The sequence below is a fragment of the Notolepis coatsorum genome (genome assembly GCF_963971535.1).
Source record: "Notolepis coatsorum genome assembly, chromosome: 2".
In the NCBI taxonomy this organism is placed as follows: domain Eukaryota; kingdom Metazoa; phylum Chordata; class Actinopteri; order Aulopiformes; family Paralepididae; genus Notolepis; species Notolepis coatsorum.
In genome coordinates, this window is record NC_140166.1 from 18,797,412 (window position 1) to 18,941,590 (window position 144,179).

Consider the following 144,179-nt stretch of genomic DNA (forward strand, 5'->3'; position numbering starts at 1 on the left):
GGTACATAGAGCTATTAGGTCTTTCCACAACGGGGGTACGGGACAGGGTTTCCATTTAGAGAGGTGAGGTCGTTCCGGGGTCCACTAATCAATCCACACGTCAATCACAGAGGTGGTGAGTTAACATGAGGGTTTTCCTTGGGAGTCTAATGGTGGTGTTGGTGGCACTGGGGCCTGTGGAACCAGTGTTGCACAACAGCGCCCTCCAGTGGGCACATCAAGTGGCTGACACGGTGAACGTCAAGGAATGTTATGTCTGTGAGTTGAGTCAGCACTCCAGTCATCGGTATAGGAGGGAGGAGGTGTCAGGATCGATAGAGGGGTTGGTAAATGGTAACACAGCACGGGGTGGGGGAAGATATCTTAATGTTCCTGTTACCAGGGGTGGGGGTGGAGCTGTTGACATGGGATGTGGGGAAGTTGGCGGGAGCCTATGGGGCTTTAGCCAATCGAACACAGGCAGCTCTGGGTCTGGTCAATGAGGAAATGGGTGAGATGCGTCAGGTAACATTGCAGAATCGTATGGGTTTGGACATGCTCTATGCTAAGGCAGGAGGTTTGTGCCGGGTCTTGAACACGACCTGTTGTTTCTATATACCAGACAATTCCAAACCCCTCGGGGAGCAGATAGAGTTGATACGGAAGATGGCGACCCAATTTTCCCCGGCCACTGGGGGGTCCTCTTTATTTTGGTGGCTGTCGGGGAGCTCATGGTCAGCCATGTTAATGCAGTTGGCCGCGCCCATAGTATTGGTGCTGACAGTGGTGCTGGTTTTTGTCAGTCTGGTTCGTTGCCTGATCCAGCGCATCTTGTCAGGGGGAAGAGGGCCTCAGTTACGGCGTTTACAGGGGGCCTCGGTGCCTATGGAAATGATACCTCTGTAAGGATAGTGAAAGGTATCCAAGGGGGGGGGGGGGGTTACTGATTAACCTTGGTATAATCTAGTAAAATAATTAATCCTGTATAATCAAGCAAACATATGTTAAATTCTATGTTCTGTCGAATCAAAAGGAGGGACTGAAGAATTGTGATGATTCGCCTGTGATTATAATACGAATTAATGATGACAACAGCGACAACACTCCTGATGGTAAACAGCAAACAACACTCTTTGCATGGCAGAGGTGAGGTGCATGACCCCTCTCTTCCTAAAGTTGTAACTAGGGCGAACTGGGAACAGGTTGCTAGGCGACCTGGCGCTGGGAGTCATAATATAGCATTCCTAAGATAAGGATGGAAGAGCAGGGGAGGGGAGGGGGGTGATTCATCTCCAGTCGAAATGAATAACGGAACGAGAGAGAGAGTGAATTAGGAGAAGCTGATCAAATGGACTTTCATTTAAATGGACTTTTATAAAATGGACTTTAAATCACTGGACATTATTACAAACTGCTGAGTCTGTCAAGGAAGACCACATCATTCCTGTGAAACTACCCTGTTTGGTTGAATAAATGTTCTCTTTGATAACTGTCAACTGAGTCGTGTGAGAAGGTGTTCATTCTGCCCGGGGATTATCAGATGTTTCCGTGGGCACACCAGAGGGATCATTAAAAGTACACAACGCAGGACACTATCATATAGTCATCACTCACTGGGATTATCGGAACAATTTCCCTTTTTAAACAAGCATAAATCAATGCTGAAGCATCAATGCAGGGAAAAGCAATACAAATGCACTATATTAGCTCAAGGGGAAGGATCTGAGATGTGTAGGTTTACATGACTGTCGTCTGTTGTGTTGTCCTCCTTGTCCTGTACATTTAGTTTTTTTGTAAAATGCCAGGTAGCCCAACTTCAGGGTATACCTGGAGACATTGTATGGCCGGAAGGAGTCTTGGGCCCTGTGCTTCAGAGCAGCGTTGCCGGTCTGTGGAAATAACACGAACAACTACGCAGAAGCCGCAATGAGGATCCTGAAGGATAAGATCCTGCACCGGACCAATGCTTACAACGCGCCCCAACTATTTGATTTCCTCACCACTCGCATCAATGCGTATTACAAGGCACGCATCACAGATGCAGCTCTCGGCCAGTGGGACAGGTTCCAAAAGTCAAGGTTCCTGGTAAAGACCAGTGACGTCAAGCCAGAGAACATTTCTCAGGTAAATTACAATCAAACTGGCACAAAAAGGCACACACACCTAATTTATACAGCATGCAATGACTGAGTCTGTTGTGTTTTTGACCTATGTTGATTTGACATTTCTTGCAACAAAATAAGTAAAAAGTAATTGTCTAATACAATAGTAGCACAATAGAACACCTAAAATTCAAGGTTTGAAATAAATGAAATGAAATAAATGTATAAAAAAACTTTCCTTAGGACTTACCTTACTTGTGGCGTATCTCTTATGACTTCCCTTTTCTATCTGTCATTATGTGTAGATTGATGGGTCAATGTTCGAGGTGGAGAGTGCCTCCACACCTGGGAAGGTCTACCTGGTCGACACAAACCTTGAAACGTGCTCATGTCCTGTGGGCAGCTCAGGGGCGCCTTGTAAACAATCAAGCTGGTGTTATGAAGGTGTTCCCTGGGAACAGCTGCACTTTTCTGCCAGTTACCCCCAGCACGAAGGCACAACTGTTGTATATTGCCACAGGAAGTAAGTAAGAGAAGGAATACAATGACTCTAGTCTGTAGAGTGTACCGGTATACTGTGTACAGGGCTGCCTCAGGGGGTGTGCGAGCAGTGCGGTCGCACAGGGCCTCGCGGGAAGGGGGGCCTCGCAAAAAAGGAGCCTCCACCTTCGCTCCCCACCCCTCCCTCCTGGTATAGTACGGGGGGCCACGGCTCCGGCCGGGGAGACTGGGTGTGGGGAGGACGTGGGCCGACAGCCAGCCAGCCCACACATGGCGGGGATAGCCGGGGTCGTCGGAGGGGCCGTGGGGCCCTCTCCGAGATAGCCCGGCGGACCTGACCTCCTCGTGGTCCCGCCGGATACATCTCACGGCCCTCCTCCTTGGGCCGTGGGTGAACCAACAGGTCCCTTTGAGCGCGACGAAAGAGCGAGAGACATAGAGAGACATGGAGAGAACGAGAGAGAGAGAGAGAGAGAGAACGAGAGAGAGAGAGATGGATGGAGAGGGCACTCTGTGTGAGCTAAGCCCAAGGAGTTTGAAAGACTCCTAGGTGAGCTCGGCGCTCACACACTTAGTCTTATTTTCATTAAGGGGGCCAGTGCTCCGGTCGCCCTGGAGGCCGGGGGCAGCTCCTTGAACGTGCGAGGCCCGGGACAGTGCTTAAGTTTGGGGTAACCGGGACGAGCGGAGGGCCTGGAGCTCACACTTAGTCTTATTTTCATTAAGGGGGCCAGTGCTCCGGTCGCCCTGGAGGCCGGGGGCAGCTCCTTGAACGTGGAGGTTATGCTTAGTTATGCCAGCCAAAACGAAGAGGACGGTCATTCGGCAGATGGACTGAAGATGAAAGTTGTTGCATGTTAGACAGTTCAGTCAGGCTACCCATGTCGGCTTAGCTAAAGGCAGGGACAGCTAGTTAGCTTTCGCTACGTTATAATATCGAGTGCTAACGTGTGGTTCAGTCGGGATAGCCATGATGATGTCGGCTAGTAGCTAGCTTAGCTAAAGGCTAACTAGCGTTAGCTAACCTAGAGAGAGCGCGTGCAGCATTGTTATGCCAAGATGAAGAGGACGGTCATTCGGCAGATGAACTTCGTCAACTCCACGCGGTTGTCTCCATCCTCTTGGACGTTTGGTGAGTTTTTAATGCACTCTATTCTATTCCCGCCGTGGATATATCTCTCTCTCTCTCTCGGGAGCCAAACGGGCCGGCTAGCTGTTGTAGTAGCTAACGGTGTGTGGCCTCGTGTCAGTACCTGGCTACTCTATTTGCAGTTAGCCTATTTAGCTGATGTCGGCCATTGGCTCCTTGCTACTTTGTTTTCTCTGGTATAGACCCTCTTCTCTTTGGATTTAAGTGTTGATCTTTGTCCTTTTGGATCTATGTATATTCATGTTGCCTTTGTGAAGTTATCTTTTCCTTCTGTTTTGTTCTTCCATTAAAAGTTGAATATCCTTTAGGGGCTCATCTTTGCTTATCTCTCTCATACATGCTCTCTCTCTAACACACACACACACAGACATGCTCTCTCTCTAACACACAAACACACATGCTCTCTCTCTCTCTCTCTCTTTCTAACACACACAGACATGCTCTATATCTCTCTCTAACACACAAAATGACATGCTCTCTCTATATATTTCTCTCTCTTTCTAACACACATATACATGCTCTCTCTCTAACACACACACACAAACAGACATGCTCTCTCTCTATCTCTCTCTTTCTAACACACACAGACATGCTCTATCTATCTCTCTCTCTTCAATTCAAATGGGCTTTATTTCACATTCTTGTATTTCTCTCAGTAGGTATGGGAGTTTTGAGTTATTGTCGATGTTTTCAAAGTCTCTTTGGGTGTTTGCAATTTGTGGGAAGTATGTCTTGGTATAGTGGGCAGGTTGTTAAGAAGTGGAGCTCGGTTTCCACATCATCTTGTGTGCAGTGGGTCTGTCTTCGCTTGGGAGCCAGGTCTGCCAATGGAGGCCTTTCTCGATGGCTAGGCTGTGCTCGCTGAGTCTGTACCTAGTCAAGGATCTTCTTAGTAGTGGGTCAGTCACAGTGCTCAGGTATTCTGCCACTGTGTACTCTCTGTTTAGGGCCAAATAGCATTTCAATTTGCTCTGGTTTTGGGTTGTTTCTTTCCAATGTGTCTCTCTCTTTCTCTCTCTCTCTCTCTGGCCTTGCTCTGGTGGAGGGTCAGGGGCATTGCCGGGTCTGTGCAGCGATAACACTGTATATTGACTGTAGAACGGGAGCTCTCTCTCGCTCTCTCTCTTGCTATATGTTGACTGTATCATGCCCAGCCTCGGGCAGCGCTATTATTTAAGAATATGTTGACTGTATGAAAAAATATATATATATATATATTATATATATATATATATATATATATATATATATATATATATATTTTTTTTTTTTTTTTTTTTTTACCTTTTAGGGGGGGGGGGGGGGCTCGCGTTTAAATCTTGCACAGGGCCTCGCATTTCTCCCAGGCGGCCCTGACTGTGTATGTACGTATACAGATATTAATTAACACATGGGCCAGTTACAGACATGGTCTAAGCCATGACAGTACTATCTAGAGTTGGTCCATTCAATTAACTATCTGATCCCGGACTTGGTCTAATCCATGGCTACGAAACAAACCCTAAATATTATCAATGTATTATTACTGTACATGCTGACTTTAGCTGGATATTCTATCCTAGATGACCACATCTGTGACAGTTTCCTGGAGCCTCTGAAACCTCAGCATGTGATGGGTGTATCCAGTGGGTCACAGGTCACTCCAGAGCTGAGCCACCAGACCACATTTATGGGAGCTGACGGCATTGAAGGTAGATACTTGTTTTTTCAAAATTGTGTTCATTGTCATGGTCAATAGTCAATGTATTTATACACGCATTATAAATACAACAATTAAGTTGCTCAACACGTGGGATGTCCATTGGCAAGGCGTACCTCTAGGTACTGACACCTCAAAGGCTCGATCTCCTCTGCTGACCATTTTTGAATTTATATAAATGTTTACACTACAGTATTTGAATAAACTTGCAATAAAGTTGTTCTTTCTCTCTCTCTATAATAGCTGCTGAACCCATTGAGGGCGCTGAAGCGTCAGGTCAGTATGGCCATGTTCTGGATCATTTATATAAATGTTTACACTACAGTTCAAATACAATATCATCTATTGCTCTATCTTTTTTCAGCTGTTTTAGCCAGAGAGAGGTATCGGTCCCAATTGGAGGAGTTCCACGAAATGCTGCTGACCAATGAGGAGCTTCAAGTGGGAGGGTCAGCCATGATGAAGACCTTCGATCAGCTGAAGGGGAATCCCTCCAAGCTGCTGTCAGTTCTACACACCTCCGGTCGCTCTGGTACCAGCCATGAATCAAAACGTGCATAAGCGCTCAGGCGAGTCGCTAACCGTGCTGGGCCAAGCATAGCTGCTCAACCCACCTCTGTTGCCCGTCGTAAAATGAAGCTTGGGGGTAGACGCCGGCTCGCTGCGGGGAGGCAGAAGAAAAGTGTGGTGAGCACAGATCATCGCTATAGTTTCCCAAAAGGAGTAAAGTCTGGAACGCACCACAGCCTGTCACAAGCAGTAGAGATGTGTCGTAGCAATCCGAAGTGACATTGACCACCAATATAGCATGTACATACACAGGAAAATTTGCAGAGTCAAATTTACTCAAATTGAGTAAAATTTTACTCCCAAAAAGACAGTATTGGCTCCGACTCCAGATAGAGTGAAAATGACTCTTGTCACAGAGTTAAATCTTCAGAGTTATTTCTACTCCATTTAGTGTTAACATTTAACTCTACAAAATACCAACTTACTCCATTTAGCATAAAGTAAAAACAACTCTAACATCTATAGAGTTATTTTTCACTCAATATAGAGATATTTTAAGTTATATTTCACTCAATATAGAGTGGTATTTTAATCAATATAGAGTTATATTTTCACTCAATAGAGTTATATTTCACTCAATATAGAGATATTTTAAGTTATATTTCACTCAATATAGAGATACTTAAAGTTATATTTCACTCAATATAGAGTGGTATTTTAATCAATATAGAGTTGTAATTCCCTCAATATGGAGTTGTAGTTCACTCAATATAGAATAGATTTCACTCGATATAGAATATCATATTTCACTCAATATAGAGTGGTATTTTAATCAATATAGAGTTGTAATTCCCTCAATATGGAGTTGTAGTTCACTCAATATAGAATAGATTTCACTCGATATAGAATATCATATTTCACTCAATATAGAGTGGTATTTTAATCAATATAGAGTTGTAATTCCCTCAATATGGAGTCGTAGTTCACTCAATATAGAATAGATTTCACTCAATATAGAATATCATATTTCACTCAATATAGAATTAAATAATAATTTACTCTGGAATAATACATTTAAAATAAACGGGGGCAAAGCAGAAATCAGTATTTAACAATGCACTTTTATTTGCAACATGCAGGCATATCCTTTGGGATGCAAACAGTTTTACAACAGCGTGTGAGAATCATGACTTCAAGGGGCAATCGATAGGAAAAAAAATTAATAAAATAAGATTCATCAATATAAGCTTGTGCAATCTTTGTTTTCAGTTGCCAAGAAATTTGAAATTCCTAGTACCTTGGACTTAAAGGTCTATGATGACTTAAAACACTGAAGTCGACAAGGAGGCGTTTCAGTTGGGATGCAAACAGTTTTACAACAGCGTGTGAGAATCATGACTTCAAGGGGCGATCGATAGAAAGAAAAAAAGGTCATTAATAAAATAAGATTCATCAATAAGCTTGTGCAATCTTTGTTTTCAGTTGCCAAGAAATTTGAAATTCCTAGTACCTTGGACTTAAAGGTCTATGATGACTTAAAACACTGAAGTCGACAAGGAGGCGTTTCAGTTGGGATGCAAACAGTTTTACAACAGCGTGTGAGAATCATGACTTCAAGGGGCGATCGATAGAAAGAAAAAAAGGTCATTAATAAAATAAGATTCATCAATAAGCTTGTGCAATCTTTGTTTTCAGTTGCCAAGAAATTTGAAATTCCTAGTACCTTGGACTTAAAGGTCTATGATGACTTAAAACACTGAAGTCGACAAGGAGGCGTTTCAGTTAAAGAAACCAGACATGGGTGTGTTGGAGATTTGTTCACCCCAAGTTGCTTATTAACATGGAGCCTAGCCTCATCCAAAATGTCACACAGGTACTGTATATGTTTGTACTTTGAAATGATCTTTGTTTCTATACGCCCAATGTAATGTAACATAGTAAAAAAAAAAAAAACACGTCTGAGGAAGAACTTGCTTGGTGTGGATCCTTCCTAATCTTTTTACATTACACTTGTCACAAACATTCCTCTCTTGCTAATCACACTTGGTATATGTCTACGTGATTGTTAGATTCAGTGAGCCCCTCTGCAAACAACTCCATTATATACAAAAATCACCATGACTTCAAGGCTTCATGGGGAGAGTAATCGATAGAAAAAAGGTCATAAATAAAAGACAATTACATTTTGGCCTCTGTAAAGTGACAGCAGCATCTGCACCCTTTTAAAAAGGGATAGCTCACCCAAAAAAAGAAATCTACCAATTACACACCCCATGAATCCTTGAATTCATGGAGATTTGTTTGTTTGTCGCATTCCTGAGCCAATAATTCAAGCCAGTCATCAAATTATTGGCTCAGGAATGCAACAAAAAGAAATCACCATGACTTCAATTAAGGCTTCATGGGGAGAGTAATCGATCAATTACATTTTGGCCTCTGTAAAGTGACAGCAGCATCTGTACACCCTTTTAAAAAGGGATAGCTCACCCAAAAAAAGAAATCTACCAATTACACACCCCATGAATCCTTGAATTCATGGAGATTTGTTTGTTTGTCGCATTCCTGAGCCAATAATTCAAGCCAGTCATCAAATTATTGGCTCAGGAATGCAACAAAAAGAAATCACCATGACTTCAATTAAGGCTTCATGGGGAGAGTAATCGATCAATTACATTTTGGCCTCTATATAAAGTGACAGCAGCATCTGTTCACCCCAAAGAAATAAAAGAAAACTAATAGTGTTCATCCCCAGTGCAATAGTTCAAGAGCTTAGTGATTTTCTCTTTTCCTTTTTTAAATCACAGGAAACAGTATGGAACAATAAATGAGCTTGAATCGTCATCACTGTATGACATCTGTATATCGAATGCTTTGTAAAACAAAAGCTCTTTGACATCAACTACATGAGGTCCATCTGTAGTACACACAACTTTAAATGCATAAAAATGGTCATCCAGAGACACGGTTTGTAGTGCAAATGTAAACAACAGTAACCTCTCATCTTTAAGAACAACACGGTGGATTTTGTGAAAAACTGGAACCTCACTAAGAACTTTAAGGCAAACAACTAAACCTGGACGATACATATTTCCATGGTGTTTGGCCCATCTAACATTTAACACCTTGGTGTCACTTGGTACCTGAAGAGTCTCCGCTATCTCACAGCCTCTGTCCATCACATTTAATGCTACCATTTTACTTGGACCAAGCACCAGTCTGTTGGGATCAAATGTCTGCCAATTGTATGCTACTTGACTTTGGTGTTTCTTTGCCAACGTTTTAGTTATATTTTTGAAGCTTTTTAGTTGTTTTTTAAAGAAATTATGCTTCGCTTCATAGCGCATGCACCAGACATGCAAAAGTGGTCCAATTTTACGAATACATGTAGGATAGTGCACCATAAAATGATGCTTTGGTAGTAGCCTCCTGTTGGGAAACAAATGCTTGAATAACCCGTGGTGCTCTGCAATCAAGTGTTTTAAATAAATAGTAATGCCAGTTGATAACCTGGGAGAAAATACAATATCTGCTATTTGAAGCAACAGCAGAAGCAAATACCAGTGTTGATCATTTGGACAAACCAAGTCTCCAAAGATAAGTGGTAGATTGCGAAGTAAACACCAAGATTGGATTGCATTTAACCCCAAGTCATTTGAGGTCTCTACTAACTTCAATGCAGGTGGCTTGTTGTTTTGTTCCAGGTAACCATAGTTAAAGCTCTTAATTCTCAAGTCTATTTCCTTTGATGTTGTGTAGTTTTTAATCAAGTGTAGTATTAGCAGTTTCATTTCATATTGTGCCACGCCCTCCAAGATATCATGCATAATATCGACAGAGAAATTGTCACATGTATTGAAGTACTGCAAGGAATTTAGAATGCAAGAACGTTTAACTCCCATCACATAGGGAAGACCAATAGTAGTCTCCATTGTGTGGCAGTGTTCTGCATGAAGTGCTCGAGTTCGCATAACTATCTTGGGTGAATCTTCTTTGAATTCCGTCTGAAAGTCCTCTTTCTCAGCAAGACAAAAGCGGCAACAATATCTGGCACTGAATGATTCTACGAAACCAAACAAACCGTGAATACCAAGGTTGTCACCTGTAACTTGGACAATAGTTCCATACACTGGCTGATCATACAATGGGACCTTAATTCCATCCTTCTCCAGTATTTTAATATCTTCCACAAGTGGAGCAAGTATTTTAGAAAAGCCATGTGTTTTAATGTCTTGGGCATGGAATAAAGCGACCAAATGAATATTAAGCAGAATTGAGTTGTACTTTGGAGAAAAATTACGCAAGGTGAAATAGATTGCTCCTAATTTATGTATTCCCTTTTTACTCCCCAACGGATTCGCGCATTCAAAATCATCATAGAAAAGCTGCACCTGAATTGCATGCTTCTGTTTTGAAAATAGAGGATGACTCTTGAAATACTCTCCATCACACAAGTCATTAAGAAGATCTTCTCTTAAACTGGAATCACTCTGCATCATCTCTTTTATATTAGGGTGTTTGTAAATAAAGTCTAATGTTTTCAAAATTGGGATATAAACACATTTATCAGTAACAACAGCCTGATCATAAGTTCCAGTAGTCCGATTGCGCAGGGTATCAAATCTTGTACCAAGGACATATTCAACTGGGTCTACCCTTCCCCACTTCTCTGTAAAATATTGCCTTCTCTTAGTTTCAGAATTTAAGATACAAAAGGGATTTTCAATTTCTTCATAACACTGATCAATTTTACACTCAACCTCACTTTTGATAGGTTCCTGTAAAGATAGACACTGCTTCACATATTGTTTTGCTTGATTATGGATATCATCGACAATCACTTCCATTGAAGTTACCAAAGAGTTGATTATTGTTTCACCTACACCTGCCACTTTAAGTTCAGCTACTGTTGCAGCACAGCTGTCTACAAGACTATTATTAAGAAGGACTGGAAGGACTGGGTCAGAAGGGGCACTGCCTGATGGAAAGTCATCAACATAACTTTCAGCTAAATGTTCAGCTGTAGAGCGGCCTTCACCAGGATCATCACATGGTTGATGACGTGCTTTAAGATGCTTTCGAAACCCAGAAAAAGTGCAAAAGACATGTAAACAACCAGGCTGACCACATTTAAGACGAAGTGTCCTTCCTGAACAAAGTCCGTGGATCAACCTTAAGTGCCTCATCAGTGAATTGGCATTTGCCTGAGAGTTTTTGCAAATGAAACACAACATCTTATCAAAAAACACTGGAGCATCAGAGGCCTCAAGATAAAATATCTTCTCAGTATCAAAAGTCTGTGCAGCATCAGAGGCCTCAAGATAAAATATCTTCTCAGTATCAAAAGTCTGTGCAGCATCAGAGGCCCGAGATAAAATATCCTCTCAGTATAAAAAAGAAATCAGTGCAGCATCCGAGCCCTCATCTCTTTAACCCTGGGGTTGACATTAGTGGTAGCAGCATCGATCTTGTAAATGGCGGTTTGCAAGAAGTTGTACATATTGGCCAGATCCCGGTTGTATGAGGTACCAAAGACAAAATGAGCTTTGAAAAGCTCATCAAAAGAGGCAAGAGAGTCTGGTGACTTACAAGGGATTGCATGTTTGTCAATCACAATGAAGTACTTGTGAATCACACTCCTCTGGGTCCCCACAGCAAGCAGATAGGGTTGAAGGCTCTCCGTGATGCTGTCCAAATGCCCCTGGATACTGGTCCCAGTCTGTGACAAGAGAACTTCATTAGTCTTGCTATTAAAATTAGTCACGGTTTGCAAACCGTGGTCTTTGCATGATTTCAATCATGCAGGTCAATATCAGGGATGCACGATAATTATCAGGCCGATATCAGCAATTATGACGCCATCCCGATAAAAGTATTGATAGCTCTGATAATAAAAAAAATATATATATTTTTTTTACTTTTTTCTTTTCATGTCAACATTCACACGCACTATATATGCTTATTTAGGATTTGACTTGATTCAACAACAAAGCAGTCGGGGCAAAGGCAAGCCAAAAACGGTCGAAAATGTGGTTATTTGAAGTTTGGATTTTTTTCTTCTCACAACTGAGGTAGGTAGATTACATTTTTAGAGACTAAAGTACCGAAAAAGGTACCGTTGGGTACCGGTATCGATTCACAGGTACCGGTACCGTATCGGTTCAAATGTGAACAGCATCCCTACTGACAAAGCACAATACCTGTTGGTTGTTCAGGGAAACACATTGTTAATGACATTGACGGATTGTGAATTTTGTGATCGACTCAAATTATATTTATTTGGAAAAATAAATAGTCACTTTATTTGAAGAGTCAAAACTGTTCTCTTGGCTTTGTTTTGTTCATATAGTAACGCTCATGTCATGATAAATCTGGTTAGGTCAAAACTACAGGAATATACATAAAAAAAATTATAATTATAGTACAATAAATATATATATCGGTTATCGGTATCGACCTTGAGGAGCAGAAAGTTATTGGTATCGATATCGGGGTCAACAAATCAATATCGTGCACCCCTAGACAGAACAGTGATCCTTCTTATACTTTAATTCAACTGTAACTAGGGATGCTCGATATTGGCTTTTTTACCGATATACCGATATTGTCCAACTCTTAATTTCCAATACCAATATCAACCGATACCGATATATGCAGGGTTTCCCCCCCAAAAAACTGAATAATTTCAGGTAATTAACATTACATATGTCTTGTTGTGGAATTAACATAACATTATGCATACTTTTGACAATAAATAAAATCAGAATTTGTTCTTACTTGCCTGGGTAAATAAAAGTTGGTTATAGAAATGTAAAAAGAATAATTAATTTTTTTTTTACCGATATTTTCCTATATCACATTTGAATGCCAATATCGGCCGATAATATAGGCAACTGTAACCTTACCTTTATGAACTTCACAAGGGAGTCAATGGCTTCTCTGGCTGAGAGCTTTCCCGGTCTCTTGTTGCGTCCCTGAGGTGATGGTGGCAGGAGGTGGACAAGAAGCAAGAGGGAGGACATTTCACTGTCCCATGCTAAAAATAAAAAAAATTAAATAAAAAAAATCAGAAATACATTTGACTAAAAGCTGTGTTTCCATTTGTTTAAAAAACAATTCACCCTTCCATTATTATATTCCTTTAATTCAAGCATACCATTGTTCAGTTCTATTGTGTCTGTTGTGGATTCAGCATTCTGAAGCAGGTCTTGAAGGTCGCCGGTCTGGGTGAGGCCACGGCTTTGTTCAAGGACTTTCTGCCTGCAGAAAGTAGGCCACTTCTCCAGGAACTTTGCAGAGATGTCATCACCAAACATCAGACTGAAATCCTGCTCAATCTGCAGACAAGATGGAATAAAACATGGTTGAAATTTTTTTGTCATACATTGTTAAATAGTAGGGCTGACCCCTATTAATCGATTAGTCGACTAATCGGTCGAAAGGGGCCGTAGTCGACTGGCCAACCTCTTAGTCGAATATAATATTATAAAAAAAATATATATATATATATATATTATAATTTTTTTCAAAAGAAAAGAGGCATAGAAGCGTGGCTAACGCTAATGGCAGGCATACCAGAGGCTAACTGCCTACGAAAACAGGCACAGAGGCACTGAAAGAGGATTTCATCAGTGGACCAATTGTATGCTTTTGCAGAGGACAAGAAGCCTTCAGTTGACTCCTTCAGACATTAAGCACCCCCCACAGCCCAAATGGAATGATAAAAAAAACGTTTTTTTTTTTTTTTTTTTAACAATCCTAGTCGACCATCCAAATCCTTAGTCAGGGACAGCCCTATTAAATAGGTTCACCCTATGACCAGGGATGTGATCTAAATTGTTTAAAAAGGTCATTTTTTATTTCAGTTAGACTTTAATGCAAGCCACATACCATTCCTGTGATGTCTAGGAATCGTGGAAAGGTGGTGAATATTTCAGAGGACTTGATTGGGTCATGCATCATTTCTTGGCGATGGGTGAAGGTCTGTTTCATCTTCTCCTTGATGATTGCTTCATCAGTTGTATGCTTCATCAGTGCACTGGCCTCACGAAACTGGGTGTCTGTGGTTAGCTGGTTTTCCTCAGAGAAGGGGGCTCTGTCGCCAGAACTTGGACCACCTGTAACAGTGTAGAAACCACACATACTGCTGCAATACTTTCCAGTGATATGCATTTACTATAATGATCCATCTTCACAGTTGCTAGATAAACAGTGGACTGGGACAATCAAAATTACATACCGATCAGTGGCTGAACATTACGGCTCTTCTTTTGTCCCTCTGATGCTATCTTTTGAAGTGATTTCACCCTCCATGCCAGAAACCCACTCCCATCTACTGGATTGTAATACTGCTCCTAAAACACAAGAAGTAAAGAGAAAAAAAATAATTATTTGGTTTAAATGGGCATGTGTAAATGTGTTTATTTCTCTCCTTAAAACTTAACACATGCCCTTCTCTGAAGAATTGCTAAAATCAAGGTCAACAGGTAGGACATCTGTGGTTCTTAAATTGTTGAGGTTAGGAGAAATGGTCAGCATACAGAAATGTTAACAAATATTTAGTTGAAATCGTGCTCCGCACAGCCCTTTTAAGCAATTACAGAGAAGTGAGGAGTAATGGGGTTGGTGTTTTATGTACCATGCATGTGATTGGATAATGTTATGCATAATGTTGTGTTAATTCCACGACAAGAGATATGTAGCCTAATGTTAATTACCTGAAATTATTCCTTTTGGGGGGGGGGGGGGGAGAAACCCTGCATATATCGGTATCGGTTGATATCGGTATTGGAAATTAAAGAGTTGGACAATATCGGTATATCGGATATCGGTAAAAAAAAAGCCAATATCGAACATCCCTAGAAATTATATAACAAGAATGACATATAAACATAATAATTGTTAGACTAGAAGTCTTTATTTGTCATGCAGTTTTAACACACACGCAAGATGGGCGACCCACAGGAACACACATGCACTGAGTCGCCGATGAAATGTCTCTCTGCACTTTTCCCTGATGTACTTACATATCCCAAATTGCCCTGGGGATCGGCCAGGTATGGGAATAAGGCAGTGATGCCCTTTGCGTAGTCTTCTTTAACACGCCTTGAAGGACTCGTCCTACAGTGCACACATACACAAGTATGAGATCCAAACAAAAGTATTGTTGTGCCAATGCCTTCTGCACAATCTATGTAAAGCGCTTTGGATAACCATTTATCATTTACCAATTCTGCAAAAAGGAGGATCTTAGTAAAAACCAAAAATGTGTATTGGGTGCGTAATGTTTAGATAACATAATTACCCATGCTCTTTTGCCATGTGCGCAACCAATATCTTCACCATGTCGCGTCTTCTGGTATCCGTTAGGGTTTTCGTCCGAGCATAATCGGCAATGATCCTCTCTCCTCCAGCTGTGTCCCTCAGAATCTTTTCAGTCATCTAAGCGGGAGTAAAAAGGGGGGGGGGGGGGGAGGACACACATGGATAGACAGTCATTTGGTGGCCAAGTATATTTAACCCTTTCACTGCCACACTAGTACCAGTATGTGGTATACAGTATGTGGTACAGTATGTGGTATACAGTATGTGGTACAGTATGTGGTACAGTATGTGGTACAGTATGTGGTATACAGTATGTGGTACAGTATGTGGTACAGTATGTGGTACAGTATGTGGTACAGTATGTGGTATACAGTATGTGGTACAGTATGTGGTACAGTATGTGGTATACAGTATGTGGTACAGTATGTGGTACAGTATGTGGTATACAGTATGTGGTACAGTATGTGGTATACAGTATGTGGTATACAGTATGTGGTACAGTATGTGGTACAGTATGTGGTACAGTATGTGGTATACAGTATGTGGTACAGTATGTGGTATACAGTATGTGGTACAGTATGTGGTACAGTATGTGGTACAGTATGTGGTATACAGTATGTTGTATACAGTATGTGGTACAGTATGTGGTACAGTATGTGGTACAGTATGTGGTATACAGTATGTGGTACAGTATGTGGTACAGTATGTGGTATACAGTATGTGGTACAGTATGTGGTACAGTATGTGGTACAGTATGTTGTATACAGTATGTGGTACAGTATGTGGTACAGTATGTGGTACAGTATGTGGTACAGTATGTGGTACAGTATGTGGTATACAGTATGTGGTACAGTATGTGGTACAGTATGTGGTATACAGTATGTGGTACAGTATGTGGTACAGTATGTGGTACAGTATGTGGTACAGTATGTGATATACATTATGTGGTACAGTATGTGGTATACAGTATGTGGTACAGTATGTGGTACAGTATGTGGTACAGTATGTGGTATACAGTATGTGGTACAGTATGTGGTATACAGTATGTGGTACAGTATGTGGTACAGTATGTGGTACAGTATGTGGTACAGTATGTGGTATACAGTATGTTGTATACAGTATGTGGTACAGTATGTGGTACAGTATGTGGTACAGTATGTGGTATACAGTATGTGGTACAGTATGTGATAGTAAAGGGTTAACCTTCTGTAGTGCGGCAGTGAAAGGGTTAACCTTCTGTAGTGCGGCAGTGAAAGGGTTAACCTGCTGTTGTGCGGCAGTGAAAGGGTTAAGGTGACAAATGTAAACCATGACCCCCCCCCCCCCCATTTTCTCCCCAATTGTACTTGGCCATCCCCAATGCCCATGCTACCCCTTTATCAGAGTCACCATCTCCATTTCAAACAGTCATATGCAAAGCTTACCAGAGTGATACGAGTCAGGTCAGCTCCGTTTCTTGGAGCAGGACTAGACTGCAAAATGATGGTGTCATCAGACTCCCCCTCATTGTCTGCACCAGAGCTGAGAACGGAGCTTTGGCTGCTGGAGTTGCTTGCAGAGGTCCTCACTGAATCTAACAATCATGTAGACATATAAGTGTGATTAGATAGGAATGTTTGTGACAAGTGTAATGTAAAAAGACCACATTAGATTAGGAAGGATCCACACGTTACATTGGGCATATATACAAAGATCATTTCAAAGTACAAAAATACACAGTACCTGTGTGACATTTTAGGTTAGCCAGGACACGTGTAGCCTTTTTACAACGCATCCGCGTTTCCGGCGCTCTGATTGGCCAGGTCATGTGACATGTGCGCCCAATAGCGTGTTTGCCCATTTCCGCGTCGAACAGCCTGCAAACTACCTGGCGTTCTATCGCCATGCTCTAAGACAAACTCTAACCTTAACCAACTTCGAAGAGTGCCCTTAACCAGTGTAGAAACTTGCCGTCCCACGATTGCCGCTCATGTCACATGACCTGGCCAATCAGAGCGAAAAAAACGGGAACCCGGAAATGTTGTAAAAAGGCTTCAAGCAGCCAGGACTGTATGGATGAGGCTATAAGGCTCCATGTTAGCAACTCACCTTCAGGATTTGAGTCTTGGGGTGAACAAATCTCCAACACACCCAGGTCTGGTTTTTTTAGAAGAAATTGAAACGCCTCGTCGTCGACTTCAGTGTTTGAGTCATCATAGACCTTTAAGTCCAAGGTACTAGGAATTTCAAATTTCTTGGCAACTATAGACAAAACAAGATTGCACAAGCTTATTGATAAATCTGTTGTGCAATTTATTTAATTTGTATTAATTAAAATGTCATAAAATGGGATATTAAAATAGCCACTGAAAATGTGATCATATGAGGAAGATTGACAGCCTTAAGTGACATACTTAACACCGGTTCCTGACAGGCAGCGAGCGTGCGAACTGGAGACGAAATCGTGCGCGACACTGTCCTGATATGAGGCGGCGCGTGTCCGGGTGTGTCTGTGTGTGTGTTACCTGGAAGCACACAGGGGCAAAGCAGCCTGCGATTCTTGACCAATAAAAAGTGTTTAGGGGCGTGACTCGGCCGCGTAATCGCTCAACTAGAGACACAGCGAGCGAATATTTGAGGGGGGAACGACATCGCCGCTCAGTTTGCTGTCGCTCGCGGCAGGTCAGGATAGTCTGATTGAAACGAATACATTTTAATCATTTTCGCAATCACGCTCGCTCGCGTCACTGCCTGTCAGGAAGGGGTGTAAGACATTGATTGGTTCACTCTATCCTAAATAAAATGGATTGTGCTTTGTACTGTAGGCCTACAGCTTAAATTAACATGCAGGGAAAGCCTAAACTGATACCCAGTATGTTGTTGCATAGGGCAGTGGTTCTCAAACATTTCATGTCAAGGACCCCCCAAATTGACAATTAGCCCACAGACCCCCCATTTGAAAAGATGTGCCATGGACCCCCATAAGACAATATTTGTACGGCTCTAGCAGTGATTCTCAACCATTTTAATTCCAAGGGCACCCATTTAATGGCATTTGTATCTTTGGGACCCCAATTTATATTGTAAAATCAATGTTTATTTAACTCTTGACGGTGTACAATGGACGTTGGGGTCCATGTGTTCACAGTCAGAGTTACAGACCAATAAGGGTCCATTTGGTTCCTAACTATCAAGGCGGACGCCATTTTGAGAACCAACGGCACGCTGTGCAAAATGTTTCACTCACCACACTCCAAAAAAGTTGTGAAGGTCAATTGGCCCTCAAAACAGATGAATTTCTGCCGGTCAACGTGTTTAACACGTACAGCCTGCATCTGATGGCAAATAAATAATAACAGTTACTAAGATGATACATATAGGGCACAACAACTCATGCATTATGAGGAGTGTTACAATTAGAAAATATTACAAAAGCACCATACAGTAAATTTCGCTGAGTACATTTTACTCAAACTGAGTAAAACTTTACTCACGTCTTGGGCTCAAATTGACTCAGTTTGAGTAAAATTTACTCTGTGAAATTTACTGTGAGGATAGTTCCACAAGTTTCCATTATATTATACATGGAGGCAGAACACACAAATTAGTCAACCCAGTACAATGGTTCAAATAAACACTTGTTGAACCGAACAGTGCGTCAAATTAACTTGTTATGTCCATTTACCACTAGTAAAACAGTCAACCTACAGCACATTGCGGCAAATTTACGTGACTCTATTTAGAGTAAAACACACGTTGTCTCTTCAGCAAAATCCGCCAACATGTAACATATAATTGTTCCATCTCCTGTACTATGTCTACTTGTCTTGTATGTTCTTAATACGTCAGTTTTTGTATGGATATAGTTATATCACTACTTTTAACAACAGCCTACAGGCATGGTCTACAGGTATGGTCTCAGGCCTATACAGGTATAGCCGCATGCAGGTGAAAATTAGCTTCTGGCTAACACTAGCTCATATACATTTTACATGAAAACCGACATGTTGATTAATGTGCACTGTCCCTGATAGCAATACTGTTGATAATTGAATACTCGTGTTGCACCGACGTACCTGTTCTTAAGTTATTGTCCATAAAACTGTAAAACTTTTATTTAATAGCGTGCGTGCTAGCAGCTAACATGCTAACATGTGATACCATCGTGATAGATGGCTCTGTGGCTTAGCTGTAATGTTGCAAATTAGTTACACACATTGCTGTTTAATAAATTAACAAATAATAATAATAATCTTACCTGGTATTTGGCATCCAAGAGAAGGAAAATATCGCTGTATTGCGCTCTTGCTGGTATACCTGAGCTTGAAGCGAGAGAGAAAGATGGCGTCGGCACCTTTGGGAATTATATGGATAGTAGGCGTGACCAATGCTGTATTACTCCAATAGAAACTCTTCTGGAACTTTACTCTCACTCTATTGGCCACAGGCAATGATTATGCCCCAAATGGAGTAAATATGACTACTTGAGAGGAAAATAATAACTCCGTAATAATTACTCTGGGAAAATGACTCCCCAGTTTTTCCTGTGTAAAGACCCAGTGCCTCATCCGGAGCTAACAGTGTATTGCACTACCACAGGACCTAGCATGTCCTACCATGCTCTGTAAATAACTTATGTACATATACCGATATGCCCTACTCTGTTTACTTGTTTTATTGCACAATGTCGTTCTATTGGATTCTATTATATGTTATTACTATTGTATTATGCACATCGTTGCGGGCAAGACCACCCGCATTTCATTGTATACCCGTATGCCGTGTGTTCTGAAGGATCAGATTAAACCGAATATATATATTTATTTATATATATATATTTAATTGTATTTGTATATCCCCTGATATTCCCTGATATTCCTTGTATATTCCTTGTACAATATGCATTGAATATCCCTTCTAGTCTACTGAACATCCCATAATAGTCTCCATTCTACCATTGGACGAGACCTTGGTGCCAGGTCGCCATACCCCTCAGACCAGGTTCAATCGTACCGCTCAACATGTATGGACAAGTCCTAGTTCCGCGTAGGAATATGTCTACCGCACCACTAATGGTACTATTTGTTCATAGTGCGTATATATACTGCGCTATTAAAGTAGAGCTTTCTTTTAGTCCAGTTCCTTACCCTCCAACAGAGTGACAGACGCAAAAGCCTCCCCGCGAACCACGTGTGGGCAGTAAGGCCAATTCGGCCCAGTATCGGCATTGAGACATCGTGTATATTAATATTTGAATAGTCATATTTGGCACTATATCGTCGAGTTGGACGTATTCTATTAAGCTAATAATAGTCTATTCATATATAGTGCCTCGTGCGGTAAGAGTTCTATAGTAATCAGCACCCCCATCGTTTCGGGCATCAGCTGGACGCTTATCCAGGGTGGTTGACCCCACGTGAAGCTGCACCCGAGGAGCTCCAGGCCAAAGAGCGAGTGGACCTGTATATTGGATTATTCTACCGACGACGGCTAGCCTTCCCCGGCTTGGATTATGCTTTGAGTACTTTGATTATTCTATGGATAAAGGCCAACACTGCGGTGTGTTGGAAATACCCCCCCCGGAGAGGACGACAGGTGAGAAGACGCTCTACACGACGAGGTCGCCTCACGTCTCTCCATCGTGGACCGGAGGACGCCGGCCACAGAGAGTCCAACTGCTTTCATCTGTGGATCGAGGATCGCTGGGCACCGGGTCGCACGACTGTGGGCTCTCCCAGGATACCCTCGGCCAGACGGGATACAGCCAGACTCTACCCCCCCCCCTCCAGCTGTCCTACAAGCAGTCGGAACCTTCCCCTAGTGTATCCAGCTATATAATCATTCAAGTATCATTGCTATTGTTCCCTAAATATTCCAGGTTGTATATTTGCTTCCTGCGCAATCAGAGATTGGACATTCGATATTGATCTACCTACGAATACTCATTTGCCATAAAAGTGCATACTATTTCAAATCATAAATGTAATTAAGTGATCGTTGTACATACCTTTTGCTATGTATTAAAACTCAAACTTTCGATTTGGTACATTTGTGTTGGATCCGTTTATCAGGTGGGAGTGTTCAACATATTCATACCTAGTACTGGGTGGCCAGAGTCTAAAGTACAAGAGGTAGTGGTAGTAAGTATCATATCTAACTCTGATAGACAATATATTTACGAACATTATAGAAAACAATACAGTGAGTGGATTACTAATAAATGACATCAGCGACCATTTACCAGTTTTTACAGTTTATGACAACAACTACACAGAAAACAAGCAGGACAATAAACTACAATTTAAACGAGTAAGGACTGAAGAATCAATGAACGCTTTCAAAAATGATTTGCTACTACAAAATTGGGAGATAGTATATAAAGAGGATGACACTGATAAAGCATATGAAACATTCTTATCTATATTTAACTTACTATATCACAAACATTGTCCAATAAAAGAATATAGCAGTAAACATAAACACTCAGACAGCCCATGGATCACAAGGGGATTACAGAATGCATGTAAAAAGAAAAATACACTATATAGAGAATTTATAAAACATAGAACTAAAGAGGCAGAAAATAAATATAAGAAATATAAAAACAAGTTGACTAATATTATGAGAAGATGTAAGAAGGATCATTATAGTAGAATATTAGATAACAACAAATATAATATTAAAGGTGTTTGGAAGATATTAAATGGTATTATCAGGAATGGATCAAGACAAATAAACTATCCTCAGTATTTTATGGAAGAGGATCAAACTATTAGCAATATGGATGATGTGGTTAACAACTTTAATAACTTTTTTGTAAATATTGGACCAGAATTAGCGGGAAAAATCCCAGATCCAGTGACTCCTGAAGACATAAAAGACAATTACATTGAAAGAAATCCTAGTTCAATGTTTCTGGAAGCGGTAGATGAAAATGAAATTATAGAAACTACTAATAAATGTAAAAACAAGACATCTACAGACAGTAATGAAATAGATATGAAAATAGTAAAAAATGTCATTATTGGGATTTCAAAACCACTCACGCACATCTGCAATTTATCATTCAAAACTGGTCGATTTCCGAATAAAATCAAAATAGCAAAAGTCATACCTCTGTTCAAAACTGGAGATAAACACCACTTCACAAATTATAGGCCTGTTTCTCTACTTCCTCAGTTTTCAAAAATATTAGAAAAACTCTTCAACAACAGATTAGATAAATTCATTGATAAACATAATTTACTCACCGATAGCCAGTATGGATTCAGAACACACCGGTCAACATCACTAGCGTTAATAGAACTCATTGAAAAAATCACAAATTCCATAGATCAAAAAAAACATGTAGCTGGAGTATTCATTGACCTAAAAAAAGCATTTGATACTATTAATCATGATATATTAATCAGGAAATTGGAGAGATATGGGATCAGGGGGGTAGTATTGGACTGGGTAAGAAGCTATCTAAATAAAAGACAACAATTTGTGACAATGAGAGATTATAAATCTGAATGTTTGGACATTGCTTGTGGTGTCCCCCAGGGGTCAGTGTTGGGTCCAAAACTGTTCATCTTGTACATTAACGAGATATGTAAAGTATCCAATATATTTAAATGTATTTTATTTGCGGATGACACTAATCTTTTTTTTTCTGGTGAGAATGTCCAGCAGCTTTTAGAGGTCATCACATCTGAAATGAAGAAATTGAAGGAATGGTTTGATAGAAACAAATTATCATTGAACTTGAGCAAAACAAAAATTATGTTGTTTGGAAACTGTAGATTGGATACTCAGGTACAAGTTAAAATAAATTATGTGATTATTGAAAGAGTTTATGAAAATAAATTCCTAGGTGTAATAATAGACCATAAAATCTGTTGGAAACCTCACATAAAACATGTCCAATCTAAACTCTCACGAAGCATTTCAGTCATGAGTAAAGTAAAGCACATCCTGGATAGAAAATCACTCTACATTCTCTACTGTTCACTAGTTTTACCATATTTAAATTACTGTGCTGAAGTCTGGGGAAACAATTATAAGTCTACACTACAACCACTTTTTATACTCCAAAAAAGGGCCATAAGGATAGTTCACATTGCAGGTTATCGTGATCACACTAACATATTGTTTCTGGAGTCAAAGACATTGAAGTTAAATGATCTTGTGGAATTTAAAACGGCACAATTAATGTATAAAGCAAAAAGTCATGCACTTCCAAGAAACATTCAAGAATTGTTCTTTGATAGGGAGGGGGGTTATAATCTGAGGGGAGAACACAATTTAAAGGTGCTAAACGTATGCACTACCATGAGAAAACACTGCATCTCAATATGTGGAGTGAAACTGTGGAACAGTCTTAATGTGGTGTTAAAGCAATGTCCAAACATGAGACAATTCAAACTGATGTATAAGGAAATTATGTTCACAAGGTACAGGGATGAAGAAGGGACTTGATATTCACAGGTGTTTACATTTTTATTTTGTTTCTATTTTATTTTATTTTATACATATATAGTTTTTGTTTTTTGTTTTGCATATATATATATATATTTTTTTTTTTTTCTTTTCTTTTTTTTTCTTTTTTATGTTTAAAATAGTACACTCATTTGAGTAGTGGAAAAGGGGTAGGATTAAATAAGTGTATACTTCTTCCTACTCCTTTTCGAACATGCAGATTGAGTTGTTTTTCTTTTTTGTTATTGTTTGTTGTATTCATTGCATGTTCGAAATAAAGACTTCAAATCAAATCAAATCAAATCAAAAAAATACAGTCAGGGAATTGTACCCCTCAGTTACACCGTGACAAATAAAACTCTTGACTTGACCACCAGCCTCTCTCTCTTAAGGCATTAACTGGGTTAATTCATATAAATGTTATATTGTAACTGTCTAGTTAGGCATTAACTGTGTTAATCTAAATGTTATATTGTAACTGTCTAGTTAGGCATTAACTGTGTTAATCTAAATGTTACATTGTAACTGTCTAGTTAAGGCATTAACTGGGTTAATCTAAATGTTACATTGTAACTGTCTAGTTAAGGCATTAACTGGGTTAATCTAAATGTTAGGTATTGCCACACCAGGATCAGTTGGTACGATGAAACACATGTTATTACATGTTTGATTGAAATGTTGTGTCTTACTAATAATAACTAATGTCTTGGTCAATAGAAGTCTCTGTGATACTTTCTGAATATGATGTTCCCAAAATGTTTGGGAACATCAAATGGGCAGGGTTATAATAGAAGAAAGACAGTGTAAACAATATAATTAACTCTGAATATAATAATGAGGAAAAAGAAACAGGATACACAACAAGGTGCATGAGATGAGGTTCTATATGTAGTTCAAGACAGTAGTGCTTGAGTACTTTCGATAGGGCTTTGATTCAAACCCCCTCAATGTACAGTTTCTGACAGCTGGGCTGTGTTGTCACGCGAAATAACGTTATGAATAAAACGCGAAATAACATTATATAACGTTATGTTATATAACATTACAATGTACAGTTTCTGACAGCTGGGCTGTGTTGTCACGCGAAATAACGTTATGAGTGAATCTGGTAGTTGTTTTGATAAATTACATTCGCGAAATAACGTTATGAGTGAATCTGGTAGCTTTGTTTTGATAAATATGTATTCTACGGATTCGAACATAGCATTACATTTCCGCGATTGCTGCGTGACAAGCTAAACCAATCAGAGAGGGGCTTCGCTCAACCAATCAGTAGAGCGTCTCCGAGAAATGCGGCTTGTTTGTGTAATCACTCGACCAGTCTGCCCAAAACGAGCAATTCATCCTTAACTTTCCTATGCAAATTGCCATAGGATCTAAAACTATCAATTCTACCATTAGTAGAATGTCAACAGTGGCTTGGCCACTCTCCCGTTAAATAAAAAGGAGATATGAAAATAAAATAAAAATAAAAATATGCCTCAAATATCATAGTATATTCACTTTAACCTTATACGAACTTGTGTAAGTTAAAACACACAGAAGAATAAAAGAGAGGTATTGGACTAAATTAGAGAAACCTCAAAGAGTAGAGAACATTTACTTAAATCTTAAAAGAACTTTGCTAAGTTTAAACACCTAGATGAAATAAAATGGAAAAATAGTGGAGCTATTGCAAAATAATAAAAAGGTTTTAAATACGTATATGCAGTTTGTCCCCCAAGCCGGGGGTGGGCGATGTTCCGCTGTGAAGACTGTTGTTCCTCCGGAGGTGATCTAAGCCGTGTGTATAGTCACAGAGTGTTTTTAAAGTTCCAGAACATTCAATATGTCACAGAACGTTATTAAAGTTCCAGAGTATTCCAATATGTCACAGAACGTTGTTAGAGTTCCAGAATATTCCTATATGTCAATAACAGGAAAGTGTACCCACACAGGGAAAACCTCAGGCCCCACACAATGACTTGCATAAAACTCATAGATCTAGCCGGCCAAGATATAGCGAACCATTAAAATAATACGATATCCAGCGTCACATATTAACCTATTTATAAATCAAGGTTACAAAATGTATTTGACGCCGTTTGGTGTTTAAGCCATAATGAAGTGATCAGAAAAAAAGAAAAAGACTGTATATAGCCTATCCTCCACGTAGTGGGTCCTCCATGTAGTCCTCGCCGTCTTCAGGCGAGGAGAGATGGACCCTCTGTCCTTTTTTATCGGTGATGGAAAGCTTTGCAGGATACCGCAGTGTGGGCTTGAGACCTTTCCCATAAAGTAGAGACATCACTGACTTGTAACAGGCTCGTAGAATCACAACTTCACGGCTGTAATCCTCGTAGAAATAAACTGGTTCCCCGTTGTATTTCAGAATACCCTTCATCTTCCGTGTCTCCCGAATAATCATGTCTTTTATTCCAATTTGACGTAGGCTAGCAATAACCACCCTAGGTTTGTTGTTGTTATTTCGGGATCCAATTCTGTAGCACTGATCCACTTCAGGTAACATAGAGAGGATACCCGGTCCCAGAATTTGAAGTAACACTGCCGCAAACGTGACATTGGGTTGTACACAGCTCACTGACTCATCCAGACCCACTATACGAATATTCAATCTACGGGATTGATACTCGAGTTCGCGTATCTTAGCCGTTAGCGTATCGTTGTTTCCCTCTATCTTAGCCGTTAGCTTCTCGTTGAATTCCTCTATGGCTCCGTCGATCACCTCGAATCTCTGCTTGTGTTCGTCCAAGCAGGCTTCCACTGCTTCAGTACGATCGATATGTTCACCCGCCGCTGCCCTTAACTCTTCGATTTTGGATTCGATAGATTCTTTGATAGCGTCAACCTTATCGGATAAGGCGGCAACCTTATCGGTTAAGGTCTTCTCCACCCCTTTTATTAGCTTAGCAAGATATGCTGTATCGTCGGAGGCGGCGGTGGAGGTGGCAGTCTCATCTTTTTTTTTCTCGATATCCCCTGCTCTGCTACGCACGAAACCCGGATCCAGATTCAGGTCGTCTGCAATTGATTTAGCAACCGGTCCTTTATTCTTTGGTGGCATCTTGATTCTTTCAGTCAATATAGTTAGTTGAAAATCTCAGTTGATATATACGTCAGGTTTAAACGCATTGGTGGTGTAAAAAGAGGCTTTTAAAAGCAAAATAAAAATAACGGGAGAGGAGCTGATTACCACAGCGACCTACTCCATTCTCGAGCTAAACCGGAAGTTATATTACTTTCTATATTGTATTCTAGTATTGCCAACTAACTGAAGTCATGCTTCCATTTATTTTAGCTAGCCATTGCGTTAGCTTGTATGCTAGTTTGTAGCTCTTGTTGGCTAGTCAGTGCGCTAGCTTGCATGTTCCACGTGTTAGCTTGTACGCTAGCTTGTATGCTATCTTGTATGCTATCTTGTATAGCTTGGATAGCCTTTGCGTTAGCTTGCATATTAGCTTGTAGCTCTTGGTTAGCCTTAGCTTGTAGCTCTTGCAGCCATCTTGGCTAGCCTTGTTAGCAGCATGTACGCTGGCCAGTATGTTCGCTTGTATCCTCGCTAACCAGGCGGGCTCGACGGGCTCCCCATCTCTGCCTACCTGCGTCACGCTCGCCTGAGCTACTTCTTCCGTCATTTCCTCGTGTCGAGATCTTTCCTCCGGTCTTCTGGGGTCCTATTTCTCTCGCTCTTTCTCGTGGAAATCCTTCCTTTTCTCTTATATCTTTGAATTGTCACCTTTTATTTAGTTTTAGACAGTTTTACATCCCTTTCTCGATATTATTTGACCGGGAGCTCTTTCAATGGTCTCCTATCCACCCATCTCAAAACCGGAAGTCCACACCTCTGTTCTGGCGGTCTATAGATTGTGCCTACTAGTACTGATTTCGCCCTATCGAATAAGATTTAAATCCAAACAATTTCAATTTCGTCATGGTTAAGGTCAGTACGGTTGATGAATTTGGTATCTATGTGAATATACACACAGACGCCACCTCCATATTGATTCCTATCCCTCCTGACTATTGAATAGTTTTCGATTTCAATCTCTGGACCATGTACAAATGAGTCTAGCTTTGTTTCTGTGAAACACAATATGTTTGCCTTACCGTTTTAAAACAATTGTCTGATTTCAGCCAGTTTAGGTCTCAGGCTGTTTGTGTTTAGGTGAAATATATGAAGTCCATTTGTGTTGATTATCTGATTGATGTCGTCAGATTGGAGGTATTTCTGTTCCGGTCCTGTGGTGGGGGGAGGGGGGGCTTTGTTGCTGTTTGGTCCATGAGAGGGAAGGGGGGAGGGGGGGTGGGGGTGATCCTTTGTTCTCTGCTAGAGTCTGTATTCCTCGTCGGTGTGAAAGTCCGCAATGGGGGGGGGGGGCTGGTTGTTGATTACCGATGCGTCTGGAGGTCCTCCATTGTGGGGGAGGGGGGGTGGGTCTGCCCTTTGTCCTGGGCCGAGTGGCCCAGCTAGCCTGGCGGGGCTAGCTAAGCTAACAGGCGGGTCCTTGGTGTATATGATGGCGACGTCCCGCGTCGATTTGGGTTCCATGGCTAGGAGCTCCGGCTCTCTCCCTCTCGCCTCGGCCTCTTGTCTCATCTGCGGGAGCTTCGGTGAGGGGATGTTGCTGCCTGCTGGTCGGTTGGTGCATCCGCTGGCTGAGGTGGAAGCTGTGTGGATGTTGTTGATGATGTCGACGGCCGGCGTCGGTGTGAGGAGTCGTTGATTCTTCGCCTGTTGGCGTGTCATAGGTCCCGGGTTTTGGTGAATGTCTCCAGACAGGAGCAAATATAATAGAAATATTGATTTTCTATCAAACTTGCCTGTCGGGGGTAGTTTCTTTCTTTCTGGATTCGCCGTCAGCAGTCTGTGAATAACTGCAGCTCCAATGACCGGATGTTTCCTCTCCGAGCCATTCAACAGGTAAAAGTCACAATGGGACTGTAGATTCTCGCTTTTGTTACTTTCCACCGCCGTTTCCTGACGATTCTGTGCTGAATTCAGGCACACGTCTGTAATCCACAGTATGGCGAGTAAGAAATGCGCAAATATTCTTGTTGATCTTCTAGTTGCTGTTTTTTGTTGATGGTATCCATGGGAACAGCAAGAGCTGGGTATTTTGCGACCGTTCATGTCGAGATCCGGAAGTCTAGACCGGATCCGGAAGTGTAACTATTGATTTCAAACATATGCAAAGTACAACGGGTATTAAATATGACATTCCTGTGGTATTATTATACAGACCTGGGCATCAAACATCTGAATGTAGACCTACCTTCCCACTGGGCAGGACTCTGTTATCCATGGCTTACAGGCTACTAACAGCTAAGTTAACATCAATTAAATGTAGTTAGCGTTAGCTACGTTAGCTGTAGTAACCTAACCAGACTGTTCAATGTTAAACCCGCTGCTTCTCCAGGCAGGATCTATACAGCACTGGTTACTGTACACCTGTATATCATACCAGTCTTCCAGTGGACATGTTTCATCCAACAGTCTGTGTTTTTACACGTTACAGTTAGCGATAGCGAAATAAATGAACGCTAATTTACACTAGTAACCGTTAACGTTAGCTTATTAGTACAGTTTGTTTGGTTTGTGTAATATGTTCGAGCTGCAACGTCTCTCAGTCGTCATGGCAACGGACAGACACAGGAGGAGTCTTGAGTCGTGACCAGACATGAGTTCCAGTATGGCTCTGTTCCAGTGGACATGTTTCATCCAACAATCTCTTCTTCTTCTTTTGCTTTCCGGCAGTCTAGACGCCCGTCGGCATATTGCTGCCTCAAACCGATTGTTTTTAGGTACTGCACAAATATGTGGCCTTACACCTTATAATGTGGTCAAGAAGGGGACGAGCATCACAAATCAACCCCTCCATGCTCTGTCTCAGCGGTTTTCACTGTTGCCTTCTGGCCGCCGTTATGACGTCCCACCAAGTAGGACCAACCGCTACGCCAAATCTTTTGTCCCCTCGGCTATCAGACTTTTAAACACAGACAGTAGTCATTTTAAGTAGCCTTTTGCACTTGGTTGTCTGTTTTTACTTTTACTTTTATTGCTGGATTGTATCACATGGAGTGTTTCTCTTTTTATTGCCGTGCTGTTGTTGAGATGTTTTGTTGTTTGTTTGTCTTTGTTGCTTGTAAGCTGCAAATATGAATTGCCCCACGCGGGACCAATAAAGTTGTCTGAATCTGAATCTGAATCTTATGATGCAGGCCTGTGGCCACAAGGAATTCCATGACAGCTTCCAACAGTCTCTGTTTTACATTTACAATTTATAATGCCAGAATTTGTGTCATAAAAATGCAGCATATTATATTCGCTTAATAATTCAAAGGTTTTTGTTGAAGGTAGAGGTTCTGTGTAGGATTGTAGTAACTGTCCAACTGCATATGTAACTGTTCACACTAGTGGCTGTCTACCTGCATATATATCTGTGTCCACTAGAGGGCGTTCTAGGCGGAGACACTCAGGAGTACTACCAGGTGGCGAGTATAAGTAGCTGTGTCTCCTCCCCCTTCTTTCACTCCCCCCATGTCTCTCAGTGAGAGAAGACCTGTAGAACTGCTGCTTTCCATGTGAATAATAAACCACGCCGATTAAGTTTCAAGTTTCTCAAGTTTCTTTTAATAGTTGTCATACAGAAGTACAGAATACTTTTATACAAAATGCTTCTTACTGTTACGCTCCAGAGACTGTGCTAGACAAGATAAGTATGAAATAAAATAGTATAGCATGTAAATTAGAAGTAAAAAATGAGGTCACAGTGTTCAGTATAGACATATGTACAATGTTCGATGCAGAATAGAAGTAACTGAGTTACCATATAATATACAATATACTTTGCAGTGTACTAATATACAATACTATATAGTGCAAAGCAGAAATGGGATGAGGTACAATTTAGGTACAATTTACAGTAAGGTGTACGAGTTGTAGTGCAAATCCTTTATCAATAAATATAAAGTGTGTTTAGGTGATTGAAGGAGAATGGGCTTCTTAAAGGAAAAGCAGACGAGGCTGGTCTTAATTACGTATCAATTGAAAGTTTATTCAACTTAAAGCATTGGTTTGAGAATACAGAATTGATTTAGAACAGAACAGGTTCTTCTTCGATTTCAATCTCTGGACCCTGTACAAATGAGTCTAGCTTTGTTTCTGTGAAACACAATATGTTTGCCTTACCATTTAAAAACAATTGTCTGATTTCAGCCAGTTTAGGTCTCAGGCTGTTTGTGTTTAGGTGAAATATATGAAGTCCATTTGTGTTGATTATCTGATTGATGTCGTCAGATTGGAGGTATTTCTGTTCCGGTCCTGTGGTGGGGGGAGGGGGGGCTTTGTTGCTGTTTGGTCCATGAGAGGGAAGGGGGGGAGGGGGGGTGGGGGTGATCCTTTGTTCTCTGCTAGAGTCTGTATTCCTCGTCGGTGTGAAAGTCCGCAATGGGGGAGGGGGGGGGGGGGCTGGTTGTTGATTACCGATGCGTCTGGAGGTCCTCCATTGTGGGGGAGGGGGGGTGGGTCTGCCCTTTGTCCTGGGCCGAGTGGCCCAGCTAGCCTGGCGGGGCTAGCTAAGCTAACAGGCGGGTCCTTGGTGTATATGATGGCGACGTCCCGCGTCGATTTGGGTTCCATGGCTGGGAGCTCCGGCTCTCTCCCTCTAGCCTCGGCCTCTTGTGTCATCTGCGGGAGCTTCGGTGAGGGGATGTTGCTGCCTGCTGGTCGGTTGGTGCATCCGCTGGCTGAGGTGGAAGCTGTGTGGATGTTGTTGATGATGTCGACGGCCGGCGTCGGTGTGAGGAGTCGTTGATTCTTCGCCTGTTGGCGTGTCATAGGTCCGGGTTTTGGTGAATGTCTCCAGACAGGAGCAAATATAATAGAAATATTGATTTTCTATCAAACTTGCCTGTCGGGGGTAGTTTCTTTCTTTCTGGATTCGCCGTCAGCAGTCTGTGAATAACTGCAGCTCCAATGGCCGGATGTTTCCTCTCCGAGCCATTCAACAGGTAAAAGTCACAATGGGACTGTAGATTCTCGCTTTTGTTACTTTCCACCGCCGTTTCCTGACGATTCTGTGCTGAATTCAGGCACACGTCTGTAATCCACAGTATGGCGAGTAAGAAATGCGCAAATATTCTTGTTGATCTTCTAGTTGCTGTTTTTTGTTGATGGTATCCATGGGAACAGCAAGAGCTGGGTATTTTGCGACCGTTCATGTCGAGATCCGGAAGTCTAGACCGGATCCGGAAGTGTACAGTAACTATTGATTTCAAACATATGCAAAGTACAACAGGTATTAAATATGACATTCCTGTGGTATTATTATACAGACCTGGGCATCAAACATCTGAATGTAGACCTACCTTCCCACTGGGCAGGACTCTGTTATCCATGGCTTACAGGCTACTAACAGCTAAGTTAACATCAATTAAATGTAGTTAGCGTTAGCTACGTTAGCTGTAGTAACCTAACCAGACTGTTCAACGTTAAACCCGCTGCTTCTCCAGGCAGGATCTATACAGCACTGGTTACTGTACACCTGTATATCATACCAGTCTTCCAGTGGACATGTTTCATCCAACAGTCTGTGTTTTTACACGTTACAGTTAGCGATAGCGAAATAAATGAACGCTAATTTACACTAGTAACCGTTAACGTTAGCTTATTAGTACAGTTTGTTTGGTTTGTGTAATATGTTCGAGCTGCAACGTCTCTCAGTCGTCATGGCAACGGACAGACACGGGAGGAGTCTTGAGTCGTGACCAGACATGAGTTCCAGTATGGCTCTGTTCCAGTGGACATGTTTCATCCAACAATCTCTTCTTCTTCTTTTGCTTTCCGGCAGTCTAGACGCCCGTCGGCATATTGCTGCCTCAAACCGATTGTTTTTAGGTACTGCACAAATATGTGGCCTTACACCTTATGATGCAGGCCTGTGTCCACAAGGAATTCCATGACAGCTTCCAACAGTCTCTGTTTTACATTTACAATTTATAATGCCAGAATTTGTGTCATAAAAATGCAGCATATTATATTCGCTTAATAATTCAAAGGTTTTTGTTGAAGGTAGAGGTTCTGTGTAGGATTGTAGTAACTGTCCAACTGCATATGTAACTGTTCACACTAGTGGCTGTCTACCTGCATATATATCTGTGTCCACTAGAGGGCGTTCTAGGCGGAGACACTCAGGAGTACTACTAGGTGGCGAGTATAAGTAGCTGTGTCTCCTCCCCCTTCTTTCTCTCCCCCCATGTCTCTCAGTGAGAGAAGACCTGTAGAACTGCTGCTTTCCATGTGAATAATAAACCACGCCGATTAAGTTTCAAGTTTCTCAAGTTTCTTTTAATAGTTGTCATACAGAAGTACAGAATACTTTTATACAAAATGCGTCTTACTGTTACGCTCCAGAGACTGTGCTAGACAAGATAAGTATGAAATAAAATAGTATAGCATGTAAATTAGAAGTAAAAAATGAGGTCACAGTGTTCAGTATAGACATATGTACAATGTTCGATGCAGAATAGAAGTAACTGAGTTACCATATAATATACAATATACTATGCAGTGTACTAATATACAATACTATATAGTGCAAAGCAGAAATGGGATGAGGTACAATTTAGGTACAATTTACAGTAAGGTGTACGAGTTGTAGTGCAAATCCTTTATCAATAAATATAAAGTGTGTTTAGGTGATTGAAGGAGAATGGGCTTCTTAAAGGAAAAGCAGACGAGGCTGGTCTTAATTACGTATCAATTGAAAGTTTATTCAACTTAAAGCATTGGTTTGAGAATACAGAATTGATTTAGAACAGAACAGGAGTAATACAGAAGTAATACAGAACCAAATGGATATGAAACCCGGCGCCGGTCAGAAAGGAGGAAGGAGAAGAAGAGACAGGTCCCTCCCCTTACATTGACCTTTATAGACATTCTAGAACAGTTGATCACATGACAGCATGACAGGCTTAAATAGGTGTATCTTCTCCCTAACATCATACCATATGAGCATCCATCCTGACCCAAAACCGGGATGTCATCATGTCCCCCCCCCCCGTCCTGGTAAAGATCAATACATCCCACACACAGTATTGTATATTGTATGGTAACTACGTCTATTCTGCATCGAACATTGTACATATGTCTAAACTGAACACTGTGACCTCTTTTTTTTTACTTCTAATTTTACTATGTTTTTATTTCATACTTATCTTGTCTTGCACAGTCTCTGGAGCGCAACAGTAAGAAGCATTTTGTACAAAAGTATTCTGTACTTCTGTATGACAACTATTAAAGAAACTTGAAACACAGAGGTTTGTCAATGTACCACCAGAGATCTGTTAATATATTACAGAGCTCCGTGGTAGAGTGCAGATCGATAGCAATGATGTAATTCTGATCTAATATCATATAGAACTATACATTTTCCACTACATTCCCCCTGTTGGGGCTGCCACCAGTCCCACCTATAGACAACTAAGAAAATGCAAACGTAAGTAATTTGAGTAAAAGTTAAAAATTTTAATAAAAAATAAAAATAAATTATAATAATAATAAATAAAAAATTAAAATTAAATAAATTTGACCCCAACTAAGAACTTCCTGGAATAGAGTATTATCCAAAAAAAGAAAGAAAATAAATACATAGCATAACCTCACTACCATCCTACTTCCACATTTCCATCTAGCTCCCGCCATCTTTTATGACTTATAGCCATAAACACTCTGTCCCACCAAGGATCTGTCCCTGGTGGGCTCATAGACACTTACTGAATCTTTCTACACTTCCAGCAGTCTGCTGAAACACTTTCCTTTACCGACTTTGCTCCTCCCCTCACTTATCGTGCACCGAGACACACGTTGTTGATTGAGAGTGAATATCACCACTTCAGACTAATTCACAGACCCACCAATATGTGCATGTCCGTATCAAGAACGAATATCTCAGAACCTACAATTGTGTTAAGAAACTTCCCGTCTCATCACATTTATTATATAGATTATTATATATCTATAGGAGAAAAAAATTAAAACTCCGTGTGAGAAGGGTAAAACTCAACTCATTGTAATCTTGTCGGTAATTCCCACTTTCAATCCACTCTGATTACCTATGGTGTATGACTGAATACATTTCCTGAGTCTAACCATGGTTCAGCCAACATTCAATACACTGGGTTATGCCAAAAGAAAAAAGGGTCATAGAAACATAGTTATCTTATATGAATGCAACGACAACAACCGTGAACACATTATAATCGCCTGATTATAACATCACTTTTTATTAATGTCCCACTCCGTCTCTCGTCCAGTCCACCGTCCACGACTCAGCCTGCCATCTTCTTGCCATGCGCTTTCCTGATGCCCCCCCATCCCAGTACCAACCAGGCTCGAATCCTGCCTAGCTTCTGAGATAGGATGAGACCGGGCGTGTCCAGGTTGTTATGGCCGTAAGCCAGTCCTCTGTAAGCGAGAAAAGTCTGTTGGGATCTTCATCCTTCAGCTCCGGGAACCCCCTGCGACGTCCACTGTCCTTCCAGCACGTCTCGGCATGGCCCAATGCAACCTCCAAGAGGAAAGTTCAATTCAATTAGAATTTCCCACAATATCTAAATTTGGTTCTTAACCAACACCCATGACAGACAACATTTGACCAGCATCTTCCCCCATTTACTATACCAATACAAACAGTAGTTTTATCAAACCCCCCAAATGTAGTGCTTTGTCCATATGCCCAGACTATTGTCCTAATGACTTACCCATGGCACTAAGACCTCTGGATGTATAACTAATAGCGCTCAACATGCTCACAGCATGTTTATTTACTCAGTGTCACAGGGCTCCCAATTATCTTGGCATGATGATAATGGGAATTATGCTCGATTCTGGACTACATCCCTGTGAATGATTAATTAATATTTTTTTGAAATGGCTATATTAGATTATACAATGCATTTGAAAGAAGAATATTGACCCAAAACTCTTCAAATTGTATATTCCCCGGAACCCATCCAAAACACATGAATTTCACAACTGGCAGATAATGTATATACAGGAATTCGTGGATACTGCCAGTGGAGGCTTTACATATATTATGCACACATTGGATGTAATTTCCTCATATTGCCCCCACAGTACCTGCTAACATCTGCCCACTTCCCCATACTGACTCCATCATATTCCTATATCAGAGCTGTCATGACCATCCTTATCAGTCCTCAGACTGGAGTACCACAAGGCTGTGTTCTCTGCTCATTCGTGTACATTAATGACTTAATTAGTCACCAGGACTATTGCAAAATGATCAATTTGTGGATAATGTGGCCCTGATTGGCCCTCTTTTCGAGGACTAAGACTAGTTATAGAGCTGTAATTGACCACCTTTTAACTGATGCTTCTGAAAACTCATTGATTTCTAATACCGATATGGTCATTTCATCCTTGCACCATGGTGCCATTGAAGATCATGCAGTATCACATTTTATGATATTCATATTTATTAGGCATATGTCTTGTTTGCCTTTACTGGTTTGTTCATATCTAGGCTTTTGTTGCTCTTTTGTACAAAATAACTCCCCTCGAGGAACAAATACATTTACATCTCATCATTTACATACATAGTGATATGTTCATGTGGTGAACATGCTAGCAAAGTTGCCCTAAATGGGTTGGCACAGGTGTTATTGCATTGCACTTAGCTTCAAGGTGCTGGCCTTCGTGTCAACGGCAGACGACTCGAACTTCCGTCCATCACATTCCCCCTGTTGGGGCCCCTCAGAACCTCCACAGTCTCTGTCTCCTCCCTTCTGCTTGTCCTGCTCCATCTTCCTGACAGGCTGACACAGAACAAATATGCTTATACCATTGGCTTACACCCCACAGGGTAATCTTGTTGACCAATAACTCTTATAACAACAACTGCCCTTGTCTCTGTCTTGAAACGTCCGCTGGCGATGCTGAGTCGTGGTTCCTGTGGCCTGGACTGTCGTCAGAGCAGGTTGCATCACTGGCCTCCATACTTTTTATGTCACTCACTCCTTCAAAAGGTTGACAGAATGACAGTTATTAAAAATCAACCAAGACTCAAGAGGTTATGTCCTAGTGACTCATTCTGGGCTCGCTTTGCAATTGCTCATGCAAAAGTCCTTTGCAGCGCGGACCTTAAGCTGCGATGCTGTGTTAAATTAGCGTTTTTGTTAGTTTGCTGGGATATCCTATAGCAAGTAGTAAGCATTTTAGTAAGCATTTACAGGTTAGTTTCTTTGTTTGCACCGGTTTTTCTTGGTCCTAGCATGACCCATTTCCTAATTATTATGGGGTACCCCTCTTTACAGTGTTTCCAGCCCTGTACAACCTGTGAAGTAAGACATGGTTAATAATTTACAGATGCCACAATAATCTCTGCTTTCTCCACCGCCCATCAACTCATTGGGAGAAAACAATTAACTTCTCATGGCCCATTCATTCCGTCTGTCATGGTCAGTCAAATACACTTTTGTCAGTCTATTAATTAATTAATCACACTCCTGGTCATCTCTGGTTCACCTGAAATAGATATAAACAGTAGTTAATCAAATGTTCCATATTCCTTCAGCCTCACCTACTGTATATTCATAACATTATATCCATTCACATTCTCCCCCCCACAAAATGACCCCATCAATAGGTCAAATTGTGTAATGTGACAAGTCCCTCTGATGCTTCTAATCCCAATTTGGAAAATCGACTCCCCCCAACACACCCTCATCAAACTAACTGCATATGGATTCAGAACTACAGCTAGATAAAAACGATCTATGTAATAGACAGCAATGTATTGTGTTCAATGGTACCCTGTGGTACAACTCTAGGAATGAATGAATGACCTTTATTTATATAGCACCCTTCACAGCACGAATGCACAGGGTGCTTTACACTACAGCCTAATATAAAAACACAATAAACCAAAATCAGAAATAAATGACAACAACAACAGACAGCAGTTAAAAACAGTGAACCCAGATAGAAAAAGTAGAATATAAGAATTTGGCTAAAATCATGAGTCACTAATTAAACCAAAACTAGGAACAGTGAGAACAAGAAAAAATGCCTATGTGTGACCAAAAGCCTGTCTGAACAAATGTGTTTTCAGTTGTTTTCTAAAAGAGTTTTCAGAGGGGGCCGTTCACCGGTCCAGGGGGAGAGCGTTCCAGAGCCTTGGTGCTGTCACCTCGAAGGCTCGAACACCCCTTGTTTTCAGCCTGGACCTGGGGACCACCAGGAGGTGCTTAACCCCGACAGTGTGGAATTCCACAGGGAAACTACCTGCGTCATTTTTACAAATGCTTTGCCATGGGTATTTATAAACTTAGTGTCCACTTGGGTGTATGAAAACAGGCTGAAGTTAAACATTCTCAAAAACAAAGAGCCTAATATTGGGATCCAAGCATGCTATAAGAAAAACGTGAAGCCAAATATATCTTTAGACGGAACAGCTATTGAGCAAGTTAGTTCTTTCTCACCTTGACTACTGTCCAGCTGTCCGGTCTAACGCCTCAAGATAAGAGCTCAATAAAATCCAGCTCACTCAGAACAGAGCGGCCCGTCTGGCCCTGAACTGCTCAATGAGAAACAGTGTGGAAGTGATGCACACCAAGCTGTCGTTGTTTGAAGGTGGAAGACAGACTGGATTGCAGCCTGATCTTGTTCATGAGGAATATATATTGCAATAGAACCTATCTGTTTGTCTTCACAGCTAACATGTACACCTGATCGACATATGTATAACACTAGGCATGCCTATAGGGAAACGGTCACACTGCTACTACCAAAACTCAATGCAGCAAAGAAAACTGTGTTATATAGAGCCATGTCATATTGGAATAACTGCCAGTACACCAGTAAGATAAGTTTTTAAAAATAATCTGAAAAAAGCATTTGAGAGAAAACTAAATTATTTTACATTAAAGAAAAACACAGATACTGTAGTCCACACTGTAAAGATATGACTGTCCATATATATACACCGGTCCTGTGTGCCAACCCCTGTCCACTGTTGAAAAGGACAGCTGATGCTATACTGACGCTATAATGCTATACACCCCCTCCCCCTGTTGACGGGGTGAAAAAGGGTATCTTAAAATCAGGCCGGGACGGAACTTACTACAGAAGTCATGCTTTAGGGTGCAAAATGTACCGTCGTTCATAACTGACATTATGCCCATACTGCAAAAAAAATAAAAACAAACGTTCTTTCACGGGATATTCACTGTATTATTCTCCAGATTACTTTAGTTTTTCTACTTTAAGTGTAAAAGCCATACAAATACAGTAAATTACCTTCTACCAAAATATTAACCATTACATAAAGGTTGTAATCTGTAAATGTAATTGATTTTACTGTAACTTGACCATACGCATTTGTCAATCATTGATGCCAGACATTCACCGCCTTCATGCGCTCTGCATCTGTCAACAAGTTCTCAACCAGTCAATCAATCATTCATGAGCCAAGTTTCTGCCAGTTAGTGGGAGGGGGGGTTCCAATTCTGGTCAATGGGCCAATTGTGAGGATTCGCCTGTTCCCTGGACCTTTATTCCCTGTCTCCACACCTCACCAGCCCCCACCTTTGGACTTTCCCTGTCTACTCTCCTCAACAGCCCCCACCATTGCGATGTTTTACTCTCCTCTACTCTTCACCAGCCCCCACCCTTGGACTACCTTTCGCAGCTGTCATAGTTTATGATTAAAGGCACAGTGCCGCATTTTCCCTATTTTCTTTGACTCCAGTGTTTTTGTGTTCTCCCTTAAAGGGACAGTGCCGCCTTTTGTTATGTAATGAATAAATGCCCTGTTTTGGCTTACTCTCATACCTGTCTTGTGTTGTGCGATTGGGGTCGGTTACAAACCATAACAGTACGACCCGACCCGTCGACGACCCCAGCCAGCACAGACAGTGTATGTGAGTTTGCCCTTTTTAGTTCCCCTGTTAGTTCCCCTGTTTGACTCCCCTGTTAGCTTCCCTGTTAGCCTCGTTAGCTCCCCTGTTAGCTACCCTGTTCCCCACTGCTAGGACTGCCCCTTCAGCTAGCAAGGTCAGTCTCCCCACTGCTAGGACTGCCCCTTCAGCTAGCAAGGTCAGTCTCCCCGCTGCTAGGACTGCCTCTTCAGCTAGCAAGGTCAGTTTCCCCACTGCTAGGACTGCCCCTTCAGCTAGCAAGGTCAGTTTCCCCACTGCTAGGACTGCCCCTTCAGCTAGCAAGGTCAGTCTCCCCACTGCTAGGACTGCCCCTTCAGCTAGCAAGGTCAGTTTCCCCACAGCTAGGACTGTCCTTCCAGCTAGCTTGTTCCCCTTTGCTAGTCCAGCCCTGTCTGCTAGCCTAGCTCCGGCAGCTAGCGCAGCCTCTATGCTAATGTAGCAGTACAGCTAGCATAGGCCCTGTAGCTAGCAATGCTCTGGCAGCTACCCAGTCCCTCTGCTAGCCCCACTTTAGGTGTAGCTTCCCCTGCTAGCATGGCCCAGTTTTTTTTTGGTTGTTGCTTTATCATGTCTCCTGCCCCGCTGTCTGATTCTTTGGGTCGCCCGGTGGCTCCCGTGGAGGGGGAGGTACTGTGAGGATTCGCCTGTTCCCTGGACCTTTATTCCCTGTCTCCTCACCTCACCAGCCCCCACCTTTGGACTTTCCCTGTCTACTCTTCTCAACAGCCCCCACCCTTGCGATGTTTTACTCTCCTCTACTCTTCACCAGCCCCCACCCTTGGACTACCTTTCGCAGCTATCATAGTTTATGATTAGCGCCCCAGAGGGCTTTAAATACCTGGACCTCCCTCCAGTCCTGGTCGGGTCGTTCTGTATGCTGGTTCTGTGTTCTGGACTCTGTATCTTTATCTGTGTTCAGTGTTCATGGAGTCCTGGACGTTACCATCACCTGCCGCGTCTCCGGCGTGAGACGACGTGCCAGCCATCACCACCTGTCGCCGTTTTGCCTGGAGTGGGACACCGTCTGCGCTCTCTAATTCTCTACGGGAGGTTTTCCAGTGTTCCCACTCCAGACGTCAAGCCGGCGCGCATCGCTTCCTATTTCCACGGGAGGATGCGTCTCTTCGCCCCGGTCCCCTGGGACCCCGGTGTTCTGCGCTGCCCGTCTACAGCTTCCGAGGAGGATCTCCGTGCCAGGCCTGGAGTGGTGTTCCCACTCCAGACGTCAAGCCGGCGCGCTCCCACTCCAGACGTCAAGCCGGCGCGCTCCCACTCCAGATGTCAAGCCGGCGCGCATCGCTTCCTAGTTCCACGGGACGATGCGTCTCTTCGCCCCGGTCCCCTGGGACCCCGGTGTTCTGCGCTGCCTGTCTGCAGCATCCGAGGAAGATCTCCGTGCCAGGCCTCCGCCGTCGGAACCCTGTCATCCCTGTAAGCAGCTCTGGCCCTCGCCCTGTCCAAGGCCTTAACCCTGTTCTCTGTCCCTGTCTCCAGCCCGCCTCTCCGGGCCTCTGTCCCTGTCCCCCTCTCCAGTGCCCCTGGTCCTGGTCCTTGACATTTTGCCCTGGCCCTGTCCCTTAGCCTTAGCCCCTTAGCCTGTTCGCCTCTTAAAGGCACAGTGCCGCATTTTCCCTATTTTCTTTGACTCCAGTGTTTTTGTGTTCTCCCTTAAAGGGACAGTGCCGCCTTTTGTTATGTAATGAATAAATGCCCTGTTTTGGCTTACTCTCATACCTGTCTTGTGTTGTGCGATTGGGGTCGGTTACAAACCATAACACCAATCCCACGTTGCACTATGGTTCTGCAAAATGGTAACTCTATTTGATCTGTCCCCCTGATAACCGATAACTGTTTGTTTGTGTACTTCCAAAATGATCCATCATAAGATGATTCATCATTAAGCGTGTTCGTTGACGCGTCTGTGCCTCGTGAAGGCTACTCGTCCGATCCAAAAATAGAGTTGTCCTTTTATGTTTCTTCAAATATATATTTTATTAAATAATCTCATCTACCTATGTCAACACAGTCTCTCCAACCCCTGAATACCATAAGGCTTGGTATTCCTGGTATTTTTGTTGATCGGCCCTTTAATACAAATATATATATAGAGAGAGAGAGAGAGAGAGAGAGAGAGAGAGAGAGAGAGAGAGAGAGAGAGAGAGAGAGAGAGAGAGAGAGAGAGAGAGAGAGAGAGAGAGAGAGAGAGAGAGAGAGAGAGAGAGAGCCCTTCTGTTACCTCTGTGCTCCCCTCTTGGACGCTGGCCTGCCATAATCAGAGCCAGGTTGATAAAACGACCTACACTCAAACTGTCTGTGACCCGTCCCTCCACAGTTCCAACAGTGGTCACGGGAAAATGGTTGACCCCTCCTTGTATCCCATGAACCAGACTGCCTATTTGGTATCTGTGGCCTCACATGGGCACCGGGCCCTTGCTGTCGCCCAAAGTCGGAACCAGGTTGGTAGAGCGCTCCACAGACAGATTCCCTATGCCCTTGATTCCCGCAGTTCCAACAGTGGAAACGGGAAAATGGTTGACCCCTCCCCTTTCCCTGTGTACCCTGCGAGCCATAGGTCATCTGTTGCCCGGGGGCCTGAGACCGTGGATTATTCATCATTGGTGGCCGACCAGCTACGTAGTTGTGAATAATAGCGTCATCACACGGGCAAAGGTCAGAGGCGCCCCTGGGAGGCAAACCTATGTCACAATTCCCAGCGCGCTTCTGCCAGTGTTCAATTATTGACAGAATCAAATCCCCTAAAATTGGTTTCAACTCCATAAACAGCACATCTACAAATTCAGCAGCCACCTTGTCTGGTTCCTGCCGTACCTGCATGCGCTCGTCCCAGCGGACACCTATTGAAATAATTAGATCTCTCAACAAAGGGTTAAATTCAGTCAACATGTCCTCTGCCGTGAACTTAGCCGCCATCTTGTTTATTTCAGCTGGTGGGCCGGCCCTATTCAGCTCAAACAGTTATGACAAGTTTGTGTGTGTGTGTAGTTACTACTATATTTGTGTTGTATCAGTTATTTGTGTGTATGTTGTTATCAATGTATGGTGCGAACTTGTGTGTGTCTGTGTTGTATTAGTTCTTTGTGTGTATGCTGTTATATGTGGTGTGTGTCTAGTTACCTTTGTGTGTGTGTCATCAATGTATATTATGTGTCTTTGTGTGCGTGATTGTGTGTCTAACCACCAGGTGTCAGTGAGACCCAGTTAGCACCCGACCTCTAACTTACAAACAAAACAAACAAAAACAGCAGCCAAGTCCTGTTAATTATTGACCCATCTCGTATTCTTATCACAATATGGTTGGACTTCACCGCTTTGAGCAAACATACGTTTTGAAATTGGCCGAACGCCCAGAATTGTGTCGGTGGTGGGGTTAATGGTTTACAGAAGCGCCGGAAGGTCGCTGGTTCGATTCCTGCCGCTAAAGTGCCCTTGTGCAAAGCACTTGACCCCCAACTGATCCAGTGGAGCTGCTCAGTGACCAACGGTGTCAGACTGTGGTTGTACTGGGCAGCTCCCAGGTGTGAATGGAAAAATATCAAATGTCTTCAAGAATATATCTCAATGTAACTGTAACTATGTCCTATTGGGGTGTATAACAGGGGTCCTTTTATGCAATGTACAATTATTTAATACAGCAGAGAGCAGGGGCCTGCTCTTTTCCAATCCTGTTCATTTATGAACAGATTACCTGTTGTTGACTTGAATTTCGACTTTGCTGAGTGGTGGGCCAGTTGAGATCAATCCAGTTTTTGTCTTTTTAGACAAACAGAGGAGAAAGGATAGCCACGTTGTTTATTTCACACGATTTATCAAGATCACATTGCATATCTCATATTATAGCTCAAATTGGCTCAGTCTACTGTACTTGTAACAATGTACACCGGCAGTTTAAGATATGTAATAAAGATCACAGACGGCTCCTAATAGCCCGCCTTTCATACAATATATATATATAAAAATCACAGACTGTTCTCAAAAACCCGCCTGCCGTGTAGTAAAGTTTACAGACAATCCATCATGATTGATCTATCATAACCAAGTGATGCATACAACATACAATAGAAAGGTCACAGACTGCTTCTAAATAGCCCGTCTGTCATACAATATATATATAAAAATCACAGACTGTTCTAAAAAACCTGCCTGCCGTGTAGTAAAGTTTACAGACAATCCATCATGATTGATCTATCATAACCAAGTGTTGCATACAACATACAATAGAAAGGTCACAGACTGCTTCTAAATAGCCCGTCTGTCATACAATATATATATAAAAATCACAGACTGTTCTAAAAAACCCACCTGCCGTGTAGTAAAGTTTACAGACAATCCATCATGATTGATCTATCATAACCAAGTGTTGCATACAACACACAATAGAAAGGTCACAGACTGCTTCTAAATAGCCCGTCTGTCATACAATATATATATAAAAATCACAGACTGTTCTAAAAAAACCCGCCTGCCGTGTAGTAAAGTTTACAGACAATCCATCATGATTGATCTATCATAGTATAAAGTTTCACAAACAATCCGTAATGACTAAGTCTGCCGTATAGAAGAGAGAAATGGCGGGGGGGGGGGTGTTAGAGAGTAAAGGTTTACCGAGGGCGGTAGAGGGAAAGAGAGAGAGACCAGTAGAAATAGAAGGATATACAGAAAAAGAAAGCAACGCTTAAACCAAGAATCAGATCAATTGCCTTTCTATGTAAATTTGGCCTTTAAAGGATACATTTTTAGTGCCAGCCTCCATCGTCTCCATTCTTTACGTGTTCTTTTTAGCTGCCAACTGAGCCAGTCAGTCGGCCAGGCTCAGGCTGCTCTCTCGCAGAATGACTATATCAGCAGATAATTTCTAAAAGCCAAGCGCTTACCTCTGGGGTTGTCGACCTATCTGCCGATTTCTGCGAGAGAGTTCTCCACGAGCCGGACCGGCCGAGGAGCCCAGGGCGGCAGCCAGACATCGCTGTCACCAATATGAAGGAGAATGGGCTTCTTAAAGGAAAAGCAGACGAGGCTGGTCTTAATTACGTATCAATTGAAAGTTTATTCAACTTAAAGCATTGGTTTGAGAATACAGAATTGATTTAGAACAGAACAGGAGTAATACAGAACCAAATGGATATGAAACGCGGCGCCGGTCAGAAAGGAGGAAGGAGAAGAAGAGACAGGTCCCTCCCCTTACATTGACCTTTATAGACATTCTAGAACAGTTGATCACATGACAGCATGACAGGCTTAAACAGGCGTATCTTCTCCCTAACATCATACCATATGAGCATCCATCCTGACCCAAAACCGGGATGTCATCATGCCCCCCCCCCCCCCCGTCCTGGTAAAGATCAATACATCCCACAGAGGTCTGTCAATGTACCACCAGAGATCTGTTAATATATTACAGAGCTCCGTGGTAGAGTGCAGATCGATAGCAATGATGTAATTCTGATCTAATATCATATAGAACTATACATTTTCCACTACATGATCTAAAGTGCAGTGTGTTGTTTGTTTAAAGTGAGTGTGTGCGTGTGGATGTGTGTGCTGTGTGCATTTGATGGTTGTTGTATAGTGTTTATTGTTCGTTGAGCAGCCTGATGGCCTGGGGATAGAAGCTTCTTCTGAGTCTTTATGTGCTCGCCTTGAGACTCCGGTATCGCTTGCCTGACCGCAGCAGTTCAAAGAGGCAGTTGTTCGGGTGGCTGGAATCCTTGATGATTCTCTTAGCCTTACCCCTGCACCGCTTGTTGTAAATGTTCTGGAGGGTGGGGAGCCCCCCTCCAATTGTGCGTTCGGCTGAACGTGTCACTCTTTGTAGTCTGCTTCGGTCTTGTGCAGTGCTATTCCCAAACCAGGAGGTGATGTTGCCAGTCAGGATGCTCTCTATTGTACATGAGTAGAAGTTCTTAAGGATCTTCTGACTGACTTGGAACTTCCTTAGGCGCCTGAGGTAGAGGCGTTGTCGTGCCTTCTTCACAACACTGTCAATGTGTGTGGTCCATGTCAAGTCCTCGGATATGTGGACTCCGAGGTACTTAAAACTGTTCACTCTCTCGACCGGTGCCCCGTCGATGCTGAGGGGGCTGTAGTCCTTGACCCCCGACCTCCTAAAGTCCACAATCATCTCCTTTGTTTTGCTGACGTTCAGGGAGAGGCTGTTCTCCTGGCACCATCCCGCCAGGACCTTGACCTCTTCCAGGTAGGCCCTCTCGTCGTTTGCAGAGATCAGGCCCACCACTACTGTGTCGTCAGCAAATTTGATGATAAGGGCTCAAGATAGAAACCATGCCTCTTGACCACTGTGCTGTCCTCCCAATGATGTTTTTAATCAAAGGTAGACGGCCAGTCAAACTCTTCAATAAGCAACACAAGAGTCAAACGTAGCTTCCTTGCTTCTTGTTTAATGTAGTTCTTGTTGACATGTTGCTAGGATAGGAGTAAAACTGAAACAAGAATAACATGCATTGTGTTACTGGTGCACGTAGAAATGTATAGACATACAGTATGTTTACTAAATAATTATATGTAAATCCAGAATTACAAAACCTGTAACAAATGTAAGCTATATACTGCTGAGGCATGCTGTACTAACATGCCACATAACTATCAGCCATTGGCATGTATTACCAGTAATTAAATACAAACATAAAAACATCCCATCGACAACAATATGCTTCAAAACTGAAAGATAACCTTGCAAACAATAAAGGATTACTTACAGACAATGCTTACGATGGGGCAAATCAAAGGATTACAACAGATAAGAACAGCGTGTTGTTCATAATGAGATCTCTCTTCTAAGGAGCTTGCAGGTACCACTTCCTGTTTGTCCATGAGGTCCTACTTCCTGTATATACCACGTTCGACCAACAGGTGGTGCCAAAGCAAATCAAAACCATATACGCTGCCTGGGGAGGCAGAACACTCCCCGCATTAAACGTGTACGCTATAGTACACATTAACTTAACTTCAGTCCTCTTTAGGCAAAGGAAGAACGATTTCTGAAACGGGTCTCAGGAATGTCTTTGAACTTCCTTGAGTTGTGGTCTTTACATCGACCTTACGCACCTTTCCGTCCTGGCTTGGGAAGGTGGAAGGTGGAAATTACCAGTGCCACAGGCCACTCGTTCCTTGCAGCTTGGCTGTCTTTCAACGGCACAACATCACCTTCCTGTAAGTTGCGGTGATCTTCGACCCACTTGCGAAGACTCTGCAGTGTCGGGAGGTACTCATGTCTCCAGCGGGTCCAGAATGTGCTGGCAAGGGCTTGCACCTGTCTCCATTGGCTTCGGTGGAGGTCCTTGTCTGAGAAATCTCCAGGTTTGCTGTCGAAGGTTCGACACAGTGAAGTAAGGCGATTGAGTGCCTGCTTGCGGTTGTTTGGGAGTCGTCTTCGTGGCATCTTGAAGGGTAGTGGGGCAACCCAGCTGTTCCTCTCATCCCTATACATCTCTGAGTCCATAATATTTAAAATTACGGTATCTTCTATGGATAAGGCAAGCCTGTTGTCGTTAGCAGTTGTTTGGCACACACTGCGACCCAGGTTATCCTCTGTAACTCTCTCCGAGTTGGATTTGTGTGCACTGATCAGGCCGTTCTGTTGCTCCCCGCCGTGCCGCGTTTTCGCTTTCAGGTCTGTGAAGTTGTTGCAGGGTGTGAAGTAGGAAGGGTGCCCTGAAGCAGGGGAGGGGGAGTGTCCTGAGACAGCAGGGGCGTGTCCGGAGACGGCAGGGGAGTGTCCGGAGACGACAGGGGCATGTCCGGATACAGCAGGGGAGTGACCGGAGACAGCAGGGGAGTGTCCGGAGACAGCAGAGGCGTGTCCGGAGACAGCAGGGGCGTATCCTGAGACAGCGGGGGGGTGTCCTGAGACGGCAGGGATGTGTCCTGAGACGACAGGGGCGTGTCCTGAGACGACAGGGGCGTGTCCTGAGACGACTGGGGAGTGTTCTGAGACGGCAGGGGTGTGTCCTGAGACGGCGGGGGGGTGTCCTGAGATGGCAGGGGCGTGTCCTGAGACGACATGGGCGTGTCCTGAGGCAGCAGGGGCGTGTCCTGAGACAGCAGGGGTGTGTCCTGAAACAGCAGGGGGGCGTGTCCTGAGACGGCAGGGACGTGTCCTGAGACGGCAGGGGCGTGTCCTGAGACAACAGGGGCGTGTCCTGAGACAGCGGGGACGTGTCCTGAGACAGCGGGGGCGTGTCCTGAGACGGCGGGGACGTGTCCTGAGACGGCGGGGGCGTGTCCTGAGACGACGGGGGCGTGTCCCGAGACAGCAGGGGCGTGTCCTGAGACAGCGGGGACGTGTCCTGAGACAGCGGGGGCGTGTCCTGAGACAGCAGGGACGTGTCCTGAGACAGCAGGGGCGTGTCCTGAGACAGCAGGGGCGTGTCCTGAGACAGCATGGACTTGTCCTGAGACAGCAGGGGCGTGTCCTGAGACAGCAGGGGCGTGTCCTGAGACAGCATGGACTTGTCCTGAGACGGTGGGGACGTGTCCTGAGACAGCAGGGGCGTATCCTGAGACGGCAGGGATGTGTCCTGAGACGGCGGGGGCGTGTCCTGAGACGGCGGGGGCGTGTCCTGAGACGACAGGGGCGTGTCCTGAGACGGCGGGGGCGTGTCCTGAGACAGCAGGGACGTGTCCTGAGACAGCAGGGGCATGTCCTGAGACAGCGGGGACGTGTCCTGAGACAGCAGGGACGTGTCCTGAGACAGCAGGGGCGTGTCCTGAGACAGCAGGGGCGTGTCCTGAGACAGCAGGGGCGTGTCCTGAGACGGCGGGGGCGTGTCCTGAGACGACGGGGGCGTGTCCCGAGACAGCAGGGGCGTGTCCTGAGACAGCGGGGACGTGTCCTGAGACAGCAGGGGTGTGTCCTGAGACAGCGGGGACGTGTCCTGAGACAGCAGGGATGTGTCCTGAGACAGCAGGGGCGTGTCCTGAGACAGCAGGGGCGTGTCCTGAGACAGCATGGACTTGTCCTGAGACGGTGGGGGCGTGTCCTGAGACGACAGGGGCGTGTCCTGAGACGGCGGGGACGTGTCCTGAGACGGCGGGGGCGTGTCCTGAGACGGCGGGGGCGTGTCCTGAGATGACAGGGGCGTGTCCTGAGACGGCGGGGGCGTGTCCTGAGACAGCAGGGACGTGTCCTGAGACAGCAGGGGCATGTCCTGAGACAGCGGGGACGTGTCCTGAGACAGCAGGGGCGTGTCCTGAGACAGCAGGGACGTGTCCTGAGACAGCGGGGGCGTGTCCTGAGACAGCAGGGGCGTGTCCTGAGACAGCAGGGACGTGTCCTGAGACAGCAGGGGCATGTCCTGAGACAGCGGGGACGTGTCCTGAGACAGCAGGGACGTGTCCTGAGACAGCAGGGGCGTGTCCTGAGACAGCAGGGGCGTGTCCTGAGACAGCAGGGGCGTGTCCTGAGACAGCAGGGACGTGTCCTGAGACAGCAGGGGCGTGTCCTGAGACGGCGGGGACGTGTCCTGAGGCAGCGGGGGCGTGTCCTGAGACAGCGGGGACGTGTCCTGAGACGGTGGGGGCGTGTCCTGAGACGACAGGGGCGTGTCCTGAGACGGCGGGGACGTGTCCTGAGACAGCAGGGGTGTGTCCTGAGATGGCGGGGGCGTGTCCTGAGACAGCAGGGGCGTGTCCTGAGACAGCAGGGACGTGTCCTGAGACAGCAGGGACGTGTCCTGAGACAGCAGGGACGTGTCCTGAGACAGCAGGGACGTGTCCTGAGACGACGGGGACTTGTCCTGAGACAGCAGGGGTGTGTCCTGAGACAGCAGGGACGTGTCCTGAGACAGCAGGGGCGTGTCCTGAGACGGCGGGGACGTTAGGTTGCAAATCCCCATGTGCAGTTCCCCATTCGATTAGACTGCCATCAGGTCGAATAGGCAAAGGGGAAGGGACATCATGACGCAAGGTTTTATGTAACCCATTCTGTTGTTTTACATAGGCACTTGTGCGGTCGTCAATGTCTCTCCTTAAGGACGTCTTCCTCCCTTTGCGTAGCGGTGTTCTAACCTGCTGTTCGGCTGCCTCCAATACCTCTGCCTGTGCTATAGCGGCGGCTGTCTCTCTTTGGACATCCTCCATTCTTTGTCTCGCTTCCCTCTTGGCCAGCTCATATTTTAAATTAGCCTCTGCCACTGCGAATGATGCACGTACACGTGCTGCCTCTGCCCTTGCACGTGCTGCCTCTGCCCTTGCACGGGCCCTTGTGGTGTAGGCTGAATATGTACGTGTGCCGTCGCTGCTTGCGCTGACTTGAGAGGTTCTGCCGTTCTCTTTGGCAGATGCTGAGATTGATCTGTTGAAGGGTGGCATTGCACCAGCTGCTCATGTCTTTTTACTGTGCTGTCCTCCCAATGATGTTTTTAATCAAAGGTAGACGGCCAGCCAAACTCTTCAATAAGCAACACAAGAGTCAAACGTAGCTTCCTTGCTTCTTGTTTAATGTAGTTCGTGTTGACATGTTGCTAGGATAGGAGTAAAACTGAAACAAGAATAACATGCATTGTGTTACTGGTGCACGTAGAAATGTATAGACATACAGTATGTTTACTAAATAATTATATGTAAATCCAGAATTACAAAACCTGTTCATACTGTAACAAATGTAAGCTATATACTGCTGAGGCATGCTGTACTAACATGCCACATAACTATCAGCCATTGGCATGTATTACCAGCAGTGATGCCACAGATTACTTGTAAAAGTAATCTGATTACTGATTACTGATTACTCCTTTAAAAAGTAATCTAAGTTACTTTACTGATTACTTGATTATCAGAGTAACTTAGTTACTTTGAAAGTAACTAGGTTACGAAGTCGTCGTCGTTCCCCCAACAGTTTTTTTTAAACGCTTTATTGAAAGTGCATAAATAGTTTTTAACTTGTTTCTCTGCACATAACGTAAATTGTTAAACTAGTGCTTCAGCTTCTGTACCATCAAGTATGGTAAAGCAACAGTCTATGATGCTCACAGCATTAGAGCAGCCAGCCAGTGGTTTTACAAAACCAGTGTATCACATCTAACAAATGCAGGCTGAACTATTCAATTATATCAACTGTAACTATTAAATTGTTTTTATAAATGTCTCTCTATAAACATACAATCAGTCTCTCTTTAACATGTAAATTAACTGTAAATCTGGCAAATAAGAGCTTTTGCTCTGCCACCATCAACCCTCCTGTACCTAGTCGTCGAAGCGTCGGCTAGTGTTGTGATTCCAGATGCTTTCAATGCAATTGGATGTGCTGTTTTTAGCGGTAGACAGTATTTTGTTTCCTCCGTTTTTGCCAAGCGTTTTGGGGTGGAATTCTCCGGACGACGGAGCCCTGCTGTCACACGATTGGCGCATATGTCACATGACGTGCTGTGAAGACCCGCCCTACTCTGCCTCTGATTCGCAGACTGTGGATGGGGAATGTGATTGGACCAAAGCAGAGTCACTCACAGACAGAGGGTCCAGTCACGCCGCGGGACACATTCTTGTATTTAACCCTTTCACTGCCACACAACGTCATTCCCAAAATGTATTTTTGACTGTCGAAAACGAAATAAAATACTGCATTCCGCCTGCATTATGAATTTATGATGAGATAGTAACGAAATAGTAACGCACAGCCACTTGGACAAGTAACTGCAATCAGATTACTGGCTTTTAAAGATTAACGTGTTAGATTACTATTTTCGGGGAAAAGTAATCAGATTACAATAACGCGTTACTTAGTAACGCGTTACTGGCATCACTGATTACCAGTAATTAAATACAAACATAAAAACATCCCATCGACAACAATATGCTTCAAAACTGAAAGATAACCTTGCAAACAATAAAGGATGACTTACAGACAATGCTTACGATGGGGCAAATCAAAGGATTACAACAGAGGATCAAAACCACTCACGCACATCTGCAATTTATCATTCAAAACTGGTCGATTTCCGAATAAAATGAAAATAGCAAAAGTCATACCTCTGTTCAAGACTGGAGATAAACACCACTTCACAAATTATAGGCCTGTTTCTCTACTTCCTCAGTTTTCAAAAATATTAGAAAAACTCTTCAACAACAGATTAGATAAATTCATTGATAAACATAATTTACTCACCGATAGCCAGTATGGATTCAGAACACACCCGTCAACATCACTAGCATTAATAGAACTCATTGAAAAAAATCACAAATTCCATAGATCAAAAAAAACATGTAGCTGGAGTATTCATTGACCTAAAAAAAGCATTTGATACTATTAATCATGATATATTAATCAGGATATTGGAGAGATATGGGATCAGGGGGGTAGTATTGGACTGGGTGCGAAGCTATCTAAATAAAAGACAACAATTTGTGACAATGAGAGATTATAAATCTGAATGTTTGGACATTGCTTGTGGTGTCCCCCAGGGGTCAGTGTTGGGTCCAAAACTGTTCATTGTGTACATTAACGAGATATGTAAAGTATCCAATATATTTAAATGTATTTTATTTGCGGATGACACTAATATTTTATTTTTTTTCTGGTGAGAATGTCCAGCAGCTTTTAGAGGTCATCACATCTGAAATGAAGAAATTGAAGGAATGGTTTGATAGAAACAAATTATCATTGAACTTGAGCAAAACTAAAATTATGTTGTTTGGAAACTGTAGATTGGATACTAGATGTAGGTAGTACAAGTTAAAATAAATGATGTGATTATTGAAAGAGTTTATGAAAATAAATTCCTAGGTGTAATAATTAAGCATTACATCACGCGCAGGAGTGGTTTGTGACCAATAAACCATGCCTAGGGGTGGTCGTTAGGCCCGAGGCGCAGCCGAGGGTCGTTAGACCCCCCTAGGCATGGTTTATTGGTCACAAATCACGACTACAAGTGGTGTAAAGCTTTTATACAACTGCCAGATTCATCCAACCTTATTTCTATACAATAAACACACATTAATCGAAGATTTATTGAAAAAACCATCCGCCAGAAAAAGTAGTTCCCACAACTACAAAAAAGACAAGTTGCCTCCATGTGGAAGCAGCTTGAAGTGCATCCAACCAAACTAACACATCCAACTGTGTATTATTGGAATGATTGAGAGAAGTTGCCTCATGTGGAAGCAGCTTGAAGTGCATCCAACCAACTAACACATCCAACTGTGTATTATTGGAATGATTGATTGAAAATTTTATTACCAGATGCAGAATGGGTACAATACAGTACGGCTCAATACACACAATTGTTAAGGGAATGCAGACCTACTTTCCATAGAACTTCATTCTTAGATGCTTCTATATAAAGTAGGTAAAACAAATTAAAACGTTTTCTTTGCCCTATAGGAAAAAAATGTTTTCTTCGCCCTATTTTTTTATTTATTTCTTTTAGCCTAAACTTAACCAGTTGGAAACCAGGGGTACAGTAATAAAATTAGCAATCAACCAATCAATCAATTCAATAGACCATGCTCACTCAAAACAGCGCTGCTTCTCTCTCAGTCTGACTCCCCCGCTGTTGCAGACAGGAGTGTGTGTGTGTGTGTGCGTGTGTGTGTGTGTGTGTGTGTGTGTGTATGTGTGTGTGTGTGTGTGTGTGTATGTGTGTGTGTGTGTTTGTGGGTACTCAAGACCCATCAATTACATCATCCAACATTGTTTAAAGGACTAACACATTCCCCTTGACAGAATCGCTTTATATTTAGTCGTTATGGTGCTATCAACATATCCATTTGTTGTCCGCGATCTTGTTTTCTCCCGGAGTGAGCCGGGGAGTGATATGTGATTCGGTTGTGGGCTCAGGACCGTGGATTGTTGCCAATAAAGACGTGTAAATGGCCAATCAGAATCGAGAAATTTGCATGCCGTTGTATAATAGACCATAAAATCTGTTGGAAACCTCACATAAAACATGTCCAATCTAAACTCTCACGAAGCATTTCAGTCATGAGTAAAGTAAAGCACATTCTGGATAGAAAATCACTCTACATTCTCTACTGTTCACTAGTTTTACCATATTTAAATTACTGTGCTGAAGTCTGGGGAAACAATTATAAGTCTACACTACAACCACTTTTTATACTCCAAAAAAGGGCTAAGGATAGTTCACATTGCAGGTTATCGTGATCACACTAACATATTATTTTTGGAGTCAAAGACATTGAAGTTAAATGATCTTGTGGAATTTAAAACGGCACAATTAATGTATAAAGCAAAAAGTCATGCACTTCCAAGAAACATTCAAGAATTGTTCGATAGGGAGGGTGGTTATAATCTGAGGGGAGAACACAATTTAAAAGTGCTAAATGTAGGCACTACCATGAGAAGACACTGCATCTCGATATGTGGAGTGAAACTGTGGAACAGTCTAAATGTGGTGCTAAAGCAATGTCCAAACATGAGACAATTCAAACTGATGTATAAGGAAATGATGTTCACAAGATACAGGGAGGAGGAAGGGACTTGATATTCACAGGTGTTTACATTTTTATTTGATTTCTTTCATGTTTTACATATATAGTTTTTGTTTTTTTGTTTTGCATATATCTTTTTTATGTTTTAAAATAGTACACTCATTTGAGTAGTGGAAAAGGGGTAGGATTAAATAAGTGTATACTTCTTCCTACTCCTTTTCGAACATGTAGATTGAGTTGTGTTTTGCTTTTGTTATTGTTTGTTTGTATTCATTGCATGTTCGAAATAAAGATTTCAAATCAAATCAAAAGAACAGCGTGTTGTTCATAATGAGATCTTTCTTCTAAGGAGCTTGCAGGTCCCACTTCCTGTTTATCAGTGAGGTACCACTTCCTGTTTGTCCATGAGGTCCTACTTCCTGTATATACCACGTTCGACCAACATGTGGTGCCAAAGCAAATCAAAACCATATACGCTGCCTGGGGAGGCAGAACAACCACATTATTGTCGCCCTATAGCCAAATTCTGTTAACAGGTTATGGGCCCAGATAACGCCGGGGCGAAATAATAAGGGTACTGTAGCAAGCTTAGCTGAAGTATAGGCTAGGTTAGTGCCGGGAGCACCGCATGGCTAGACGCTAGGCCAACAAGAGCAAAAGCTAAGCATACCACTAACGAAGAGGATGGAAAACAAGAGAAGGGGCAAATGGCCATCATTCAATGGAAAAGCAGAGGACTTCGAGCTCTGGGAAGAGCGCATGCTATGCTGCATGCACGGAGCGGGACTGAAGGAGACGATCCTGGCGGCCCCCACAGGAGAACTGACGGCGGAAGAGCAAGCCCTAGACGACCAGCGAAACGCAAACGCGTACTGTGAGTTAGCGCCGATGCTCGACGACACCAGCTTGGGGCTGATATTCCGCGACACAAAAGACCGAGGCCGAGAAAGCCTGGAGGTATTGAGAGAGCATTACATAAGGCGAGGAAGACCCAGAGTCGTGGCTCTCTACATAGCACTAACGGGCCTGAGGAAGGGGCTCACCGAGACTGTGACCGAATACGTCAGCAGAGCGGAACAGATCATGACGCCATTGAGGAGTGCCGGAGAAGCACCAAGCGATGGGCTAATGATGGCGATGATGATGAGAGGACTACCGGAGCTGTACAAGCCGTTCACACTCCTGGTAACACACGGCTCAACGGACATGACGTTGGGACAGTTCAAGGCTAAGTTAAGGAACTTCAAAGCCTCAGAAGACACCCACCCAGCCGCCGCGGAGGAGGGGGAGAGGGTGCTAAAGGCCCGAGCGACGCCAAGGGAGAGAACCAGGACCACGACGGAACTGGCGTGTTGGCGATGCGGAGATAAAGGCCATCGGAGAAGTGACTGCACAAAGACTGTCTGGTGTAGCTTCTGCAAATCCACACAGACAGAGCGTGCATGAAGAAGCACGACCAGAGCGCGCGATACGCGCATGGGCAAGACGGAGGCCACGGACAAAATGGCGGCTACAGGCAAAATGGCGGCTACAGACGAGACGGCGGCCATGAACGAGATGGAGGCCACGGACAAAATGGCGGCTACGGACAAGAAGACGGCTGTGGACGGGATGACGACAGCGGACACGATGGCGGCTGTAACTGAGGGGTACAATTCCCTGACTGTATTAATAGATATGATACTTACTACCACTACCTTTGTACTTAATATTCGGCCACCCAGTACTCGGCATAAATATATTATGATGAACACTGTCACGTAGATGAAACGGATCCAACACAAATGTACGAATTAGAAATAGGTCTTTATTTCTACACAGCGATGGTGTGTAGAGCAAGCACTTAATCAAATCAATCACATTTATGAATGAGAATTAGTATGCACTTTTATGGCAAGAGTATTCGTCGGTATATCAATAGAGAATGTCCAATCTCTGAAGGCGCAGGTGGTACATATACGACCTGGAATAGTTAAGGAATAACAGCAATGATACTTTAATGATTATAGACTGGATACACTAGGGGGGGTTAATCCGGTCGCTTGTAAGCCGACAGGAGTAGGAAGGGGGGGGGGGTAGAGTCCGGCTGCCTCATCCGGCCAAGGGTATCCCAGGTGAACCCACTGTAGTGCCGTTCAATGCGCCGGCGATCCTTGGACCGCAGATGAAAGCAGATGGACTCTTTGTGGGCCGGCGTCCTCCGGTCCACGGAGGAGAGACGTGAAGCGACCTCGTCTTGCAGAGCGTCTCCTCACCTTGCGTCCTCTCCAGGGGGGGGGGTTCCAACACACGGCAGTGTCGGGGGTCTTTATCCATGGAATAATCAACGTATACAAAGCATAATCCGTGCCTGGGAAGGCGGGCTGTCGTCGGTAGAATAATCCGGTATACAGGTCCACTCGCTCGTCGGCTCTGGGGCTCCTCGGGTGCAATCTCACATGGGGTCGATCATCCTGGATAAGCAGCCAGTTTTCTGCCCGAAACGATGGGGTGCTGACTACGGTAGTATTCTCACCGCACAAAGCACTATATATTAACAGACTATTATTAGCTTAATAGACTACGTCCAACTCGACGATATAGTGCCAAATATGACTATTCAAATATTAATATACACGATGTCTCAATACCGATGGTAGGCCGAACTTGGCCTTACTCCCACACGTGGCGTCGCGGGGAGGCTTTACGTCTGTCACTCTATTGGAGGGTAAGAAACTGGACTGAAAAGGAAGTCCTACTTTAGTAGCGCAGTATATATACGCACTATGAACAAATAGTCCCATTAGTGGTGCGGTAGCCAGATTCCTACGCGGAACTAGGACTTGTTCGTACATGTTGAGCGGTACGTTTGAACTGGGTCTGGGGGGTATGGCAGCCTGGCACCAAGGTCTCGACCAATAGTAGAATGGAGACTATTATGGGATGTTCAGTAGGCTAGAATGGATATTCAATGCATATTGTACAAGGAATATACAAGGGATATCAGGGAATATTAGAGAATATACAAATACAATTAAATATATATATATAATAAATATATATATTCGGTTTAATCTGGCCCTTCACAACAGCCACCCCCTGATTGGTCCCAGACCTAATCAGTTAAGCAGAGACAGATTAATCGCGTTGTCTATTTACACATAAGGGTTTGCTGTAGGGGTCAGTCAACTTCACAAAGTCATAGGGTTATAGGGTCATGTCATCATCGATTGTGTCTGGGAGTCGGGGCAGTTCTATGAGCCTCGCCACGGGACGGGTGTAAGTGCGACCCTGGACAAGCACTTCAGCTGCTCGGACCTTGCCGTCGGCACCGGTGATCACTTTGCTTACGCGGCCGGCCGGCCACATAGCTCTGGGCAGTGATTGATCAATAATCATGACGACTGTTCCTTCTGTCAAATTGTCTCTCTCCTTTACCCACTTCTGGCGGGTCTGTAGAGACGGTAGGTAGTGCAGTGGGAAACTGCTCCAAAACTTGTCGGCTAATACTTGGCTGTACCTCCACATTCGTCGGCCGTTCGCTTCTTCAGGCCGGTACATTGTCTGGGGTAATGCAGGATCTAGCCGCCCCATCAGGAGTGTGTTGGGGTCTGCGGAGATAACAGTGCTCAATCCACAGAACACAGGCTTCTTATTCTCAGCCTCCTCCTGACTGGCTTCCCTCGGGATAGGCGTGGGCCACTCTCCTTCCGGGAGCTTTAGGAATGCTGGGCCGTCACTGTAGACATTGCGACGGGTGAGGTCATCCAGGGGCATCCCCCGGGTGATGACGTCAGCTGGGTTCTGTTTTGTATCAACGTAGCGCCACTCTGTTTCTCCGGTTAACTCTTCGGTTAAGTCTTGAATCTCGGTGACTCTGACTCCCACGAAGACTTTGTACTTGCATGAGTCCGATTGGATCCAGGCGAGTACTGTCGTGGAATCTGACCACAGGATTGTTCTAGACACCGGTATGGTGAGCTCACGTTGGATGAGCGTGGCTAGGTGCGCTCCGGCTAGGGCTGCGCAGAGCTCTAGGCGTGGGATAGATTGTTGCTTGCGTGGGGCTATTCTCGAGCGGGCGAGGACAAATGCTGTGTAGATCTCTCCCCCCTTTTCTTGGGCCCGCAAGTAGGCTACTGATACGTATGCGACCTCTGAGGCGTCACTGAAGACGTGTAAGTCCATTTTACATGTCTCTGGCCTCACCGTGGGTGGGAAGTAGCTTCGGCGCATATTAACGCCTGGGAGTGAGTGGAGCTCCATCTCCCACTCTCTCCAGGTGGAGGCCTTCCCTGCTCCGTAGTCAGGGGCTTGTGTCTGTAGTGAAGCGAATCTGTTTTGAATCGCCACACCAATCCCAGGGTCATCTCCTGGGCTTCTCCCGGGATTGTAGCCATCCAGGTCTCGCTGCTGGCTGCCTTGTCCTCGGAGGAGAGGCTGCGCAGTACTTGCGGATCGCTGCTGGCCCACTGCCTGAGATCAAAGCCGCCTTTGATCAATGAGGCGCGGAGTTTAATCAGGAGAGCCTCGGCTTCTTCCTGGGTTGAAAGGCTTTGTAGACAGTTGTCTACGTAGAAGCTGTTCTTTACGCTGTGTCGGACCTCTTCGTCCGCTGCTGGGTCCTCTGCTACATGTTTCTGTAGTGCAAATGTAGCACAGCAGGGGCTGCACGTCGTTCCGAAGGGGAGGACTTCCCATTGGTAGATGGCTGGGTGCTCATCTCCTGGCTTCTCTCTCCATAGGAACCGTAACAGGGGCTTGTCCTCCTCTACTAATCTCACCTGCAGGAACATTCCTTTAATATCCCCGCTGATGGCCACCTTTTCCTGGCGGAAGCGGAGTAGAACGCCGAGTAGGGAGGGGCCGAGTGTGGGACCGGGCAGTAACTCTTTATTCAGATTTTGGGATCCGATCTGGTAGCTGCAGTTAAATACTATGCGGTCTTTACCGTTGTGATGGACCTTGTGGTGAGGCACGTACCACGATTCAGTGGTCTGGTCAGCCTCTTTAATGTCCATCTTTGTGACGTGTCCCGCTGTGATGAGCTTCTCAATCTCAGCGCGGTATACACTCTCTTGGGCGGGGTTCTTGGCTAAGCGCCGCTCCGTGTTCAGCAGGTACCGTTCTGTGGCGTCTGTCTTGGCGTGGAAAGTAGGCATTCCTTCTCGCCGCAGGAGTGGCGTGGCGTATCTCAACACGCCGTTGACCGGGACTCTCTTGGTCCCTGTCTCGAGGAGGTGAATGGCGTAAATGTCATCTTTAGAGCGAATGTCTTTCCTTCCGTTCTTAAAGGGCATTTGTTCCAAGGTCCATAACCGCTCTACGTGTTGCAGGAGTGCGGTTTCTCCCTCTGTGACTCGGGAGTGGAGACATCTAGTGGCTGTACTTCGGTTGAGAGATTTGGCGAGCGGGCCTTGGAGAGTCCATCCTAAACGGGTCTCGACTGCTGCAGGACAGCCTCGGGGTCCGGTATGAACCCGGTCTATCGGGACAATGAGGTCTGCATGGTCGGAGCCTATCAACAGGGTCGGCATAGCATTGTCTATGAGCGGGATCGGTAACTTGCGCAGATGTGCATATTTCTCCATCAGCTTGGCGACGGGGTATGTGTACCGCGACAGTCCTATTTCTTGGCTGGTGAAAGCGTCTGTAATCTGGTACCGTCGCTCAGGCTGGCCGCTTGCTGCGATAGAGAATGAGACATTCTCGCCCTTTATCGTCTTCAAATCTCGTCTTATTGTCCGAATTGTCATTTGGGTTTCGCTTCCCCGCAGCCCTAGCTGGGCCGCAGCGGAGGCGAGCAGAAGGGTCTTCTCTGACCCGTCATCGAGGACGGCGTAAGTGTCCAGGACTTTATTCTGGTAGCTTAGTGTCACGCGCACTACTTTTAGGAGTACTCGGGCTCCACTGCTGCTGGCGGGATCGATGTACATGACGCTCGCTTTGCTGCTGGATGGTGCGGGTGAAGGGCGCCGTCTGTTACTGTCGTGAAGTATGTCCAGATGGGCTCCATCGCACTTGGTGCACCTTTTCTTTAAGCGGCATTCGGCTGCCATGTGTGAGCGCGCACAGCGAAAACAGCGCTTGTTGGACTTTATCCATTGACTTGCTTCCTCCGCGTTCAGCTTGGGGAAGGAGTCACATTGCGCTAGCCAGTGTTCTTTCTCACAGTAGGGGCACACTATCTTCCACTTCTCCGTTCTGGAGGGGGTACTGTGGCTCCTGCTGCTCGGTACTGACTCCGATTGGTGCATCACAGTCACCGATCTTCTTCCATCATTTAGTCGTCTGGTTCCTTCTCTGGAGCCAGGGGTGCTCCGTCCGAATGTATCTAGCCGTAGGCTGCTGACTTCTCTCGCCAGGAAGTCTGCTAGATCGAGGAGGTTCGGTTCGGGGCCATTCGGGTCTCGGTGGTCTCTCTGTCGCCTAAAACGCTCCTGTCGAGCGGGCGGCAGCTTCTCCAAGATCCTTTCCACATTTGAGTTGGCGTAAAGTTCATGCCTCCCCTTCTCTCTCTGCGCTCCCAACATCCCTACCAGGGACTGCACTCTGATGGACAGGTCGTCCAGTGCTCGATTGTCTATTGCTGGGGGTAAGCGGTCGATGTGTCGGATCTCCTGGATCACGTAATCCCATATGCGCCCATACCTCTGGTCCAATGCTACCAGCGCTGCTGTGTATGGGGTGGTGGAAGTCGCGTAGGCGAGCGCTATATTATGTGCGCGGGGTACCTTTAAGTGCTTCAGTAGGATGGCGTATTTGTGGCGTTCATCCAATACATCCACCAACATGGTCTCCAGACACATGCGGAGTTCTGTATACTGGGCCCGGTTCTCTTGGGTGAAGTCGGGTACCATAGGCGTGCCAATGTATGACGCTGACTGTGGATACATCGGCGAGCGTTGGGGGAGAGGCCTCCTAGGCGAGTCTCCTCCCGCTCCTTGGTATGGGCTGGTACCGGCAGTGTACCATGGCCCGCTTGTCCAGGTGCTGTTCCTCGGTGCGGGTCGTGCGTCGTGCTCACCCGGGTATAGAGTCGGGGGTCTGTAGCGCAGCTCCGCGGGAGTATAGCCTGGGCTGTACCGGACCTCCTGGTCCGGTAGAGTACTGTGCTGTCGTCGGGCGTGGTTCTCCTCCTCTTCGTCTTCAGTTAGGTCATCCAGTGCTTGTAGTCTCTGGTTTAGCCTCTCCACAGGATATGCTGCTCCTTCCCGGTTGCTAGGTCTCGCTTGGACCGGTGGGGGGAGGTGGTCTGTGGGGAGTATAGACCTCGTCTGTTGGTCAAGTTCAGGGTTGTTTACTCGGCTAGGGGATGCCGCCCTGGAGGTGTGTCTAGACGAGTTCCTGGAGCCTCTGGCGGAGGGAGAGGGTGTTGTCCGTCTGATCAGCTGTTCTATTAGTTGCGCTTGCTGTCTGTCGCGCTCTGCGTCCCGTAGAGCACCAGCAGCTGCTCGCTGGCTGTCTGCTCAGTCTCGGGCCACATTCTCTTCCCTCTGAATGCGTCTTATTTCTAGACGTATATGCTCTTCTTCGCTCCGCTGCTGGATCTGCAGTCGGTCGCGTTCAGCAGCGGCGTTCAGGCTGATGAGGAAGGCCTGCTGTAGGGTCCTCTCTGCCTCGCTGGGAGAAGGCGGTTGTATAGGGGAGCCTTCCCTCGGGGTACTCCTTGCGGAGCCTTGGAGCTCTATCTCCACGGTGCTCTCCCCGTCTTCTTCCGTGCCGAGTTCTCTCTCGGTAGCGTTGTATTCCTCCCGGGACTCATCAGGGACTACTTCTTCAGTACTGGCGGGGTGTGAAGTCATGTCTGGTTCCCACTGGTCCCCACCGTGAACTTGGTCAGTTACATTAGAACCCGTAGGGGCCTCTATGGTCGGGGTAGTCTGGGCGTTGGGGTTAGACATACTTTTACTTTCTAGTTTTACCGCGTTTACTGTTAGTAGAAGACTAGGTTGTTGACTGACAGCGTAAGCCTCTAAGTACTGAGGGAGCCGTCGTTCGCGCTGCAGGCGTTGGTTAGGAGGATCGTTTCGTGGAGTGTTCATCATAGGCCATTTCAATATTAATAACACTATATTAATATTACACTAATTACCCTCCGGCTCGAAGGACCAATTGTAACTGAGGGGTACAATTCCCTGACTGTATTAATAGATATGATACTTACTACCACTACCTTTGTACTTAATATTCGGCCACCCAGTACTCGGCATAAATATATTATGATGAACACTGTCACGTAGATGAAACGGATCCAACACAAATGTACGAATTAGAAATAGGTCTTTATTTCTACACAGCGATGGTGTGTAGAGCAAGCACTTAATCAAATCAATCACATTTATGAATGAGAATTAGTATGCACTTTTATGGCAAGAGTATTCGTCGGTATATCAATAGAGAATGTCCAATCTCTGAAGGCGCAGGTGGTACATATACGACCTGGAATAGTTAAGGAATAACAGCAATGATACTTTAATGATTATAGACTGGATACACTAGGGGGGGTTAATCCGGTCGCTTGTAAGCCGACAGGAGTAGGAAGGGGGGGGGGGTAGAGTCCGGCTGCCTCATCCGGCCAAGGGTATCCCAGGTGAACCCACTGTAGTGCCGTTCAATGCGCCGGCGATCCTTGGACCGCAGATGAAAGCAGATGGACTCTTTGTGGGCCGGCGTCCTCCGGTCCACGGAGGAGAGACGTGAAGCGACCTCGTCTTGCAGAGCGTCTCCTCACCTTGCGTCCTCTCCAGGGGGGGGGGTTCCAACACACGGCAGTGTCGGGGGTCTTTATCCATGGAATAATCAACGTATACAAAGCATAATCCGTGCCTGGGAAGGCGGGCTGTCGTCGGTAGAATAATCCGGTATACAGGTCCACTCGCTCGTCGGCTCTGGGGCTCCTCGGGTGCAATCTCACATGGGGTCGATCATCCTGGATAAGCAGCCAGTTTTCTGCCCGAAACGATGGGGTGCTGACTACGGTAGTATTCTCACCGCACGAAGCACTATATATTAACAGACTATTATTAGCTTAATAGACTACGTCCAACTCGACGATATAGTGCCAAATATGACTATTCAAATATTAATATACACAATGTCTCAATACCGATGGTAGGCCGAACTTGGCCTTACTCCCACACGTGGCGTCGCGGGGAGGCTTTACGTCTGTCACTCTATTGGAGGGTAAGAAACTGGACTGAAAAGGAAGTCCTACTTTAGTAGCGCAGTATATATACGCACTATGAACAAATAGTCCCATTAGTGGTGCGGTAGCCAGATTCCTACGCGGAACTAGGACTTGTTCGTACATGTTGAGCGGTACGTTTGAACTGGGTCTGGGGGGTATGGCAGCCTGGCACCAAGGTCTCGACCAATAGTAGAATGGAGACTATTATGGGATGTTCAGTAGGCTAGAATGGATATTCAATGCATATTGTACAAGGAATATACAAGGGATATCAGGGAATATTAGAGAATATACAAATACAATTAAATATATATATATAATAAATATATATATTCGGTTTAATCTGGCCCTTCACAACAGCGGCGATGGTCGACGTGAGACGAATCGAGACGACGCCCGGAGAATCGATGGCGGCGACGATCGACGTGAGACAACGCTCGGAGAATAACGGGACAAGAAGACTGCGCTTTCGGGGCGCGGACGGCGGGCACCGCCGGACAGGCCCAGCTGCAGCGGGCCCAGAGAAGGGGACTGATCGTGGACACAGGTGCGTCGTCCCATATCATCAACAACAGGAGTCGTTCAAGAACTTTGACGACACTTTCCACCCGGAGAGGCACAGCATGGAGCTGGCGGACGGGAGACGAACCTATGGATTGGCGCAAGAGAGGGGAGACGCACAGGTAAGCCTCACGGACAGTAAGGGGCGCCGGCGTACGGTGACGCTAAAGAACGCTCTATACGTACCATCGTTCCCACAAGGACTATTCTCTGTAATAGCTGCTACTGCAAGCGGTGCCAAGGTATTCTTCGATAAAGGTAAAAGTGTTCTTCTTGTAGAACCTGGCGGTACCCGGTTTGACATAAAGATGTACCAGAGAATATATTATCTGAAAACGGAGTGTAATGACAACGACCATTGTAATGATAATAATGATATGTGTAGCGGGACGGCCAGTCACGATATTCAGACATGGCACGAGATTATGGGTCATTGTAATTACGAGGATTTACTGAAACTGCAAGTAGTGTCAGAGGGCATGCACATTGAAGGGGAAAAGCGTAGACCTGACAGAAATTGTGCAATGTGCAAAACGGGGAAGTTTACCCAACCGAGATACAGAAATCCCACAGACAGAGTAAGGGTACCACTAGCACTAGTTGACATGGACCTAGCAGGCCCAGTAAGCAACGAGTCCATAGGAGGTTTTAGATATGTACAGTCTTTTACAGACGTATGTACAGGGGCAGTGTTTGTTTACTTTCTCAAAGCAAAGAGTGACACACTCCAGGCCACAGAGAAATTCCTGGCAGACGTAGCCCCTTATGGTACAGTAAGATGTCTGAGATCCGACCACGAAATTGAGCAAACAGAGAGTTCCAATCACTGTTGAGAAGGTATAAGATAAGACACGAGACGTCACGTCCATATCCCCCACACCAGAGCGGGGTGGCAGAGAGGGAATGGCACACTTTTTTCGAAATGGCTAGGTGTAAGCTAGCAGATAGTAACTTACCTAAGAGCCTGTGGCATTATGCGGTGCAAGAAGCACTCGGACACAACCCTGTATACAGCGCTGACAGGAAAGAAGTGTAATCTAACCAGAATGCACCGATTTGGATCAGTGTGTTATGCGTACCTGCAGGACAGGGGAAAACCCAAGTCCAAGGGTGTAAAAGGATGCTTTCCTAGTTTATCATCCCGGTAACGGGAGAGTGCAGAAACACATGCTAGTCAAGTTTGTCACGAAGACAACCTGTGAGAGCGAGACACAGACAGAGGAGCCAGAGCTGGACTCCAGAGCAAGGTGTGTAGAAACAGAAACACATCAACCCAGTGTACTTAGTACAGTCGTGCAGACAGACAGTCAGCAACCCCCAGAGGGCGATGACGAGGAGCACCCGAGGGTGACGTCAAGTGCCCCAAGCAGTGGGAGGTATCCCCCAAAAGAACACAAACCCCCAAAATATCTGACAGACTATGCCAGGAAAGGGAGTGACGAGGAGGACAATACACCTACCCCTGTTGAGTACTACTACAGGGTAGTCAGTAAACGCGACCTTTACAGAGGCCACATTGTCCCCCGAAGAGGGCAGACATACAGTGGGAGGGAAATGGGTGTATTCAACCAAGTTACCAGAGGGCAGGCAGACAGTGGGAGGGAAATGGTTATATTCAATCCAGGAGAGTGTTGAAGGCCACGGCAAATACAAAGTATGGTTTGTAGAAAATTGCTTAAATGCTGAAGGAGGGTACCCCATGTTTAAATAATGAAGAAGGGTGACTAATTGCTTAAATGCTGAGGGAGGATACTCCAGGTTTAAATACAGGAGGAGTAGAATCCAGGTTTGAATGTCTGACTAGAGACCACGTTTGAATACTGAAATGAGTCCTATGTTTGGTTCCACGTTTAGATACAGAAATGGGTCCCATGTTTAAGTACATAGGTGGATGAGTTACCATGTTTAAAATACTGAAATTAATCTTGTGTTTAATCCCATGTTTAAGTACAGAGGTGGGTGATTCACAATGTTTAAATACAGAGGTGATTCAATGTTTAAATACAAAAGAGGATCTATGTTTAAAGTGGAGGATTTGATCATCGCACCAGACAACAATAGAAAGACCTAGGAGGTTAAACCATTTTATAGGTATGGACTTCGAACAGTCTGCCAATTGTGTAAAAATATCCCAGAAGAGATATGTGGGAAAGATCCTGAGATGTTTTGACTGAAGTAAGAGATGTATAGAAAAATGTCGGTAGCTTCATTTTGTTAGACAACCTGTACTCGCCCTGACCTATATTTTGTAGTGAGTAAGAGTGTCATAGTATTTTTGTTGACCCCACAGAGGAGCATTGAACTACGTCAAACATATGTTTTTCGTTATCCCAGAGGTAAAGCAGACGGACAGCGGTGTTTCAGAAAAGACAACAAAGGTTTAAGGTTTAAAGCCCACAGCGATTCTATCAGCCTGTGAAGCTGAGTATATGTTTCTAGCTATGACTATGCAAAATGTGTTTATCTAGAGCAACTATTCGAAGTGATGGAGATAAGGTTATGAATATATTGCTCAAGGTGCAGTAGGTAATTGAAATGTATCCTTCATACCGAATATGGTGTTTTTGAAGATGAGGGGCGTTCTGTCAACACCATTTAAAAATGTTGGACATTGTGTATATATGGAGACTGTTGTTTATGAGGGCACCCAGGGGACCATTGTGATTGCTAGGAACCCAATGTGTCAATATAGATGTAAACATGCCATTATAGAAAATATCATCTCATCAGGTATGTCATCAGAGAAGAAAGAATGACACCGGTTTACTGTCCGATGGACGACAGAGTAGCAGACACTATGAGGAAACCTGTTTCAAATTAAAATTGAAGGGATTTGCAAAGGTCATGTTTAATGTGAAGATATTGACTGTCATACCCTGTTGATGTTTTTGGGATTATATTATTTCCTTTGTCAAATGTTTTTCCAAGAAGTCAGCCAGTATGTTAAACCCTAAGTGGGAGTGTTGAAGGTAGAGGTTCTGTGTAGGATTGTTAGTAACTCTCTAACTGCATATGTAACTGTTCACACTAGTGGCTGTCTACCTGCATATATATCTGTGTCCGCTAGAGGGCGTTCTAGGCGGAGACACTCAGGAGTACTACCAGGTGGCGAGTATAAGTAGCTGTGTCTCCTCCCCCTTCTTTCTCTCCCCCCATGTCTCTCAGTGAGAGAAGACCTGTAGAACTGCTGCTTTCCATGTGAATAATAAACCACGCCGATTAAGGGCTCAAGATAGAAACCATGCCTCTTGACCACATTATTGTCGCCCTATAGCCAAATTCTGTTAACAGTTTTAATAGGTATTTTATTTGTAACATTAGATACATGTTGCAATATTATTTTAATTAATTAATAAAGTGCAGGAAAGTTGGCTTGGTTCCCGACCATTTTACATTTGTCTATTTCTATTTTCCAAAAATAATAGTTAGTTGTATGATATACAGCACGTTTAGCATTTTAACTTTTGTATGTACAATACAAATGACAGAAAGAAACAAAGTAAATACAATACACACATCTTCCTGCACATAACAATACAATATTGTAGTGAAGAATTAAGTTTCAAGTTTCTTTATTAGTTGTCATACAGAAGTACAGAATACTTTTATATAAAATGCTTCTTTCTGTTAACAATTACATTACATTGTGAGGTCTACAGGATGTTGTTTCCAATCGTATCTTGACAAAAATATAGTATTACATTACATATTTCAACATCTGAATCTGAATATTTATATTAATAAATAATGCGGCACTGTCGCCTAACAGCTAGAAGGTCCAGGGTTCGATTCCCGCTTGGGGACCAGTTTTCCGCATTGCCAGGTACCCAGGTGGGGTATCTCCCAGGCCTTTTTGTGTGGAGTTTGCATGTTCTTCGGACAAGAGCACTTGGATTGGTCCCCGGGGCGCGGCCCCACGCCGCAGCCCCTATCTGCTCCCGGCTGCCCTTGGGGGAAAGGACGACGAGATGGGTCAAGTGCAGAGACTCAATTTCATCGGCGACCCAAAAATTGCATCTGTGTGTGCCGCCCATTGCGTGTGTCACTGCATGATGAAGGCTATTAAGCTTATCAACCTACTGGACGGCTTTGAGCTAATACACAGTGTAAATGAACCCACTCATCAACATGGTAATACCCTAGACTTAGTGATAATAAGAATAGGTATAAAAGACAATAAAAGTAGTGCAACGTAAACATGCAGACATAACAATAGGCATAAAATATGTACAATAAGTACAATGTAGCTTGAAGGCATGTGAACCCCCAGACACAGCCAGTCCCCCAAACATCAATCCCCACCACATTCCCATCCAAGACCAATAAAGCATGCCATGACCGAAGGAAAACACAAACAGCCCGAGCTCCACTCATACTGCCATGCACGGCGACGGGAATGCCAACCCGGTGGGCCGCACCATCTCCCCTGGTCCCGGCGACCTAGCCACCACAAGGAAACCAGCGAATCCCAAACAGCTGTCAAATGAGAAGACATGCAGCACCACGGACGGTCCGAGACGACACCGGGACACCCAGCCAAAGCCATAGGCTCCAACCAACCCCCCCCCAGACCTCCCCCAGAGTCGAACACCAGCCTCCCGCACGTACGGACCCCGGCCAGTCCGCCTGAATGCCTTCTACAACAGAACTGCGTTTCCGCGTCTCTGAATGGCCAGGTCATTTCTGATCATGTGACATGTATGCCCAATCGTGGGACCGCAAGTTTCTACACTGGTTAAGCTTAGGCGCTCGTTCGAAGTTGGTTAAGGTTAGAGTTTGTCTTAGAGCATGGCGATAGAACGCCTGCCCTAATTCCGACGGTTAAGCTTAGGCAATCTTTCGAAGTTGGTTAAGGTTAGAGTTTGTCTTAGACTTAGAGCATGGCGATAGAACGCCAGGTAGTTTGCAGGCTGTTAGACCCGGAAATAGGCGCAGAACTTGCTGTCCCACGATTGGTGCACATGTCACATGACCTGGCCAATCAGAGCGCAAAACTCGAATGCGGAAACGCAGTTCCGTCGTAGAAGGCATACACGCGGCCAGTCCCCACCACTGAACTCTCCCAACCCACGACACCCCAAGGACCGCCCGCATGAAGAACCCACCACAACCCCCACAGCGTCCAAAAGGTTCCAGTGCCATCCCAGACCACCCACAACGCCACACTCCACACACCCCCCCCCATCCAACCACCACCATGCCCATCCGCCCGAACATCCATATATACAGCATTACTGTACATGCTATCATACAGAGTTATATGGGTTATATGCAGGTGTATAAATAGGTATATAGAAAGGATTATATGTAGGTATATTCAGACAGATATGGAACTACAGAAATATATATATACAGTAAATATAAAATATAAATATGTATATAGCATTGTTGTGTGATGTGACACAATAATGTGAATATTTCAATATTCCATGATTTTTCCAATTCATGCAGTAAATCCATTGTTGAGCTTTTTGCCATGAGAATCACGGAATGGTTACGGCTATACAACAATGCTTTCCAACCACGACTGGACGAAATTAAAGATTTGGTTAAAAAACACTCAAGAAATAATGTTGAAAGTAGATAGGGCAAACAATGTAGAAATATTGTGATATATTTTGTCCATATCGCCAATACCTAAGTAGGCTTATTGAATTACATGGTCTAAGATAATAATAATTATTCTCTGCAGTGAAAACCCAACATTACATTTACAGTAGCTTGTTTATTGAAAGGTTATAAACAGAATACAATAGAAAGTCAAAGTTTACAAGGAGATAAAGAAATTACTTATTTTATAAACATCAGAAAACCCTGGCAGCAAATAGTAATAATAATAATAATAATAATAATAATAACTTTATTTGTATAGCACTTTTCATACAGAGGTTGCAGTTCAAAGTGCTTCACAACAGTAAAAAATACAGGCATGAGCGAGCATAGCAAGGTATGGTAAATCACAGTGTTTCACATTAGGATCTAGCATCCTAATAGGCTGTTTACAGTTTCATTCAGTAATACAAATAATAAAATAGTTTAAAATGATTACGTTTAAAAATAATCTAAAAATTATAAAATAGAACGGACATACAGAAACAGTAAAAAATACAGGCATAAGCGAGCATAAAAATTTAAAATGTTACAGTAAAAAGTGTGATAAGATTGTTCAATCAGATGAAAATGGCCCAGTTAGGAGAATCAACCTTGGCTAGGCGGTGATGTTCACGATGTACCTAACTGGAAATAGTGCATACACAGAGTAAACAAAGGTCTATCCTATGGATGGATGGATCGTTTACATAATCTTGTCAGACACTTATTATAACAGTCAGAGACTATCAGTGGCAAAAATAAGCTCTTTTGGTGAACATACTTTGACACCATGTTTTCTCCATGTGATCACATTGTAGTCCATTGGGCAGCTGCCGGCTGAAGTGATCATTTAGTATTCATTTAGACCCACATGACGGGAAAATACCTGCGTCCAGGTTTAAAAAATACCAAAGTTATCCTTTATACCAAACGTAATCTCAGTGGAGACCTCACTTGTAACCCTAATTTAAAAATGTTCAAACTAAAAGATTTTAGAAGATATAGCGATTTTCTACTTTGCAGCTTGGCCATTTAGTGACCGCTGATTATCCTGAACAGCACCACCATGACCTCCTTGAAACTCCAATCATATTCCATCAGAGTCTGTGATGTCAGTCCCACTGCTGTTGTCAAGGTTACCAGGTACACGTGCCTTGTCAATGACCTTTGACCTGACGGCTTGTTTTCTGTTACAGAAACAGGAGAAAAAGAAAATATTTTTATATCCATTGAAGAATAGATATTTATACAATTTCAAACATAACCAAACCTACCTGTACTAAACACACCATGGCATATTGCTTCACATTCAACCCATATTAAAACACTGATGTGGTACATTGTCTGTCCGACATCTCCGCCTGGATGACAAATCCTCCCCGCTGACCAACCTTTCCATCACTGTGGAGAGCGTAGCCGTGGCCGTATCCCCGACCGCCAAGACGATCGGCTGATCGACTCAGAGCTCAGTCAGTCAACTAAAGACTGACAGCATGTTGTCTAGTGTTAGTCCTTGTATCAAGAGCTCAGTCAGTCAACTACATTTACATTTACATTTAGTCATTTAGCTGACGCTTTTATCCAAAGCGACTTACAAGTTCTGTGCGACAAGACAGCAAGAAGGGTATAACTCTATCAGCTGAGTAACAATGTTCATCAAAGTGTTGCGTGTTACAGTGTAGGTTAGTTTATTAGGACAAGTGCATGACAGTAAGGTTAGTCGGGGTTAGATTTTTTTTTTTTTTTTATCATTTCAGATACTGGTTGAAGAAGTGAGTCTTTAGTCGACGGCGAAAGATTGGACGGGATTCGGCTGTCCTAACTGGGATGGGTAGTTCATTCCACCATTGTGGGGCAAGGACTGAGAATAGGCGGCTTCTCTTTGATGACTAGAGAATGCCAACTAGAGGATGACAGCATGTTGTCTAGTGTTAATCCTTGTATCAAGAGCTCAGTCAGTCAACTAGAGACTGACAGCATGTTGTCTAGTGTTAGTTCTTAGATCAAGAGCTCAGTCAGTCAACTAGAGAATGACAGCATGTTGTCTAGTGTTAGTCCTTGTATCGAGAGCTCAGTCAACTAGATAATGACAGCATGTTGTCTAGTGTTAGTTCTTAGATCAAGAGCTCAGTCAACTAGATAATGACAGCATGTTGTCTAGTGTTAGTCCTTGTATCAAGAGCTCAGCCAGTCAACTAGAGAATGACAGCATGTTGTCTAGTGTTAGTCCTTGTATCAAGAGCTCAGTCAGTCAACTAGAGAATGACAGCATGTAGTCTAGTGTTAATCCTTTTATCAAGAGCTCAGCCAGTCAAGTAGAAAATTACAGCATGTTGTCTAGTGTTAGTCCTTGTATCTAGAGCTCAGCCAGTGAACTAGAGAATGACAGCATGTTGGCTAGTGTTAGTCCTTGTATGAAGAGCTCAGCCAGTCAACTAGAGAATGACAGCATGTTGTCTAGTGTTAGTCCTTGTATCAAGAGCCCAGCAATTCAACTAGAGAATGAAAACATGTCCCCATTTATAGATTTGATTGTTGGTGATTGTGTTAGGATTAATACTATTATTATGGGTTGGATATATATATTTATTACATGGCGTTTTAACATTCGCCAAAATGCTTGATTGTGATTGGTCAATAGCGCTCGGTTGCCCCTGACAGCTGTCAGTTATTTCTCGATAATTGACCGCTGCCATGGGCAACGCGCAATAATGACCGCTGATACGGGTAACAGAGCGCTATTGACCACTCACAATCAAGCATTTTGGTCGCAGTCACGAAAGCGCTCAGCATATGCACAGCTGCACTGATCAGGTGCAATCAGTCCGCACACCTGCCGGCTGCCGGCGATGACAGAGGAGCCACAGAACAACTGCGTCTGCATTTGATCTCGTCTTGTCGATGGTGTAAAATGAATTAGGTATATTGTTAGTAAGTTAGCCATATAATAAGCGGGATAATGTATAGCTATACTCGGTCATTGTCGCAAAATAATTGACCTTCACTGCGTTTAGAACACCTCGGCACGGCGCCTCTGTGTTCTAAACTCTGTATCGGTCAATTATTTTGTGACAATGACCTCGTAGCTATACATTATCCCTTACATGTACAGATGAAGTAAATAAAGGGTAACCTGCGATAGAAGAACTTTGGCCTGGTTTCTGGGTTTGACATGTCTGCCTCCTAGAGAGAGAGAGAGAGAGAGAGATACAGAGAGAGAGAGAGAGAGAGAGATACAGAGAGAGAGATACAGAGAGAGAGAGAAAAGATAGAGAATAGATAATTGGCCTAGATGTCTATTACTGCTGCCATCCTGTCTTGTCTAAATGTCCATCTTTACAACTTGATGAGGATCCACTACCAGCAGACACAGCAATGAGGAGGTTTCTTTGGTTCTGATTGGATGGTTGCCTGTTTGAGCAGTTAGTGTCATTCAACTATGTCCCTCCCCACTCAGCCCGGGTCCCAGCCAGGTTTTTCATAGTAGTGGAACAGCTGTTAAGATAGCAGCAGGGGTGCAGAGGAGAAGTCAGTGACAAACAAAACGAAACCTGGGAGCTTTGAAAGGAGAAACGCTAAAGATGGTGGCAAAAAAAAAAAAAAACTACTTGTTACAAAGCAAACATATTCAGAGAGAATAATTAAATGTCATGTGATTTTATGTTGAGTAAAATGATCATTTACTGTATTTCGCAGTGAAACGTGAGTTTAAAGATGTTTTAACTTAAAATGATAACGATCGTTGTCATGGTAACTATTGAAGGATTTGGGGTGCTTTTTCAATGTATGTGATGTATAGATTGGGGGAGAGATGACCACACTGCCAGCGAGATCGAAATGTGACGGTGATAGAAGAAGCGGTTCAGAGGCAGTAGCCAGCAGAATGTTTAGCAGCCAGCCGAATGTTTGTTGACATTCCTTGTAAGAACATCTGAGATAAGAGCGAGTGTACTGTAGGCCCAGAGCGAGGGAGAGGGGTGACCTCTTTAATGCAACAGTGAATGAAACGTTTAATGGTGTGAAAGGTTATTAAAGCAGTTGTCATGACAACGCGGCACATGACAACCAGAAGGCGGGGCCGTCGTTGCGACGACGAACATCTATAAGTCGAACGGTGTTTCCGGGTGTAAGGCAGACTAGAATCTGACCAAGAGCGAGTAGGACTGAGATCACACAGAAGACACTCTCTCCTCTCATTGAGAGGGGGGGGGGGAGGAAGAATGCCACATCATCATTAGCTTCGGCTAACGCGAGGAGGGTTAGGCTAAAGACCAGGCCTGAACACTATTGGACTGAATAACAAAAGGACGATAGACGAACACACCGAAATATCATTAGAATAGACTCTTCAAGGACGATACAATTTGATAACATCTGATAACATCTGATTATGAGGTTCTGTTTATAGCAATAAACCAACGCTTTTCCTCATAAGGTATTTCACGGTGTCGAAGTGTCGAATTCTTACGGAGGTGGAGAATTATTATGGTTTGCGGATTGTACTGACGGGGTGAGATAAGGATCTTATCAGCCAGTGTCGGAGAGACGTCAGGACCATTAAAATGACACAACGCAGAGGAATTGGATGGAGAGCCAAAACAGATGAAGACGTGATACTGGCCAGTTTGATCAGGATCTAACACTATGGACTCTGTGGCAGTAACCACTGGATGGCAATGTGTGGAAGGGGTCAGGGCTTGTTAAGTCTCGTTAGTTGCCGTTATCAAGATGGTGGTAGAATTAACCAACTTCTCTATATACAGACTTTGGTAGAGCGGACTTTGGATATGATTTGTTGAAATGCTTATTATAATCGTCCTGGTGTGGGAGGGTAGAGAGGCTGCTAGCTCCCTCCTGACCATGAGACTACACTTCCAAATAAAACTACATTACCCATGGTGCAGATGTACAAGGGTGCTCTCTGGTCTCCCTAGTGCCCCTGAGAGGAGTGTGGTGGTGTTGCAGCTCTGCAGAATCTTTCTTTTCTCCTGAAGTCCCGCTGGGCGCGTCACTAGTGCCTAGAGAACATGATTCAGACAGGAAGTGGGTTTAATCATAACATATGATTCAGACAGGAAGTGGGTTTAATCATAACATATGATTCAGACAGGAAGTGGGTTGAATCATAACATAGGATTCAGACAGGAAGTGGGTTTAATCATAACATAGTATTCAGACAGGAAGTGGGTTTAATCATAACATATGATTCAGACAGGAAGTGGGTTGAATCATAACATAGAATTACGACAGGAAGTGGGTTTAATCATAATATATGATTCAGACCGGAAGTGGGTTTAATCATAACATATGATTCAGGCAGGAAGTGGGTGTAAACAATAACAACTAAACATAGACACAAAATACCAATCAATAATAACAATTAAACATGGAAATAGGAAAACTAGTGCTTTTTAATCATCTTAATCACAATAATAGGCTGTGATTAATCATGATTAATCACAACTTTTAAGTATTTACGTGTATTTTTTGGGTGACCTTGTCTGTAATCTCCCACTCCTTTGGAACTTCAAGAAACTGGTCAGGGCTTCAGAAAAATTCCTTTCCTCTGTTTTCACCACATCTAAAGCGAACAGGTGCAGTTGCCATTTGTCATGAATTATGTGTGCTAAATAACTTTATAATCTTTTATTTGAAAGATTCCTCAGTCATCATGTTATCTGCGTTTGTCGTGCCTTCCAGTAATTCCAGTCAGGTAAACATCCGTGCTGGAATTACGGCAGGAGGTTCTGGCCAATCGTGGTAATATGATAAATTTGCGAAAAAAAAAAAAAAAAAAACTGTTATGGTTTCCAGATTAATCACAAGCGTTAACGCAATAATGTTGACAGCCCTGAAGAAAACACAGGCAGGCGAAAAGCAGTCAACAAACAGAGATACAGAGAATGGGTCTCATTCACCAACTTTGCCATGAGAATTCTCTTACGACAACCACCTTGGAAGGTCATAAGAGAAACTTGACGATAATTACACCCAGATTCACCAACGCGAGAGAGGCTAACCTCGGTAGTGTGATAGTAAAGGGTTAACCTTCTGTAGTGTGGCAGTGAAAGGGTAATCGGCTGTCGTGTGGCAGTGAAAGGGTTAACCTTCTGTGTATTGTCGCAGTGAAAGGGTTAACCGCTTGATAGTGCGGCAGTGAAAGGGTTAAGTGGCCAAAATGATCACAGCTGCGATGCCCACAATGAGATACGCCACTCATTGACAAACTTGAATGCGCGTTCCCGTTTACTTCATTTGCATACAGACACCTCTGGCAGCTCCTTATAAAGCCAGCCAACAGAGCCGTGTGCAAATGAAATCCCAATGAGAGCGAAGAGAGTTAGAGGCGCACCTGCAGTGCTGGGATTGGAAAGGAGGAAAGTTATATTATTTAGTAGCGTCAGCACACACACGCGCGCACTTACTGTATAATCTACGTGCATAATTAATGAACACAGTAGGCTTATATTAATATTCTAATGACTTGTTTTATTACGAGATCACAGATACTGCGCTGCCCCACAGTACGTACAATACACATCTTAGCGTGACATCTCCACAGAGTCGGGCGTGACCGGACCAGACTCCACAGAGTCGTTACGCACCGGTGTCCCACAAAAGGGTGCTTGGCATGTTGGTTGACATCGACCTGCATTAAATGTAGTAAACTGCCATGAGAAATGTAGGAAATTTGTACGCGGTGGTAAGCTTGACTGAAACCTCAAACGATTGCGGACATGCCGCGCAGAGTCTGGTCTGCTCACGCCCGACTCTGTGGAGATACCACGCTAAGATGTGTACTGTACGTACTGTACTACTATAGTAATAGGGGTGGATGGTTCTGTCTCTAAAAACCCGATGTATATAATACCCTGCGTTGTGTTTTGTCCGTCTGTTAAACCCCTATTACTTATAAAGACCAACACGGTCTTGTAGAACAGCGGCGAGAGTGGAAGCACCAAATGAAGAGAAGAGAATTGATCTAATGTTCAGATCCGCTTTTATTTCAGAGTCAAAAAGTGAAATAACAAGGATCTGGTTCAATGGAAAATGAATTGTGCAATGATATTTGATGGATGCAAACCCTATGCCGTTTTTTATCACCAATTATCAGACTAATCGAACACAATTAAAAAGAATGGTCTTCAGTGATTCCTCGATGGCGGTGGCTTCTTCCTAAGGAACAAAGAGATTCTGTTCTCGTTCTCAGCTCAAGCAGCTTCGCCGTCCTCTTCCGGTGGTGGGTTCAAAAAAAGCGTGTGTGTTCGTCTCTCTACCGAACATGCTAGTTTTAATGCTTTGACTCCTCCCCTTGGGATATGCTAGATTATTACGTCAGAGGGGAATACCTCTTCATCCTGATTGGCTGAAACATATCAGGGCCGTTTTTGATTACCTTAAGATTACCTTAAGAGGACGTCCTTAATGTTTAAGAACAAGAATATTGTTCTAGAGTCTTAGCGTTTAAAGGTATAATATTTGATTTTACTAACTTAAAACCCAAGGATTCTTTCTTAACTTTAATTACCTAAACAGGTTAGTTCTTTTGTCGAATTTCCTAGTGTCTTAAATACCTATGTTAACCTATTGTTGAGTATAGGATATTCTCTTTGGTTTTAAGACAATCCTGTTGCATTTTAATCATTCCTTTTAGCTTAAGTTAATATCCCTTATAAGCAGCTAATTTTCAGTATTATGGGTATTCTCCAGATTGGTTCAGAAAGAGTTTTATGGCAAACTTTGGTGATTTCTTTGGTCATAAACACAGCATATTTCATATCATTACGTCCAAGATTATTAGCACAACATAACAGTAATATTTGCAGTTTAATTTGGAGCTTCTTTAAGGATATAAACATACTTTAATTACTGGAGTAGTAAAACTTAACTCCTCCTTAGACATTTTGTCTCTACGGCGTGCTCACAGGATGCCTGCAGCATCTAACAGGCGCATTGTGACCTAAAGGTCCATTGTTCCAGCTGCTTGTAACACTTGTATGTAAATTCACTCAGGGAGATAAGCACTATGCACTCTTTGTGGAACTAAATGTCTTCAACTGTTACACTTTGACTGTTTTTTACTGGCACAATTTTTACAACAGTGGAGAATAGTCTAATGGTTTTCATTAGCATATATATTCTTCTGTTTATGGGAATCTATATTGTCTTACTTGGTCACCGCCTGTGGCCCAAACCGGTTTCTAGGGAGATCGCAAGGTCTGGGTGTTACCTTCTATTCTATTGTTCCTCCGTCGGCTGTGTCAATAGCACCGGCCTTTGAACTGGTAAGTCGGCCTGCCAGTCACTCACAACCTATTGTTTTCACCTGTTCCCCCCAGGGGGAACAGAGGCTATCTAAAACGGGGAATGCTAATCCATTTCTCCCCCAGGGCCTCACTTTTAACAGACAGACCCCCCCTAGTATTGAATGTTGTTCAGACTAATATGAGACTAGACCAAGTGTGGTGTATCGATCATACCAGTTTCAAATCTCCCAGTAGCTTGTTGACCTGTCTTGGGAAATGCAGACTTCAACCATATCTTCCTACCCATTTTTTACAGTAGTTTTACAGTTTGAGCTGGGAATTATACTACACTACTATAGGGCAGCACAGTATCTGTGATCTCCTAATAAAACAAGTCATTAGAATAATATAAGAGAGAGAGAGAGAGAATTAAGTATATTTGCTGAAATACAGTTGTTCTTAATTTTCTCACTTGCTATGTGAGAATGTTAGTTATTATGTTCTCAATGCCCCTTGCATTGTATGAGTTGTGTGGAAGAGTTTGCTAGTTCTAGTGCTACCCCTTTCTACATTGTGGCTGTGTCTGACAAAAGTGTGTCCGCTCTCTGACCGGGGTACGCTGTTGTGGATGAAGTGGCTCCAACAATCATTGCAAACAACATTATATCTCCAATACTTATTTTTACAGGCGCCCCCAAAATTGGCCATTTTAGTTTTCGTTTTTGAGGACTGCATACTTTTTTTGCAAACCAAAATACTTTATACTTTTTTTTTGTATCCACTTTTTCTCCCATTTTCTATATTTTCTCCCATCCCAATTTCGTATCATCCAATTCAACCCTCCCCTGTCACGAACGCTGTTTCTTGCCTCCCACAAGCCGGCTGCAATGTGGACTAAGTCATACATAGCACAAGTCCCCTCCGGTACTTGAGGTAACAGCAGTCGCATCTTTTCACCTGCGCAGCTCGATCTCTCAGTGGCGAGGAGTAACGCGTGGGAGGCTCACGCTGCCCCCGACACTTCCTGATTCTACTGCGCAGGCGCACCAACCGACCTGTAGGAGTCGCTGTCCACACCGCCCGATCCCCACCCAGATTTCTCCAGATTTCGTGGCGAGCGCCTTGCCCACTACGCCACGTAGCCGCCCCCAAAATACTTTATACTTATACCACATGCATCAGCCTGGTCTCTTTTGAAAGATGACATTCTGAAGTTTCTGATACAATAAGGACAACTCACCTTTAGTGCTAATGAAATAGAGTAACATAGGTCTGAACTTGAGTTGTAGAAAAGCTTTTCTCTGTAGTAGTTAGTATTCCAGAAGTAGTATTTCCGCAGAATGACTGGGGGCTTATGTAGTACATGTCCAAATTTCATAAAGATCCGTTCAGAAATGAGTGATTAGGAGTGATTTTGGTAAACTGTGTACAAAAGAAAACGCAGTTTTCTCATAAACTTCAATTCATTCTGTGTTTTTTCTCTTCCTGTTTTCGCTCGTGAGTTTTTTACCTAGATCCCTGATTCATACATCCCCAGATGGGATATCATTGGAAGGCCACAATTATTGGCTACAACCCTGTCCAATCATTTTCGAGATCGCCAAATGATTGACGGAACTAGAGCCCCAAGAGTCGGGAGTATTGTGCGCAATATCGTGTACTTTGCACAAGCCTCAAATAGCGGCATGTAACTCGAGAACCGCTGAACGGATTTTGTCACCTGAAAGGGCAACAAATGGGGCTTTAATTCGATATATATATTGTATTAAAAGATATGCACAACCGAGCCACTAGAGGTCGCCAAAATTCCGGTGGGCAAATCATCCTCAAAAGGGCCCACATGTGGGCCCTTGCAGCTTAGCCCTTATTGGTAAACAACCTGTTTATATCTCTTCACTGTTAGATTAGAATATTGGAACCTAATCAACTCGATCGAATGACTGGATGGTTCTTAGCGTCCCTCAAGTTTGTTCTGATCTAGGGAAGTCAGCTTTTTCCTTTGATGCCTCTAACTCATGGAATGTCCTTCAACTCTCTCTGAAATTGGAGGTTCTCCCTTCCATTGGTATGTTTAAACATACGATTTCAGACGATTGTGTGACTACCTGTAACTGTTTTAGCTGATCTTTTTAAATTATTTTAAACGTTTTTTATTTTTACTCTAGTGTTTAATTTTCTGTGAATATTGCTTGTATTATGTGCTGTTTACATGTTGTACAATCGTCGTTTCTGTAAATGAGGGAAACCTCAGAAGCTTACGATTTTAAATAAAGTTTGAAAAAAAAAATATATATATATATATATATACAATAAGCATGTCCAAAAGAACAACAATAAATAATAACATTTATCTGATTTATTTATTTATTCAAAGTCATTTGCTGTTTGTGTAGTGCTATTATTTATTTTCGGACACCAAATGCGTCATTGAGGCATGACTTTAAATATAAAACGTGATTTTTTATTGTACAAATATTGTCATATTTATTAAAATTATGATTAATTAATTCCAATGAGGCCTGTAGAGTTGACATGAAGGAATCACTATGATTCCTCCCAAATAAAGCCATTAACACTTTCAGCGCCAGCCGTTGTAGCCATCCTCATTGCGCCACCGCTGTAAGAGAGGGATTTCACTGTGCGTCGCAGTGTGTGCAGGGCTATATCTATATTCTATATTATAGCTATGGAGACAATACTATGGCTCATTTGACAATAACTATCCCCCCCCCCCCCCTAAAAGGTAAAAAAATATATAATTTTTTTTTTCTTTTTCATACAGTCAACATATTCTTAAATAATAGCGCTGCCCGAGGCTGGGCATGATACAGTCAACATATAGCAAGAGAGAGAGCGAGAGAGAGCTCCCGTTCTACAGTCAATATACAGTGTTATCGCTGCACAGACCCGGCAATGCCCCTGACCCTCCACCAGAGCAAGGCCAGAGAGAGAGAGAGAGAGAGACACATTGGAAAGAAACAACCCAAAACCAGAGCAAATTGAAATGCTATTTGGCCCTAAACAGAGAGTACACAGTGGCAGAATACCTGAGCACTGTGACTGACCCAATACTAAGAAGATCCTTGACTAGGTACAGACTCAGCGAGCACAGCCTAGCCATCGAGAAAGGCCGCCATAGGCAGACCTGGCTCCCAAGCGAAGACAGACCCACTGCACACAAGATGAGGTGGAAACCGAGCTCCACTTCTTAACAACCTGCCCACTATACCAAGACATACTTCCCACAAATTGCAAACACCCAAAGAGACTTTGAAAACATCGACAATAACTCAAAACTCCCATACCTACTGGGAGAAATACAAGAATGTGAAATAAAGCCCATTTGAATTGAAGAGAGAGAGATAGATAGAGCATGTCTGTGTGTGTTAGAAAGAGAGAGATAGAGAGAGAGCATGTCTGTTTGTGTGTGTGTGTTAGAGAGAGAGCATGTATATGTGTGTTAGAAAGAGAGAGAAATATATAGAGAGAGAGCATGTCATTTTGTGTGTTAGAGAGAGATAGAGCATGTCTGTGTGTGTTAGAAAGAGAGAGAGAGAGAGCATGTGTGTTTGTGTGTTAGAGAGAGAGAGCATGTCTGTGTGTGTGTGTTAGAGAGAGAGCATGTATGAGAGAGATAAGCAAAGATGAGCCCCTAAAGGATATTCAACTTTTAATGGAAGAACAAAACAGAAGGAAAAGAGAACTTCACAAAGGCAACATGAATATACATAGATCCAAAAGGACAAAGATCAACACTTAAATCCAAAGAGAAGAGGGTCTATACCAGAGAAAACAAAGTAGCAAGGAGCCAATGGCCGACATCAGCTAAATAGGCTAACTGCAAATAGAGTAGCCAGGTACTGACACCAGGCCACACACCGTTAGCTACTACAAAAGCTAGGGGCCCGTTTGGCTCAATATAACGTTAGCTAGCCGGCCCGCTTTGGCTCAATATAACATTAGCTACAACAGCTAGCCGGCCCGTTTGGCTCCCGAGAGAGAGAGAGAGATATATCCACGGCGGGAATAGAATAGAGTGCATTAAAAACTCACCAAACGTCCAAGAGGATGGAGACAACCGCGTGGAGTTGACGAAGTTCATCTGCCGAATGACCGTCCTCTTCATCTTGGCATAACAATGCTGCGCTCTCTCTAGGTTAGCTAACGCTAGTTAGCCTTTAGCTAAGCTAGCTACTAGCCGACATCATCATGGCTATCCCGACTGAACCACACGTAAGCACTCGATATTATAACGTAGCTAAAGCTAACTAGCTGTCCCTGCCTTTAGCTAAGCCGACATGGCTAGCTTGACTGAACTGTCTAACATGCAACAACTTTCATCTTCAGTCCATCTGCCGAATGACCGTCCTCTTCCTCTTGGCTGGCATAACTAAGCATAACCTCCAAAGCTGCACGCCGAAATAGTCAAACGCAGCTGACGCACGCCGGCGTACACATGATGTAACCCCTCCCTTCGTTGAAACCAATAGTATGTCTGCTGCAGAGCCCCAGAGCTCCAATAGTGAGTATGTCTGCTGCAGAGCCGCAGAGCCAGGAACAAGTCACACACATTCTACAAACGTGTCTAATGTGAAATATATAAGCATATAAGCAAAACTAGATTTTTGTGATGAAAAAGGGCCTCGCGGGAAGGGGGGCCTTGCAAAAAAGAAAAAAGAAAAAAATAAAAGAAAATAATAAAAAAAAAGAAAAAAAAAATTGTGCGAGGCCCCCCTTCCCGCGAGGCCCTGTGCGACCGCACTGCTCGCACACCCCCTGAGGCGGCCCTGCGTTCGCATGTTATACCGTGGTGAATATTGTATCGTTTCACAGTGATCCTGGCTAATTCCTGGTAACTGTGCTATGGAGCGATATGTGAATTTTGCTAAAAGCGTTTGAGTCGCTCGCCTGGACACGCTACTATTTCCAAATCAAAGGTATATAATAGGTATTATGTTTCATCATGAATGCATTTTTTTATGCTTTGATCATCAGCAACGGCATACGTTTTGGAGTATGTTACATATGATTGTTGCGATCGATGTGAAATCATTGTTGGATCAAAGTAGGATTGATGTCATATAGTCCTTACCTTTACTAGGAGGTATCCCAAAAAGAATATTCCAATTGTCTGATCGTGATTTCCAGTATTGATGTCAATCGGGTCCCTGACATGAAGTGGCACAAGATATGCCTCAAGTGTGCTGAACATGTTTCGAAGTGGTCGGATGAAGCGATTTACTTGGCTTGGTCTAAATTCTCCGCCCGGACAAAATTAGATGTGACAGTGTGGCTAAGTGGAGCAGTGGGCAAGGTACTCGCCACTAACGCAGGAGATGCTGGGTTCGAGCCCAGCTCTCAGCGTTGCTACCGGCTTGGCTGGTCGTTCATACTAACACACATTGGCAGTGTTAGGGGTGGGAAAGCTGGTGGGTGGGGATTGGACGTTGTGGACAGCGACTCCTACAGGTTGGTTGGTGCACCTGTACAGCAGAATCAGGAAGTATCGGGGGCAGCGTGAGCCTCCCACGCGTTACTCCTCGTCACTGAGAGATTGCACTGTTCAGGTGAAAAGATGCGACAGCTGCCTCCTCGTGTACCGGAGGTACGTGATGCAAGGCTTGGTCCTCACTGCAGCCGACCGTTCGAGACAGGGGCAGGGAAAATTGAAGGGAGAACTGGCAAGGCGAAATTGGGATAGGAGAAAAATAGAAAAATAAGGAGAAAAAGTAGATACATTTTTTTTTATGTGACACAGTATGTAGCGGTGTCTACTTATAGTGCCTATAATATTTTTCCCGTTGGGCGCCAGACAGGGCCAAACCCTGCCAATGCAAATCAAATTACATTTTTAATTGGTTAATTAGGCCTATAGCTCCAGCATAAGACTGTACCACATAAAGGTAGTCCATGTATTGGATTCAATTCAAATCATAAGCAAACATTTCATAAAACAAAAATTCATTTTCAGTCCAGCATGTGTATTAAACTCCCATAAACCAGTCAGGTCACTCAATTCAGTTCAGTCCGTGATCATGTATATCCATTTGTCAATAGTTCAGACTCTCAATAGTTTGTGATGAACGCAACGCAAATGAGCAAATGAATGACCCAAAATAGAAAGTCTCAAAAGAAAAGATCTGTGTGTATGTCTGTTACACTCTCTCCCCCACTTCCCCCCCCCCCCCCCATTGTGAAAAAACACCTTTGGTGGTGAACGTTAGTTACTCAAATCCCAGGAACTCGTCTTCCAAGCTATCATCATTCAGGATTTCCAGGACTTCCTTCTTTTCCTGTTCATCCAAATCCTCGGCTGTAGGGTAGAAAGGTTTGAGGTTACAGACATGTACTGTCCTCACATCTCCACCAGTGTCCTCTCGTACAACTTGGTAGTTGACGGGACCAGTTTGTGTTATTACGCGATAGGGTCCTTTCCACTTGCTGGCCAGCTTGGCAGTAAAGTTCTTGGCTGCACTGGACTGTGGAAAGTTCCTTACCCACACCCTTGCTTGGAACTTGAAACTGACATCCCTCCTGTTCTTGTTGTAGTTCCGTAGCTGTCTCACACGAGCCTTCCTGCTACTTTCCTCGGCTTTGGCGTGGAGAGTCTTCAGCTGATGAACCACATCATATGCTGGAGCATCAGGAGGAAGAATCTTGCCTCTCAGGACCTTATCCATTGGACTGGTCAGTTTCCTTCCAAGCTGCAACTCTGCAGGGGTAACTCCTGTGGTTTCCTGAACGGCCAAATTCAAGGCAAATCTGAACTCCGGTAAGTATTGGTCCCACTTCCTGTGGTTGTCTTCCACGTAGGAGGAGATCATACACTTCAGAGTGCGATTCACCCGTTCTGTCATGTTCGTCTGTGGGTGATTGGGTGTCACTGTCCATTTCTCGCAGAGTTCCTTGAATAAAGATGACACAAACTGTGATCCTCTGTCTGACAGTATAAAATCTGGCACACCCCATCTCGTAAAGATTTCTTTCTTCAGGATGCGGGCGATTGTCTGCGAGTTCGCTTGTCGCATGGGGAAGAATTCCACCCATTTTGTGAAATAGTCCACTAGGACAAGAAGATATTCATTCTGTTCTGGACTCCGTGGAAGGGGTCCCATTATATCCACTCCTAGCAACTCATTTGGTCCCCTTACTGAGTGTTGCTGAATCCTTCCTGCAGGCTTCCTGTTGTCGGACTTCAGGCTCTGAACTTCACACAGCATTTAACATGTGCCTTGACATCGGTCCACATTCCTGGCCAGAATGCCACTTCCTGAAGCCTCTTGTAGGTTTTGAAGATACCCCCATGTCCACATAGCGGGTTCTCATGGTAAGCCTGGAGGACTTGCGGAATCAGGGTTGCTGGGACGTAGACCCGATAATGAAACTGTCCATCTTGCCCTTGAGCTTTTCGGTACACCTTATCTTCCAGGACCGCATAGTCATTTTCCACAGAACTTCCTTCTGCCAGAGCCTTAAAGATGGTCTCAATCTTGGCATCTTTGTGTTGTTCCTCCCATACCTGTGCAAGGGATATCGGAAGTGTTCCAGAATCCTTCTTGCTGGAATACAGGTTGCATCCAGCACCTGTTGGAATCCTGGAAAGTGCATCTGGAGCAACATTCAGTTTTCCTTTTCGATATTCAATGATGAAGTCGAATCGCTGAAGTCGCAGAGCCCATCTGATCTTCAGTACCACCTTCCTTCTTCTGTGTCAGTATGGCTCCAAGACCAGTATCACTTGCATCAGTGTATACAAGAAAAGGATGATCTGGGTTGGGATGACCCAAGATAGGAGGAGATGACAAACATTCCCTCAGTTGGTTAAATGCATTCTGGCACTCAGGACTCTTTCGCCGCATTTCATTGTATACCTGTATGCCGTGACAATTAAAACTCTTGACTTGACTTGACTCCATATGAATGGTCGTCCTTTCTTTTTTAGATCATTGATTGGCTCAGCAATCTTGGAGAATCCTGGAACGAATCTGTGGTACCATCCGGCAAACCCCAGGAACCGCTGAACTTCTTTGATATTCTTTGGAACTGGATACGTTCGGATGGCCTCAACCTTGTCAGGGTCTGCACAAACTCCTTTGGCACTGACGATGTGTCCAAGAAAAGCATTCCATGTGAAGGTATTCTGTATCTTTGCATGTCAACTAATAAAGAAACTTGAAACTTGAAGACATTTTATTTCCTGGAGGCAGAACTTGGACTTCTTCAGGTTGATGGTCAGATTTGCTTGTGCAAGCCTCTCTATGACTTGCTGTAGATGCTGGAAATGTTCGGTCACAGACATAGAATAAATAATGATATCGTCGAGGTAGACGAGACAGATATGAGCACGGAGATCTCTCAAGACAGTCTCCATTAGTCTTTGGAATGTTGCAGGAGCATTTTTCAGTCCAAAAGGCATTACGTTGAAGTGGTACAATCCACGAGATGTTATGAATGCAGTTTTTGACTTGCTCTCTGGATCCATGGGCACTTGCCAATAGCCGCTGTTGAGATCAATCGTAGAGAAGATCACAGATCCAGAGAGTGATTCAATGATCTCGTTGATGTTGCGTAGCAGATATGCATCAGTTTCGGTCACAGCATTGATCCGTCTGAAGTCCACACAAAAACGGTGACCTCCATCCTTCTTTGGAGCCAGCACCACTGGGGAGGCCCACCCTGAGTATGATGGTTCGATGATCCCCGCACTTAGCATATCTTTCAGTTGTTCCTCCACAATGGCTTGCTTTCCCGGAGACATCCTGTAAGGCCTTTGTTTGATCGGCACATTGGTGGTGGGGTATATCTTGTGAAGCAGCACATCAGTTCTCCCCGCCTCATTTGTGCACACTTTGGGGTTAGACTCAAGAATTCCTCTTAACTGCTCCTTTTCATCATCTTGCAGTTGAGCTTGTGTGACAGCATTGTGGATATAATCCTTCGCATCCAGGCGTACTGGTTCCAGTGTCAACACAGGAGGAGGAAGAGCACTTATCAGGCATAATTTCCTTGTGTAGTGTTGTTTCTCCTTCCTAGGACCATTAGCACTACCTGGTTGAAATGGAAAGACTTCTGCAGGGTTAGATTTAAAACTATATTCTCCATCAGCCACGTTGATTTGCAGCCCACTGAGAGAAATTAAGTTCAACCCCAGGACAACTCCAAAAGCCAGGCCTCTCTGATCCAGCATGACCACCGGTAAGGTGAAGAGTTTCCCGTGAAGGTCGATTTCCAGCTTCCCCCAACCAAGTGGAACTTGTGCCTGTCCATTAGCGAGATACAAAGGTCCATCTTCCCAGGGAGTAAGCTCTTCTTTGGTTCTGTTGAGCTCCGCCCATAGATACTCATGGAGAAGGGTGTAACTTGCACCTGTATCCAAGACAGCCTTTCCCCGCCATGCTCCCAGAGTGATGGGTACCACCAATAGGGTAGAGGGGCCACAAGGAGAACTTTGTTTTGAAGTACTCTGAACCGGAGAGAGGTTCTCCACGGAAGGTTGTGCTGACTTGTCACGTCATTTTGAGGTGACAGCTGTGGACACCAAGCTGTTACTTGGGTGTTGACCTTTCGGTGCAGAATATGTTTTTTGTTGTCGATTGAAGGGTTTGGAGTGGTCAGGAGGTTTATATTGGGGACAAGAACCAGGAGGATGTTGTCCTTTACATCTCCAACAAATCACAGGCGGTCCATCCTGGACTTGATTCGGAACGCTGGGTGTCCTAATCTGAGTTTGAGGAGCTCTTAGGTTGGTCCTCTTGTCATCCTCAAGTTGGAGCTCGTGATCCCTTTCAAGTTGGATTCCCAGACGCACCAACTCCTCAGTGGTCTGAACTCGCCCTCGGAGTTGACTTGCAAGATACGGTTTGATGTTTTTCAAAATCATTTTTACTATGAGCTCTTCAGTGAGAGAGGGTTTCCACTTTTTACAAAGAGCCCTATAAGAGAAAGCAAAGTCTCTTATAGTTTCCTTCTCTCCTTGGATTTTTGTTCTGATTCGGTCTGCTAACTCATCTTCATAATCATCAGTTAGATACGCAGACATAAAAGCAGTTTCAAATTGGCTCCATGTAGTTACAGAGGATCTCCCACCAGTCACGAGCTGTACCACGAAGCACGGTTCTGAATGTTGCCAGGAGATCTGAGTCGGATAAGGGCTATAGAGCCAGAAAATCATGGCATTTGGTCAGATAATTCAGTGGATCAGGGTCATCATCTAGCTTTCCATAGGTTGGAAAAGTCAGCTTGATACTCTTGGTGATGACTGATCTTGTAGATAATGTGGTTGGAGCAGTGGTTGTGGTTGTTACCATGGTTGGTACAGTACTTGCGCTGGCTGTTGCCAGCGGAGAAACTGTACTGAATGCTGAAGGTTGTGTGAAAATAGAGCCTGTAGGCAATCCCTGATAGTTTGGGGGATGAAACAGTGAGGCGGGAGGAATGTTAGTGAGTTTTAGATCGAGAGCATCCAGTTTAATTTCCATAGAGAGAACTTTGCTCTCGTGGTTATCTGATTGCTCCTTCATCTTTACTCTCATCTCCTCCAGTTGGGCGTTTACCCAAGTCACCTGTGCAATACAGTAGTCCAAGAGCTTGGAGTCTCGTGTCAGAGTGGTTATTGAAGTCCTGCACATATTTGGTCAATTGTTGCATTGTCAATTTCTGCTGATCCATTGTCTGACACAACTGTAACCAATTTCCCTGAGTTTGGTAAGCCAGTTGGTTCAAATCCCTTGCCGGGGTAGCCATGACTCCTGGTAAGCCAATTGGGGACAAGGTGTCGGAGTTTGGGGGAGACATGGAGTCCGAAGAGGCAGCCTTGTGTTTTCCAGAGTCAGTTGAGAATTGTCCAGGTTGCAGAAGAACATTGGTTTCCTCTGTTCCTGTTAGCGAAGCAGGGTCCGTTTGGAGGTTGATTAGTAATGGTTCCTGGTTGCCGGGAACTGCATTGGAGACTCCTCGCCCCTTAGACGTTGAAAATTCTCAAATCTCATTTGTATAATACCCCTTTGGTCAGGTCTCTCTGTATCAGACTTTAAGGGAGTATCAACATCTGGAAGGTCTGGTCCCTTTAGATCCAACTCTAGACCTTCTGTTTTTGTGTCTAGGTCTGGTGAGGTTGGGGACGGTTTGCTTGGTGCAGGTGCAGCATCAGCGCCATTAGACATTGTGAAATCAGTGGGTGGAATGTGCTTTATGTAAGGTTATAAACCAAAATCAATTATTTAGAGCAGCACACAGCACATTAATGAACCCACATAGAGCAATGCTTCAAACCTTCACAATATCAATTTTTTTCACTTTTCAAAATGTTGTCAACTGCACCTTTAACCAAAGTAGCGTAATGCACCTTTAAACAAAATAGCATAACGCACCTTTAAACAAAATAGCGTAATGCACCTTTAAACAAAATAGCGTAAGGCACCTTTAAAGAAAATAGTGTAATGCACCTTTAAACAAAATAACGTAATGCACCTTTAAAGAAAATAGTGTAATGCACCTTTAAACAAAATAACAAAGTAAAATTTTTTTTTTTTTTTTTTTTTTACACAGTACCTTTAAACCTTGGTTCAGCTAGGCCCCATGTTGGGCGCCATTTTATGTAGTGGTGTCTACTTATAGTGCCTATAATATTTTCCCGTTGGGCGCCAGACAGGGCCAAACCCTGCCAGTGCAAATCAAATTACATTTTTAATTGGTTAATTAGGCCTATAGCTCCGGCATAAGACTGTACCACATAAAGGTAGACAAATAATTGATTTAATTAATAGTAAGCCTAGACTACTGAGCAAGCTAAATCATAGGTTAGTTTGCTAAAATGTAACAATCAATTACTTTTTCATAAATTCAAAAAACCACTCGAGAGTCATGCTCAATTCAAAATCAAAATGTCCATGTATTGGATTCAATTCAAATCATAAGCAAACATTTCATAAAACAAACAATTAATTTTCAGTCCAGCAATGTGTATTAAACTCCCATAAACCAGTCAGGTCACTCAATTCAGTTCAGTCCGTGATCATGTATATCCGTTTGTCAATAGTTCAGACTCTCAATAGTTTGTGATGAACACAACGCAAATGAGCGAATGAATGACCCAAAATAGAAAGTCTCAAAAGAAAAGATGTGTGAGCGAGTGTGTGTGCGTGTGTGTGCGTGTGTGTGTTGTGTGTGATGCGAGTGCAAGGGGGAGAGAGGGGCGTTTGGGCTTGGGGCGTTTGGGTTAGGGCTGGAGAGGTGTAGCTGCCTGTAGGAAGCTTGGAGAGGGGAATGTTGGAGTTGGAGACGCTTGCATCACAGCCTCGGAACAGGGGCAAACAAACACAGTGCAGCGTGTAGCTTACCGCACCGAAGTTTGCGTTGGGTGAAGAAGATGATCAGGTAGATGTCTGGACTAATCCACGTTGGTCATCCCGTGCCAGGTAAGGTTTACTTGCGCGTTTTCAACATGATCTAATACTGTTCACTTTCTCACTGTTCTTTATATCGGCTGCACGTCTTCCTTCATTGAAACAAACATCCAAACTCGCCGCTCTCACTTCCGCGTCACGTCTCTCCTCCTATCCGCTATCAGAGCCCATATGAGCGCATCCGTAATTGACAGCCATAAAGGGACAGGCGTACTTTTACCAGGCAGGTTAAAGCCGCTCTGTTACAAGTGTGAAATAAGGTTTCAAGGGGTGGGCGATACTGCCACCTAGCAGGATGCGGCCGGTATTGCACTCTGGGGTTCTCAGAATGATTTCCTATGGTAACACAGAGGTCCGTGACACTGCATAGAATAAAAAAATCGAATAAAAGAAAAAACGATGAAAACCCGAGAAATCTCAGGTTTTGGCGCTCAACCGCTGGCGAGATAACCCGGGAAATCTCGGGTCTGGTGCCCAATGTGTTAAGAACACGGCGCACACCAGTCTGTCAACTTACGACTGCTATTCAGGGATCCTAAATCCTGCTCTTAGTTAGGACAGAATCCAAGACAAGGGACGGTTGGTGAATCCCAAAATCGGCCCGAAAATGTCTTAATTGGTCAGATATTGGTCAGATATTTTGTCCTAAGTTCGTTGGTGAATGAGACCCAATAACTCTAGAAGAATGACCCCTGACCTTTAGTGTCTGTGCTGTCTTCTTCACTGCTCTGGCTGTGGCTCGGCTCACACTGAGGAGAAGCAGAAGAAAACTGATTCAGCGTGTGTGTGTGTGTGTGTGTGTGTGTGTGTGTGTGTGTGTGTGTGTGTGTGTGTGTGCGTGTGCGCATTGGTCCTACCTGCTGCTGACTACAGGCCAGTCTGCGGAGGCGTGTCTGGAGATGTAGCTCCTCCCCCTTGGAGCGGAACAGCTGCAGCTGCAGCCTATCAGATCGCTCCGCCAGCTGACGCACCTGCTGTCTGTACTGATCCTTATCGTGCAGCAGAGAGCAGGACTCTGCATGGAGCTCTGCACGCGACGCCAGGGCCTGGAAGAACAACATGAACACACCAGTGGAGGTTATTGCATGACTACTAGTGAGGCAGTGCTTCACTAGTATACAGATGGGGGGAAAAAAAATTAAATAATTATTACATATTTTTATTATTATTATTATTATTTTTATTTTTTTAATTATTTTTTTATTAGAAATGTTTTCCTCTGTGAAAAAAACAATGCCAGTGAATTTTTTTTTTCTTCACAAATGTCCAAGTGACAGCTCTCTGACCCTGATCCCATAACACATTGATGCTGGTCAGGCTGTCAGCTGTCAATCAGTCACTGCAAATTTGGTGCACTGGGCAGGGCTTAAGAATCTAATAATCCAATCAAAATAGGGTATTTGAGAAAGAAAGAGAAAAAAAAAAGGCGGTTAGGGAGGCTTAGCGCACTTGATTGATTGGCGTTCATGGCCGTGTTACATTGTGTTGACAACCTTGAGATACAATCAGAGAATGGCCCCAGCTAATGAGACGGAACTGCAGCTGGACCCTATTGACTGTGTGTGCAACTTGATTTGAAAGAGACTGACATAACGTTAGAGAAAAGAAGAGATTAATTTGCCTAATATAATAATTCATATTTTAAGATCTATATTCAATTGTTCATCAACTTATTGTGCATCGTTTGATATATATTTTTCTATCTCAGTTGAAGTAGTGTAGTTGACGTGAACGTGCCGGCTTGGACTGTCTGTAAGCTAACTTGTTGTAGCTAACGTTAGCTAATAGCTAAGTCATCAAAACGTTCACCCAGAGGAAGAAGAAGAAGAGGAAGATGGGATAGGTGAGCCCACAGCTTTTGTGAGTGCACTGCTTTGGCAATCGCTTGGGTGACTGTCTGAGTGACCACCTGTCGGAGTCGGAGTCCCGAAAATGGAACGTGTGTCACGCATCAACAGAACAATGTTCAGTGGATTTCAACAGCATCCTCACGCAAATGAAGGATCGATTAGATCACAAAAGACTGCTGTTTGTTGCATTGCCTGATTTGCTACGGTTTGCAAGCAGAGGAGGTCATTGAACGTTTCATCAAAAAATATCGAAGGATGGATTTAATTTACAAGTGATCAGATGGGAGGGACACTATTTCCTCGTAAGAAGTAAGTCGTCAATGGTGAGTGACATTTTTTTTTTTAATATTTAGTAGCTGTGTGGGGCGGGCCTGTGTTGATTATGAATTAATTGGCCCGCTGTGGCCTTGCGTGTGTAATGCAGGACCTCTTTAGGGGGTCTTTATTCGGCATGCAACAAACTGGACATGCAATTGGAGTGGCACACACACACCGGGATACACACACACACACATGCATTGTCTTTCCTCAATCGCCGATGCGATTGAGTCTCTGTGCCTAACCCATCCCGTCCTTGTGTGTGTGTGTGTGTGTGTGTGTGTGTGTGTGTGTGTGTGTGTGTGTGTTTCAAGTTTCTTTAATAGTTGTCATACAGAAGTACAGAATACTTTTATACAAAATGCTTCTTACTGTTACGCTCCAGAGACTGTGCTATAGATAAGTATGAAATAAAATAGTATAGCATGTAATAGAAGTAAAAATAGAAGTCACAGTGTTCAGTATAGACATATGTACAATGTTCGATGCAGAATAGAAGTAACTGAGTTACCATACAATATACAATATACTATGCAATGTAATAATATACAATACTATATAGTGCAAAGCAGAAATGGGATGAGGTACAATTTAGTTACAATTTACAGTAAGGTGTACGAGTTGTAGTGCAAATCCTTTACCAATAAATATAAAGTGTGTTTAGGTGATCTAAGTGTGGAGAGTGGGTGCTGCAGTGTGTTGTTTGTTTAAAGTGAGTGTGCGCATGTGGATGTGTGTGCTGTGTGCATTTGATGGTTGTTGCATAGTGTTTATTGTTCGTTGAGCAGCCTGATGGCCTGGGGATAGAAGCTTCTTCTGAGTCTTTCTGTGCTCGCCATGAGACTCCGGTATCGCTTGCCTGACCGCAGCAGTTCAAAGAGGCAGTTGTTTGGGTGGCTGGAGTCCTTGATGATTCTCTTAGCCTTACCCCTGCACCGCTTGTTGTAAATGTTCTGGAGGGTGGGAAGCCCCCCTCCAATTGTGCGTTTGGCTGAACGTGCCACTCTCTGTAGTCTGCTACGGTCTTGTGCGGTGCTATTCCCAAACCAGGAGGTGATATTGCCAGTCAGGATGCTCTCTATTGTACATGAGTAGAAGTTCTTAAGGATCTTCTGACTGACTTGGAACTTCCTTAGGCGCCTGAGGAAGTAGAGGCGTTGTCGTGCCTTCTTCACAACACTGTCAATGTGTGTGGTCCATGTCAAGTCCTCGGAAATGTGGACTCTGAGGTACTTAAAACTGTTCATTCTCTCAACCGGTGCCCCGTCGATGCTGAGGGGGCTGTAGTCCCTGACCCCCGACCTCCTAAAGTCCACAATCATCTCCTTTGTTTTGCTGACGTTCAGGGAGAGTCTGTTCTCCTGGCACCATCCCGCCAGGACCTTGACCTCTTCCAGGTAGGCCCTCTCGTCGTTTGCAGAGATCAGGCCCACCACTACTGTGTCGTCAGCAAATTTGATGATTGTGTACAGTTGTACAGTTTCCCCCACCCCTCCTACCCATATAATTTCCTATAATTTCCTTTGTTGTGAGGGACCAGATTGGGAGACAGTAAGATATTGGTGAAAGAAAAATTGCATGTAGATATGGGTTTGAAACAGTGAGGGTGAGAAATGGTCTGATCTGGCTGTAAACTAATAGTTTTTGATTTGCCTTCTTGACTAAGCTATTGATGTGATGTTTGTAAGTGAGGCGTGTGTGTCAAGAGTTACTCCAAGGTATTTATTACTAGTGCCTGTTGTCTTTAACTGTAGTGTCTGTCTGCTGTCTTCATAACCACACTGTGTGTCTGTACTTCTTTATTAAATTTTTTTTTATCTCTCCCGTCCTTTCCAATATTTTTAACTCACAGCCACCACTGACACACACATTGGGGGGGGATGTTATATTTAACATATAATATAATATAATAATTTGTGCTTCACCAAAAAATGTGGTCAGCCACTGGAACACACTTAATACTATCACTGTATCAAGCCGTATGTCAAGAACCTAGGTGTCATTTTTGATCCACAATTTAAATTTGACAGACAAGTAAACTCAGTGGTAAAGGCATGTTTTTTCCAACTACGCACCATTGCCAAACTCAAAGCCCTTCTCTCCCCTGCAGACCTTCAGAGAGTCATTCACGCCTTCATTTCATCTAGATTAGACTACTGCAACTCCCTCTATATAGGCATTAACCAGTCTTCCCTGTCCCGCTTACAACTGGTACAAAACGCTGCTGCCAGACTGTTGACCGGAACCCGCAAGAGAGACCACATCACCCCTGTCCTTGCCTCCCTTCATTGGCTCCCAGTACGCTACAGGATAGATTTTAAGGTTCTCCTATTTGTTTTTAAAGCCCTTAATGGTCACACACCCTCCTACATCTCAGACCTCCTATCCCCCTATTCCAACACCAGGTCCCTCAGGTCAGCCGATCAGAGGCTCCTGACAGTCCGGAGGTCTAACCTCAAGCTCAGGGGGGGCCGTGCCTTTGCTGTCGCAGCCCCTGAACTGTGGAACAGCATCCCCACCTCCATTAGGCTCGCCCCCTCGATAGATGCCTTCAAATCGAGGCTCAAAACCCACTTCTACCTACTAGCCTTTCCCGTTCACTGACTCATGCCCTGTTTTTCTATGTGTTTGCCTGTGTGCCCTCCCATAAAACGGAGTGTGATTGTTGTCTATATGTATCTTATGTATTTATGTATTTACCCTCTGTACAGCACTTTGGTTGACACGCGTCATGTGAAATGTGCTTTATAAATAAATTTGATTGATTGATTGATTGACTGAAATAATAACAGAAGCACTATATTATTATCATTACAATAAGACTACTATCACTGAAATAATAACACCAGAACTATATTAGTAGCATTAGAATAATACTATCACTGAAATAATAACAGAAGCACTATATTATTATCATTACAATAAGACTACTATCACTGAAATAATAATAATACCATAACTATATTAGTAGCATTAGAATAATACTATCACTAACACCAGAACTATATAATTATTAGTGCTGTCAGGCGATTAAAAAAATTTATCTAATTAATTACAGGATTTGTAATTAATTAATCTAATTAATCGCATTTTAATCGCATTACCATTTTATGCCTCATATTCTATATTCTATAATCATATTTCAAATTGCATGTGTCCGGATGGCAGAATTCAGTACTGTATCTACAAAACCTTCTGTTTGATCATCTTCCATCTATTAATTTGCTTAGATTTTTCAGGTCTGGTCAATTTGAGCATGGTGTTATTCACAGTCAAAGATAAAAAAAGATTTATTGATATTCTCATTTGGTTCATTACAATTTACTCAAAATAAAATGTTCATTCAATCAATCACAGCGCAGATTGATTGATTGAATGAAAATGTTATTAACAGATTGCAGAATGGGTACAATACAGTACGGCTCAATACACACAATTGTTAAGGGAATGCAGACCAGAGAAAGACTTTCGTCTTGTTTACATCAGGGTCCCCCATTTTCAATTCATAATGAATTGTAAGTAAGGGTGCAACTTGCACCGTACAATCCATTCTTTGTGGATCTAGCCCACAGTATTTCTGACACTGGGAATACATTCCCTGAGATTCATAGATGTCCCTAGAATCAGATACCAAGAACATGCAAATGGACCATTTAAAAAAAAATCTGTACATGTGTATTCTACATGCTTATGGAATGAATGAGATACAAAAAAAATATTATTATTAAAAAAAAATATATATATATATATATATATATATAATTTTGTAATTAATTTTGAGTTAATTTTCATAACGCGATTATTTGCTGTGTAATTAATTAATCTAATTAACGCGATAAACTGACAGCCCTAATAATTATTATTAGAAGAATAGTACTATCACTGAAATAATAACACCAGAACTATATTATTATTATCATCATTACAATAATACTATCACTGAAATAATAACACCAGCACTACTTTGGTTTGGTAAACATTGCACTATGAACAGTCATCATCATCACTATCATCACACTGTATGTGTGTAGGGGCAGGTAGTGGTACAATAAGAGTTTTTTTTCTTCCCGTTCCTTTCGGCCATGGAATTTAGTGGATCATATGAACTATATGTACTGAAGACACTGTTGGACTGTAACAATTCCATGTACGAATAAATAAAAAAATAAAAAGTACTATATCATTATTATTAGAATAACACTATCACTAGGGCGGTCAGGTGGCGTAGCGGAGATTGCGTTCGTCACCAACGCCGGAGACGCTGGATTCGCCTGTTCGAATCCAGCTCCCGGCGTTGTCACCAGCTTGGCTGGTTGTTCACACTAATACAATTGGCAGTATTAGAGGGTGGGAAAGCTGGCGGGGTGGGTCCGGGTCGTTGTAAACAGCGACTTCTACAGTTCGGTCGGGGCGCCTGCTCAGCGCGGATAGGATCTAAGGGGTGTGATCCTTCCACACGTTACACCCTCTCAGTGAGAGTCCGCGCTGCCAGGTGAAAAGAAGCGGTTGATTGGCTAGACGTGTGTCGGAGGAAGCACATGATAGCCTCCACTCTCCCAGACCGACTGTGGGGGGTAAGTGTGCAGCGACCAGGAAGGGGATTGGGAATTGGCATAATGACTAACATTGGGATGGGAGAAAATCGGAGGAAAAAGGAGGGGGAAAAAGACCAATAAAAAAAAATAATAATAACACTATCACTGAAATAATAACACTAGAACTATTATTATCAATAATATTGCAGTAGTATGTAATACCTTATCTCTCTCTTTGGAGACTTCTTCCAACTGACGGAGGGCTTCTTCGTTTCGTTGTTTGTACATCCTGGCATCACCTTTCAGCCTAGTGCAATGTAGCTCCGCCTCTTCCTTCTCCTCCAAGCTCTGAAAACAAACATGGTCTCAGTTCTGACCAGATATATACACCTAACACACCCCATCTCAGTTCTGACGAGGTCTAAGAACCTAACACACAATATCTCAGTTCTAACCAGGTCTAAGAACCTAACACACCCTATCTCAGTTCTGACCAGATATATACACCTAATACACCCTATCTCAGTTCTGACGAGGTCTAAGAACATAACACACCTTATCTCAGTTCTGATCAGGTCTATAAACCTATCACACCCTATCTCAGTTGTGACCAGATATAAACCTAACACACCCTATCTCAGTTCTGATCAGGTCTATAAACCTAACACACCCTATTTCAGTTCTGACCAGGTCAGAACCTAACACACAATATTTTAGCTCCACCCTCCCCTTCCGCTCTAGATGATTTTAGCTGTCCGTTCATCCTTGCCACCTGGATAATAAAAATAATAATTTTATTTGTCAAATGTCTTATTTCCTCACCTCTCCTCCTCACCCTGTCTCTCTCCTCCTCTTTCCTTCCCGCTTCTCTCCCCGTCTCTCTCCTCCTCTCTCCTCACCCTGTCTCCTCTTCTCCTCTTTCCTCACCCTGTCTCGGTCCTCCACTCTCATCTCCTCCTCCCAACCCTGTCTCTCTCCTCCTCCTCACCCTGTCTCTCACCTCTCTCTCCTCCTCCCCACCCTGTCTCTCTCCTCCTCCTCCTCACCCTGTCTCTCTCCTCTCTCCTCCTCCTCACCCTGTCTCTCTCCTCTCTCTCCTCCTGCCCACCCTGTCTCTCTCCTCTCTCTCCTCCTCCTCACCCTGTCTCTCTCCTCCTCCTCACCCTGTCTCTCTCCTCTCTCTCCTCCTGCCCACCCTGTCTCTCTCCTCTCTCTCCTCCTCCTCACCCTGTCTCTCTCCTCCTCCTCACCCTGTCTCTCTCCTCTCTCCTCCTCACCCTGTCTCTGTCCTCTCTCCTCACCCTGTCTCTGTCCTCTCTCCTCCTCCTCCTCCTCCTCCTCACCCTGTCTCTCCTCACCCTGTCTCTCTCCTCTCTCTCCTCCTCCTCACCCTGTCTCTCTCCTCCTCCTCACCCTGTCTCTCTCCTCTCTCCTCCTCACCCTGTCTCTGTCCTCTCTCCTCACCCTGTCTCTGTCCTCTCTCCTCCTCCTCCTCCTCACCCTGTCTCTCTCCTCTCTCCTCACCCTGTCTCTCTCCTCTCTCTCCTCCTCCCCACCCTGTCTCTCTCCTCCTCCTCCTCACCCTGTCTCTCTCTTCCTCCTCACCCTGTCTCTGTCCTCTCTCCTCCTCACCCTGTCTCTCTCCTCTCTCCTCCTCCTCACCCTGTCTCTCTCCTCCTCCTCACCTTGTCTCTCTCCCCCTCTGCTCTGTGTAGTCCTCTCCTCAGTTTAAAGATGGTTGAGAGGAGGTCCAGGTGTTGAGGCTGCTCCTCTCTCTTTTCCTCCTGCTTAGTGACCTCCTCCTCTCGGTCCTGCTTTGTTTGCAGTCCGCTGGGCTGGCTTCTCCTCTGCGCGCACGCACGCACACACACACACACACACACACACACACACACACACACACACACACACACACACACACACACACACACACACACACACACACACACACACACACACACACACACACACACACACACACACACACACACACACACACACACACACACACACACACACACACACACACACACACACACACACACACACACACACACACACACACACACACACACACACACACACACACACACACACACACACACACACACACACACACACACACACACACACACACACACACCCTATTGTACTACTGTATCAACTAACATCTCGTCGCTGAACATCAACAGATCAACTGAAAGTAGTCCGATATATTCTCTATCAAACAGGTTCCCAGCAACTGCAAAGCGTTTATTAAATGCAAGACAAATTTAGTTTTGGATAGAAATAACACAATCGTCAACACTAATATGAGCGGGTAGTGAATTAGAGGTCTTGTTTTTCTTTAAGTTAACTGCCTTCCAAAACTGAGCCGGGTTTGTGTAGGAACTTGTAATTAAATCTACATGTAAGTAGTAATCTGATTTTGACTTTCTCGTAGCTGGGGTACATCTGTTTCTGAGCTGTGTAAAGGCAAGCCAATGTTGTGGATCACCTGAGCGTCTAGCACGTGGCCAGGCCTTATTCCTGTCATTAAGCAGAGTTGACAGCTCATGCAAGAACCAGGGTGCTATTCTATCTTTAATTCTGAGTCACTTGAGAGGAGTATGTTTATTGATCAGAGAAATAAGATTAGTTGGGAAGCAGTCAAGGGTCACCTGAACATTGGCGTACTCTAACGTGAAGAGGATGTTGCTATGCATAATACCATTCATGAAAGCCTATTCAATTAAACATTTTAAAATTACTTTTCATGACTGTATGTGACCTTGTTTTTTCCATTTTCGTACACATGCAGTAGGACAGTGATCACTATGTTAGAAAGGACTGTTACCTCTAGATGTTAGAAAGGACTGTTACCTAGATGTTATAAGGGACTGTTACCTCTAGATCATAGGTGTCAAACTCACGGCCCGCGGGCCAAATGCGGCCCGCCACGTCATTTGATGTGGCCCCCCAAGAGCTCTAGTTAAAAAAAAAAAAATGTACATTAATCTTGGGTTAAAAAATAGCGGTGTTAAAATAATTGTGGGTTAATGCGTTAATAAAGCTTTGACAGCCTTAGTTATTACACATTCTTACACATACATGTGTGTTGAACATCTGAGGTATTGATGAAGTAACAAAGGAAAAAAGCCAAAGGCACTTACTCCTCAGACATTCTTTGACAATTTTACAGCCCAAAATACAAAAAAGATCCAGGCGGAATAGGTAACAAAGGGTTGAAGAAATATTGTCTGAACTGTCAGATGCAAGCTGGCTGTGTGACATAACCGAGCATCTCGCTCAATTGAATAAGAAGCTGTAGGGACGCAAACAAGTCCCACCCAAAACTTGACCAATATAGTTGTGAACTGAGACAACCCTTATTTTGTTATTTTTGAGTACAGTTACAGTTGTGTGTTCATGCAGACACATAATAGCAATTTCATTACGAATTGAAAATGGGGGACCCTGATGTAAACAAGTCGAAAGTCTTTCTCTGGTCTGCATCCCCTTAACAATTGTGTGTATTGAGCTGTACTGTACTGTACCCATTCTGCAATCTGTTAATTAAAGTTAATTAAACTATCTTCCATTCGTTGGATGTATGGCCTCTGCAAGGTTGTGTGCAGCCATTTGTTTTTGTAACATCTGCTACATCTGTCCCACGTGTTCTTTGCAGCTCACAGGTGTTAGTTCTGCCCCTCTTGACTGTGACAAAAAGGTTTTGAACAAACTTAATGTCATAGCTTGTATTTGATGATATTCTTCTTTGTTATTTACTTGAATGGTTTGATCATTGATTGATGGAGTAATATGGGGTTCTGATAAACTAAAATTATTTGTTAAAATAACATAAGCTAACATATATTTTTACATCTATGCAAATGCATATGCAATATGTATAACTTGAATAAGTAATAAATACAGAAACAACATGTTTAACAATATGTAAATGAGTAGCTACATTTATTTTACATTACATTAACATTTATACGGTCTTTGGCCCTTTGAGGGCAACCATAATGCTGATGTGGCCCTCTGTGAAAATGAGTTTGACACCCCTGCTCTAGATGTTAGAAAGGACTGTTACCTCTAGATGTTAGAAAGGACTGTTACCTCTAGATGTTAGAAAGGACTGTTACCTGTAGATGTTATAAAGGACTGTTACCTCTAGATGTTATAAAGGACTGTTACCTCTAGATGTTATAAAGGAATGTTACCTCTAGATGTTAGAAAGGACTGTTACCTCTAGATGTTAGAAAGGACTGTTACCTCTAGATGTTAGAAAAGACTGTTACCTCTAGATGTTATAAAGGACTGTTACCTCTAGATGTTATAAAGGACTGTTACCTCTAGATGTTAGAAAGGACTGTTACCTCTAGATGTGCGAAAGGACTGTTACCTCTAGATGTTATAAACTATAAAGGACTGTTACCTCTAGATCAGGGGTCAGCAACCTTTTTGACATGGAGTGCCTGTTTGAAATATAGTTGTAACTAGTGTGCCTCAACAATATTCCATGCATCGTAATATTTTTTTCACATAATTAGGTCTTTTTAATGATAATTTTTACATTATTACATCATTATTGTTATTGTTATTATTAACAATATTATTATGATGGTTGTATCAACCCTAAATCTGAGTTGGGGGGGGGGGTGCAATGCAGACAAACAGCTGCATACAGTGCGACCATTTCACTCACATTTGCCCATTCATTTTTGGACACATCACACACCATCGGTGTGTGTACTGTACGTGTGCTGTCATAGCTCCACCTACAGGCCTAATGGAGAACACCAGGAGAACACCAGGATGTGAATGGAGGGTGAATGTGAGGTATATCGTGTAAATAAGTTTTGATTGATTGCAAGACTACACTGTAAAAAAAAAATAAAAAATAAGTTACCAGAACTTAAAAATATTGAGTTCAGTTACTGTGCATTAACACTTTAACTGCCGAGGTTAAATTCATGATATACCATCTCTTGCCAGCTCTATTTAACATGGAGAAGTTCCCCTTCTTTGCAGGGCTATAACTTTTTAAATTCTATTGCTAGATTGCCATTATTAGGGCCCATTCAAGGTCCTATATGTATTGTTCATGGTGTAGCAACGTTAAACCTTTTCATTCACATATTCATACTAAAATATGGTCTAAAGTATAAGTATGTTTTCATCTCTTTCTGCAGCTTTCTCCAGAACGTGATTTATAGCCCCAAATGCATTATATTGATGATGAAATACAGTTTGGTAGGAATCTGTGCGAGATCAAAAATTTCAATTGGACGTACTTCTAGAATTTACTACAAGTCATCTGATGTTGACCGGATGGGCGAGGGGGCGTTTATAATTCCGTGGGCAACGTTATACCATTCATCTAATGTGGGTCATATGTTCATCATAGCAGTTAGTATCGAACACGGTAATACTACACGCTAAAACTCACCCCAGTCTCCTCGGGCCGTTGGGCGATCAGCGTGGAGTAGACAGTTTTCAATTATGGGATGTCGAAATACCGGATCTATTTCCAGGTTGTATAATAGTATATACGTCCAAATCATGTTGTTTTTTCGAGTTATTTCCACCGATCGATGTTCACTGTGTGAAGACTGAGTCTCTCTAACATTAGCGAGTGCCCGGACCACATATGGAGTGAGTCCTGCCGGGTTAAAGGTTGACATCCGGTTTCGATCTGCCGATCGGCCACCAGATGTCGCTCTTGAACCGCTAGAGGATTGAGAGGAGATCAGAACTGTGTGTCAAGGCTGCAGAGGGGAAATATGATTCCGATCACAGATTTTTGAAATATTGATATCAAAGACGAGTTCCGGCGTCCTCTGCAACTTGAGCATGGCGGGGAATGACGAGTTCCGGCGTTTTCGGCAGTTAAAGTGTTAAGGTTTTCAGTTTTCAATCCATAATAAGTTAACAGAAAAATAAGTACACAACCACATTATTTCAACCTAATAAAACTATGTTTATTGTCATTGTTTTAAGAACACAAGTTGACTTGGTAATACTCACATTGAGTAAAAAAAATTGCTTTTAACATGTGCAATGTTCAATGAAATAGAAAAATATATAATAAAATGTGTTGATTAATCCCACTGGTCACAATGGTGACCGTAATAATGTTTTTGTTATAAGGCTCTGCAAATGTTACTGAATGATGTAGCAATGTATTTCCAGCTAAATTGAAATAATAAACAAATAAAGGGTCTCAATTAAATATGTGGTAGTAAAAAGAACCTGTGGGAGGATTTCAACAAGATAAATGCGACAACAGCGCAAAATATTTCACTATAATATTTCAAAGCAAAAAAATATATATATATATAATTTTTTTTATTATTATTATAATTTTTTATGCTGCCCCCTGTGCCTATGAAAATGCCCCCGCGTTCCTATGCAGGCACGCGTGCCTAGGGTTGCCTACCCCTGCTCTAGATGTTATAAAGGACTGTTACCTCTAGATGTTATAAAGGACTGTTACCTGTAGATGTTATAAAGGACTGTTACCTCTAGATGTTAGAAAGGACTGTTACCTCTAGATGTTAGAAAGGACTGTTACCTGTAGATGTTATAAAGGACTGTTACCTGTAGATGTTAGAAAGGACTGTTACCTCTAGATGTTAGAAAGGACTGTTACCTGTAGATGTTAGAAAGGACTGTTACCTCTAGATGTTATAAAGGACTGTTACCTCTAGATGTTAGAAAGGACTGTTACCTGTAGATGTTATAAAGGACTGTTACCTCTAGATGTTATAAAGGACTGTTACCTCTAGATGTTAGAAAGGACTGTTACATGTAGATGTTAGAAAGGACTGTTACCTCTAGATGTTAGAAATGACTGTTACCTGTAGATGTTATAAAGGACTGTTACCTCTAGATGTTATAAAGGACTGTTACCTCTAGATGTTAGAAAGGACTGTTACCTCTAGATGTTATAAAGGACTGTTACCTGTAGATGTTAGAAAGGACTGTTACCTCTAGATGTTATAAAGGACTGTTACCTCTAGATGTTATAAAGGACTGTTACCTGTAGATGTTATAAAGGACTGTTACCTCTAGATGTTATAAAGGACTGTTACCTCTAGATGTTATAAAGGACTGTTACCTCTAGATGTTAGAAAGGACTGTTACCTCTAGATGTTAGAAAGGACTGTTACCTCTAGATGTTAGAAAGGACTGTTACCTCTAGATGTTATAAAGGACTGTTACCTCTAGATGTTAGAAAGGACTGTTACCTCTAGATGTTATAAAGGACTGTTACCTCTAGATGATAGAAAGGACTGTTACCTCTAGATGTTATAAAGGACTGTTACCTCTAGATGTTAGAAAGGACTGTTACCTCTAGATGTTAGAAAGGACTGTTACCTCTAGATGTTATAAAGGACTGTTACCTGTAGATGTTATAAAGGACTGTTACCTCTAGATGTTATAAAGCACAGGGGTGCCGCGGAGAGCTGCCAGGGGTGCCGCGAGATGCCTGGGAATGTTCTTTAAAAATATAGAATGACAACAGTCTTATTTTGAAAATCCTGTAGCCGGTCTCATTTCTGCCCAAGCGCAGCTCCAACTATAATAACTAGGCTCCGACAGCTAGCAACATTCAGGTCATTATGATACTCTTATTTTGAAAATCCGTGGTGTCGTGACTCATATCCGCTCCAGCACACAGCCAATAGAATGCATCTCCACACAGCAGTACTAGTAGCGTCTCAGAGCAGCAGTAGCGTCTGGAACAGTGAACAGACACATTGAAACAGAGCAAGGATAGTGTTTTTGCGACCCAAAACAAATCCCTACTGTTTTATGCCGCAAGGGGTCAAATGCATATAACATGCTTTGCAATCCTTGCCATTCCTTTATGACCACGTTTTGCTTAAGACCGGAATTAACGCCCCGTTAGCATAAGCTAACAAGCTAAAGCCCTGTTCAGAGCGACAGAGAACAGCAGAGTGGGGACTTGGAAGGAGGGGCATTCTCCCTCTGTGTGTGTGCGTTTGAAAAGATATGATAAAGTCAGACGAGTATATTATATTAATAGTAAATGTACTGAGGGTGGACAGACAGATGATGTTGATATTTAAACATAAAAAATACAATACATAATAAATGTATGCATGATCATTATGCAACAAAACAATTGCAGGAACGGTTTGGGAGAGGAAGGTGTTGCGTGTTCCAAAAAATGTACTTAAAGTTTAAAGCTCAATATATCAAAACGTGGCACTTTATAGTGAACAGGAGGTCTATTTGTATTAAAAACAATAAATAGTTTTTCATTTAAATGTCTGGAAGAGCTAAAAAAAAATTGTAATGTTTGTAATGTAATTCCTTACACGTAACGTGTCTGGCTGTGTGACGTGAACTTGTCAGCATGAAAATGACATGCAACTAAATAACACAAATACAATAGGCACATTTGTGACTGTTACAAATATAACATGTTTTATACTTGTGCTACAAGATTTTGGCCTGTGCTACAAAACTATCAACCTCTGTAGCACCAGTGCTATGTGCAAAAAAAGTTAACGTACAGCCATGCAACTATTTAACTAAACAAATAGTCTATCTAGTGCTTCATGTGTATATAATAATTGCCTAATCTAATAACATGAACTAAAAAAGAAATCGATCACACGTTTCGTAAAGTTATTATAGAAACTTCACCAACTTAATGTCCGCGGCAGGCGTCATTACATACTGTGCTTCTCAGAAACTAAGCTTGACGATTCTGTAAAAGATCCAGAGATAGAGATTGAGAACTACTCAATAATTAGGAATGATAGGAACAAACATGGAGGTGGTGTCTGTATGTACATACACAAGGACACCAAATTCATCAACAGAAATGACCTGAATCATAAATCAATTGAAACTGTATGGGTGGAAATCCTATTCGAAAGGGCGAAATCCCTACTGGTTGGCACAGTCTACAGGCCGCCAGATCATAGTGACTTTTATGATACACTGGATGGGTGTTTAGCTGGAGTTGAGGATGTAGACAAAATTCTTATTGGAGACTGGAACACGGATATGCAACGAAAAGATGCACCCGTCTTCAAGTCATTCAGTAGGTTTTGTGATCTGCACGGCCTCAGCCAGCTAATCACCCAACCCACACGTGTATGTGAATCAACTCAGACTACCATTGACCTCATTCTGACCTCCGACAAGTCCAAGATCTCCAAGAAAGGGGTTATAGCATGCGGGTTAAGTGATCATTATATGATATTCTGTACCCGCAAAAAACTAAAACAAAAGGCTGGCTGCCACAAAACAGTCACATCTAGAGACCTCAAAACCTACTCTAGCGAGGCCTTTAACCTTGAACTGGAGAGCCTGGACTGGTCAGATGAACTCAATGGTACACTGGTTGAAGAAACATGGCTTGGTTTCAAAACCAAATTCTCAACAATACTAAACGACATGGCCCCCCTAAGAACCACCAGGGTAAAAAATCGCGCTGAGCCGTGGATGCACTCCGAAATACTGGCCGCTATGAAAACCAGAGACAAAAAATGCTCTGAGTTTCGTAAAAGTCAGTCAAAGCTTACTAAAAGCACGAGCAGTGAACTCCAAGCCCACGTGACTGAACTCAAACTAGAAAGAAACAGACTAAGAAACGACGTAAACTCCATGATCAAAACTGCAAAAAAGAATTTCATCAATGTCAAAACTGAGGAAAACAAAAACAAACCACGTGAACTTTGGAAATTACTCAATAATCAACTAGGATGCAGTAAAAAACTTAAAACCAGATTCTCAAACATAAACATAAAAACGGACAACACGCTCATCACAGACAAGCTGGATGTAGCCAATTACTTAAACATTTTCTTCACAAACATAGCCACAACACTGGTAAACAAACTACCCTCCCACTCAGGGCTTTATGGGGTAGAACACATAGTAGCTTACTACAAAAACCTAGGGGTCCGCAAGGACGACTTCAAGCTGGAAATGGTAACAACAGATGAGGTACTCAATAAACTGAGCGCCCTCCAACCTAACAAGGCCACTGGCCATGACAACATCCCCTCCAAATTCCTCAGAGACTCAGCAGCCGCCATCACCCCAATCATCACACACATAATAAACCTCTCCATAAAACAGGGACACGTCCCCAAGGACTTCAAAATTGCGAGGGTGACCCCTCTGCACAAAAAGGGCAGCAAATTAGACCCAGGCAACTACCGCCCTGTTTCTATTCTCACCTCCATCTCGAAAGTCATGGAAAAAATTGTCTACGAACAGGTCGAAAAGTACCTAGCGGAAAAAAATCTAATCTACGAATTCCAATCTGGCTTCAGAACATCCCACTCCACTGACACATGCCTTCTCTATTTGAATGACCACATCAAACAAGAGGTGGACGCAGGCAAATACTGCGGCATGGTCATGCTGGACCTACAAAAGGCCTTTGACACGGTCAATCACTCCATTCTGATTGACAAGCTAAAAGCAATTGGTTTTGATAGTCTATCAGTGAGCTGGATGCAATCCTACCTTGAGGGGAGGGAACAGATGGTGGAGGTAAACGGTACCCTATCCCCCCCTCTCACAGTGAGCTGTGGTGTTCCACAAGGAAGCATACTAGGACCGCTACTGTTCCTAATTTATGCAAATGACATGTCGTCAGCTTGTGACTGCAACTTGTTCCTGTTTGCGGACGACTCAGCCCTGCTGGTCTCTGACAAGAACAAGTTACAGGTTGAAAAAACCCTCAGCTCGGAACTAGGCAGAATCTGCATATGGCTCGCTGATAACAAACTATCATTACACATGGGCAAAACAGAGTCCATTCTCTTCGGTTCAAATAACAAACTCAGCAAGACCGACGGCTTCTCAGTTACAGTGGGTGACAATATTGTCACAAGGAAAGATGAAATTACCTACCTGGGTTCCATCCTAGAGGCTAATCTCTCCTGTGACAAAATGGCATCCAATGTAATAAAAAAAGTCAACCAACAAACTCGATTTTTGTACCGGATCTCCTCTCTGGTAAACAAGAATACCCTGAAGACTCTGGCAGGAGCACTCATTCAGGGGTACTACGACTATGCTTGCACCTCATGGTACCAAAGCACCTCAAAGGCGCTAAAAACAAAATTACAAACATCTCAAAACAAACTGGTCAGACTACTGCTTGACCTTACTCCTAGAACCCACCTCACCCCTGCCCACTTTGACAACCTAGGATGGCTTAGAGTAGATGACAGAGTACAGCAACTTGCAATGGGCCTGGTCTACAAGATACACTACACGACCAAGGTACCCATGTACATGGCAAAATACTTCCCAAAGGTCAGTGAATACCACGATCACAACACCAGAGGGAGCTCCACAAATCATGATAAACCCAGATTCGGCTCAAATAAGGGACTAAACACGTTTCGCAATTATGCCACATCAATGTGGAACGCCCTACCCAAAGCTGTAAAGGAATGTGGATCACTACCCACTTTCAAAACCTCTCTCAAGAGACACCTACGGGAGACTGCAATTCAACACTGGCCCCTGTAAATATCCTAACCCAACCCCCTCCAATGTACAGTCATTTACCTAGTATGGTTTTGTCAATAGTCCAATGTACAATTTTGTTTGTTTGTACAGAGTCTCCCCCCCCCCTCAATGTACAGTTTTGCTTGTTTATACAGTGTGCCCCCCCCCCCCCCCCCCAACCACCTCCAATGTAAATTACCCAGTATGGTTGTCAATATCCCAGTGTACCCAACCCCCCCCACCCAACCTCCTCCAATGTACAGTTTCTACGTCAAATGTATATACTCCCTTTTCTTGACTCCTTCTGTATCACAAACAGTACTGTATTTGCAAATCTGGTATGTCATAAATGTATAGATGTAGCAGTACTGACTATCTGTATGTCATGTATGTCATATATGTCCTGATGAATTGAAAATGGGGGACCCTGATGTAAACAAGACGAAAGTCTTTCTCTGGTCTGCATCCCCTTAACAATTGTGTGTATTGAGCTGTACTGTATTGTACCCATTCTGCAATCTGTTAATAAAGTTTTCAATCAATCAATCAATCAATTACTTTTACCAACAGATTTTCCAACGCATTTCCAGAGCAGTCCTATGTCCGTTATCAAGGAAATGCAAAGCGGCTATCGCAATCGTTGTTGTGATAATAATCACTAAATGCATTCAGTGCTGGATCTAATCAAATGGATTTATCGAGACACCTATGGAAAGTTCAAGACCGGACCACACATCTTCTGAAAAGTGCTAATTACACGCTTCCGACGGCGATGGTCTACTCGCAGAACAAGTGAGTGTATCAGCCGCTGTGTTATGATTATTATGATACAAAATGTAAATGAATGAATGAATGAAAACTGTATTTAACAGATAAACAGTAAAAGGCACTCTGCAGGGATGTGATGTCATAATCAATCGTCACCTCACTAGAATAATATTTCCAACGTGAACCGCAAAGCTGAATTTTCACACAAAATGGACACGTTTTTAACTCGTCCATCGAAACAGGTTACAGTTACCAATACCAATTCAGTACCTTCCAATAGTACCAATTCGACCGCTGAGATTGCCCCAGTCAAACAGTGCAGCTGCAATGTTGTGTTCTCATGCTAAACCAGACTGGTATCATGTTGTGTGATCCTTTTCTGTATTTAAAAAAAAAATACATGATTTTCTGTTTGAGAAATGGTCACACTATTGCTATATTTATTTATACATTTAGACCTGAAACGCCTGCTAATAATGCATTATATAGCCTGCATATACACACAAATGTGTTTCCCGGTTTCAATGGGTTAAATAAACATTATTTTGAAAGCAAGCACTTTTGTCATCATTGTAGCAAAAAAGACAGGACCGGAAAAGTCTTTATCGTATGTAGGGGTGCCCTGGAATATTTTATTGGACACAGGGGTGCCTTGGCAGCAGAAAGGTTGAGAACCCCTGTTATAAAGGACTGTTACCTCTAGATGTTGGAAAGGACTGTTACCTCTAGATGTTATAAAGGACTGTTACCTCTAGATGTTAGAAAGTACTGTTACCTTTAGATGTGTGAAAGGACTGTTACCTGTAGATGTTACAAAGGGCTGTTACCTCTAGATGTTATAAAGGACTGTTACCTCTAGATGTTAGAAAGGACTGTTACCTCTAGATGTTATAAAGGACTGTTACCTTAGCAAATTATCTCAATACCTCCTATGCGAGGTTTGAGGCTGGGAATAACAACACCAGCCTACAAGCCACGGCAATGGGGGGGGGGGTCTGCTGATGGAGACTCAGTGTTCAGGGTAACAGAGCATGAGGTGAGGTGGACCTTTAAAAAAGTGAATATCAGGAAGGCAGCAGGACCGGACGGCATCCCCGGCCACGTCCTAAAAGTCTGTGCCGACCAACTGGCCCCAGTATTCACTGACATATTTAACCTGTCCTTAGAACAGGCTGTCATCCCCACCTGCCTGAAGAAATCCACTATCATCCCTGTACCTAAAAAATCCAAGCCTGCTTGCCTCAACGACTACCGCCCTGTAGCTCTCACCTCCATAGCCATGAAGTGCTTTGAGAAGCTAGTAAAGGGCTACATCTGCTCCTCCCTCCCCATCAACCTGGACCCCCTGCAATTTGCATACCGCCCCAACAGGTCCACGGAGGACGCCATAGCCCATGTGCTGCACACAGCAGCATCACACCTGGACAAGAGGCAGGGGAACTATGTGAGAATGCTATTCATCGACTACAGCTCAGCATTCAATACCATAGTCCCCTCCAAACTCATAGCCAAGCTCAGGGACCTGGGCTTGAACTATGACCTCTGCCAGTGGGTCTTGGACTTCCTGACGGGCAGACCCCAGGTGGCGAGAGCAGGCAACTACACCTCCTCATCCATCACCCTCAACATAGGGGCCCCCCAGGGCTGTGTTCTGAGTCCCCTCCTCTACTCCCTGTACACACATGACTGTTGTGGCTGCGTTTACATGGACAGTTTATTCCCCTTTTCATTCGGAATTAACGTTAAATCCTATTTAAAGTTATCATGTAAACATCTGAAAATACTTAATTCCGAATGAAAATGGCCATTCCGAAATAAAATCCATTCCGATGTAAGTGGCCGGTTTATTCCGTTTATCATTCCGAATTAAAGCTTTTTCTGTCCATGTAAACGCTTTTTCGGAATTAGTTCCCCCCGGTCTTTCTGCACATGATCGCGCATAGGCTACAGTACACATAGATGATCGCGAACAGGGGCACATATTGTTCCATAGCATACGCCTTCAGTTGATCATGACAAATCCTCTCTTACCTTGACGATTAAAAAGCCTCCATAATTTAGTAAATAAAGCTGTAGCCAGCCAGCTAGTATTGATGCTATACAAAATGCTATCCACAAAATAGCTACATAGCTAACCAACTAAATACAATGGTATCCTGAGGTAACGTTAGATACAACGTTTGCTAGTCGAAATGACTGGACACACACAGGGACAAGTTAAACATCAATCAATTAATTTATTCCAACAGGTAGTTTGAGCTGCATGTGAGCCGCGGTCTTTCTCTCCTCTCCTTTGGAAACGAATGATGATACGTTAGCTAGAAAAAGCACAGAACCGGCCGGCAAAAGTGAAGCTGCTAGCAACAGACACTATAATACTTCCGTCGGGGGATTTCAAAATAAAAGAGCGACGTCTAAAAGCACCGTAAATAGGTTTATTTTGTACATTATCTAACGTTAACACGAACCTAAACTAACTTTAGATTAGTTTAGGTTCGTGTATAGATATATATATTAGATATTGTAAAGAATAAACGTATTTACGGTGCTTTTAGACGTCGCTCATTTATTTTGAAACCCCCCGCCCGGAAGTAAAAATTATGCTTATTTGTCTGCTTGTTATCAATGGGTTGCTACATACGGGGTACAATGTTACATAGGCTGTGCGTCGATGTTGCAGAAGCATAAAGGCCTGCAACACCTTTGCTTTGTCGATGTTGTGGTGCAGTTGCTTTGAAGTTGCTGTAGCATTTAGAGGCCTTTAACGTTAGCAGAATAGACACACCGAGAGTCTGGTTAATGTTGTTTGGTACGCTAGCACAGTAGCTGAGAATACCGGTCGCAGCTGTTTGTTTACTTCTGGTAAACGTAATGACGTTAACATCCTGTTTACGTTTACCCAATCAGAAGCCGTCCCAGCCCCAAACCTTACGATGACTCGAAAACTCCCGATTAGACAGTGACTTTCATGTAAACACCTTGTCGGAATTAAGATTTGACATGTAAACTCGCATGATTTTTTTTTACATCCGAATGATTTGATTCCGAAGTTATAATTCGGAATTAAAAGTCACCATGTAACCGCAATGGCTCAGCGGAATAACAACACAATCATCAAATTTGTTGACGACACACAGTAGTGGTGGGCCTGATCTCTGCAAACGACGAGAGGGCCTACCTGGAAGAGGTCAAGGTCCTGGCGGGATGGTGCCAGGAGAACAGACTCTTCCTGAACGTCAGCAAAACAAAGGAGATGATTGTGGACTTTAGGAGGTCGGGGGTCAGGGACTACAGCCCCCTCAGCATCGATGGGGCACCGGTTGAGAGAGTGAACAGTTTTAAGTACCTCGGGGTCACATATCCGAGGACTTGACATGGACCACACACATTGACAGTGTTGTGAAGAAGGCACGACAACGCCTCTACTTCCTCAGGCGCCTAAGGAAGTTCCAAGTCAGTCAGAAGATCCTTAAGAACTTCTACTCAAGGCCCTCGACCTAGCATACCGTGCGGCAAAGGGAACCACTCCCGCCTACCTCCAGTCAATGGTCTCTAACTACACACCCTCAAGACCCCTACGCTCTGCATCTTCTGGCCGCCTCAGACCTACTCCTATCCAAGCTCCGGGTGGGTCATCAAAGAGAAGTCGCCTATTCTCAGTCCTTGCCCCACAATGGTGGAATGAACTACCCACCCCAGTTAGGACAGCCGAAACACGTCCAATCTTTTGCCGTCGACTAAAGATGCACTTCTTCAACCATTATCTTAAAAAAATAATAATAATAATAATCTAACCCTAACTAACCATACTGTCATGCACTTGTCCTAATAAACTAACCTACACTGTAGCACTCAACACTTTGATGAACATTGTTACTCAGCTGATAGAGTTGTGCCCTTCCTGATGGCTTGTCGTACAGATAAAAGCGTCAGCTAAATGACTAAATGTAAATGTAAATGTACTCATGTACAATAGAGAGCATCCTGACTGGCAATATCACCTCCTGGTTTGGGAATAGCACCACACAAGACCGAAGCAGACTACAGAGAGTGACACGTTCAGCCGAACGCACAATTGGAGGGGGGCTTCCCACCCTCCAGAACATTTACAACAAGCGGTGCAGGGGTAAGGCTAAGAGAATCATCAAGGACTCCAGCCACCCAAACAACTGCCTCTTTGAACTGCTGCGGTCAGGCAAGCGATACCGGAGTCTCATGGCAAGCACAGAAAAACTCAGAAGAAGCTTCTATCCCCAGGCCATCAGGCTGCTCAACGAACAATAAACACTATGGAACAACCATCAAATGCACACAGCACACACATCCACACGCACACACTCACTTTAAACAAACACACTGCAGCACCCACTCTCCACACTTTAGAACACCTAAACACACTTTATATTTATTGGTAAAGGATTTGCACTACAACCTGTACACCTTACTGTAAACTGTACCTAAATTGTACCTCATCCCATTTCTGCTTTGCACTATATAGTATTGTATATTAGTACATTGCATAGTATATTGTATTGTATGGTAACTCAGTTACTTCTATTCTGCATCGAACATTGTACATATGTATATACTGAACACTGTGACTTCTATTTTTACTAGTGCTGTCAGGCGATTAAAAAAATTAATCTAATTAATTACAGGAGTTGTAATTAATTAATCTAATTAATCGCATTTTTATCGCATTACCATTTTATGCCTCATATTCTATATTCTATAATCATATTTCAAATTGCATGTGTCCGGATGGCAGAATTCAGTACTGTATCTACAAAACCTTCTGTTTAATCATCTTCCATCTATTAATTTGCTTAGATTTTTCAGGTCTGGTCAATTTGAGCATGGTGTTATTCACAGTCAAAGATAAAAAAAAAATGTATTGATATTCTCATTTGGTTCATTACAATTTACTCAAAATAAAATGTTCATTCAATCAATCACCGCGCAGATTGATTGATTGAATGAAAATGTTATTAACAGATTGCAGAATGGGTACAATACAGTACGGCTCAATACACACAATTGTTAAGGGATTGCAGACCAGAGAAAGACTTTCGTCTTGTTTACATTTGCACCTCATCTCATTTCTGCCTTGCACTATATAGTATTGTATATTATTACACTGCATAGTATATTGTATATTATATGGTAACTCAGTTACGTCTATTCTGCATCGAACATTGTACATATGTCTATACTGAACACTGTGACCTCATTTTTTACTTCTAATTTACATGCTATACTATGTTATTTTATTTCATACTTATCTTGTCTTGCACAGTCTCTGGAGCGTAACAGTAAGAAGCATTTTGTATAAAAGTATTCCGTACTTCTGTATGACAACTATTAAAGAAACTTGAAACTTGAAACATCAGGGTCCCCCATTTTCAATTCATAATGAATTGTAAGTAAGGGTGCAACTTGCACCGTGCAATCCATTCTTTGTGGATCTATAGCCCACAGTATTTCTGACACTGGGAATACATTCCCTGAGATTCATAGATGTCCCTAGAATCAGATATCAAAAACATGCAAATGGACCATATTAAAAAAAAATCTGTAAATGTGTATTCTACATGCTTATGGAATGAATGAGATACAAAAAAAATATTATTATTATAAAAAAAAAAAAAAAATTGTAATTAATTTTGAGTTAATTTTCATAACGCGATTATTTGCTGTGTAATTAATTAATCTAATTAACGCGATAAACTGACAGCCCTAATTTTTACTTCTATTTTTACATGCTATACTATTTTATTTCATACTTGTCTATCTTGTCTAGCACAGCGTAACAGTAAGAAGCATTTTGTATAAAAGTATTCTGTACATCTGTATGACAACTACTAAAGAAACTTGAAACTTGAAACTAGATGTTATAAAGGACTGTTACCTCTAGATGTTATAAAGGACTGTTACCTCTAGATGTTAGAAAGGACTGTTACCTCTAGATGTGAGAAAGGACTGTTACCTCTAGATGTTAGAAAGGACTGTTACCTCCAGCTCTTTAACTCTGGCGCTGAGCATCATGTTGTGCCTCTGGAGGCTGAGTAGAGCTTCCTGACTGGGTCTCTGCTCCATGGCCGACCGTAACGTCACCGTCCGACGCCGTGCTAAACGAGTGTCACTTTCCGCAGCCAGCAGACTGTGTTTTAGACGCTCGATCTGACACACACACACACACACACACACACATTTATAGCTTTATTTCAATCCACCATTGAAACTATACACCCAAAACCTACAGCTTTAAACTACAGCCATATAACTCTGATATCAGGACTATTAATCTACTGCCAAGGCTAAGGCCATATCAGGTGATATGAGTCAGGTTGTGTTCAGGGGTCAGGGGTTAAAGGCCGTTACCTCGAGCTGTAGGTCTCTGTTGGTCAGCAGAGCATTGCTCTTCTGTTGGCTGAGAGCAGTGAGGTCAGTCATCAGGATGTAGTTGTGTTCTCTCAGCTGTTTGAGTTCTTCATCCAGCCCCTCCCTCTCCTCCCGGGCCTTCTCCACGTGCTCAGACAGCTTCCTCAGCTCCCGCTCTCTGAGCTGCTGCTGGCGGGACCACTCCTCCTGGAGACACACAATACAATACAATAGAACACATAGTGTATGGGGCGGGACCCAACGTTGTACTACTAATTTCTTTGCTGCTGTCAGTCCAGCTAACCATAATTTCCGCTCTTTACTTGTCAGCTCTATATTAGAGTCATCATTGAGCAATAGAATAATCGGTTCCTTGGGGATCATCTTGCCAGTAAGATTGGATAGAGTCAAGGCCACCCTCCCCCAAAATGCTCCCACTTCTGGACAGTCCCACATCATGTGCATAAATGTGCACGGTACACTCAGAGTACATAGATCACAATTCGGGCTAGGCGCATACTTCATATGGTATCTCAACAATGGAGTATGGTAAGCTCTATGGCCCATTTTTAATCAGTTGGTGGTTCGGATTTTTTGACGAGCGAAATATGTTCTCCCTCACTGTGTCCCAGTTAATGTCCTCTTCTTCTACATTCAGGTCCTTGTTCCACTTTCCAGCTAGAGGTAAATCCTTCTGTGTCAGTAATTGGATGTGCAGGTACATTGTCGATACTAGTCCTCTGTTGGGGAGTGTGGTCATCCATTCCACAATCGGTGTGTCTGTACGTTTGTGTCCCAAGGTACTCCATTAGCACGCACTGGTGGCCATATTTAAATTTATTTACTCTCCATAACTATTAAACTAAATTAATGTACAACTGTTTAGTTTTTGAATGTGTGTGTAATTATTAAGGTTAAGGAATATATTAAGATTAAGGTAAAATATAGGTTGAGGTAAATTATAGGTTAATGTAAGGGACGGGTTAAGGTTAAGGTAAGGGATAGGTTAAAGTTAAGGTAAGGGGTGGGTAGGTTATGGTTAAGGTAAGGGACAGGTTAAGGTATATAGAGCATGCTCTGATTGAGCTATTTGATCTGGAGGGTTATGGTACGCGTCGTGTCATAGTCTAATGTTTGACACGATATGACGAGTGACATCTTTGGTGATCCCCAAGTCAACTTGTTAATAACCTGTCTCCATGCCAACCTGTTCCTTGGCGACAGAGTACGCTTCCTGTAGTTGTCTTTTCTCTTCATGTAGCGCCCTCTGGAGGCGAGCAACCTCTGACATCATGAACTGAGTCAGACCAGACTCACCGGCCGTATCTACAAACACACACACACACACGCACACGAACACACACACACACACACACACACACACACACACACACGCACACACACACACACGCACACACACACACACACACACCAAGTGAAATCTTCATACAGGCAGGGTGCGAAATATGGGGGGTATTGAGGGGGGGGGCAAACTACACTGAATAATATACACATTAAATATGAGATTTGTGCAGATGTATGTCATATGAATAATATAATAAATAATATAATATTATAAGTGTTCCTATCATTTCTATATTTGGTCTCGCATTTGTGTACATGGAAATAATTCTGATTGTACTGAAATGTAGTTTGATGATGAGTTCCCAAACCTTTCCATACTAAGGACCTTCAGATAGAGAACAGAAACATTTTGGCATGGAACCCTATGCTATATTCACATGGGAGATAATGAACATAAAGGCTGCTGTCCCCAGTGCATCTCAGCCAATCACAGCACGATATCGGAGGCACGGCAGTTTGTCACTCTACAGGACAGGGGTTTGAGCTGAATTGGGATGGATGGATGGATGGATGGATGGATGGATGGATGGATGGATGGATGGATGGATGGATGGATGGATGGATGGATGGATGGATGGATGGATGGATGGATGGATGGATGGATGGATGGATGGATGGATGGATGGATGGATGGATGGATGGATGGATGGATGGATGGATGGATGGATGGATGGATGGATGGATGGATGGATGGATGGATGGATGGATGGATGGATAGCTACTTACCCAGTAGGATGCTGAAGGTCTTATTGGGCTCCTTGCCTGTGATGCGGCTGTACAGCTGAGGGTAGTCAAGCTCCAGGCTCTCCAGGAAGGCTGTGTAACCTTTGACCCCTGTACGATAGAGGATGTCCAACAGGGCTCCTAGAGATCAGGGGGTCAAGGGTCAAAGTTAGGATAGATCCACACAGAGGAGTGGTGCTAGGCAGGCACACTCTTGTCCTCCACTCAGATCCCCAGCTAATCTCAGGTTAGTGGTCAGAAAAACAGATCCCCAGCTAATCTCAGGTTAGTGGTCAGGAAAACAGATCCCCAGCTAATCTCAGGTTAGTGGTCAGAAAAACAGATCCCCAGCTAATCTCAGGTTAGTGGTCAGGAAAACAGATCCCCAGCTAATCTCAGGTTAGTGGTCAGGAAAACAGATCCCCAGCTAATCTCAGGTTAGTGGTCAGAAAAACAGATCCCCAGCTAATCTCAGGTTAGTGGTCAGAAAAACAGATCCCCAGCTAATCTCAGGTTAGTGATCAGAATTTATAATTCTTCATATTGCTGTTAGTTTTGAGTGGTAACCGGTATGCTTGTGTTGATATAGATAGGTATCGCTGACACCTAGATGAGGGAGAGTATCTCTGTGAGTAGAGAATAGAGAATAAGATCCGATGTTTATTAGATAATTCTTTTTTTTTTCAAGATAGGATACAACATTTTAGGACACATCTTTAGTGGACCTCAGAATAATTTTACATTTCAGCCTTTAAGGTTAGGATAGTGTTAAAGTAAGGTTAGGGATAGTTAGGATAGATAAGGTTAGGGTTGAATAGGTTAGTGTTAAGGTAAGTTAGGGTAAAACAGGTTAGGGTAGGATGGTGTTAAGGTAAGGGTTAAATAAATAAGGATAGGATAGTGTTAAGGTAAGGTTCGGGTTAAATAGAATAGTGTTAAGGTGGGGTTTGAATTCCCTCTATAGTTAGCTATGGGTTGAGTTAAGGAGAGAGGTCAAAGGTTAAGGTCTTACCAACTTTGCGTCGTCTGATGACAAGGGTTGGATCATTAAAGATCTGCTCTTCATCCTCCGGACTGATCACCTGATCACACATTTTGATCATGTATCATTCTGACATTATAATCAATAATTACAATATGAATACTGCTATGTTTCAAAAATGTTATCTCCTCACAGTACGCATAAAATATTATATAGTGTAATCTAGGATTCTATATTCTTATATTTATACAATTCTATATACTGTGAATATACATATGAACACACATAACCGATACATGGCACATACTGACTGGTTCCACCTAACCTGCACAGGTTACACCTATGATTATATTGACAGCTCATCTATGATTATATTTGATTGGCAGTTCCTATGATGATGATGATGATGATGATGGATGTTAAATAAATGAATAATAGCAATAATAACAATGATCATAGCAATAACAATACCAATAATAATAATAATAATAACAACAAATACTAATAACACTAATAATAATGATCATAATAATAATATCAACAACAATAACAACAATAATAATACCACCAATAATAATAATAATAATAATAATAATAATAATAATAATAATAATAATAATAATAATAATAATAATAATAATAATAATAATAATAATAATAACAACATCTACCTTACACTGTCGGAGGTAGGGTGTGATGAGAGAAGGTTCAATGTTCTTAATAAGGAGGAGGCGATATTCCTCCAACTGGAACCAACAGGCCTCGTCCTCCGACACGGACGCACGCTGTACCTCCCCGGCCATCAGACACGCTTTCAAACCGTTCTTCTCCTCCCAAGTCTGTCTTCAAGCCTGTCCTCTTCACCTCCTCTTCAACTACTCCTCCTTTCGGTTTCTTCACAGATATACAGTCCGCCTGTTGCTACTGTAGATCTATCTCACTCTCTCTCTCTGACCAATAGCTGAAGGGCAGAAGTGGAAGTTAGTTTATTTTTATGTTGGACTTCCTGTTACCAGAAACCACTTCTGATCCTTCTGCTTCCCACATTTCAACAACCTCAAAAACATATTATATATAATACATATTACATGATACATATTATATATATATTATATAATACATATTTCTTGATACATAATATATAATACATACCTGACCTGTGTCACAGTGATGCATAATATAATACATATTACATGATACACAATAATAATACATGATATATAATATAATATATAATACATACCTGACCTGTGTCACAGTGATGCATAATATAATACATATTACATGATACACAATAATAATACATGATATATAATATAATATATAATACATACCTGACCGGCTGACCCATATTACAATGAAACACAATATAATACATATTACATGATACATAATGTAATATATAATACATGATACAATACACAATACATAATATAAATAATACATGATACATAATACATACCTGACCATCTGACCCATGTCACAATGATACATAATATAATACAGTATAATACATACCTGACCAGCAGACCAAGATATGATACATAATACAATACATAATATATAAAGGAGGTGTTTTTGACATGTGGGTTACAAGCAGTGTTAATTTTGGCAGCTATTTTCATTTGAGTAGTTTTAGTCTTAGTCATGTGTCAAGTGCTCCTTTTTCGTTTTCATATTTAGTCATCTTCATTTATTTTTCGTTTAGTCAGTTTTAGACAACTAAATGTCTGAACATAATTAGTCTATTTTTAGTTAATGTACTAAAAAAAAGATTATATAAATTATAAAACTTCTTTTTTACAGCTACTGTTTTATATATACTGTTTTTTTGTAATAACTAGAAAGTAATGGTATTTATTCAACACCAGGTGATTGTATAGATTAGTATTAGTAACATTAAATGACAACTATGCTCAACTATGCTTCACCCACGGAAAGGTTGTTGGCACATTGGTTCCACACGGACATTATACGTTGTTGCACTTGCTTCCAGAAGGCTCCGTTTAGGTCAGCTAGTAGCAGAGGCTCTGTTGTGATTTTTAATGCACAATAAATATTCAACATTCTCTTTTGAGACTCCGCCTCAGACTCTTATCATTTGGCACTAAAAGCTAAACATTGTCACCGGTATGGCTGTCCGCAACACGTCATTAATTGTGTGCGAGAGGACGATCAGTTAGCCACATTAGCGTGAGCTAGGTTAGCCACTAGCTAACGCGAGCTAGATGGAAATACAAGCAATGTAACGTTACTGGTGAAAAAGTGATTTACCTTGGAATACTCCTTTGCCAACTTGCTGTACTTTGCTTGCAGGTCTGCAGCTGGATTATGAATAGTCTCAACTTTAGCCAAGGTAACGTTAAGCTAAAACTAGCTTTTCAAATAGCTCTTCAGCTAATGCTAATAACAGAGCTCCCCGTCACACTGCTCTGTCGGGACGATGGCATTAAGAAAAGTTATAATTATTTTGTCTCGTCTTGTTTTAGTCAACAATATCAACATACATGAAGAGAAATTTCGTCCTGGTTTTTGTAAATAAAATGTTTGTGTCCTCAGTTGTGGTCAACGATATTTAATAAACTATTTAGTCTCGTTAGCGTCACATTGTCTTCAATAACGTGACGTCACGTCTCGTTGTCGTCATGAAAAAAACCTTCGTTGACGAACATCTTTCGTCATCATTTTAGTTGACAAAATTAACACTGGTTCCAAGTCATTGGGCATCATTCACCAATACTCTCTTATTATTTTTCTTATATTGTTTCTTAACCATCTGGAGAACAAATAAGAAAAGCCACCGCCGCATTCATCAACCCGTTCTTAACATCCAAATCTGTTCTTACCCAGGTGTATTGAATGATGAATCCCACTTATTCTTTTTTCTTTTGGTCTTTTTCCCCCTCCATTTTTCCTCCGATTTTCTCCCATCCCAATGTTAGTCGTATACCAATTCCCAATCCCTTCCTGGTCGCTGCGCACTTACCCCCCACAGTCAGATCATCTGGGAGAGTGGAGGCTATCACGTGCTTCCTCCGACACACGTCCAGCCAATCAACCGCTTCTTTTCACCTGGCAGCGCGGATCCTCCCTGAGAGGGCGTAGCGTGTGGAAGGATCACACTATCCCACTCAGGTCCTATCCGCGCTTAGCAGGCGCCCCGACCGAACTGTAGGAGTCGCTGTTTACAAGGACCCGGACCCACCCCGCCAGCTTCTCCCACCCTCTAATACAGCCAATTGTATTAGTGTGAACGGCCAGCCAAGCTGGTGACAACCCCGGAGCTGTGAGCTGGATTCGAACAGGCGAATCCAGCTCACAGCTTCGGGGTTGGTGACGAACGCAATCTCCGCTACGCCACCTAACCGCTCTGAATCCCACTCATTCTAAACTGGAATGCACGTTCTCGCACAATTCATTTGCATACAGACACGCCCCACAGGCTCATTATAATACGAGAGCTGTGTGCAAACTTGGGGCTGCATTGCATGAGCGGATCCCCGTATCCAACAGGTTTGATTGATTGGAAACTTTATTAACAGATTGCAGAATGGGTACAAGACAGTACAGCTTAATACAAACAACTGCGAAGAGGATGAAGACCAGAAAAATACTTTAGTCTTGTTTACATAAGGGTCGAGGTTTGCGACGGATCAAAATGAGATCAGATTCAAATGTATTGTCATCATACAGCACCTATAGATACAGTATAGTATATACATAGCTGTATACAGTACGTGCAAAATTAATCGTTCCAACAAATAAATGTGCGCTTGTCAAGAGCCAATCGCGCAGTAGGTTGTGAAATACCGGTTAACGGTTAAGCAGCCACTCATCTGGCTCTGCAAATAGATCTAGACTCTGAATATCTCTGCATAAAAGCCTGGCTGGCAACGCGCAACTGCGCATAGTACAGTGCATGCTCCAAGTCAGACTGGCTGGCACACCGCATCTCATCTCTCTCTCTCTCTCTCAAATCCATTCTGAGTATGGAACGCAGTGCCCGCGACGCGGGTCAAAGTCAGTTGTTTATTTATTTATTTTTACTGTTTGCATACGAGGACTTTGGGAACCACTGATATAGACGATCTCTAAATATGCGTTCTATGTGTATGGCCTGGGCGGCCAGAGCATCTAACTGTTCTACAGCAATATATAATCCATTTCAGACAGAACGCACGCAATAAGTTATAATAATAATTATTATTATTATTGAAAAGTTCTGGATTTTTTAAGTCGTATTTGGGGGCAATTGACCAATGGTATAGGCTTTCAACATTGCCTGCGGCTTGGGCCGATCGTCATACTAACTCGTTTGGCTGAGTTAGCGGGAGGGAAGTCGTGGGTGGTAATCTGGCGTTGTGGACAGCGACACCTACAGGTCAGGTCTGGGCGCCTGCTCAGCGAAAGGCAGGAAGTGGTGAAGGCAGCGTGACCTCCCACGCGTTACGCTTCACCAATGAGAGGCCTCGCTGCCAGGTGAAAAGAGAGCCGCTGGCTGTCTCCGCATGTGTCGGAGGAAGCATGTGGTAGACTTCAGGGTTCCCTTGTACCGACCAGTAGGGGGAACATGCGCACAACGACCAGGTAGGGGAGGGGGGGGAATTGGCATAACGACTAAATTGGGATGGGGAGAAAAGCATAGAAAATCAGGCGGAGAAAAAGAGGATTAAAAAAAAAATAAAAAATTGGTCTTGCCTAAGACAAAACCAAAAAAGTCTGTTCTTATATCGCTTCGTGAATGATGCCCATTATTCGTACCAGACCATACCAGTGTTTTTGACATGTGGGTTCCAAGTCATTCTTGCCTTGCCTCAAAAATCAAGACACCCTTATTTTTTAAGAATCTTTTACCGTTACTGAAAAATGTGGTAGTTATTTTCTGCTGCCATAGGCTTCTATTGTATCTGAAGATGTGTCTTAAACACCACATGAACACATGAAAGTCACCACATCTAATTAACACACCATGCTAACATCTGACTAAAACACCAGGCTAACATCTGATTAAAACACCATGCTAACATCTGAATAAAACATCATGTTAACGTGTGACTAAAACACCATAACATCTGACTACACCATGCTAATATCTGACTAAAACACCATGCTAACATCTGACTAAAACACCATGCTAACATCTGAATAAAACACCATGCTAACATCTGACTAAAAACACCATGCTAACATCTGACTAAAACACCATGCTAACATCGGACTGAAACACCAGGCTAACATCTGACTAAAACTCCATGTTAACATCGGACTAAAACACCATGCTAACAACATCTGACTAAAACACCATGCTAATATCTGACTAAAACACCATGCTAACAATCTGCGCAATCTCTTTGCTCAGGCATTTAAATGAAACATCAGGGAGATTGATACCATGACACAAATCATAAATAAGGAGGGCAAACTATGTTACTTACATGGTGATTTTAATATTAATCTTGTAAATAGTGAAAATCATACTCCAACTAATGCTTTTGTGAATTTATTATATTCATGTTACTTCTATCTATCCAGTTATTACCAAACCAACAAGAGTGACAAGTAATTCAGCTACTCTAATTGATAATATTATCACTAATTCATTTGAGTATTCCTCTAATTCTGGGGTTTTATTTAGTGACATTTCGGATCATTTTCCTATATTTAATTTAACAAAGGCAAATCAACATAGGGATTCTAACATCACAGTAAGATACCGCAAGTTCAGTGAAGTCAATATCAATTGTTTCAGGAGAATGGTCAAAGATGCTCATTGGGATGATGTGTATATTTACAAGGATGATGCTAACTTTGCATACCAATCATTCTTTCAAACCTTTTGGAATATATTTGATCAGTGCTTCCCCCTCTTAAATTCAAACCCCAAGAGAGGCATTGGTTCTAAACCCTGGTTCTCTTTGGGATTATTGAAATCTTCCATAAAAAACATAAATAATATAAAAGATACTTGTCTAACCCAACACAGAATAATGCTGACACTTATAACAAATATTTAAATAAATATACACATCTACTCCATATAGCAAAGAAAAAGTATTATTCTGACAAATTTACAGAAACGTCTAATGACATAAAAGCCACATGGAATGTCCTTAAAGATTTATTAAATAAGAAAAAGAAATCAGTGAAATTCCCATCTCAGTTTTCAAGTGGTGATAAATTATTTTCCACTTCATTAGACATAGACATTTCATAATTTCTTTGCCAATGTGGGTCACACTCTTGCTAAAGATATTCCACCTACTAATGACTATCCCATTGATAATATTACAGCCTATTTACCTAGTTTTGAACCACCCACATCTATTGAAGTGCTTGAAATCATTAATAAATTAAACAATTCAGCAGCAGGACATGATGAAATCAAGACCAAGCTTCTCAAGGAAGTAGCTACCTCAATCATCATGCCATTAACACGTGTACTTGATGTCTCTTTGAAAACAGGTGTATTCCTGAATGACTTGAAAGTAGCTAAGTTATTGCCACTTTTCAAAGAAGGTGACCCTTGTCTCTTCAATAATTACCGTCCTATATCGATCTTACCCTGCTTCTCCAAGGTTTTGGAGAAGTTGGTCTATGCAAGAGTGTTAAAACACCTCAATGACAACAACATCCTGTATAAGCATCAATATGGATTTAGAAAAAATCACTCAACCTATATTACTCTCCTCCAACTGACTGACAAAATATATGAAGCATTAAATGATAATAAATTTGCAATTTGGATTTTTCTAGATTTATCAAAAGCCTTTGATACAGTGGATCATAGTATATTTTTTTTATTATTTTAAATTATTTTTTTTAATCTTCCCCCCCTCCTTTTTCCTATTTGTTCTCCCATCCCACTGTTTAGTCGTTATGCCAATTCCCAACCCCCTTCCTGGGAGACTGTCACATGCTTTCCTCTGACGCATGTGCAGCCAGCCGGCAGCCAGCCTGGCAGCGCAGATTCTCACCGGGAGAGTGTAACGTGTGGAAGGTCACACTACCTCCATCCAGATCCTACCTTCGCTGTGCAGGCGCCCCGACCGAACTGTAGGGGTCGCTGTCCACAACGTCCAGGACCCACCCATCAGCTTTCCCACCCCTAACACTGCCAATTGTGTTAGTATGAACGACCAGCCAAGCTGATAGCAACGCAGAGAGCTGGATTCGAACCCAGCGTCTCCAGCGTTGATTGCGAGCCCCTTGCCCACTACACCACCTAGCCGCCCTGGATCATAGTATCTTAATATCCAAACTGAATCATTATGGTTTTCAGGATGTTGTAATCCATTGGTTTAGAGATTATCTCAGCAACCGGCAGAAATATGTGTGTATTGAGGGTATGAACTCCAATAGAACTGAGGTATCTTGTGGTGTACCACAAGGTTCAATCCTTGGGCCTCTTTTGTTTCTTATTTTTATAAATGATTTTGCTTTACAGTTTGATACCGCTCTGCCCATTATTTTTGCTGATGACACAAACATAGTATTTATACCAGTGTTTACTATCGGCTGCGTATCTTGTAGCATTTCTGCCTTTTTGAAAAGGATTTCATGATTCAAAATTGCAGTTGGTGTATATGCATTTGACAATTTGTCTCATGTCTCACATAGCTTTTACGTGTCAAAATCTCAGGAGGTTTTTCCAAAGATGATCTTAAGCCTTAAAACAGCAACAAAAGCAGACTGTGTATGTATAGCCAGACACCTACCAATGGGGACATGCCTCTTAGGAAATTCTTCGTTCTGTTTGCACATTTTCACAAGCTATTATTACACCCCCTCCCTCCGTTGTTCAATAGCCTAAACTTCTCATTACCCGAAAGAAAGTTATACAAAACAACTGTGTTTGAGACTCTTTTACTGTCCCCTATATAGTTAACTTATCGACAAGTGTGTCATTTTCAGAGAGAAGTGTTGTCAACTCTAAATCACTGTCACTCCCTACTAGCTAGCAACATCGGTACAACACTCCTGAAATGCTTGGAATCTTTGTTCTATGACGTCACGTAACGCTCCATCGATTTCTGCTTACCTGTTAAAGCGGTAGTGCAAACAAGCCAAGCATTTCACCCCATATGAGTTGTTAATGGGGAGCCAGTGGTATAGACGGGTGTAAACGGCGGGAAAGGGATCCTCGGATTTCACACTGTGATCAGTTATTTCAAACCCCCATTCCAGGCTGCCATCGCAGTGTGTGGCCAAGACGTCCTTGTAACGTATTGCCTCATTGTGTGGCTTATTTCTGAACTGGAACAGGGCCCGGCACTGAAATAGATGGGACATGTCCATGATAAATGCCAGCCGATACTGTGGTCGTCACCGTGTTTGCGCAGAGACTCACGCCATAGCAGCTGTGTACACTCTGCAGACACATGACTCCGAGTATAGGGTAGTATTAATTAGCCAGTCACAAGGGGGGGGGTTAACTGACATACTGTAGGTTCATTTTCAGAAGATCTTTCTTTTTTAATGAACTATAACAAAAAAATTGAGTTTATACTGATGATGTCAGATACCAATAGGAGAGACACACACATACAGGTGAGCTTTGTTTGCAAACATTCCAGATTGACTGCTGAAGATTAGATTAACGGTGTGTGGGTGAGATATCGATGTTTGACATGCAGTGACCTATTGGCACAAGAGATCCTCATAACTAGTTTGAACCGGATGTTGTGCATGAAAAACACACAATCAATCCATATTCCATTTGGTGAGTGAAATAATGATTCCCAATTCCCAAATCATGAATGTAAAAACAAAAGTACATGAGTTTCACAATGCAAGTTCAAGGTCTTGAAAGTGTATGTGCATAGCCTACATCTAAGATCCAAACCAAGAGGTCAACAATATGGCCTCACTACTGTTTCCTCCATCAAAGTGAGACTGCAGACACACACATACACACACACACACACACACGTGATGACTTGATATACTATATGGGGGGGGAGTTGCACTATAGTAAGCCAATGAGTGCCAAAACCGCATTCGAAAAGTATCACATTCATGGCCAGCCAGATGGGCCCCAGTCTAGGAAGGCCACCTTTCCATTACAAACGTTCACTGTGCGTCACGTTGTTTGTAGAGCTAAATCTATATTTTATATTATAGCTATGGGTAAATTTTCTTTATAATATAATAAATTTATATATATATATATTATCGGTTATCGGTATCGACCTTGAGGAGCAGAACGTTATCGGTATCGATATCGGGGTCAAAAAAATCAATATTGTGCACCCCTAGTATTTTCACATTCTGACTTTGGTTACCTGATTAACACATTGAGTGCCACGGGCGCTTTTTGTCGTTAGTTCATGCCGACCTTTGAGTGCCCCCGACGCTATATAGCGTTTGTTTGTAGTTTTTTTTTTATTGGAGATTTGAATTCATATTTCATCAATCGAGCCTCGGGTTAGTGCTGCAGAGTCTCTCTGAGCTCAATTGGGAAGATACCGCCCCCTATCGTCTCTCCCTGTGTAACTGCACCCCATTAGTTTAGACTGATGCAGGGGGAGTGGTCAGTTTGCTAATTTTACTTTTCCGTCAAGCCAACTGAAGAGACCAAGTGATCGCCGGCCATCAGAACAGCGTGGATTATGTATTTACAGTACCAACACTGTAATCAATAAGCGTGATCGATATTTGGAATGGCGATCAGGAATTGGAATAATCTTTTTGGATAACATCTGATCTCAGGTAAGGAATTTATTTTACCAGTCTTAGGATAATCAGAGATATAAGCTTTTGCCCTATGCGTGTGTGTGTGTGCGCGGTGATCGCTGATGAGGAAATGAGAGAATCTATTTTTCAGCCCGCCTCTATAGCGTGCATAAGTACACATATACTATTAATAATCTAGCGTTTATTTGAAAACGATTCATAAATAGGGCGAAAAATGACAATGTTTTTGTGTATGCTAGAATATTCCAGTAAATGCCGTTTATCACGGAATCTATATATTTTCCTTGAAAACGAGGGCTTTTCAAAATGCTATAAAACGAAAATGAACCGATAAAAAAAACAATTCGTTTCGACAATGTTGACTGCAAACAAGTCATTGATAAACGACAGGCAGATTAGACACATAATTTAAGAGAGAGATTATGCGTTCACAACGCTATCATTGAAGTGGGTGCTGGCAGTGCTGACTTAACCTGTTACTTCCCCTGTGTGCAGAAAGACGTGATAAACAGTGTTCCTCTTTGATATCTCGCCCGGACTAATAATGCGAGGTGCTCTTCTTCCTCCGGCTTCGATATGGGACCATTAACGTGACATTGAATCATCTTTCTTCCTGCCTTGAGTGTTCCATAGTGGGACCAGTTTGCGGTCGCCAGCAGGGGGCGGTGGTGGCAGGCGGTGCGAAGGAGAAAGGAGCAGCGAGTGAGAAGCTAGTTACCTGGAGGGCGGAACAGGAGGAAGTCCTCTTCGACAGTGAACTCGAACGTGAACGGACGTGTGCTCTCGAAGAGCCCCGTTGAAGAGCAACGGGAGATAACAAGTACTTTGCTATAACACAGGTTATCCTAGAAGTACAAGCGATAGAGAAGTGTGTGAATAAGTGAAACGGGTTATCCTAGATGTACAAGTGATAGAGAAGTGTGTGAATAAGCGAAACGGAAAGAAGAACCAACTTCAGTAAATAATGTGTTATCCTAGAAGTTGAAGCGGTATATTAGCTTGCTGCTAACGGCTATAGTGACTCTGAGTACACCACAAGGCGAGCGTCGCTGAAGACAGGTGGTGCCTATAGCACGTTGCATTAGCTGTATAGGCGACAGCAGGAGGGTCCACCAAGACCCACAGTTTAGCTGTGTTTAAAGTAGCAAACAGTTTAGAGCGCGCCAGCTCAGTCAGCAGCCCCGCAGTGGACGTCTCGTCGACGCAGCCGAGGACACCTCTTCTTCCAGCAGAGGTCGCCACAACACAGCACGCTCCTCCAGTTCAGCCACTGCCCCTGCTGCCTACCCCCGCCCGCTGGCTGTTCTCGCGGGATCGCCCGACGGCCATTTTGTCACCCGGACGAGGGGTGGTGAGAGTGTACCCGCCATCTCGGTTAAGTACAGCGGTACTTCGTGTGCCAAAACAATATTAATTTGAAGCGAACGCTAGCAACCAGTGTCTAGGGGTACCCCAACCATTATAAGCCGGCTTTAGCTTAGGTCTTTTATTTGGTAACGTGGGCCCACATGTGATTTATTTTTGTATGGTAATAATATTGTGATGTTCTTGAATTCCCATTGAACTCCTTAATATGTGCCTGGGTCAGGGGCGGCTACGTGGCGCAGTGGGCAAGGCGCTCGCAACGAATGCTGGAGACTAGGCTCCCCGCTCTCCACATTGCTTTCAGTTTAGCTGGTCGTCCACAGTAATACACATTGGCCGTATTACGGGGAGGGAAACTGAAGGGTGGGGATCGGGCGTTGTGGACAGCGACTCCTACAGGTCGGTTGGTGCGCCTGCGCAGTAGAATCAAGAAGCGACAGGGGCGGGGCCCCTCCAAAGCCCAGACCCCCGACGCTGAAAGATCGAGCCGCGCAGGTGAAAAGATGCGACGGCTGTTACCTCGAGTATCGGAGGGGACTCGTGCTATGTATGACTTAGTCCACATTGCAGCCGGCTTGTGGGAGGCAAGAAACAACGTTCAAAGACAGGGGAGGGTTGAATTGGACGATATGAAAATTGGGATGGGAGAAAAATAGAAAATGGGAGAAAAAGTGGATAAAAAAAAAATATGTGCCTGGGTCTTCCCCTACTCAAATCGGGGCTCTTGAATTAATGTACTGAGCACTAGGTGCCTATTTTGGGAATAGCGTCCCCTGTATTGTGAGTGAGAGCACCCGGTGCCTACTGTGATTATACTGCATATGAACCACATGAAGTTATAATCTGTAATTGCTACTTGACCCGGCCTTATATAAAGGAGACGTAGATGGGAGCACAGTGTGTGTGTCTATTACTGAGCCTTGTTCTAACCTTTGTTGACCGGGTAAATATATGACTATCAGCATTACTATTTAACCCTTCCCACCCTATTCGTATCACATGGTTAAAGGTCTCTACAGGTTGTCAAGGAAGGGTACTGCTTTGGGGGAGCGCAATATCTTTAGTCAACTAACAGTCACCAGGTGTGGGAGGGCTAACGGAGGTACTGGGGGAAGTGAGAGTGTGTGGGGAGCTACTGCTGACCGCCCTGGAAGGCGAGGAGGACCAGAGTACCACCCCCCAGGTTAGTAAATCCTGGGCCCCATCCGCTCCTGCTGCCCGCCCTCCAGTTCGACGTTCCGGGCCCAAAGACGGGGGTTCAGATAGATTAGAATCTACTGCATCCCGCTACCAGGTGGCCGTGTACAACCACTCCCATAAAGCAGGGATAATCCACCCTGCTACAAGGAATTGGAATAATCTTTTTGGATAACATCTGATCTCAGGTAAGGAATTTATTTTACCAGTCTTAGGATAATCAGAGCTTTTTTCACAGAGATATAAGCTTTTGCCCTATGCGTGTGTGTGCGCGGTGATCGCTGATGAGGAATGAGAGAATCTATTTTTCAGCCCGCCTCTATAGCGTGCATAAGTAACAAGTCATTGATAAACGACAGGCAGATTAGACACATAGCCATAATTTAAGAGAGATTATGCGTTCACAACGCTATCATTGAAGTGGGTGCTGGCATTCAACAGGGTTTCCAATGTTAATGGCTGGCACTCAAACTGTTAAAGATGCTAATTCTATACTTGCACAAACCGCAACATGGTTTCAGATTAATAGGCTTTCATTAAATATTAATAAATCTAATTATATGATTTTCAGAAATAAAAACTAAAAATATTCAAAACAGGACTCTAAATGACATATTAATGATATTGAAATTAAACAGGTGTCACATGCTAAATTCTTATGTGTCATTGTTGAGGAAGGCCTTACATGGAAAAATCATATTGAGCTAGTTTGTAGAAAAAGTTATGAATTCAATTATGGCATTATTAGAAGGATTTCTTCTCTTGTAAATCGCTCCTGTCTTTTGACACTTTATTATAGTTTGATATATCCATATTTATCATATTGTAATATTATTTGGGCCAATACTTTTCCTACTTCTCTTCATAAACTTTTTATATTGCAAAAGAAATTCACAAGGCTTGCCACTACTTCTAATCACCATGAACCATCTGCTCCTCCTTTTAAGCAACTTCAAATACTATCAATCTTTGATATTAACACTTTGGATGCCACGCCTCCCCGTCTCAAAACATTGTTGAATGCCAGCCTTAACACATTAACTGCCACCCGGAAATCAGCTTGAGTCTATCTCCCGCCAGCCGTTTTGGACGATTTTGGCGATATCTCATGATCTTAGCGGAGCTATTTCTATATTTTATATTATAACTATGGGGAAATGGTTTGGCTCATTTGACAAAGACGAGTTGATGTACACTATGAAAAAAAACGTTTGTTTCTGCATGCCTTCGTTCGTTCACAATTCCAGGTTAAAAAAGGTAAACACTGGGGAAAATCCAAGTGGATTTCCTAGAAAAAAAAGTTATGAGGTGTTTTCTGCACGCTGCGCAATTCATGCTCTTTGCTGCCTGAAACATTATGTCCACGGCATGACAAGACAAGACTTCCTTTATCAAAACCAACATGGGGGGGGGGGGGGGGGATGCGCGAAGTTACCGAACATGTTATAAACCAATTTAGACTGGTAATTTCTTGAATCACAAGGAAAACATTGCATTATGAGTCTGTATTTTACTATTACAAATAAACAAACTTGCAATGCAGTAAGACTATTATTATATCGATCAGGTAGGAATAACTTGTATTGATCAGGTTAGTAGATATTGTACCGATCAGTTATTTAGTATTTACAGATCATAGGTGACACGACCATCTTGTTCCGTTATCAACATGAGATGGGGGGGGGGGGGGGGGGGGTGCGCGAAGTTACAGAGCGTGTTGTAATCCAATTTAGACTGGTAATTTCTTGAATCACAGGGAAAACATTGCATTATGAGTCTGTATTTTACTATTACAAATAAACAAATTTGAAATGCAGTAAGACTATTATTATATCGATCAGGTAGGAATATCTTGTATTGATCAGGTTAGTAGATATTGTACCGATCAGGTATTACAGATCATATGTGCATGAAATAAACTAAAATGTTAAAACCCATTTAGACTGTTTCTCATTCCTGTACTGTGTATACTCTGATATACATTATATAAAAACATTCATGAAGTAATAATATCTTGTATTGATCAGGTAGTAGTATTTCCAGGTGAAACTAATTGATATATTATCAACCACCATGGGGCCTGGCGCTAACGAACAAGTAAGTTATAACTACTGGTGTAGGTCCAGAAAACATTATTATAAAATACAGAATACTTTATAATGCAGAAAATTTGAGACTTTGATGAAGTGAAAAACATTTTTACTTCAGAAGATGTACAATAAACTGGGTGACTGTCATCAGAACCAACCATTGTTTCTGTGCATTAGAAAAATATGCTGGTAACATGCACAGTACAGTATAAAATTATGGTAATTTACCAACACAATACTTTATAAAAGTATACACTGGGTGACTGTCATCAGAACCAACCATTGTTTCTGTGCATTAGAAGTATGCTGGTAACATTCACAGTACAGGCACGTCGCATATCTTATACAGTTTGTCTCTCGCATCGATGACTGCATTGTCTGAGAATGGATGAAGCGCCAGATGATCTCAAAGCGGTTCCTTGGCATGGTGGCGGAGAAAAACGGTGTGTAAATTGTTTCGTCTGTGGACCAAAACATATCCAAGACAGGCTTCCAAAGTACACCGGTTATAAATAAGAGGCCAAGGAACTGCCTGAGCTCCTTCAGTGAGACAGGCTTCCAAGCCAGTGCCCTGCTGCTAGTTAGTTTGGGATCCAGCAGGCCAATGGACTGCTCAGCGTATAGAGGTTGGTCTGGGCAACAATCATGCTGAGGAAGTCATCAGTGAGGAACAGTATACTATTATGGTAATTTACCAACACAATACTTTGCTCAGCGTAGAGGTTGGTCTGGGAAACAATCATGCTGAGGAAGTCATCAGTGAGGAACAGACCTAGGAAGTCTGCAGGCCGTACAGTATACAATTATGGTAATTTACCAACACAATACTTTATAAAAGTATAAACTGGGTGACTGTCATCAGAACCAACCATTGTTTCTGTGCATTCGAAAAGTATGCTGGTAACATTCACAGTACTTTATAAAAGTATAAACTGGGTGACTGCCAGCAACCATTGTTTCTGTGCAAACGGTGTGTAAACGTTTAAATTTAACAAAAAAGGAGGGGGGGGGGGGGGGGGGGGGAGATAATAAAAAAAAAAAAAGAAGAGGCCAAATAACTGCCTGAGCTCCTTCAGTGAGACGGGCTTCCAAGCCAGTGCCCTGCTGCTAGTTAGTTTGGGATCCAGCAGGCCAATGGACTCAGGGGCGTAACTCACGCATTGGACAGTGACCCTGTTTTCAGAATGCAGTTATGTACCCCCCCCCCGTTTTACCGTCCAAAGAGCTGAGCCTGACTACCTGTCCTATTATTATGCAAAGAGCAGTAGATGGGGGTCGCATTCTTGCCCTGCACGGGCCAAGTACCCACTCGCTAAAGTACTCGTCTTTGCATAATAATAGCTCGGGTCGTCAGCCGAGGTGTGTGTTAAAATACGTCATCACATACGGTATAAAGAGAGATAAGATAAGACATTCAGTGCTATGTCCGACTCCTACCTGCGTGATTGCAACAACGAGATGGCACCGTCGCCCAAGAGGAGAAAGCTACTTCTTCAAAGCAAACTAAGTTTTGCTACGCTGTCGCCTAGAGCTAAACCAGCAGCAGTGACGACACCACCACGAAACAGGAGGGCAATGGCAAGACTGGCAAGTAACAGCATTTTAGCAGATTAAATTTTTTTTAATATAGGCCTAATGTATTTGTCCAGATTGACTAAGCTATAGCTATAAAAAATTGAGCGCCCTCCAACCTAACAAGGCCACTGGCCATGACAACATCCCCTCCAAATTCCTCAGAGACGCAGCAGCCGCCATCACCCCAGTCATCACACACATAATAAACCTCTCTATAAAACAGGGGCACGTCCCCAAGGACTTCAAAATTGCGAGAGTGACCCCTCTACACAAAAAGGGCAGCAAATTAGACCCAGGCAACTACCGCCCTGTTTCTATTCTTACCTCCATCTCGAAAGTCATGGAGAAAATAGTCTATGAACAGGTCGAAAAGTACTTGGCGGAAAAAAATCTAATCTACGAATTCCAATCTGGCTTCAGAACGTCCCACTCCACTGACACATGCCTCCTCTATTTGAACGACCACATCAAACAAGAGGTGGACGCGGGCAAATACTGCGGCATGGTCATGCTGGACCTACAAAAGGCCTTCGACACTGTCAATCACTCCATTCTAATGGACAAGCTAAAAGCAATTGGTTTTGATAGCTTATCAGTGAGCTGGATGCAATCCTACCTGGAGGGGAGAGAACAGATGGTAGAGGTAAACGGTACTCTATCCCCCCCCCCCTCACAGTGAGCTGTGGTGTTCCACAAGGAAGCATACTAGGACCGCTACTCTTCCTAATTTATGCAAATGACATGTCGTCAGCCTGTGACTGCAACTTGTTCCTGTTTGCGGACGACTCAGCCCTGCTGGTCTCTGACAAGAACAAATTGCAGGTTGAAAAAACCCTCAGCACGGAACTAGGCAAAATCTGCATATGGCTCGCTGATAACAAACTATCATTACACATGGGCAAAACAGAGTCCATTCTCTTCGGTTCAAATAACAAACTCAGCAAGACCGACGGATTCTCAGTTACAGTGGGTGACAATATTGTCACAAGGAAAGACGAAATTACCTACCTGGGTTCCATCCTAGAGGCAAATCTTTCCTGTGACAAAATGGCATCCAATGTAATAAAAAAAGTCAACCAACGAACTAGATTCTTGTACCGGATCTCCTCTCTGGTAAACAAGAATACCCTGAAGACTCTGGCAGGAGCACTCATTCAAGGGTACTATGACTATGCGTGCACCTCATGGTACCAAAGCACCTCAAAGGCGCTTAAAACAAAATTACAAACATCACAAAACAAACTGGTCAGACTACTACTTGACCTGAACCCCAGAACCCACCTCACCCCTGCCCACTTTGCCAACCTAGGATGGCTTAGAGTAGACGACAGAGTACAGCAACTTGCAATGGGCCTGGTCTACAAGATACACTATACGACCGGGGTGCCCATGTACATGTCAAAATACTTCCCAAAGGTCAGTGAATACCACAACCACTACACCAGAGGAAGCTCAACAAATCATGTTAAACCCAGATTCGGCTCAAACAAGGGACTAAACACGTTTCGCAATTATGCCACAACAATGTGGAACGCCCTACCCAAAGCTGTAAAGGAATGTGAATCCCTGCCCACATTCAAAACCGCTCTTAAAGAGCACCTACGGGAGGCTGCAATTCGAAACTGGCCACCGTAAATGCCCAAAACCCCCACCACCTCCTAATAGACAGTCTCCTCACCACCGCATGTATATATTCCCTCCCCGCCGTATGTATATTTCCCTCCCACCCACCTGTTAAGTCGCAAATAAGACAACCGTTATCTTTCATTCATGTTTATTTCACGCTCCACAGCGTAGTGGCCACAGCCTTCCTCCAGTCCAAAACCAGTGACGCGCAACAACAGTGCCCATTCACCTTTATCCAGATTACCGTAATGGCCGCAGTAGAAGTGAACTTAACAATCTCACTCTCTTTTTTTAAACAAATAATACAAGATCAGATCTCACTCTCTTTTTTAAACAAATAATACAAGATCTCACTATTTTTTTTAACAAATAATACACTGCAAGGATATTTCAAGAAAACAAAAAAAATAAACTCAGTCATCATAACCAGTTATTCAGTAATCTAGCTTCCACTGTCCATTCTTCAGTGCTTTAAGCAGCACAAGCGAAGATGCTCCCTTTTTGGTCAGACAGTTTGCCAGCTGGTCCTTCGTAGTAGACCACAGAATCCGTTGGATCCTTTTGTCCTGGATAAGTTCTTTGATTCCACTTATTTCCAGTCTCAGTCGTTTCTCAGTCACTGACTTGGTGGACTTGATAGCCTCCACAAGGGAGAAGTTGTCTGTAACACACATCACAGGTAGGGTGCGCTGTTTGACCATACCTGTAGTAAGTTCAGAGTAGAGAGAGGACAAAAATATGGCATTATCAATACCATCAGCCAGGGCTAGTGTCTCTCCTGCCAGCGTGCTCCGAACCACTCTTCTGATCCTTTTTGATTTCCAGCAGATTGGAGAGAATCGTCCTTTCTCACCCATCAGAACGATGAGATGCCCTCCTTGTGTTCCCCCATCTGGGAGGTTTCCCATGGATGCGTCGCTGAAAACAACAAGCTTCAAACAGTCCTCCTTTCCTAAGTTGTGAAACTTCAGGGTGACATGTTCTGATTGCAGTTTTCGTACTACCTTATTTGCTTCATGCATAGTTTGCACAGTAGCATGTTTTAGATTGGTTGCAAGGACACATGTATCGAACATGATATCTGGCCTACTCTGTCTAGCCACCCACAAGAGTTGTCCTATTTTTGACCTTAGGTTGTCAGTCTCACACTCTGTGAGAAGAGCATCACGGTGCAACGCTCTTGATGGGTCTATGAGAATGGGCTGAAGGTTCTTTATGTAGATCTCCTGTTGCACAAGCACTTCTCCACCTACTGTGGAGAGTTCCATCCCCACATAGCGAAAGTTGTCTTGTTCCTCACGTCCCACCTGGAAAACTGTTTTGAGGTGGGGGATGGTCGTTGTGGCAAATGTGTGTGAGCCACCCCAGATGAAATCATCCACATGACAGGCAAGAACACCAGTCACAATACAGTTTTCATCAAGCCAGTAGAATACAGCAGGATCAACTTGTGACATAGTGGCCCCTGTTTTGATCATCGTTGCTTTTACTCTGTTGTACCAGTAGAGAGAGGCATCAGCGAGTCCATAGACACACTTCTTCAGCTTCCACAGTGTCCCGTCACTTTTAGCCTCAGGAGGAGGGCGGATGTGTATATCCCGAGACAGCTCCATTCCTTGAAGAAAAGCTGACTTTATGTCCATAGAGTTCAATGTCCATTTTTTCTGACACAGAACTGATATGAGTAATCTAAGGGACTCTGATGAGCATGTAGGCGAGTCCTTCTGTAGATCTTGAGTGTTAAATTCTTCAAAACCCCTAGCCACTAGCCGTGCTTTAGGTATGATACCATCTGGGGTTTCTTTAAGCGTACACACCCATCTCGTTGACACCTGTCTTTGACCCACATTTTTCACCTCCTCAAACACCTCATTTTTCCTCCAGTTACTGATTTCATCTTGTTTAGCCTTATCAAATGGTACACCCTCTGTTACTAATACATCATTTTCCTGCATATCAGAGCATAGTTCTACACCATCTAGTTCTACACCATCTAGTGGCTTAACCTGAAAATTGTCTACTTTAGTAAGATCAACTGACCCCATAGTACCGGTGATGTCAAAAGGTTCTAAGTACTGTAGGTTGTACCAGTTGCTGTTTTTTCCTGTAGCCTTTCCTGCTCGTCCCATCACTTTAGCTGTGTGAGAAACACCTGTTACATTATCCACAAAGCTGATTGTCTGACCGGCTTTTACCTTTATACCGGTTTTCACCTCTATGCCGGTCTGGTGATAATCGTCTTGATTGATCGCATTAGGGTTATCTATATCCTGGTTTGCTACACCTGCTGCGTCATTATTTATGTCACCATCAGTAACGGGCATGTCCTCACTGTTACTATTCATATCATTGTCAGTAACAGGCACATTATTATCACTAACAGATACATCGACATTGCCCACAATATTACTTTCCTCAGGGTGCACTTTTCGCAGCCTAGATTGATGAACCCTGACATATGTCCCACCATGACGTACAAAAATCACCACCCCATCTTGCCCTATCACAACCCCAGGGCCTTTCCATTCAACACAGTCTGTCCTTTTGTAGAACACTTTGTCTCCTGTTTCATACTTCTCATCTGTTGGACGAAGCTGCTTTCGAAGAGCTCGTCTGATTCTCTCTGAGCATTCTGCCTCCGTAAAAGCTTTCCTTGCTGCATGTAATGCTGTTATGTGCTTTCCCACCCATGCGCTCATTGTAGTTCCCTCCAAAGCAGGTGGCTGGTCAACAAACACAGAGGGAAGGTTCTGGTTCTGTCCAAACACCAGCTGATGTGGACTGTAGCCATGCACGTTCTGCATTGTGTTCTTTGCCATGAGTGCCCAATCAAGAGCCGTTTTCCAGTCAAGTCCTTTGTCAAGTTTTACCTTCAGTAGTATCTCTGTAAGGGATTGGTTGTGGCGTTCCAGCAAACCATTGCTCCATGGACTGTAGCCAGCAGTCGTCTTGATCTCGATGTTGAAGTTCTCCGCCATGTCTCTTATTTCCTCATTATTGAACTCTCCACCGTTGTCAGTGAAGAGACGCTCAGGTGGACCATGGACACTGATCCAGGAATGCACAAAATTGTTCACTATCACACTTGGCTTCTTTGAGGTCACGATGCTACCTGCACTAAAGCGAGTGAAGTGATCGATAATGTGTAGGTACCACACATTTGGTTCTAGCTCATGTAGATCAACTGCCACAGTCTCGTTGTACCTGGAGGCCATGGGCAGACCAACAGCAGGCTTGGGCTTAGCCTTGCTGTACTTGAGACATATCTCACATTTTCCTACTATTTCCCCTAGAATAGCAGTGCATTCATCATCCGTGTTTCCAGCATTTGTCAGCAGCTTCTTTAGCCTATCAACTGATGCATGTCCAAATTGCTTGTGAAGTTTAAGTAAAGCTTTGTGTTTTTCCACACTGGTCATATTATCTGTGATGGCCAGGACCACATTCTCATATGCTTCACTCGGGGACTCCTTATCCAGTATGTTCAGACAGTAGTGTCCAGATGAAGTCAACTCTAGAGCTACTGGTTTCTGAAACATTATAGCTGTATCGTTTTCCAGGTTCAACACAGCTCCTGCCCTCTTTAGCGAAGTTTTACTGAGCAGTAAAGGAATGTCAGATGAGACTACCTCTGTTTCAATATAACATTTTGTTTCTCCTATCTTGGCTGGTATCTTGACCTTTTTTGTAGAATGCACAACTCGCCCATCCCCAAACTTAAAAGGTTTGCTACTCTCTGTGCTAACCAACCTTTTGACTTGTTTCTCATTTAGTCCCCCAACATAGTTATCCAGCCATTTTTCACCACATACAGTCCGTGTACATGCCGTATCGATGACGGCCGTTCCCAGAGCCTCAACCATGAATATTGCTGCATCTGATACCTTAGAAATAAGTGTTATATTACACTCATCTGGCTCTTCATTTTCTTCTGTCACTTTTACATATTCTTTCTTGTTTGGGCAATCTTTCACCCAGTGGAATGTGCTCTGACAAATCCCACACTTCGTTCGTCTTCCAAATTTATCAAGCGGATTAGTGCCTGCGAATGGTCCTCTAACAACTTGTCCACTTTGAGATCGCGGCTGCTCCCGCCTCTGCTGCTCTCGTCTCTGATCTGTGTAAAAAGCTGCATCTTGCTTCACAGTAATGCCTCCTGCCCTTTTCTCCGTTTTTTCTCCAAATATACGTTTCAGTCCTGACTTCATATCAACAAAGGTGTGCTTACCACAGGCAGTCAACGCCAGTTGTTTGTCTTTGATGTCGAGGCCCGCTGTATCCAGTAGTTTGAATGCCAAAACAGCGTCAGGTAGAACCATATCGAACTTCTTGATCCGGTTGTACTTCTGTTCAAAATCAACAATATAGTCCACCATAGAGACGCCGTCTCCTCGCGAAATCTGATCAAACTCAGAATAGGCTTCGTAAGCCCGGTCCTTCTCTTCTCTCAAAAACACCAAGTCAAGTTCCCGAATCAAAGTTACCATTCCATCATCCTTATTCAGATCATCGACAGGTATTTCCAACGCAGTATCCCTCGCTCTACCCGTCAACGATAGAGCAACAGCCAACGCTTGTTTCTTCTTGGCTAAATCCGTCACCCGACTCCACATCTCCACTTCATTCTTCCACTTCTCAAAAGACGTCTTTTCGTCCAGTCCAGGCGGCTGCCTGTAGTTATTAACGTTAGAGGCCGACATCCTCTGCTACCATGTTAAGTCGCAAATAAGACAACCGTTATCTTTCATTCATGTTTATTTCACGCTCCACAGCGTAGTGGCCACAGCCTTCCTCCAGTCCAAAACCAGTGACGCGCAACAACAGTGCCCATTCACCTTTATCCAGATTACCGTAATGGCCGCAGTAGAAGTGAACTTAACTTCTAACCCACCCACCCACCCCCTCCTAATGTACAGTTCCCTCCCCATCATATGTATATACTCTGTCAGGATCTAGGGGTAACAGTACTGTATATTTGAATACCGTTATGTCACAAATGTATCAGTACTAAATACCTATATGTCCCTATGCCATAAATGTCATGTATGTTGTGTATGTCATAAATGTCTATATGAATTGAAAATGGGGGACCCTGATGGAAACAAGACAAACGTCTTTCTCAGGTCTGCATCCCCTTAACAATTGTATGTATTGAGCCGTACTGTATTGTACCCATTCTGCAATCTGTTAAATAAAGTTTTCATTCATTCATTCATTCATTCATTTGCCTGTTTGTTTCTCTTGAAAATAATCGTGGTTCATAAGTCCATGATTGATTGATTGATTGAAAAGTGTATTAACAGATTGCAGAATGGGTACAGTACAGTACAGCTCAATACATACAATTGTTAAGAGGATGCAGACCTGAGAAAGACTTTCGTCTTGTTTCCATCAGTGTCCCCCATTTTGTACCTGTAATTAAATTTGATTAAAAGTGATTGGTGATAGATAAAGGTGATAGATACATTAAGAGCTAAAATTGTATATTGTATAGTAGTGTTTCTCAGGAACTTAGCATGTCTTTTTTTTATCATGCATATCTTGTATTACTGTGTTCATAATTGCTAATTGAAGCACCATATAATAAATGTTCTTTCACCATAAACCTTTCAAATTTGCTTATTATTTGTCACAACAGAATACTTGTTTTTTGTATGAGCTCAGTGTGTCGTTTACATGGAGAAATGGCGCCACCGCCTGGGAAAATGCGGTATTGCACCCCTGGTATTTAAAAAAAAAAATCTAACCCCCCCCCCAGCGACATCACTCGCCACGCCCCCGAATCTGTCCCCCCCACATCTACAGAGAGAGTTACGCCACTGAATGGACTGCTCAGCGTATAGGTTGGTCTGGGCAACAATCATGCTGAGGAAGTCATCAGTGAGGAACAGACCTAGGAAGTCTGCAGGCCGTACAGTATACAATTATGGTAATTTACAAACATAATACTTAAATATATTATAAAAGTATAAACTGGGTGACTGTCATCAGAACCAACCATTGTTTCTGTGCATTAGAAAAGGGTGCTGGTAACATTCACAGTACACAATGGTACTTTACCAACAGTATAGACTTTATAAAAGTATAAACTGGGTGACTGCCAGCAACCATTGGTTCTGTGCAAATGGTGTGTAAACCGTTTAAATTTAAAAAAAAAAAAGGAGGGGGGGAAAGATAAGAAAAAAAGAAAAAAAAGAAAGAAGAGGCCAAATAACTGCAATAAACTATATACACAAAATGATCACCAGCCTCCACAGGGCAAATGATGAATGGAGTTGACAAAGCTAGATCACTAACATCACGTCTCATCTGCAAGTGGTCCAAACATGCCTATGCAATATTTACAACAGTGGCCCAAATATATCTGTGCAACGCATTTGTCTTGTACAGAAAACAGTACAACTACCCGCTATGCTATACTATACTATACTAACTCAGCTAGCTATACTATCTACCGGAGTGGTACACATGGTATGGTGAAGTACGCATCCACATGTTTCTCTCTGTATCACACAATGATGGATTATTTAGAAGTATTCTGTACTTCTGTATGACGGATTATTTAGAAGTATTCTGTACTTCTGTATGACAACTAATAAAGAAACTATTTAGAATAATCCTTCTTTGTGTGGTACAGAGCAAAGCATTTCTCACGATGCAGGGGGACATTGCACGATGTGCAATAGTATCTTGTCTCACTCCTGAGGCCACGCCTACTGCAGACCAGACTTTTTCTTCGCGGTGGCTGCGTAGGCCATCATACCTTGTGCCCCAAAGCCACCCACTAATCTGCTCTGCGGGTCCCCCGTTGGGGCCCAAGGGTCGTGCTGCCTGCCACGCCCTACCTGCTCAGCCCCTGCCTCCTCCTCACCCCCACCTCCCTCCTTCTCACCCCCACCTCCCTCCTCCTCACCCCCTGCCACCACCTCACCCACTGCCACCACAGGACTTAACTCATTAGCCCCTGTATAGGTCCGTCCCACAGCCATGGTGTACTGGAGGAGGTTCTTATACTGCCCTCTGGGGTGCCTGGCTCTGTACAAGACAAACGAGTTGAACAAACATATTTGGATCAGATACATCACAAACTTTTTGGTCCACTTTCCAGTCTTGCGTGTACACGGATAGTACGAGAGGTTTTGATCCATTTTATCCACTCCATTCATGCATTTATTATAATCTATAATACATCTCGGCTTTAGCATCTCCATCCTCACTGCCCGACCTTTCTGCCAAAGGTGTGCCACTTCCATTGTGTCCTCATGGAAGCTGGTGATCATCTTCACGATCCTCTTGTCCCACCATGCCACGATCATGACCTGCTGGTTGGTCACAGCAATGGTCTGACCCACACTGATGTCAGCAATGGTCAGGTTTTTGATGATGTCTGGCTACCCCTGGTGCTTCCTGAGGGTACCACAGACGTCGGTCCTCAACTGTCGGAGCCTGTCGGACAGGGTCACAGAGTTATATAAATTATCCATGTAGAGTCTATAGCCCAATCCGGCCAAACGTCCAAGCAGACAGACGACTGTGTCCCCCAGGGGCACCCCCTCCCCACAATACGGCTGAAACACGAAGCAATATCCTGTGCGTGATTCGCACAGGAAATATGACTTTATGCCATATCTGGTTGGCTTATTTGGGTTGTAGACCCTGAATGCCAGGCGTCCTCGCCATGCCAGCATCCCCTCATCGATGGAGATGTCGCGGCTGGGCTGGTAAAGCTATGGCTGTATTGTCTGAGATGTGGAGGAAGCGCCATATTATCTCAAAACGGTTCCTGGGCATGGTGGTGGAGAAAAACGGTGTGCAAATTCATTCGTCTGTGGACCAAAACATAGCCAAGACAGGCTTCGGATTTACACCGGTTAAAAATAAGAGGCCAAGGAACTGCTTGAGCTCCTTCAGTGAGAGGGGCTTCCAAGCCAGTGCCCTGCTGCTAGTTAGTGTGGGATCCAGCAGGGCAATGGACTGATCAGCGTATAGGGTGGTCTGGGCAACAATCATGCTGAGGAAGTCATCAGTTAGGAACAAATTTAGGAAGTCTGCAGGCCGGGCAGACTCCAGTGCAGCGGCGTCCTGGAGCGGTCCTGGTTGGGCTGTGAAGGGCAGTCTATGAGGCACCCAGCCCTCATGAGACCAGGCATCCTGG

General features: G+C 43.2%; 1 protein-coding gene across 2 annotated transcripts; it reads right to left on the reverse strand.

Moving 5' to 3' along the window:
• Window positions 1-69,522: 69,522 nt before the first annotated feature.
• card9 (caspase recruitment domain family, member 9) lies at window positions 69,523-119,326 on the reverse strand. Of its 2 annotated transcripts, XM_084309341.1 has the most exons (13): window positions 119,150-119,326; window positions 118,509-118,578; window positions 117,500-117,637; window positions 116,616-116,734; window positions 115,409-115,615; window positions 115,040-115,207; window positions 98,443-98,604; window positions 96,980-97,105; window positions 90,912-91,100; window positions 90,752-90,803; window positions 74,298-74,422; window positions 72,538-72,587; window positions 69,523-70,591 (listed from the first exon to the last, which is right to left on the reverse strand). In XM_084309341.1, the coding sequence occupies exons 1-13, from the start codon at window positions 119,279-119,281 to the stop codon at window positions 70,492-70,494; spliced, it is 1,638 nt and encodes a 545-aa protein (XP_084165467.1). In that variant the 5' UTR covers window positions 119,282-119,326; the 3' UTR covers window positions 69,523-70,491. The 2 variants fall into 2 exon arrangements, with proteins under 2 accessions (XP_084165467.1, XP_084165466.1); XM_084309340.1 differs by lacking the exon at window positions 90,752-90,803.
• Window positions 119,327-144,179: the final 24,853 nt, after the last annotated feature.

What these genes read in the sequence shown, in the direction of transcription:
- card9 (XM_084309340.1), bottom strand. Translation starts at nt 119,281, where the DNA reads ATGGCCGGGGAGGTACAGCGTGCGTCCGTGTCGGAGGACGAGGCCTGT. An exon ending in CCTACCTCCGACAGTGTAAG is followed by an intron (nt 118,579 to 119,149) that starts GTAGATGTTGTT and finishes ATGTGTGATCAG; the next exon opens with GTGATCAGTCCGGAGGATGA. An exon ending in CAGAGGGGGAGAGAGACAAG is followed by an intron (nt 97,106 to 98,442) that starts GTGAGGAGGAGG and finishes GTTTGTTTTCAG; the next exon opens with AGCTTGGAGGAGAAGGAAGA.